The 111507-nt window shown below is 48.3% G+C and overlaps 4 protein-coding genes and 2 non-coding genes across 13 annotated transcripts in view; 5 read left to right on the forward strand and 1 right to left on the reverse strand.

Annotated features, from left to right (window-relative positions):
• Positions 1–18583, reverse strand: part of CCM2 (CCM2 scaffold protein) — a 59307-nt gene extending 40724 nt beyond the window's left edge. For 2 of the 7 annotated variants that reach the window (XM_029232878.1, XM_029232871.1), the window contains exons 1-2: positions 17862–18310; positions 394–508 (exon numbers count right to left, since the gene is read on the reverse strand). In XM_029232878.1, coding sequence (XP_029088711.1) covers positions 394–508; positions 17862–17932 — 186 coding nt within the window. In that variant the 5' untranslated portion in view covers positions 17933–18310. Of the gene's footprint in view, positions 1–393; positions 550–3509; positions 4508–14548; positions 14614–15902; positions 15967–17861; positions 18311–18444 lie in introns of those variants that run through there. The other 5 variants (XM_029232877.1, XM_029232873.1, XM_029232872.1 and 2 more) reach the window with 5 other exon arrangements.
• Positions 18584–26240: 7657 nt separating this feature from the next.
• On the forward strand, positions 26241–26373 carry LOC114902136. The gene has a single exon (XR_003795370.1). It is a non-coding gene; the product is annotated as a small nucleolar RNA SNORA9 (small nucleolar RNA).
• Positions 26374–32130: 5757 nt separating this feature from the next.
• Positions 32131–47117, forward strand: MYO1G (myosin IG). The gene is made up of 22 exons (XM_029233886.1): positions 32131–32250; positions 33702–33910; positions 34084–34177; positions 34953–35118; positions 35394–35447; positions 36183–36278; positions 36535–36654; positions 37276–37500; positions 37594–37739; positions 38195–38309; positions 38526–38696; positions 38908–38978; positions 40030–40104; positions 40305–40437; positions 41143–41309; positions 41525–41732; positions 43519–43742; positions 44314–44458; positions 45163–45267; positions 45474–45587; positions 46497–46651; positions 46727–47117. The coding sequence occupies exons 1-22, from the start codon at positions 32159–32161 to the stop codon at positions 46881–46883; spliced, it is 3042 nt and encodes a 1013-aa protein (XP_029089719.1). The 5' UTR covers positions 32131–32158; the 3' UTR covers positions 46884–47117.
• Positions 47118–67926: 20809 nt separating this feature from the next.
• On the forward strand, positions 67927–72330 carry PURB (purine rich element binding protein B). The gene has a single exon (XM_029234240.1). The coding sequence runs from the start codon at positions 67940–67942 to the stop codon at positions 68855–68857; it is 918 nt and encodes a 305-aa protein (XP_029090073.1). The 5' UTR covers positions 67927–67939; the 3' UTR covers positions 68858–72330.
• Positions 72331–83185: 10855 nt separating this feature from the next.
• LOC114902164 lies at positions 83186–83292 on the forward strand. Its single transcript, XR_003795389.1, has one exon. It is a non-coding gene; the product is annotated as a U6 spliceosomal RNA (small nuclear RNA).
• A 9171-nt stretch (positions 83293–92463) lies between these two features.
• On the forward strand, positions 92464–103414 carry LOC114901769 (histone H2A.V). 2 transcript variants are annotated; one of them, XM_029233908.1, is made up of 5 exons: positions 92467–92582; positions 96592–96669; positions 99142–99255; positions 101760–101889; positions 103082–103414. In XM_029233908.1, exons 1-5 carry the CDS (start codon positions 92580–92582, stop codon positions 103141–103143), a joined length of 387 nt encoding a protein of 128 aa, XP_029089741.1. In that variant the 5' UTR covers positions 92467–92579; the 3' UTR covers positions 103144–103414. The 2 variants fall into 2 exon arrangements, with proteins under 2 accessions (XP_029089742.1, XP_029089741.1); XM_029233909.1 differs by lacking the exon at positions 101760–101889 and having other exon boundaries at positions 92464–92582.
• Positions 103415–111507: the final 8093 nt, after the last annotated feature.

Consider the following 111507-nt stretch of genomic DNA (forward strand, 5'->3'; position numbering starts at 1 on the left):
CGGCCGAGGCCACTCCTGCCGGGCACTCCTCCTCCCTCAGGCGTCACGGGTGAAATTCCAGGCGCGAGTCTGCACTGTGAACGTGCTCTTTCTTGACCTCTTCCCTAAATCATTTTCCAACTCAGATCTTGGGTCCTAACTGACTACAAATCTACATGAACGTCACTCTTCCTCAGCAGACCTGACATCCACGGTCTCCTACTCCTTAAGTGAAGATGGACGAACCCAACAACCTACAAACAGCTCACCTTGCTCACTTCGCTGGCCACTGGGGCTGCCAGTTCTCAGACCCGGAAGCCAGCAGGAACCCTCCACCCCACCTTCCCAAAGTAAAGGTCACAAGACCCAAACAATCATTCTAGATGGCTCTTTCCACGCTGCGTTTGCACGTACCTCGTTCTCCATGGAACACCCCGCTGCAAAGTCTGTGTGAGGAGGAGTCTCTCTGGAGGAATTCTGGTTCCTCCCCCTCTGCCGACAGTTACCGTGCACTCTCCTCTGTTCGCTCCTGAGCTTGTTGAAAAATACGGTCAGATGTTAGCCCTCCCTCTGAAAAACACATGTGAATGAACAGGAAGACCAGAAACCACAGCTTCCTTCTGCGAACCCCACTGAAGCTGTTTACAGTTTTTTAAAAAAGTTTGAGGCAGGCAACACCCTAAAACTGCTGGCAAAATCCAAACAGGCTGCACGCACGAAAAGACATAAAGTAAACCCACACATCTTTATACTAAACCAGCACGTCTTCTACCTAAACCTCCACATCTCCTTACTGAACCAGCCCATCTTCTAATTAAGCTTGCACATCTCCTTACTGAACCAGCACATCTTCTAACTAAACCAACACGTCTTCTTACTAAACCAGCCCATCTTCTTACCAAGTCAGCAGATCTTCTTAGCAAACCAGCCCATCTTCTTATTGAACCAGCCCATCTTCTAATTAAATCAACACATCTTCTTACTAAACCAGCCCATATTCTTACTAAGCCAGCCCATCTTCTTACTGAACCAGCCCATCTTCTTACCAAATCAGCAGATCTTCTTACTGAACCAGCCCACCTTCTTACCAAATCAGCAGATCTTCTTACTGAACCAGCCCACCTTCTTACCAAATCAGCAGATCTTCTTACTGAACCAGCCCATCTTCTTACTGAACCAGTGCGTCTTCTTACTAAACCAGTGCACAGACTTATTAAACCAATGCATCTTCTTACTAAACCAGCCCATCCTCTTACTAAACCAGTGCATCTTCCTTACTACCTCTAGCACGCAGAGCCCACGGGTGGCCGCCCCACATTTCTAGCCAATACCGTGTAGTCAGTTGAAGGACATTATTTTGCAAGTCCGACCATTCTGCAAATCCAAACGACAAAGTCAGAAAGAGTAAGCAAGGAAGCTGAGAGCACTGCTGGGGCTCCCCCTCCTGACGTGCGTTGTCACCTATGTGGTGGGACCCGCCGACCTGGCTGTTTCCGGCCGGCTGTTGCCTGCTTCAGGGCACTGTAGTCCAGGGGGCCTGTGCAGAGCACACCTTCTCCATGACCGTCAGCCTACAAAAGCCTCTACCTGCCTCCAGGACTCTTGCGTCTGAGATGCAACTTTGAAACTAAAGAGTATGTCCTTGAGCAAGCTCACTTTAACTCCTTCAGGGTCAAATCTGATCCTGAAAAGCAGAAGTTGGGTTTGTTGATGCTGAAGACCCTTACACTCTCTAGATGTGCCAGAATGACTGCAAATAAGAGAGGCTACTTAATTAACTGTTCTGGTTAATTAGAGTGATGATTTAGAGTGACCATATTCACAGCTCAAAACATAACAAATATAATACAATTTTACTGACATTAGATTTATTAATATTAGATTAGTATTAGATTTATTTGATCAAAGTGCTAATTTTCCACAGTTTTCTGCCCATAAAAATGGTTATTTCATATGGCTCAATTTAAACTGTAACAAAGTTTAGTATTTCCTGATTCTGAAAAGACTGGTTCAGAACAATAATTTCATGCCTCAGTTACCACTACACATGCCGCAGATGTAGAAAGCACAGTAAACCGGGTAAGGAGTACTGCACTAGATTTGTTTGAATAAACATGTGGTATTGACTGGACTATCCCTTTATCTCTTTAGACACACAGGGCACCATGGGTACTGTCTGGACTCCGCTTTCTCCTTCTTTCTAAAAGCTGCCCCTGCAGAGCAGAATCAGGTAGCCCTGAGGGAAAGAGAACCAGGAGTGAGATTCAGAGACCTCAGGAGGTGGAGCAGCCCCCAGGACGTAACCTGGTGACTGTGGGGCCTGAGTCCACTGCCTGCTCCCCACGAGGTCCCCCTGCATGCGACACGCAGCCCACCCTTCCAAAGTCCCAGAGCTGCCCCTCCCGGGGAAACACAGGAAACTAAAGGAAGCCCACCAGCTGCACATACAAGCCAACCTGTCCTGCTTTCACAGATACAATGATCACCAGGGTCAGCATGGAAGAGAAAGGGCAGGGAGCACAGGGGGCAAAGGAGAGACTGGATGGGGGCTTAAATTCTAGAGGGTTTAGAGGCATTTGAGGAGAACAGCATCCATAAACACAGCCGAGAGAGAGACAGAGACAGACAGAGGAAACAAGAAAGGTATCTTAGAAATTACATACATGATCGCTGAATAATAAAATGGGTGTAACTGAAAGCCCAATTAGTGGCCCGGAATACGGTGGCACTGTTACAAATGAACGTTCCAATCATCTTGATGATCGGCAGCACTAACTCTGAACCCCAATGAAGCAAAACGTTAGCCCCCCCAAAAGAATTCCATTCCTATTAGGATTGAGTCACAAAAAAATTGTACTCAGTGATTATCACACTTTGAATTTCACCAATGAAAATGTGGAAATTTGTTTTCTCTCTTCTGATGTGATACCTACTTAAAACCCTCAATGTTACCTCTTGGCCCATAAAGCCTAAAACATTTATTATCTGGTCCTTTACATGAAAAGCTTGCCAACTCTATCCTAGAACATAAAGCGAAAGATGAAAAATAAGAAAATATCGGGACTTCCCTGGTGGTGCAGTGGTTAAGAATCCGCCTGCCAATGCAGGGGACACGGGTTCGAGCCCTGGTCCGGGAAGATCCCACATGCCATGGAGCAACTAAGCCCGTGCGCCACGACTATTGAGCCTGCGCTCTAGAGCCCGCGAGCCACAACTACTGAGCTCACGTGCCACAACTACTGAAGCCCACCGCCTAGAGCCCATGCTCTGCAACAAGAGAAGGCACCGCAACGAGAAGCCCGTGCACCGCAATGAAAAGTAGCCCCCACTCGCCACAACTAGAGAAAGCCCGCGTGCAGCAACAAAGACCCCATGCAGCCAAAAATAAATAAATAAATAAATTTATAAAAAAAAATAATAAAAATTTAAAAACTGCCACAGTAGCATTATTTTGCTTTAAAACTTGACAGGAATTTTTTTAAATCTTTAACTATCCAACTGGTGTTCAAATTTTTCACCAATAGACTCACATTTTTTTTTTAATAGTTTGTTCAAATCAAGATGCGAATCAGGTCCATCGATAGACTGCCCTGAGCCGACACAATTCTTAAGTCTCTTGATGCATTTGTTAAATAGCCAGGGCAGGTCGTCCTGTAGAATATCCCACTTTCTGGCTCCTGCAGGCTGTATCTCTGTCAGAACTTTGAAGATGCTTCTCAGCCCCTGTATTTCTTGTAGACCGGTGGTTAGATCATGAGGCTTTATTTAACTCAAGTGCGATGCTTTTTCAAGAACGCTTCCATCAGGGGGCACATAATATTGGGCAGTGACCGGCCACTGATGGCTATGGCCTGGCCCCCTTTGTCTCATAGTTGGATATTTTTCAACAGTCTGGTTCCACAATTCCTTCATCATTTATTAGTGGAAACATTTACATAAAGAGACCTTTTCCCTCCTCGGCTACTTGGTCACCCTGAGGTACAGATCCTTCAGAAAAGTCAAGTTAAATGCATCATCCTTTCTCTTCAGCAATGCTGCTTCCTTGGAATCGCTGGAGCTAAACAATCCATTAGTCATCATCTTATGAACAATCCAATTGTCCCACCCCGGCCAGCGGCGGCCTCTTCAAAGTGGACCCTGGCAGCTGCTGAGGGCTCCTCAGACCTAGAATTGGCCACTGCTGCTTCTAGAGGAAAGTGCTGTTCCAGGCCCACTACCAGTCACCGAGGGTGTTCACTGCGCCTGGGACTTGGCACCAGAGAGAGTGAGGGAATAAGCACCTTGTGTTTAAGAGAAAAACCTCATGAATTCACAGTATTTCCAACCCAAAGTAGGATTACAGGGTTATTGATCACATTCTTTGGTATTATCTGCACCCACCCACTCCTCCTATGGTGAAAGCCAGTGTGTAATGTTGTTAATGTAACTATAGTTCCACTTTATCCTAAAACATATGGAACAGTGGCAATAATACCAGTATTATTACTAATAAAATGATTACTGGGCTTCCCTGGTGGTGCAGTGGTTGAGAGTCCGCCTGCCGATGTAGGGGACATGGGTTCGTGCCCCGGTCCGGGAAGATCCCACATGCCGCGGAGCGGCTGGGCCCGTGAGCCATGGCCGCTGAGCCTGCGCGTCCGGAGCCTGTGCTCCACAACGGGAGAGGCCACAACGGTGAGAGGCCCAAGTACCACAAAAAAAAAAAAAAATGATTACTGAAAACAATTTGCTTAAAGTTTTTTCGTTGCTTTTCTTGTCCTTGGTGTATGTCCCACTGTCGGCCTGCTGTCGAATTTCTATGATTTAATTACTTGAAATAACTCTTTTCTGTGGGGTTATGTCTTTTGTTTGTTTTTGCCATTTTTACTAATACTTTGCTTTTGATTTTTTTAAGTAATTTTTTTTTTTAATGTTTGGATTCAATTGTAATCCTTTAAGTCGTTACATGGTCCAAACTCACAAGGCCCATGCTGAGAGGTCAGCCCCTCCCCTCTAGATAATCATCGAAGATAGGGCTCCACGCTGCACCCTCCCACCCCGGCCCGCTGTGAGGCTGCAGCATGGTTTAGCGAGCCTGCACCCCAGGGATGGACTGAGGCCAAAATGAACAGCCTGGTGCGCGAACTACCTCGTGTTTTTGCCCATGTTTCCTTGGGGGAGGTTTCCGAAGTGGGATGCTGGGTCAGTCACCAGAGTTCAGCCAGACATAGCCCCTTATGCCCTGTCAGGAGCTATGCTGGTCGGTTCCTCATGCCTGACCAAGTAGGGATGTCTGCTGGCCTGAAAGGTGAGAAAAGGTCGCTCAGTGTGCTCTTAATTTGCATTTCTCTTATTATGCAAGAGTCTGAGTTGCCTTTTCAGACATTTAAAAGCCATATTTGAGTTTCTTTTTCAGTGAACTGTCTGTTCCCATCTCTTGACTTGTTTTTTCCTCTCAGGTCCTCAGCCTTTGTTTTCTCTATTTTTAGAAGCACCTTATATATGGGATATTTGCTTTTTGTTTTATAAGTTGTAAATATTTTTTCTCCATTTGTTGTCTTTTTACTTTGCTTATGTTTATGTTATCAGATCTGGTCTTTCCCCTCCTTGCTCTGAATTTTGAATAATAGTTAAGAAAGTTTCCTCGGGAATTCCCTGGCGGTCCAGTGGTTAAAACTCCACGCTTTCACTGCTGAGGGCCCAGGTTTGATCCCCAGTCAGGAAACTAAGATCCCAAAAGCCACGCGATACGGCCAAAAAAAAGTTTCCTCATCTCCCAGATCATTGAAGAATTCACCCATGTTTTTGCCTAGTACCTCCTATGGCTTAATTATTTTTGCTTTCATTTAAATCTCTGAACCACCTGTTCACCCTTGTGTACACTAGGAAGGATGGATCTGATTTCATCCTTTTCCACACGTTTGTCCAGTTACCCCAGTATCACCCATTACTCAGTTGTCCCCACTGCTATGAAACACCATTTTACTGGGCACTCAAGTTTCCCCATGGAGGGGGGTCTGTTTCTGTATTTTCTCCTCTGTTCCTGCAGCTTATCCCAGGACAACCCCACAACTTCAATCGGGGGCGAGACAGCACAACCCAATCTGGGGTTGTTCCCTCATTTTTCTTCTTCAGAGATTGTTCTTGCTTGTGCGTAACAAAAAATGAGCTTTAAGTCAAGTGGTCTCATTTCATTAACAAGCCCCATGGTATTGTTATTGGGATCTTGTTAAAAATTAATTCAGGGAGAGCAGACACAGTCACGATGCCACTATCCCACCCGAACACAGGTGTCTTCCACTTCTTCAAGTCCATGTTTGTGTGTTTGTGTGTTAGAGATTTTGGATGTTTCTGTTCATTTTAACCCTAAAGTATGTACTTGTAATCGTACACAGATCTTCTATTATACGCTGGCGTTCCAACAGGACGAAGGGAAAAGCCAAGCTGGCTGGAGGGGCTGTAGAGCAACAGGGAGGGAGGAGACAGCAACGGATACAAGAGCCCAGCCTGGGGTGCGGGAACTGGGGGGCTGGGGTACGTAGGGAGGAGGGCGAGGACCCCCAGGCCCCATATATTCCTGTGTTGTTGACTTGAACACTGACTGTGGTTTCTGCATTTGAGCTGCACTAGCTGTTTTCATCGGCCCGTGTAACTGGGAGAGAAGCTACGAGGCACTGATGGGAGGGCCTGGAGGCTGGTGTAGGTGACCCTGCATGGCAAGCCTTGACAAATGCATGGCAAGAGTTGCTGGCACCCCTAAAGGGGCCAAGACGCACTACTGAACCCATGTCTGGGCCCGAGGTTCCACCCAGTCAGCGTAATAGAAGCCACTGGTGCATGGAGCCCTCAAACAGCAGGGCCGCTGTCCCCATGCCACCTGGCATGGCAACCAGGCCTGAATGTGTTGCTGCCACTGATGGCTCCCAATGTGCCACCTCAGACACCACCAGTGCCTTCTGAAAGAATGCTGTGCCCTCTAGGAAGAAAACAAGTCAGTCTGCCTACACCTGGCAAAGTGAACAGCAGACCTTTATTGCCTGAACTCTCCATCGGCTGCCCAGCCGGCACGTGCCGAGTGATGGTGGGACTTCATTCTTGTGGGAGTCGTAGCAGACTGATGGCTCCCAGAGAGAACCACCTGCGAGGGTTACGTGCCACCCGCCCACCTCTGCCTAAAGGGGCAGGTCATGAGGAGAGCAAAGTCCAAGGCCTGGCTTCCCCGGGTCACCTGTGGGCCATCTGGACAGCATCATGGACAGCATGTCACACTCTGACCCCACAGCCACTAACAGAGAGGATGCCAATCCCTGATGGCCCCTTGGGATACAGAAGGCGCTTCTCCCGTAAGGACAGGAGCACCCGAGGTGGGAATGGGATGAGGGGGAGGAACGCTCACCGAAGGCAAAACGATGACAGCTCGAGCACAATTGGAACAAGTTCTCTCCCAACTGCATTCTCATAAGGTGAGACCCGCCCCAGAAACGCCCAACAGAAAGAACAGCTCCACTTAAAGGTAAAACTCATGCACTTCCATAAACAGGAGGCTGCACGTGGTCTGGCCCCAGAGGAAGCAAGGTCCACTACCTTACCCACACTACTGACTCAGGTAGAGCCTCGCCCACCAGACCGGTCCCAGGTCACGGATGGTAAAGCTTGCCTCACTTCTGAGGTGCATGACCCATGGAAGGCTGCAGCTGCCTGCATGACTGATCATGAGTGTCCCACAGTCCAACGCACTGGACACACTGACCAAGGGCCAAACATCCAGGTTCCCTGCTGCAGGACAGATGTGACAACCTATCCATGCGTCGAATCTTCATGGAGCCCGTGTAAGTGCCCACAAAGGAAGCGCTGCCATGGGCAAAGTCAACGAGCATCTCTACTAGAGCCTGACCCCCTGGTGATGGGCGACCAGAAGAGACTAGTGCAGCCAAGAGGACGGCCTTTGGAAACCTATCCGCATCCCTGGTGAGCACGTCATCAGGAATGTGATGGAAGCAACACAGGAGATGCGTACACGGACGCCGAGCACCTGCTGAGCGTAAGGGATGGGCAGTGCACATGCAACTCCACCTCCATAGAGGCCACCACCTCAGCGCTAATTCTGCTAAGGAATTAGGGGGAATTCCTGGGCCAGTTTTGCAATTTTTCTTAAGTTTGAAATTATTACAAAATAAAAAGATTCTTAAAAACACACATCAGGGCTTCTCTGGTGGCGCAGCGGTTGAGAGTCCGCCTGCCGATGCAGCGGACACGGGTTCGTGCCCCGGTCCGGGAAGATCTCACATGCCGCAGAGCAGCTGGGCCCGTGAGTCATGGCCGCTGAGCCTGCGCATCCGGAGCCTGTGCTCCGCAACGGGAGAGGCCACAACAGTGAGAGGCCCGCGTACCGCAAAACAAAAACAAAAACAAAAAAACCACACATCAAAATAATAAACATTTTACAAGGGTACACAAACAAAAGGACCTGCATCAAACAGGTAAGGATGGTTGCCAATGAAGGAGGGGCATGAAAGAGGAGTGAGGACTGGGGAATCAAAGAAAATGGATAAGTGAATAAATAAAACCAACAGAAAGCACCAGGACTTCCCTGGTGGCGCAGTGGCTTAAGAATCCGCCTGCCAATGCAGGGGACACGGGTTCGAGCCCTGGTTCGGGAAGATCCCACATGCCGCAGAGCAACTAAGCCTGTGCGCCACAACTACTGAGCCCACATGCCACAACTACTGAAGCCTGCATGCCTAGAGCCCATGCTCCGCGACAAGAGAAACCACGACAATGAGAAGCCTGCACACTGCAACAAAGAGTAGCCCCCACTCGCCACAACTAGAGAAAGCCCCGCAGCAACAAAGACCCAATGCAGCCAAAAAATAATTAATTAATTTTTTTAAAAAACCAACTTTTAAGTGCACTTTGGAAAATAAAATCCAAAATTATTAGCAAATGCAATTTTCATCTACTAGCTTGGCAAATATTCAACAGCTTGGAAATATGCCATGTGGGCAAAGATATTAAAAAACAAGCACTCTCATCATAAATTGCTGTTAAGAATAAAAACTAGGAACTTCCCTAGTGTCCCAGTGTCTAAGACTCCTCCACACTCCCAATGCAGGGGGCCTGGGTTCGATCCCTGGTCAGGGAACTAGATCCCACATGCCACAACTAAAGATCCTGCATGCCACAACTAAGACCCCGAGGAGCCAAATAAACAAACAAATATATTTTTTAAAAAAATGAAGAAGAAAAACTGGAACAATCACTATGGGAAACAATGTGTCAATATCTATAAAATTACAAATGTACATATGCTTTCCTGATAATTGCATTTTCAGGAATTAATCCTATAAGTACATTTACACACATGTGAAAGGTTGGTAGAAAGCTAATATCTGCATTTTTTTGTTAGAGCAAAATGACAACCTAAAAGTTCATAAACAGGCTACTGTTTAAATGAATTATATTAATCCACAGGAGAAAATGCCATTCAGCTCTAAAAAAGAATAAAGAATCTACATACTCATAATGAAAGAGCTCCAGAAAATACTGTCAAGAAAAAATAACACCAAAGAGGTTCCTATTTGCAAAAGAGAGGAGTAGATTGTATCAGAATAACTTTCTCACAAATCAGGGTTATGAACTCTAGGATCTAGAAGTAATAACACCCCAGTAGCGATAAGCACATCTACTGACCAGATCTTGGTTTCTAAATATCATTTCCACCGAGAGCAACCAGTGCTCCTTGGACAAATGTCAAGCTCAGGGCTGGACAAGAAAGTATCAGATGAACCTGGAGCATCTTGTGGCAAACGTAAGCAAGAACTCAGAGAGTACCGGGGGGCTTCCCTGGTGGCACAGCGATTAAGAATCCGCCTGCCAGTGCAGGGGACACGGGTTCGAGACCTGGTCTGGGAAGATCCCACATGCTGCAGAGCAACTAAGCCCGTGCACCGCAACTACTGAGCCTGCACTCTAGAGCCCGCGAGCCACAACTACTGAGCCCACGTGCCACAACTACTGAGCCTGTGCTCTAGAGCCCGCAAGCCACAACTACTGAGCCCACGTGCCACAACTACTGAGCCCACGTGCCACAACTACTGAGCCTGCGCGCTAAAGCCCGCGAGCCACAACTACTGAGCCCACGTGCCAGAACTACTGAGCCTGCGCTCTAGAGCCCGCGAGCCACAACTACTGAACCCACGTGCCAGAACTACTGAGCCTGCGCTCTAGAGTCCGTAAGCCACAACTACTGAAGCCCGCAAGCCTAAAGCCCGTGCTCCGCAACAAGAGAAGCCACCGCAGTGAGAAGCCCACGCACCGGAACGAAGAGCAGCCCCCACTCAACACAACTAGAGAAAGCCCGCGCGCAGCAACAAAGACCCAACACAGCCAAAAATAAATTTAAAAAATAAATAAATTTATCAAAAAAAAAAATACATGAAGCCAAAATGAACTGAACTACAGGGAGAAACAAGCAAACCTAAAACAATAACTGGAGACTTTAACACCCCTCTTCTCAATAACTGACAGAATTAGCATACAAATATTCAGTAGGAAACAGTTTGGCAGTGTTTTACAAAGTTAAATATATAGTTCCTATATAACTGGGCAATTCCATTAGTAGTTATTGTCCAAAAGAAATGATAACATATGTCCACACAATGGGTCATTCACAGATGTTCACAGCAGCTTTTCATTATAATACAAAACTAAAAAGAACCCTAATGTCCGACAAAAGGTGACGGATAAACAAACTGTGGTATATACATACCACAGACTAACACTCAGCAATAACATACACACAACATTATGGATGAATCTCAAAAACATTATGCTGAGTAGAGGTTCTTGCACACAAGCGTACTGTATGAATCCATTTGTATCAAGTTCTAGAGCAGATAAAACTAATTCAGACAATACTAATGTATATTGGAAATTAATCCAAACAGCAATAATCTATAGTGGAAATACAGAACAATGGTTGCCTGGGAAAGGGACTTCCTAAGAGGTAGGAAGGGAACTTTCTGATTGAGGATTACGGTCTATTTCTTGGCAGGGGTTTGGGTTACACAGGTGTATGCTTTTGCCAAAAGTTAGCTCATGTACATTTAAGATGTGTCCATGTCACCATAAATTTTACAGAGAAAGAAAACTGTAAACAAATACTGAACTCTAGTTAATGATACGCATGCTGAAGTGTTTAGATCAAAGTGAACTGATGTCTGCAATTTACTTTGAAATGCATCAGAAAAATAAAATGGGTCGATGGACACGTAGAAGGATGAAGAGATGGGTAGACATGAGATAAAACAAATATACCAAATGTTAATGGTAGAATCTAGGCAGTGGGTATATGGGTATTTGCCATAAAATTCTTCCAACTTTGGTGGATTCAAAACTTTTCATAATAAAATGCTTGGGGCGCGCGGGGCGGAGGAAGCGGTCTGTGGCTGTCGGCTCCTCTTCCGAGAAGGGGCACTGAAGATGCACATGTTTTATGTGGAGGCTTAGAACACAGCCTAAAACAGGTCTGACATTGGATGTACCTGCCTTCATCTACTATGCATATTTCAGAACATAAAATGTAAGAGCTATTTAGAGCAACACCTCTACCGGCAGTAATAAAACACTTAGACACAGTCAGACCCAAAACGCTTCCTGACATTGACAAGTAGGACAACATACCTGACACGTAGGCCTGTCCAAGGCCTTAGACTAATAAAACTGTATCCCCACCATGTAAACGGCAAGGGGAAAATGGAATATTCTAAACCACACCTGACTGTAGAGTTCATGGTAACGACACACAGGAAGCATATTAGAGATCTGGGGAAAAAACTGCATGTCATTTCAAACTATAGAATGAATAATAAAGATTCAAATAAATAAAAGTTTCTTCTTCTCAGAGTCACAAGTAACAACACAGGTGAGCCAGCATCTCCCACACCAGGTAACACAACAGGGTCAGAATGACCATTTTTCTCACTTTCCGAATTCAACTATTCTTTCCGCCTCCTGGGTTACAAGATACACTGCAGTTCGCCATCCTAAGCCTTGAACAAAAGCCCAAATTCCAACTTCCTACTGCACTCATTAAAGAGGATTTCTTTTCATGGCACTGAACACATCTAATGCCTGTGATCAAATGCCCTAATTCTTAACGCAATCCAGCAGAAAACTGCTACTGTTCAGGCACACTTCGGAGCAAAACCTGTAACATTTTTGGCACCAGCACACAGCTAAGAAGAAATGTCCTTTTTATTTCTACTAAATCGACAAATCCAAATCAAAACTCTGTTGCAATTGCATAACCATTAACACTGAGTGTCACATTTGAAGAACGGCCACTGGCCTTGGACTGAGAGGGATAAGAGCCAGCAAACGGAGCAGTGAAAGTGCCCACAAAGAACACGGGGCAGGACAATGGCACGGAGGCTGGGCAAATGTGGCTCAGCCCAATCCCCTGCTACAGACCCTAGGTCACATGACCACAGTGAGTGTGCGGTTTGCGGCCCACACAGAGCACATGCAGGTGGTCCCGCCACTCTGAGTAGCTCGTCCACGTCTAAGGCGACAGTGGAGACCAGGTCCTCAGAACCTCCAGGCTAGAATGAGACCAGGTCCCACCGAACCAGTCCTAGCAGAGGACTGACTGCACTAGACTCTTGTCACATCAGCATGATGTCTAGGGTATGCTTCAAGATAACCCACTTAGTCTGCCTGAACAAAGCACCACAGACCTGGCAGCTTCAAGAACAGTTATTTATTGTCTCGCAGTCCCGGAGGCTGGGTGTCCGAGACCAAGGGTTCAGCAGGGCTGGTTTCTCCTGAGGCCGCTTCCTCAGTTTGGAAACAGCCATCTTCTCCCTGATCTCCACAACATCCCTCTACTGGATGCACATCCCCGGTGTCTCTTTGTCCAAATTTCCTCTTCTTATAAGGACATCAGTCATATGGGATTAGGGCCCACCCTAGTGACCTCACTTACCCTTTTTCTAAAAAAATTAATTAATTTATTTATTTTTGGCTGTGTTGGGTCTTCGTTGCTGCACGCAGGCTTTCTCTAGTTGCAGCGAGCGGGGGGCTACTCTTTGTTGCAGTGCACAGGCTTCTCATTGCAGTGGCTTCTCTTGTTGCGGAGCACGGGCTCTAGGCGCACGCGCTTCAGTAGTTGTGACACGCGGGCTCAGCAGCTGTGGCATGCGGGCTCAGTAGTTGTGGCTCGCAGGCTCAGTAGTTGTGGCGCACGGGCTTAGTTGCTCCACGGCATGTGGGATCTTCCCAGGCCAGGGCTTGAACCTGTGTCCCTTGCACTGGCAGGCGGATTCTTAACCACTGCGCCACCAGGGAAGCCCAACCTCACTTATCCTTAATCACCTCTTTAAACACCCTATCTCCAAATGCAGACGCATTCTGAGGTGCTGGGGGGGGTCAGGGCTTCAACATATGAGTTGGGGGCGCAGGGCACAGTTTAGCCCATAACACCTGGGGAGCAGGAGTGGATGAGGAAAAAGTGTACCTGAAACAACCTGCTCATGCATTGATGATATTTGACATTGTGGCATTTGAATCTGCATTAGAAGATTTTCTCTACACTTGTACCTGATGTCTTCATAACGTTTCCTTATTCACTCTTATCAAATCACACTTCCTAATACCCATCCTCATCTGTCCTCTGAGCTCCGCTTCAAGCTCTGTGGCCACAGACCTCACCTGTCTCCCCAGCATCTGAACCTGGCGCACAGTGACAATGAACGATTCTTAAAGCAATGAATGAAAACCTCCAATGGCTTCAGCTGCACCCGGGACCAAAACCAACCCTACACACAAACACCCTGGGCTCCAAGCCCTCCCAGCACTTCAGGGCCTCAGTCCCCACCTTGCCTGCTTCTGTACATCACATGCATGGTCTCCCGGGTGGAATTAGCTGATGCCTGCCTGTCTCTCCTGATATGAGGGCACTGGCCCTCTCTCATTCTCTAACATGGTGTGAGCAGCTTACTCTCCAAATAAAATGAGACGGCCTCAGCCCTTCTCACTGTACTGAGCATGTAATAGGCACCCAAATAAATAAATAGGATGATTTCACACCAATCAGCTAAATCTACAGTACTTAACTGCATCACACCACAGAGTGGTGATGAGGATGGAGCAGGTGGGTTATTATTGCTGACAGAAATGAAGAAATAAAAGACTAACAGTAACTGCAGTGACCAAACCTACTGGGTACAGAAGGCACTTGTCCTTGACCTCATAGGGCAGAACACTGACAGCCCTTCCCATTCCAGAGCAGCCCCCTATTGCAGTACTATTGGTCATAAAAATGTCTTCCTCTCAAACGATGCTCAGAGCAGAAATAGAAAAGTACTAGAAGATTCTGATGTGCTTTCTGAACCTAAATTATCATGATCAGTGGGTTATCAATCTGACTGAAGACGACCAGGGAATTTACAGTTCCTAATGCAGAAAATTAATAAATACATGATACTATGTAAACGGTAATTCTCCAAACCAGAAGAGGAATGAGCCTCATGTTTGCCAGTTATTCTGGACTCATCTACTGACGGCCTGACGTCTGGTCTCCACCAGATACCTCCTGCAGTGGTCTTCCGGCCTCCTCACCCCAGGGTGCAACACTGCCATCGAAGAATCACTGTGACAACTATCCGAGAGGAAAGAAAACAAGGTAGAGAGGCCCAAATTCACTTTGTTAACCCATATTATGGCTGTGACACCTACAGAATCAATACAGTTATAAAAGCAATTTAGTAGGTCATGACCAGCATTTTAAAAAAAAACCAAAAAAAGAGAACAGAATAAAAAAAATCAGAGTGCCCTGCTTGTAGTAATAATTATTTCTTTAAACTTTCATTTCAGCGATACAAATACTTACACATATGCACACATACCTGTAGAGAAGGTATGGCTGCCTGAGGGCTGGTGTAGCTCAAACTCCCACTTCCTCACAGACACTAGCTAAGGGATGATTTGGCAAGTACGTGGGCTGATAACTGGGGACCCATAACCTAGAGGAATATTTTTCTCCCCACTTTTCTTATGGAAACTTCAAAAATTCACAAAAGTAAGCAGAATAACGAATAATGAATAACCACTGCCAAAGCATTCAGCTGTCTCCCCTCTTTTTTTTCTAGTCTGAGTAAAGCAAATCTCCGAAATCATATTGTTTCACCTATAAATACCCCAGTGTATATGTCTATCAGATCAGAACTTGACAAAACATTACAAATATTACACCCAACAAAATTAATAATAATGCCTCATTATCATTTACACCAAGTCCTACATTTCTAGGGTACTTTATAACCTTTGGTTTTTTTCATTTAAAGAATACAAATAAAACAGACCAATGTAAAACTATTTAACTTTGTTCAGGCTGAAATCATGGCTACCTGTGGTGCGACCTATGCCCCGACAGCAGCAGAAGCAGCAGAAACCGGGACCTGAACAAGGTTGAGGGCCAAGGGTGACTTCCCACAACTGTGTCTTCCCAAAGGCTGTGATCCGCATCTGAGTCAAGTGTTTTTATAAAAGTGCACATAATCCAACTCAAGTGTACACCTGAGCTTCCTACAAAAAGGAATTACATCCTAACAGAAGAGTATCAAAATGCATGGAACTTGGGTCTGCTCTGTAAGGAGGAAGTCTCATTCTCCAAGCCCCCAAGTAGGAATGGTGGCCTGAAAGGTACCAGTCACTCTGGGGACGTTCAGGCAGGAGAGTGACCTCCATGGTCATTCCTACTCCCCAGGTCCCACGCCTCTGGCAGCTAGTGGGCTTCTCTGTCCACACGTCCACACCCCAGACCTCCCCATCTTCTCATCAGCTCCTCCCACACCCCATCACCCAGCACCTTCCACGGGACATTACTGGCTCCAGTCACCATCATCGTGTGTGCCAAGGTAGCCTGAGTAAGGACAGGGCTGTACCTGTGCACTTTATATGAAATCCACTCTGGTCTACTGGTTCTCTGGCAGCTCGATGAGTCCTGTCCTGAGGAAACAGGCCACGTTAGAACAAGCCTGAATAACTGCTTGACAGGACACCAAGACACGCATCTGAAGACCTGAAGAGCCTATCAATCCACATTTTTACAAGGCTTAAATCTGCACTTTTTGAGGAAGCTAACTTCGAAAGAGAATTTAAATGTCCAAATGGTACTTTCATAAAACTATTAAGTCATTACTCGCTGCTTCTGCTTGAATTTGTGTATAAGTTTTAAAATCGATAGCTCTAGTTAATTTACGATAATGAGAACAACTTAAGCATCAAATTGACTGAGTTGGAGGTGACCTCACATTGAATGGGGGAGCAGAGCAGGAAGGTTCTACTGGCTTGTGATTGGCTGAGAGCAAGGGGTAAAGTGTGCTAAGTCGTGGCCTGGATAGAAATCTATGCCCCAGAGCTCTCTGCCTAGCCTGCCTGTAGGAAAATGAGATACGGCAGTGGCAGAGTACCCAGAAAACACAAACCTCCTGGCTTAGGCAACTGTGTAATAACGGGTTATCTCCTCTAATAGAGACAATGAAATGTATTAATCTTCTCTATGCCTGAATCTTTCCATTGCCCCCACTATAAAATTCTTGAGATTTACTGGTTCTATTCCAAAAGCTCAGGAATGTCTTACCACTTCTCTGTCTCTCTCAATATGCGGAATGTTCAAATGTTTCTTCCAGAGCTGGTTGAAAGTTCTGGGAAAAATTCATTCTCATCCTTCCCCATCAGATAGGCTAGTACCCACATGAAGAGAATAACTCTCCTTAGCAGGCACCATTTGGACTGATTGTGGAAGATACCGTGTGGCCAGGATTGGTCCTCTGCTAGGACTGAGCCAGCTTATCTACAGAATGCTGGCAGCCATGAGCACTGGTGACAGGCCTTCTCCTATAAGGGCCCTGGCCCACCTGCCTATCTGTGACAGGAAAGGATGCAACTGACTACATTTCTTGTGAAGGCATCTACCAGCTTTGGTAAAAACACTAAATAAACTCAGCTTTCCCCCTTTTTGGTGGGCAGCATCCCTCTGTGGTCTAATGCTTGCAGGCTGAATCACTTTCTTGGGCTGTTTTCCAGACTTAAACCATCTTTGTAGGTAACTGCAACTGATACTGCACTTAAATTACACATGTGTATTAATAACCTAACAAAACAATGAATAAAGAAAGTGAGAGGAGAAGCACTGCACAATTCCCCGAAGACCACCTGGCTACACTTCATTTCAAATACTTTTTTTAAATGGGACACCTTGTGATGAGTAATCGTCAACTGAAGGACACAGCTGGCTCTGAAGAGCAGAAGATCAGAGGATTTATCAAGGTCTGTTTTAAACTTGCACATAAAAGTGCACACACATTTATTAAAACGAAAATAACAGGTAAGACACTTCGATTATAAAGCCTGTATTTGAAAAAGATACATTTCATTGAAATCCATTTTACATTTTAATGATAGCTTATCTCACATGGTTATTTGTCTCCTTAAAATGTTGAGTTTCTTTATCAATTACTCTAGCTTGTAATTAAAGCCACATTTTAAAAATTACAAAGACTAAGGAGCCTCTTGAACTGTGTCCTAAATCCAACTGCCAAATGTAACGTCACTGAAATCACTCAGCTGGTATTAGGTAGAGCAAAACTCAGCCCGCGCCGGCCGGACCGGACCGTGAACGGGCTGTACCATGAAGAAGTTTTTGCTTTTACTTGGTACCCCAATACTGAAGTCAACTAAGCAGCAAATGTTTCTACATTAACCTTACACCCCATTTCTCAAGATGCTAACCCTGGAAAACTTTCTGGCCCATAACGGGGTCCAGCTCCTCTGCAGCCCCTAGTCACTGACCCGCGGGGAAGGCCATGTGCAGAGCCTGGGTTTGGGGGAGAGTCACTGACCGGAAGGGGCGGAAAGGCGTGGCTCCTTCCTCCCCCGCGCGCCCGGCCGGCAAAGGACCACCTAACCCCATTGTCCAGGGGCTCGCCTCCTACTCCATCGCGCGGAGACCGACTCCCGCGACCCTGTCCCGGGCCTGACCGTGCGCCGTCCACCCGGGGTCCCCGGCCTGCCCGCCACGCTCACCTCCAACAGTGTGCGCCCCCGGGCCTCCCCACGCCGGACTCCCAACCTGGGGCCTCCCCACGCCGGACTCCCACCTCGGAACTCCCCTTGCCGGGCCTCCCTACGCCGGACTCCCGCCCGGGACCTCTCCAGGCTGGAGTCCCACCAGACTCCTGTCCCGGACCTCCCCACGCCTAGCCTCCCCACGCCGAACCTCCCAAATCAGAACTCCCCTCCACGGACCTCCCCAAGCCAGACTTTCCCACGCCCTGCACTGGCAGACCGACGGGCGGCCCCGAGGGACCCTCCCGTGTTCCCCTCGTCCCCCGAACCCCAGCCCCTCCGCCTTCCGCCTGCCTCGGTCTGGGGTCCAGCCCGCCCCCCACCCGGCCTTCGGGAGGACGCGCCCCGCAGGCTCACCTTCTTGCCCTTCTTGCCCTCTTCCTCCATGTCGCCGCGAGCGGCCCCCGCGGCCCGGCCCGCCCCGGGAGCCCCGCGCCGCCCGCTGCCGCTACATGCTCGCCCGGGCCCCGCGGCTGCTGCAGCTCCTGCGCCGCTTGCCTGGCCGCAGTCTCCGCCCGCGGCCGCCAGGGGCCGTCCGCGCCCTGCACCCCGCACCCCGCACCCCGCACTTCCGGGCCGAGGGCGCGGCCCCGCCCCCGCGAGCACGCCCCTCCCCGCGTGCGCACGCCCCTTCGGCCCACACGCCCCGCCCCCAACCCTTGTGAGCGGCCGAGAACGCGCCTGCCCTCCCCACCCCTTCAGGGCCGCGGGAGCGCGCCTATCGCGCCCCTATCCCGCCGCACTTCCCTCAGGGAGGGCCCGAGCGCGCCTGCCCCGCCTTCAGCCCACCCTCCCGGCCCCTCAGGGCCAAGGGAGCTGCTCCAGCTTTTCAATTCTGCCGCCATCTTTACGGCAGCCAACTTCCCAGCCTGCCTGGCGCTCAGGGAGAGGGAGCTCAGGCCAACAGGAAGCAGAGGACGGGGCCGGTGGGAGGGGTGGAACCTGTGGGGAAGGGGAGGAGGGGAAGAGGGTGGGGTGTGGGGCTATAGGAGGGGGCCTGTGGGAGGGGAAGGCGGGGCTGACAAAAGGGGCGGGGCCGCGGATGGGAGTGGCCGGCGAGAATAGAAGGGCGTGGCCTGCGGGAAACCGAAGGCGGGGCCTCCTAGAGGAGCCGGGCCTTGGGGAAGGGGTGTAGGACCCACTCCCTTTTCTTTTCTCGTTTTGCCTTCCATTCCTGCGGCCACAGTGAAGCTTTTTTCTAAGACTTCGTCTGTTCCAGTGTCAGACTTCCTTAGGCAAACCCGTCAGGAAAGTTTAAATACAACAGCGAGCCCGTCCGGACCCTATCAGAATAAAAGGTGGAACCTTAACAGTCAGAAATATCTGCCACCTTTTACAGATGAGGTCCCAATGGGTTGGTTTGCCCAAAAGCACACTGCAAACTGGAGTCAGCAGCAGCAGTCCCACTATTTTGCCACTAGACTAAGCTGGCAGTAAGAACCTTGCAGCACAGCTAGAATGTAAACTGACACCAAACCAGTATTTGTCTCAATTGATTTTTTTTTTAAGAGTACTGTCTCCTGTGCCAGTGGTCAATATATTGTCTCTCAGCTCCACATTCACTCTCATTTCTCTTCTCGGGATGGAGCTGGGCCCTTTGAGCATTCCTGCTTTGCCAGGTGGCCCAGTGTGAAGCTTTGCCAGGAGAAACGGCTGGGAGGCAGTGCAGGAGGAGGGGGTTTTGCCACCTGGTTCCAGTGAGCTTTCTCGGCAGGCACCTGCAGAAAGAGGCCTCTGAAGCGCCTACCTCCCTACATCAAGGGTAGCTTCTCCAGCTCTGGGTTCTCCGAAGCACCTGGCTCTGCAGTGAGGGGCTGCCAGCAGTACCCAGTACCCAGCAGCTGGCATATCCCTCCAGCACCCACGTTGGGAAGTTTTATATCCGAGTGGTCAGCAAGACACCTGCATGAACAGTTTTCCAGAGGGTGGACTTCAGCCAGTTCTGCCAGCACTTCTCTGCCATTCGGTGAGCTAAAGCTATTCTCTCTCCAACAAAGTCTGGCCCTCAGCCCTGGGAGGAGGGGGAGGGGGTCTTCCCTAGACAGCCCTCAGAACAGTAGCTGCTCCTTATACCTACTGTTTGTTTTTATTTTATTTATTTATTTATTTAGGCTACATCGGGCCTTCATTGCTGCGCGTGGGCTTTCCCTAGTTGCGGTGCTTGGGCTTCTCATTGTGATGGCTTCTCTTATTGCGGAGCATGGGCTCTAGGCACACGGGCTTCAGTAGTTGTGGTGTGCGGGCTTAGTTGCTCCACGGCATGTGGGACCTCCCCGGAACAGGGATCGAACCCGTGTCCCCTGAATTGGCAGGCGGATTCTTAACCACCGCACCACCAGGGAAGTCCCGTCCTACATTTTAAATCAATTCTTACAATATCTACCTGGAGAGAGCAAAACATCTCAGGGCTCAGTCCCATAAGACTGCCCTGCCCCCCACTTCAGATGACAATTGAAAGTCCAGGTTGTTACCTGTGCTTCTGACCAGCTATAAATTGGAGGTTCCCAGGACCCCCTGCTTGGGTGCAATTAATATGCTAGAATGAATCACAGAACTCAGGAAAACACTTTACTTACTGTTTACCAGTTTATTATAAAAGGATATGATAAAGATACAGATAAACATACAAATAAAAGAGATGCTAAAGGGTTTCCCTGGTGGTGCAGTGGTTGAGAGTCCGCCTGACGATGCAGGGGACGCGGGTTCGTGCCCCGGTCCGGGAAGATCCCACATGCCGCGGAGCGGCTGGGCCCGTGAGCCATGGCCGCTGAGCCTGCGCGTCCGGAGCCTGTGCTCCGCAACGGGAGAGGCCACAACAGTGAGAGGCCCGCGTACCGCAAAAGAAAAAAAAAAAAAGATGCTTAGGGTAAGGTATGTGGGAAGGGGTATAGAGCTGTCTTCTGAACACACCATTCTCCCAGCCACCCCCCACGTGATCGGCAACCTAGAAGATCTCCGAACCCCATACTACTGGAATTTTATGGAGACTTCATCATATAGGCATGATCAATTATTAACTCTATTTTGTCTCTGGAGGATGGGGAGGTGGGGCTGAAAATTTCAAGCTCCTAATCATGGTCTTTCTGGTGACCAGCTCCCATCCAGTAACCATCCAGGAGCCCACCCAGAGTTGCCTCATTAGAACAAAGACATTCCTTTCACCCAGGAAATTTCAAGCAATGTGGGAGCTCTGTGCTAGGAACCCGGGGTAGAGACTAATATATGTATTCCCTATTTTTTCACAACCTGATCCCAGGCTGACCCTCCTCAGGCTGCTCCTACCCATTAGAACGCCTTTGCCTCATTTCCACACACACAAGTCCAGGCTTCAAGTAAAATTTTGCCTACTAATAATCAGATGGTGATAATTTTGGAAATGAAGGAGGACCAACTAAATGAGAACAGGCAAAGGCTATTTGTTCAGAGCTGGCTATAGTGAAGGAGTCAGCCACCATCACGTGCATCTGGCAGAGACCCAAAGGCAGGCAGAGGAGTGGGAGAGCTTCCTAGTGAAAAAGTCGGGGGTGTGGCCTGGGGAGGCTGGAGGTGGGCTACCTAGAAGTGGGTTATCCATGCGATTGATTGGAGGACTGTGTAGGGCTTTCTCTGGTTGGTCCTAATTTAGAAGTGGGAACAAAAATTAGGGAAGCTGTAAATTTATTGACCAAGTTCTGGCCATTTGGCTTGCTTGGAGGTTATCATTTGCTTTCCTGGATTGTCACTAGAGATAGCAGTCTGACTCCCCCCAAGTCTGACTTAACAACAGCCAGCTTCCTGGGCGGGCTACTGTAGAGAAGGGGTTGGTTCCCTGGGCTGGTTGCTGCGGTTTGTGGGTCAGAATGCTATTTCTATAAATGGTCGGACCATTGTCTGTGTAGTCAGTCTCTCGTAACAGACATAAGGCTAGCTGCAGTGTTAATTGAGAACAATATTTCTGCCAAGGTCACACCTCGGCTGTAAAGTGTCCCAACAACCTCCTTCTTTTTCGTGATTACTGCTTTCTTACCACTTACTTCCCTAGCCTGCTCTGTGGCCCCATCCCATGAACAAAAATGACTGGGACCCAGTTATTGAACTGCCTGCACTTCATGAAAGCCGCAATCTAGAGCTGATCCTCACTTCCCCTCTCCTCTCCTCAGAATTATTCAGTGCAATCCCAAACCCTACAATACCCCTTTTCTACTCTTGTAACGAGAGGCAGCCCAGAATTCCCTGGGATTCTCCCTTGTTGCAGGAGATTAATAAAACAAACTTCCTTGGACACCTGGTTTGTCCCTGGTGGACTTACCTGTTAGATTTTATCACCCAGCTCAAGTATCACCTCTTCCACTAAATCTTTGGATGAAATTTTTTCCTCCCCCCCTCCCAAAGCACTTTATTCATATGTCTCTGATGTTAACCATGTTAGGACATTCCTGTACTAGATCGTTAAGTTCCTGTAAAGATAGGGACTGTGTGGGATTCCTCGTTGTATCTGAGAGTTCTAATGAAAGGAATGATGTGCACCAGGCCAGACTAAGATGGAAAGGCACTGACATCACCTGGAGACACCTTTGTACAGATGCTTCCTAGCTAGAGTTTTCAAAAAATCCCTGAACAACTGAAAATTTACCCTCAGTTGACCTGTTCAAAGACAGTTTCCTGGACTCACATCTTTACAAGATTCCAGCTCTTTATTTTTTTTAAGTGAATCTTTTCACTGTTTCCAAGGCTGACTGCAGCTTTTTCCTTTTTGTCCCTCTCACCCATCGAGAACTAAATAGCTAGCAAATAACTACCTAGATGTCTCTGAGTTGTTCTTCGACATATGCCATGCAATACTTCATACCATGCTGTGCATGTGACAAATCCAGTATTGACTTAATTAGTGAAGAAAAGAATTTCTTTAGAGTTGATTCAAGTGAATTCTCAATGCATTTATAATATCCAGTTTCCAGGCCTGTAAATGATAAAGGACCAAACCAACGCTAAATCATAATGACCCCTTGGAAGTAGAGCCACCCTGTGTGCCTCCGGTGAAAGAAACCTTGTAAGCCCTACTTTGATACCTCATTGCTTATTACCTTCTGTTTTTTTAAAATTTATTTATGGCTGCGTTGGGTCTTTGTTGCTGCGTGCAGGCTTTCTCTAGTTGCAGCAATCAGGGGCTCCTCTTCATTGTGGTGCATGGGCTTCTCACTGCGGTGGCTTCTCTTGTTGCGGAGCTCTAGCTGCACGGGCTTCAGTAGTTGTGGCACGTAGGCTCAGTAGTTGTGGCTTGCAGGCTCTAGAGCGCAGGCTCAGTAGTTGTGGTGCACGGGCTTAGTTGCTCCGTAGCATGTGGGATCTTCCTGGAGCAGGGATCGAACTCGTGTCCCCTGTATTGGCAGGCAGATTCTCAACCGCTGAGCCACTGGGGAAGCTCCTATTGCTTTCTGTGTATTCTTTCAGAGCCAAATCTCTGCTTTTCTTTCCAGGCATAATCCCAATTGGCTTGGAAGAATAATGGAGTTACTCTTTGGAGATGTGGTTTTAGAAAAAGTTCTTTTCAATATTCTGATAAGTACTTAAGAAATTGCTGACAGGTCTGTCTCTCTTTGTGCCAGTCTCATGCAGCCTCCTAGTATAAGGCAATTGAGCTTTAAGCTTTTTTTTTTTTGCGGTACGCGGGCCTCTCACTGTTGTGGCCCTTCCCATTGCGGAGCACAGGCTCCGGACTCGCAGGCTCAGCGGCCATGGCTCACGGGCGCAGCCGCTCCGTGTCATGTGGGATCTTCCCAGACCCGGGGCACGAACCCGTGTCCCCTGCATCGGCAGGCGGACTCTCAACCACTGCGCCACCAGGGAAGCCCAGGCAATTGAGCTTTGATTATGTGGTTTTTAATGTTTTGGCATCCTTTTTTATTACTTGGACAAAAGTTTCCATGGAACATCTTCCCCTTTCTAAGGAATTTTGTTGGTTATCATCTCAGAAAAAAGCTGTCCTCTTTTAGTCCTTGGCAAGCCCACCTTTTTTGGTCACACATAGACACCCACACTGTCACCCATGTTCTGACCCTCCATAACCAGTTACCTTCCTGGTTCTCTCGATTACATCATGGCAGAGTGACAGAATGGACAGAGCAGTGATCTGAGATAAAACAAGCCCTAGCCGTCTATGAGACCTTGAGCAAGCCACTTAACCTCTTTGGGTGAATGTTAGTCTCCATGTGAGCAATCTGTTCCCACCCTATCTGTCTCATGACATTTAACAAAATAATGGGATTTGTATACTATAAACTGCTTGAATGTATTTACTAGGTGCTATACATAAAATATGAGTTTCAAGTATTACTCAGCTTTTCTTTACAGAACCAAGTTCTTGCTTTCGTAGCCTTATATTCAAGACCTTTGAATATGTACTTCTCATCCATTGCTCCGCATGGAGAAGACTCTACAATCCTGTTAATGCTTAGCTGTATTTCCAACAAGCCACGCCCTTTCCAGTCTAAGTACCTTCCAATGCGCTTTCCTCTGCCTGCGTGGAAGAAATATATTTAAACCCCAAATTTCCTCGCAACCCAGAGAACCTCTCCACAAAGACAGAATGTGATGCGCATCACAGTTAAAAGGGACGCAAACACAGAAAGAAACTCCACTCTTCCGTATAGTTAAGGGCAATTTGGAGTCAGGTGACAAGTGGGCCCTTAGCCTCCCAGGACACTGGGAGATCAGAGTTTCTCCCCCTTGACAATAACATTTCAGAAAGAGTGTTCCCAGGCCCTTGGGAAACAATCCTGAGTCGTGAGACTAGCCGTGGGCATATTTAGCCATTAGGGATTGACATTCCTTTGAAAAGGGCAGAGAATTCAGTTCTAAAAGCAAAGGGGGTGTCTTCCCCTATTCTGAGCAGGGACCAAGCGTCCAGCTTCTCACTTGTGCGACGTTCCGCCTGCACCAGCCTGCCGCGCCCAGCTCCCCGCTGGCTGCCGTCCTCCTGTTCCTTTACGAGGCCCGCTTCCCCACCTTCCTGGGTCCCCCAGTTCCTCCCGGGGGTAACAGGAACGCGGCGCGCCCCGCCTCCACCGGTTTACTAGACTTCCGCTCTCGGCCTCACAAGGGACTACCGAGAGGCGCAGCTAACGCGCGCCCAGCCTCGCCCTGGCGCCCCTCGTGACGTCATCTCCCAGGGCCGCGCGGGTCACGTGACGCCACGTGCGTCTGCCAGCGGGCGGCGGGAGCGTGCGCGTCTGCACCCATGGGTGGCAGTTGGGGTGAGGCTGCTCCTGGGGGCCGTGGCCATCCAGTGCCATCAAGGGTCTCAGGCGGTGTCTGCCGTCTACTGAGGCCAGGTGAGGGTCGTAGGGCGTGCGGGCCTTGCTGGGGTGCGAGGTGCGGGGCGCCGGGCCCAGTTGGAGCGGGCGCGCCGTCTCCAAGTTATTCCGCGCTTGGCTCCGTCGGTCCGGTGATCGTTGCGGGTGCTCGGCCTGGGCCGTTCCGCCCTGCGGTTGGAGGGGAAACGCGAGGGTGGTTCTAACCGAGCTTCTGAGGATCCCGTTCGGAGTACACATGCGGCCTTGGCAGGCAGCGCCGGGAGGAATGGGCTCGTGGGTATAGCCTCCCAAGGGGCGAGAACTAGGAAGGCGACACGAGACCTTGCTTGAGCTGACCCCGTGCCCCCTCCAGGTGGACGGCCCTCGACTGCTCCGCAGCAGATGGTCTGTAAGATGGCCTGGTAAGTGACGCTGCTCCGGCCCCAGCTCCCCATTCCCGGAACTTGGCCCGCAGTTCTTCTCCACCATTATTTCATGGGGTAAAATGAGGATAGAGTCAACTTTTGTGTCATGGTCTACAGTTCTGCGAAGACTGTGGAAGAAAAGGCGATTTTGTGTAATGAGGTGGCGATAAGGATATTTACAGGGTCGTAAGGAATGAAGTTACAGTTAACTCCTGTCCTTTCAACTGCTTGACAAAGCTGCCTCTCCCAAGGCTCCTTCCCTTACTCCCTGAGCCAGAAGGGATTGCTGTCCGGAGTCCTTCCCTTCGTACTATTGGTCAGTTATCTGTGTCCAGTGGGTAAACCCAAGTAGGCCTAATTCAACCCGTGATCTCTTGTCCCAGTTTCTGGTCCCGGCTGGTGCTCAGTAGGAGTACGGCTGTCTGTCCAGAGCTTTAGGGGCTGGAAGGAATGTGGGCTGCAAGCCTCCAGCGTGCTTGGGTCTGCAGTGACCCTGTGCATTCCTACAGTGCTTGCAAGAAAAATTTTGAAACGGTTTGAGGCCTTGCCCTGCTCCATCCAGAGCAAGGTTATAGAAATTTCAGACAGTTGCCTGCTGCCTTCCCTATCTGGTGTGCTGGGCAGCATACAGACCTGTACTGTCTGATATGGTGACCACTTGACACATATGGTTAAATTTAAAACTCAGTTTTTCATTCCCCCTACCTACATTTTTAGATGCTCAGTAGCCACATTTGGCAAGTGGCTACTCTATTGCACCGGGCAGATTAGAGAACGTTGATGTCTTTGCCAAAGTCGTTTTGGATTTCGGGTGTTTGCTCTGTTCCAGGCTTGTGGTCAGTTTTATTGTATTATTTTATTATATCCTTCAAACAGAAGCCTTACAGAAGTTGAAAGTGAAGCTCAGAGAGAGTGGTAAAGGTGAAGTTAGACCCGCAGCAGGGAATAAAGAGTAGAAAGGAATGATAGGGATGGGCCCTGCCCTTTGGGACATTACCATTTGCGGGTAAACCAAAGAGAAGCAAAGGCTAAATTCTGCAGTGGTGGAATGGAGGGAGGGAGGGAGGAATGGAATCCAGAAGCGGGTAGGAAGTTTCGGTTCTAGGGAAATGCCATTGGGCCTTGCCTTGGGGCGAGGTCTGTTGGGTACAGGCACGGATATGGCCAGCATGGTTATAGCAGGGCAGCACAGCTCCTATGCTCCTGCATGGCGGGGGTCACACCACACCTTCTCCCTTGAAGGTCAAGGCTTCTAGCAGATTCGGATGTCTCTCTTCAGTCCAGGTGCAAATGCTGAACACACCAGTCTCCTGGGGCTGCCGTCGGGACACTTGTCGGTGAGCCTCATGGTTCTGCAGTCCTAGGAGCGAGGCACTGGCTGCCCTTTGACTTTCTTTTCAAAGATGTTCAAATAGACAGCCTGGGTATGTACAAGCTAGTACTTCCAGAGCAGAGAGCAGGCCTGCCCACTGTCGACTGTAAAAGATTTGGCTTTCCTGTGCTCAGGGTGCCTTTTCTGTGGTGCAGCGCACTGCATTGTGAGTGCCTTCTGGCCCCCCTTGTGTCACCCGAAGGGAAATGGGGCTGGTGGAGAACGCTGGTGCTCTGCCTACCTACTGCTGTGGTGAATAATCAACTGTCTTTGCTTTGTGTCTCCTACCAGCTTCCATGTAACTGATGGGCTACCTTGTCACGTGCCATTGCTGGGGGGGGGGTATGTCAGACCCTTCACAGTTCCTGAAAGCACAGCCTCCCAACCCCCAACAGACTCTGCCCTGTGTTCCTGCTCCAGCTTCAGCAGCAGAAATCCCAGGATGTGAGAGCTAGAAGACACCTGAGAGATGATCCCTTCCAAGGACGACAGGTTCTTCTGGGGACTCTGCAGTGGTAAGTGTGCAGGGTCTGGCCTAGCAAATCACTTCACTTCCATTTTACATGTTAATTTTCCATAAGTCCCCTTGTCAAGAGGTTCAAAGCCATCCATTTATTCTTACCTTCCCATATTTTAAGTCGGGTGATTGAGTCTCAGATGAATTGTCTTTAAGCTGCCGAGACTGCTTTGTGGAGATAGTTGTCTACTATCTAGACTCGTGGAGGTCTGATTCTTTGGCATGGCATTTTGATTGCCTTTGTGGTTTTGGATTCAACCTGCAGCCTTTTCCCCAAGAATCTCCTAGGTCAGTGGTGTGTCAGCCTGGAAAGGGTGGGCTGCTACTAAGTCTCTGTCACAGAGGCCTCTTGGCACATGGTGGAGTCAGGAGTGGGAACTCAGGTTCATTTCTGTTTATTGCCACTCGGTAGCAGTTGGCAATTACAACAATCCCTGGCTATATCCTCACATCACTTTATTTTAACAGCAGGCCTCCAAGTTGTTTCCTTGTTTTTTTTTGTTTTTTTTGCGGTACGCGGGCCTCTCACTGTTGTGGCCTCTCCCGTTGCGGAGCACAGACTCCGGACGCGCAGGCTCAGCGGCCATGGCTCACGGGCCCAGCCGCTCCACGGCATGTGGGATCTTCCCGGACCGGGGCATGAACCCGTGTCCCCTGCATCGGCAGGCGGACTCTCAACCACTGCGCCACCAGGGAAACCCCTGTTTCCTTGTTTTTTATAGAAGAGGAAGTGGGAACTGAGGTGGTGACCTGCCCACACTGACATACCTGGTGAAGGTGCAGCAGAATTTGAACCCAGGCCTTTGCACCACAGTTCTCTGAGCAGGTTCAAATCCTCACTTGCTCCCTTCCAGGAGTCAGGAATTTCTGGTTCTTGGCCCAGCTAAGGTGTGGGTGGCTCAGGGCCAGGTATGCATGTCTGACTGACCTCCTCTGCCCCCAGGTTTCGGTGCCGTGTTGTCTGCTTCCAGAACAAGGATCTTCACTGTACATCAGGACCCAGGCCCCTCTGACATCTCCTGAATGAGAAACAAGGGATTTAATAAAACGGTGTAAAATTTGTAGTTCAGTCCAGCCTCTGTTTCTGTTAGGTACAAAGAGGAGGAGGGCCCTCCCCTCCTTGAAGAAGTTTCAGCCAAGTTTGAGGGGGCCCCTGGGGTGTCTCCCACTCTCATTGCTTTTGAGACTGCAGAGTGGGTGGTAGGGCACCACTCCTGGAGTAGCTTCCACTGGCTTGATGGCGTTCTCTGTCTTTTGTCCTCTTCACCAGCGTGGGTCAGACTCGGTTACACACCAAAGTGTTGAGTCCACAGTGTGTGGATTGATACTTTTAGGATGAGTGATGCACCCTCATGATCTATTTCATTTGATAAGTAACTTCACAGTGGAAGCCCATTTAGCTCAACGTTGTGACCTTTTCAAGGAGTGTCAGCAGGTTAGGCCAAGGCCGACTGAGCTAGAAAAGATTCAGTGAGCCACGTTTACATTCAGTTTGTTAGTGATGTTGTGAATGGAAAAGTAACCAAAGGTCCCTCCACAGCAAGTCACTGCAGCTACACCCTGAGGGGGCGGGGGCATAAAGCCTCACAGCTCGGAGCCGGCTACCAGGGGAACCGCTTCTGACAGCCTCCCGAGCAGATGAGGAAGAGTGAGAGGTGGCGGCTCCTCCTGAGCGCCGTCAGAGGATGAGCTGTGTGGCCTCTGGGTACATGCCGCTCCAGGGCACCTTGGCAGGGCCCTTCCCTGCAACTAACCCAACAGTATGTATGCTCTGAGATGAGGTGGAAGTAAAAGCAAATCCTAAAGTGGATACAGTTGTGTAGGGGAACTGAGAAACAAAGGGACTGGGGACCTGCTACGGAGGGCAGTGGCACCAGCAAGGGGAGCCAGAGTGAGGGGCCATCGAAGGGACTGGACAGAGGGCGGCATCTTGAAATCGACCTAGGTCGGAAAATGAGGGTGAAACTGCTGCCCTCAGCCCCCAGGGCCATCTCCCTGCTGTCCTTCCATCCTCACTTGACCACCTGTTTGTTCCACCTGTCACTGTGCCCCAACTTGTCAGACCCTACCCCGGGGAAACTGCATATAGGGCCACCATTTGTCCCGCCTGGACCCAGAGGTCCAGCCAGACCCAGGACAGGGAAGGATTTCTGGTGAGCTGTCATTGGCCTCAGATAAATGAGGCACCGGGTGGCAAATCTTTTGTGCAAGCTGTCAGTGGAGCGCACAGTCCTGATTGCAGTTAAGTGCAGGGCCACAGCAGCAGGGTCTAAAGCTGGGACTGGTTAACCCACGGGCCAACCCCCAACCTAAGAATAGTCTTGACATCTTTACATGGAAAAAAAAAAACCTAAAGAAAACTATTTTGTGACATGAACTTTTTTTTAAGCTTTTTTTTTTTTTTTGGCTTTGGCTGTGTTGGGTTTTTGCATTGCTGCATGCAGGCTTTCTCTCTAGTTGTGGCGAGTGGGGACTTCTCTTCGTTGTGGTGCGCGGGCTTCTCACTGCGGTGGTTTCTCGTTGCGGAGCACGGTTTCTAGGCTTATGAGCTTCAGTAGTTGTGGCTCACAGGCTCTAGAGCGCAGGCTCAGTAGTTGTGGTGCACAGGCTTAGTTGCTTCGTCACATGTGGGATCTTCCCGGACCAGGGCTGGAACCCATGTTCCCTGCAGGCAGATTCTTAACCACTGCGCCACCAGGGAAGTCCCATGACGTGAAAATTTTATTGAGTTCAGGTTTCAATGTCTCAAGTTTCACTTGGAACAGCCGCATCATTCTTTTCACTTGTTAATTTAATGCAAACCCCAGGCCCAGAGATTGGGGAAGTGAAACCTTGAGGCTCTGTGAGAACTCCCCAGATACTCCTGAGCTTTGGTTTGGAAAACCCTTCAAAAGCACCAGCCAAAGAGGCGGGGGGGGGGGGGGGGGGGGGGGGGGGGGTGGTGCGAAGGGGGTCTTCAGAGACTGAGAGGATGAAACTTGACCAGAACTTGCTCACGAGAAGCCCCAGGCCTGGCGCAGGGTGGAGCCAAAGCCTGGTCCGGACGGGAGGGTCCCCTCAGAACAATGGGCGCAGTGCTGTGAGGCTTGGTTTTATCAGGCGTTTGAAAATAAGCACTTTACAATTTCATTAGATATGTATTCGTTTTAAAGTCTCTGAAGGAAAAAAACCCTTGCATATCAAACAATGTTTCAGAGTTTAAAAAGTGAGTTGACTGATAAGGACCTACTGTAGAGCACAGGGAGCTCCACTCAATGCTCTGTGGTGACCTAAATGGGAAGCAAATCCAAAAAAGGGGATCTGTGTATACGCGTAGCTGATTCACTTCGCTGTACAGCAGAAACTAACACATTATAAAGCAGCTGTACTCCAATAAAACTTAATTTAAAAAAAGAGACTTTTTATCACGCTTGGTTAGAAATTTTATTCTAGTCTCGAGCTAAAATGAACCCCAAGTTGTATTCTAGTCTAGACCCTAAATGTCATAGAATAAATTCTTTTATTCATTCAGGTTAAAAAAAAAAGTGACTTGACTGAAAGACAGTTCTTAAATAAACCAGCTTTTTGAGTAGAGAATCGCAAAGGTAGTACACGGATGACTCAAACTTGGGAAATGCGCTGTCTTCCCTGTGCGAGGGGAGGGATGAGAGAGAACTGCCTCGCGTCCCCAACCCGGACGCCGTGTGGTCGAAGTCTGAGCTGGCCCGTCTGGCCACTTGTCAAGGGCCCGCCTGCTCCACGGAGAGGAGTGAGGCCACACCTCTGGGAGGTGAGGACCAAGGTGGGACAGGAGGGCTCCTGGCGCAGCTCCTGGGTCTCACTACTAGAGGGACAGGCAGGCGGGCCCCGAGGACACAAAGGACCCTTCTGGGAAACATCTGGAAGCCTGGACCAGTGGCAAGACTGGGTCTCGGCATGACGAACCCAGACCACCCGCCCCGTGGCTGTGGCGGGCTAAGCCTGGAAGCTGGCTTTGTGGTTCACATCGCAGCGTGGTCACACTTGGAAGGAGTACTGCCTAGGCTCCTGCCCCAAAGGCCTGGGTATCGGCATTTGTTCACCTTTTGTCGAGGTGCAATGTACCTAACCGAAAATCCGCCTAGTGCTGAGGTCTGAGAGCTGACGGCTTTTGTGGCCACTGCCACGTCAAGAAAACCCTGCTCAGGGTCCCACCCGTGGCTCGGATGCAGCAGGGCTGGGGACCGCAGAGATACGGCTGCTTGGGGCGAGGGTGAGATCATAGAGGGTCGGAGTTTCGACCGTGAGGCACGCCCTGAGGGGAGCCAGGAAGCACGGCTCAGAGCCCCTTGGGAGGGGACGGCAGGCAGGGAGGGCAACCCCTCCCTGGGGCCACAAGAACCCACTTCCTACTTCACCACACTGGCTGCGGGAGGGAGGGCTGGGCCTATGCGAGAGCACCCCTCCCCTGAGCTGCTCTGCACAGGAAGGTCGGGGCAACCTGGCCTGGGTGCTTCCCGCCGGCAGGATGGAGGACGAAGGCCCTGAGTGCGGCAAGCCTGACTTTGTGCTTTTGGACCAAGTGACCATGGAAGACTTCATGGAGAACCTGAAGCTCAGGTAGACCTAGGGTAGGGGCTCCCCTTCTCCCCATCCCCACTCCCGCTGGTCTCCGCCAGTCCCAGCCCGCTGTCTGCGTGACTGCAGGGGGACGTTGGGACAGGAAGGACTGTCGCCTCAGGGCCAGGGCAACCAGCCAGTGCTAGAGCAGGCTTCCCAGACCCGGGCCTCCCACACAGCCCAGGTGCCTCCTGACCCCTCCTCCTGGCAGATGCCAGGCCCCGGACCGGGTGGATGCTCCGTCCCCCTAGTGGGGCTGTGCTGGGCCCTGGGGGCTCCAAGGGAAGTGGTCAGGGCCCACCCTGGGGGTGCAGGTGGACAAGCTGAGATGACACTCTCAGGGGGGCATGTGGGGTGCTTCAGGGCATGGCCGGTAGAAGTGACACGGGGCCCTATTTGCCAGAGGGCAGAGGGCAGGGAGGAGTCGGTGGTGGCACCAGGAGCTGGCTTCATCCCTGGACAGCCAGGGGGAGCAGAAGGTGACTGTGCAGAGCTTGGGGACAGGTCCCACTGACCCCCGATTGCTGAAGTCAGGCACAGGCGGGCCCTGAGCCAAGGTCAGGGCTGTGGGATGGAGAGTCAGACAGGAAATGAGCTGCTCTTTTGGGGGCAGAGAGCTAAGCATGATTTCACTTCATTCCTATAAACTAGCTTCTGAGACAGGTATTACCATCTCCGTATTAACGATGGAACCCCGAGCCTGGGGCCACACAGCTTGCAGATGGGAGAGTCTGTCTCCAGCAGGTCCCGGGTGTGCAGGGAGCCAAGCCAGGGAACTCGCATGTCCGTCTGAGGCAGCTGAGGAAGAGGAACCCGGGACGGCTGTCAGGGGCAGGGCGGGTCCGTCAGGGCAGCAGGCTCCTCCCAGGGCAGAAGAGTCGAGGGAGGGATGATGCACACAGGCACCCTTCCGGGTGACTAGGCTCCTGCAGGGAAGCGCCCAGAACTCTGAGGAGGTGCCCGGGGGGAGGGGGGTGGCACCCCTCCCAGTCCCTGCTGTCTGGGTGGGGCTGGGCTGGGTCGCTTCTGCTTCTGGGTCCCCGCCCAGGTCTTGAGGCGGAAACAGCTGGAGGCCCCTCCCTCCACCTCCCACCCCCATCTGCTCCGGTCCTCAACCCAGCTTCCCACACTGCCAGCTCTGCCTTGGCCAGCGAGGCCTGGGGCAAGTCAGTCCCTTAATAAAGTGGGTAGTCATGATTCCCGTGACATCAGGATCCCCGTGGAGAGCAGCTTGGATCCCACCACCACCTTGTGTGGGGTGCGACTCCCGGCAAACGGCACCAGGAAGGCTCAAGTCAGCCGGCAACCCCTCTCCCCCTCGACTCCCTCGTCTACTCTCAGCCCTGCGGGTGGGCCAGGGCCCCAAGGCTTCCCACCTGGGCCCAATGCCCCGGGACCTAGGTGTGTGTCCCCGACGCCCGAGCACTGAGGACTGGCCCTGCCTGTGCCAGGTTCGAGAAGGGCCACATCTACACGTACATCGGTGAGGTGCTGGTGTCCGTGAACCCCTACCAGGAGCTGCCCCTGTACGGGCCCGAGGCCATCGCCAGGTACCAGGGCCGCGAGCTCTATGAGCGGCCGCCCCACCTGTACGCTGTGGCCAACGCTGCCTACAGGGCGATGAAGCGCCGGTCCAGGGATACCTGCATTGTTATCTCAGGTACCTGCCCTGCAGCCAGGGCCCAGGCTCTGGCTCACAGCCTCCCTGCGCCCCGGTGTTTTCATCTGTCAATGATGGGGAGGTGACTGGAGCACCTGGGAGTGGGGATGGGCACCGGGAGCTGGTTAAGGGGGAGCAACCAGAAATTGTCTGACTGTCCTTCCTTCCGGCAGGGGAGAGTGGGGCAGGGAAGACGGAAGCCAGCAGGCACATCATGCAGTACATCGCTGCCGTCACCAACCCGAGCCAGAGGGCGGAGGTGGAGAGGTGAGGGTGGGGAGGGGGTGGGGAGGGGCCTCATGCCTGATGGGGGGCAAGAGACACAATGAAGCCCGGCTCAGGCCAAGTTCAGTGGCTGTCAGCAAGCCTCCAGGTGAGCCGCAGCCCGGACCTCTCGACCCAAGGAGAGGCGAGGCCCAGCACGTGGGTGCCCTTCCTCTAGGGACAGGAAGGGAGTGAGGTGCAGAGGGCCGACAGACAGGTGCTGAGCCCTCACCGGGACCTGATGGAAGTGGAGAGGTTGGCTGGCCTGTCAGGAAGGCCCAGGAGGCCAGGCCAGGTGTAAGGGTTTGGGTCAGGAACCCGGAACCCAGGGTCCACCTGCCTGCCAGCTGCTCACCAGCGGGGATTTGTAGGAGCTGTGTGGGAGCCCCGGCTCTTCCTGTTGAGGTGGGGTAAGGTGGGGTTCGGGGCAGGAGTGGGGTGGGAACAGCGATGGAAGTTCCCAAGCACACATGGCTGGCAGCGCCGAGCGTGCAGACCCAGCTCCTCACTGGGCTGCAGCTTTGGTCTGGAAAGGCAGGGCCAATGCCATTCAAGGCTCAAGGCTTTACAGGACAACCGCCGTGAGCCCCCTGCAGGTGCCTTTCCCAGCATCTCAGAGTCAAAGGCCTGCAAGGGGCAGCACAGGGCGAGGCCAGGCCCTCAGGCTCCCTCTCCTCCTGTGATGGGGAAGCCTCAGGTGGGGATGCTGGACCTGGGCACACGGCCCCCAGCGCGAGGTCTTTGCGCTACAGCCCCTTGGCCCCTCTGCCCCCTGCAGGGTCAAGGACGTGCTGCTCAAGTCCACCTGCGTGCTGGAGGCCTTCGGCAACGCTCGCACCAACCGCAACCACAACTCCAGCCGCTTCGGCAAGTACATGGATATCAACTTTGACTTCAAAGGAGACCCCGTGGGGGGACACATCCACAGCTACCTGCTGGAGAAGGTGGGCCTTAACACTGAGACCCTGGGCAGGTGGGCCGCACAAAGGCCTCCCTTGGGGGGACCAGGAAGAGCTGCCCCACCACACCGAGCCCCCCAGGCCTGGCATCCTGGGGACAGGAACCTACCTTCTCAGGTGTCCCAGCTTCACTGGGCGGGGCTCCCCCTGAAACCAGGTCAGCCACCACCCCCACCTGCACTGCCCCAGGGGCTCTGGGACAGGTCCCCCGGGGTGGGGCCAGCGTCCAGGCCTCCGTCCAGCTGCTCCTCTCTCCTCAGTCTCGGGTCCTCAAGCAGCACGTGGGCGAGAGGAACTTCCATGCCTTCTACCAGGTGAGCCAAAGCAGGCAGGGGGAGACCTGCAGGGAAGGCCTTCTGATTGCCCCACCCACAGTCCCTTTCCCTCCCCTCTCCCTCTGTGCCATTGCCCCGGCCCCGCCCGTACTGCAGTGGGAGCTCCCTGGATGTGGCTGTGTGTACACCTCATCTGACTCTGACGTGGGGTCCCCCTGGACGCGGGCAGGGCAGTGTCCACACCATGTCTGACACTGAGGTGGATTCTGGACAATGATAGTATCTACACTGGGTTAGACCCACTGAGGTGGTGTCTCCCTGGACTCAGGTGGTTACACCATGTTTGGCCCACTGAGGCGGGATCTCCTTGGACTTGGGTGGTATCTACATTCTTTCTGACTCACCAAAGTGCGTCTGCCTGGACATTGGCAGCGTCTACATCGTGTCTGATCACTGAAGTAGGTCCTCCCAGGACACAGGCAATGTCTGCAATGTGTCTGACCTCTGAAGTGGGTCTCTGTGGACTCAGGTGGTATCTACACCATGTCTGACCACTGAAGTGGTCTTTCCCTGGATAGGTGTGGTATCTACACAGTATCTGACCTAGAAGTAGGTTCTCCCTGGGCTCAGGCGGTGTCCACACCATCACTGTGCTGACCCACACCATGAATTTGTTGGGTCAGCGGTGGTTGAAGGACGCGTCTGTTTGTCCTGCGTACGTGGGTGGGGTCTTTGGAGCTCAGGGGCCTAACGGAGGGGTGTCGGGTCCTCCAGGTGCTGCGGGGCTGTGAGGACAAAGAGCTGCAAGAACTGCACCTGCAGAGAAACCCTGCGCTATATAATTTCACCCGCCAGGGGGCGGGGCTCAGTGTGAGTGGGGGCAGGGAGCCGAGGCTCTAATCACGCTTAGTCCCAGGACCCTGGTGCTAGTGGCCAGTGACTTCAGCAGGGGCCAGGGCGGTGTGCATGGCTCAGAGGGACTGGTGGGGCCCTGACTCGGCAGGCTTTCAGTTGGAGGAATCGGGGCTCAGCGCCGGGATGGGGGTGCAGTGGGTGAGCATGCTCACTGGGACAGAGGAATCAAGGCTCAGCGTGGCACTGGGGTGCTGGGACCTTTCTCCCCCAGGTCTTGGACAGTGACGAGAAGAGCCACCACCAGGCGGTGACGGAGGCCATGCGGGTGATCGGCTTCAGTCCTGAGGAGGTGGCCTCCGTGCACCGGATCCTGGCCGCCATTCTGCACCTGGTGAGCCTGGCTGTGGGCTCTGCGGCCATTTCCCCATGTGGTGCCCTGGCCGGGTGCCTCCTCTGGAGGAGGAGACTGGCCTCTGACAACCAGCCATGTAACTGGCCCACTTCTCCCTCTGCTGAAACTGAGTTGCTTTGGCTATGGGTTCCCACAGGCCGGGCCCTGAGCCGTGGGCCCTGCATGCCCAGAATGGGCCTGGTCCTTGTCTGGTAGATCAGCCCAGACTTAGCAGGCAAGGGCAGTCTGGGCTCAGTAAAGCTGAACACATGCAGACTGGCCTTTTGCTTCCGTCACCTAAGAGCTGTGTGGCCTTGGGCAGGTTACTCAGCGCCTCTGAGCCTTAGTTCTCTCTGAGGAAGCATGAGGAATGGGTAGCACGTAGCCAGCTGCAGAAGGATGCAGTGGGACCATTCACATGACGTTCGGGTGGGAAGCCTTGGGGAAGGCTCTGGCGTGCTCCAGGAAGCGCTCCCCTCTCTCTCTCTGGCTGTGTATGTGGTAGAAGCCAAGCTCTACTGTACCCCGCGTCCCTGCCTCCCCCCGCCCCCCCAGGGGCAGAGGGGTGCAGCAGGCTCCTCTGAGGCGCGGAGCCTGACTTCGTGGATCCCGCATCACCAGGGAAACATCAAGTTTGTGGAGCTGGAGGAGAGCAGTCTGGAGCAGAGGGGCCTGGCGGTGACTGATGAGGTGCTGGTGGACCACGTGGCTGAGCTGACGGCCACACCCCGGGGGATGGTGCTGCGCTGCCTGCTGGCTCGCACCGTGGCCTCGGGAGGCAGGGAACTCATCGAGAAGGGCCACACTGCGGCCGAGGCCAGCTATGCCCGGGACGCCTGTGCCAAGGTGCTCTGGAGGCGGGGGGGCAACCTGGAGGCCTTCCCGGAGGAGACGAGGCCAGAGGCAGTCAGAGGCAGCTGGCTCCTGGCCTCTTCCCAGGCAGTGTACCAGCGGCTGTTTGAGTGGGTGGTGGACCGGATCAACCGTGTCATGGAACCCCGGGACCGGGACCCCCGACGCGACGGCAAGGACACAGTCATCGGCGTGCTGGACATCTACGGCTTCGAGGTGTTCCCTGTCAACAGGTGGGTAGCCCTGCCACCACACCCTGACCCCGCCCACCCTCTAAGGCCGCCTTAGTCCTGGGGAGCTCGGCTGGGCTGGGGAGCAGGGGGTCCGGCGTCAGTGCCAGTCGGTCCCTGGCCCCAGGCTCGTGCCTTCAAGCCGGCCTCAGCTGTGCTGCCGTCCACTGGTGCCTGGGAAGGCGAGATCTCGGCTCACTTCCCCTCGCTGGGACTCCCAGATCCACTCCAGGGCGTGCGTGCTGGACTTGGGGGCAGGCGGGTAAAAGAGCGGCCCGGAGCGGGAGATGCTCCCCGACAGAGAGGCCACTTGGGACGCCTGGCACCAGCGCCCTCAGGCAAACTTCTGGGGATCTGTTTGCGGGGAAGCCTGCCATTTGTTGCGCTCGCTCCCCGTGGAGCCAAAGCCCTGAGGTGGGCGGTCGAGGCATGACTCTCAGCGGCCCCTCCGCCCCCAGCTTCGAGCAGTTCTGCATCAATTACTGCAACGAGAAGCTGCAGCAGCTCTTCATCCAGCTCATCCTGAAGCAGGAGCAGGAAGAGTACGAGCGGGAGGGCATCGCCTGGCAGAGCGTGAGTGCCGGGCCGTCCTGCACAGCGCGGGCCCGGAGGGAGAGGCATGGCGCTGGGCGGGCGGGTGTGTGCAGAGGAGGGCGGGGGGAGCGGGTGCCGGGCAAGAACTCGGGCTCGAGGAGTGGGGGGGGGGGGCGGGGAGCGGGCGCCGGGCAGGAACTCGGGCGCGAGGCCGGCCGACGGGGCTCGGGAGCTGTCCTGTTTGCCCTCCCGCAGGTGGAGTACTTCAACAACGCCACCATCGTGGACCTGGTGGAGCAGCCCCACCGGGGCATCCTGGCTGTGCTGGATGAGGCCTGCGGCAGCGCGGGCCCCATCACCGACCGGATCTTCCTGCAGACCCTGGACACGCACCACCGCAACCATCCACACTACACCAGCCGCCAGGTGCCCCTCCGCCCCTGCGGTCGCCCCCCCCCGTGCACCCCCGGCTGGTCCCAGCACTGGAAAGGGCGCCACAGGTGCCACGCTGCCTGTCTTGGGGTGGGGGTGGGGTCCTTGGCGGTGGCTCAGCCTTCTCTGCAGGACTGCCCCCCCCCCCCCAGACCCCCCCCCCCCTCCTGCCCCTTGCCCCGCCCTCCCCCCCCCCCCACCATAGCTCTGCCCCACAGACAAGACCATGGAGTTTGGCCGAGACTTCCGGATCAAGCACTATGCAGGGGATGTCATGTAAGGGCCCCCCACTGAGCGTCTGGTCCCCCCCTCTGCCCCTTCCCCTTTTTAAGGCACTGAAAATATGCCCTTCACCAGATTCACAAGTAAAAAGCATACATACAATGGAGCTTTTAAGATAGCGATTCTCAGCCCTGACTGTATCATAGAATCTTCTGGGAAGCTTTTTAAAAAATGCCCATTTCTGGGAGAGGGGCTGGAGATTCCGAGGTGCAGCCAGGGTGGACCTCTGCTCCTAGCCCAGGGCCAGTTCTTGTCACGCTTTGAGCAAAGCCTGCACATCCAGGTGCAGGCCAGCAAGGAGGAGCAGAGGGGCGAGAGGCTGTGTCTCTGACAAGCTCCCAGGCCAGATGGACACTGCGGGTCCTCAGGCCACACACTGAGTACCGAGGCCCCAGGTGTCTTCCAGGGGTGGCCATGATTATTATTAATTTCCCTGTCACTCACCTCACCTGGAAGTGGATCTGAGGTGACACAGAGAGAGGCACAAGTGTCCAACGTGTCCTTCGCAAGGAGAAGAAATAAGAGTCCAAAAGACGAAGCCACCAGAAGTCAGATCCCATGGCCTTGAGCCTTTCTAGGAGCTGCAAGTGAAGCCAAGATTTTAGCGCTGAGCTTTCTAACAGTCAAAGGGCGAGACGATGAATCTGAGGCTCTCAGTGCCACTGGAACAAAATAGACCAATGACTCAGGAGTTCCTGGTTGTAATTGTAATCGCCGATATATTTGGAAACTCAGTAGGCACTGTTCTGAGCTCGTGGTCTCTGTTGAGGCACAGAGAGTTTAAGTAACTTGTCCTAGGTCAGGTCACACCGCGTGTATGTGCTAGAGCCAGGGTTCAGTGATGTGACATTTAGCACCTCTCAGGAGAGAAACTTTGGAGGGAGGAGGGCTTATGTGATGAGAGGGAAGACAGAAAGGAGAGGGAAAGGAAGACGAGCACGTGAGGAGGAAGGAAGAGAGGCTGACCAGGTGGGGGGAGGGGGAGGGGCATGCTGGGGGCCGTCCGAGGGCCCCGTCTCCTCAGTGGCCCTGTCTCCCCGACCAGGTACTCGGTGGAGGGCTTCATTGACAAGAACAGAGACTCCCTCTTCCAGGACTTCAAGCGGCTGCTGTACAACAGGTGAGCAGCCTCTGTGGGCATGCGTGTGGGCACCAGAGGGCGAGGGCCCAGGGGCTCTGGCCGGAAGGGCCTTCAGACACTCCGGTCTGACCCTCACAGACAGCCTGAGGGTCAAAGCTGAGGCCATGAAGCTTACAAATGGCCAGGCTGGGGTGTGGGCTGTCCTGGAGGGCGGCTGGCCATGCAGCCTGTGTCCACAGCACGGACCCCACCCTGCGGGCCATGTGGCCAGATGGGCAGCAGGACATCACGGAGGTGACCAAGCGCCCCCTGACGGCTGGCACGCTCTTCAAGAACTCCATGGTGGCCCTGGTGGAAAACCTGGCCTCCAAGGTACACCACCCCCCCCCCAACCCCACCTTGAGTCTGGATCCTTCCGGATCCTTCTGTTTCCTCTCTGCTGCGAGCCACAACCCCTCCAGCAGGGAGGGACCGGCCGCTGCACAGGTTAAGATGCCCTGGACCAGGCTGAGGCTTGAGTAAATGCAGGGTCCCAGCAGCCTTCCCCTGGCCTCATTGCCTCTTGGGGATGGGCTGGGGGAGACCTTGCTCAGAGCTTGGGTTGGCCCAGCCCTGGTGCTGCCCAGATACGGGTTAGCTTCTGGAAGCTGGGGTCACGGGGACAGGAAAGTGGCACGAGCACCTCACAGAGCTTGGGGCCCAAAGTCAGAGGGGGCAGTGGAAGGACAGCAGAATACCCAGAGACTCAGCAGGGCCTCTGGGAAGCAAAAGGAAGGGCTAAGGGGCTTTGCTGCCCGGTCAGAACCTGGCTCTGGGCCAGCCTCCTGCCCGCACCCAGCACTGGGCTCCCAGGTCCCATGCTGCCCGCCACCCCTCATCCCGCCTCCTCCTGGCCTCAGCCTTCGGCCTGCCCGTGTGCCCTCAGCCTCCCCTTCCCCCGAGAGCCTCTTCCCCACACGGACCGATGGTAGAGTGGGAGGATGGAGATGGCAGAATGGAGACAGCTCGCTTGCTGCCCCTGCCGGGTGACTGTAGGGCCGTGACACTGGCCCCTCCGAGTGTCCTTTGTCCCCACAGGAGCCCTTCTACGTCCGCTGCATCAAGCCCAATGAGGACAAGGTGGCCGCGAAGCTGGATGAGGGCCACTGTCGCCACCAGGTCGCATACCTGGGGCTGCTGGAGAACGTGAGGGTCCGCAGGGCCGGCTTCGCTTCCCGCCAGCCCTATTCTCGATTCCTGCTCAGGTACGGCCCCCTCCCCCGGGGGCGTGTGTTTGAGGGGTTCCAGCAGCGGGCCGCGGGTGCCCAAAGCAGCGGGCGCTTTTCAGACTTCAAGGCGGGAGCCTGCATGCATGGCGTCGGGGTGGGGGTGGGGGAATGGGGGCGGGGCGAGTCAAGGCGGGGCGAGTCCGCAGTCCTCCACAGGGTCTGGCGCCCACTGCCCGGTCCTTCTGTGACAGGTACAAGATGACCTGTGAGTACACGTGGCCAAACCACCTGCTGGGCTCCGATAGGGCGGCCGTGAGCGCCCTCCTGGAGCAGCACGGGCTGCAGGGGGACGTGGCCTTCGGCCACAGCAAACTCTTCATCCGTTCGCCCCGGACGCTGGTCACGCTGGAGCAGAGCCGCGCGTGTCTCATCCCCATCATCGTGCTGCTGCTACAGAAGGTGCGGCGGGGCTGGACGGCCCCCAGGGAGGGTGTGGGGGGATGGGCAGGAGAGGGCTGTGTGCGCTACCTGGGGGGAGGGGAGAGATGGATGTGTACCACCCGGAGTTGGGGGGATGTGCGTGCACTGAGGGGAGCACAGGCACACTTCCAAGTACCGGGGCAGCCCCCGCTCGCAGGTGACAAACCGATGCTGAAACTGACTTAAGCAAAAAGTGGGGCTGTTGTTCGGGTCCCCTCTGTTCTGTGGCCACCAGCCTCAGGCCCAGGTGCTCAAAACAAGACACTCAGGAACCTGGCTTCCTTCCTTCCTTTCTTTTTTCCTTCTTTTCTTCCATTTATTCTGAAAGATTTCAGACCAGGAGAAAAGCGCGCAGAATGGTGTGCTCTTTTCCCACAGGCTACTGCCCTGTGTCAACCATGTCACATGACCAACGTGGTTTTGGGTAGACATCGCACCTCTATCCCAGTTACTCTGAAGCAAATCATTTCATTTATAATCATTTCAGTATGTCTTCCCAAAGGATAAGGATTCTCCCACCTCTCCCCGTAACGTTTTATTTTTAACATTTCAAACCTACAGAAAAGTGGAAAGATTCGTACAATGATTACTATCACCTGGATTGCTCCAATTATGTTCTCCCCTCCCCCCCGTCTCTGTCTCTCTCTTTCTCCATACGCACATACAGATACTCACATATGCATACATTTGTATTTTTTCCCAAACCATATAAAGTAATGACACCCCTAAATCCTTCAGCACGCATATCCTAAGAACAAGGTCATCCACCTTTATAACCACACTGACATTAGCACATTCAAGAAGCCTAACACTGGGAGTTCCCTGGCGGTGCAGTGGTTAGGGCCCTGCGCTTCCACTGCAGGGGGCATGGGTTCCATCTCTGGTGGGGGAACTAAGATCCCGCATGCTGCAGGGCATGGCCAAAAAAAAAAAAAAGAAACCTAACACTGATAAAATATATTCTACACATCTGAATGTCTAATATGTAGGCCATATTTAAATTTCTGAAAGGGTCCCACTATGACCCATTACATCTTTTATTTTTTAATTTTTTTATTTTTAAATGGTATGGTAGAGCAGTCTTTTTTTTTTTTTTTTTTTGACTGTGTTGGGTCTTTGCTGCCGCACACGGGCTTTCTCTAGTTGCGTCGAACAGGGGCTACTCTTCGTTGCGGTGCCTGAGCTTCTCACCGCGGTGGCTTCTCTTGTTGCGGAGCACGGGCTCTAGGTGCGCGGGCTTCAGTAGGTGTGGCTCGCGGGCTTAGTTGCTCCGCAGAATGTGGACCTTCTTGACCCAGGGATCGAGCCCGTGTCCCCTGCATTGGCAGGCGGATTCTTAACCCCTGCGCCACCAGGGAAGTCCCCCATTACATCTTTTAAAAACCCAGAATCCAACTAAGGACGACACACTGCATTTCATTGTTACCTCTGTTATCTCCTATAACACACAGGGGTTTTTTTTTAAGAACGTGACCTAATAGCATCACAAACAGGATTTAGAAAGTTCAGGCTGACTTGCTGCTGTCCTGTCCAGTCAATAACCACACGTCCCCAGTCGTGTCCTCAGTCTGTTCAACTCAGGGTCTATACGTTGCTTAAGTCTCTTTTAATCTGTGGGTTCGCTGGGCCGCTTGCCTTGTAGGATCTTCAGTCTGGGTTTTGATGGTTACATTCTCGGGTGCCCCTCCATTTTGGGGTCTCCTAAGGTGAGGGAGGCGGGGCCTGGCAGGGCCTAATGGAGCACCACCTCCCACTGGCCCCCCAGGCATGGCGGGGCACGCTGGCCAGGCGGCACTTCCGGCGACTGAGGGCCGTCTACACCATCATGCGCTGGTTCCGGAGGCACAAGGTGCGCGCTCACCTGGCAGAGATGCAGCGGCGATTCCTGGCTGCACGGCAGCCCCCGCTCTACGGCCGTGACCTTGTGTGGCCGCTGCCCCCTGCTGTGCTACAGCCTTTCCAGGACATCTGCCAGGCGCTCTTCTGCAGGTACTCGCCCTCTGCCACCGCCCCTCACTCTTTTCCACTCAGCTAGAGCCCACTGAACACCCGGACCGGGCCATCTGAACCCCTTGGTGCTACCCAGGAGACAGGTGGTCCCACTGGATAAGCAGAAAACAGGGGGCTGTGCACATCAGCTGGCTACCCACACCCCACAGCCGGTGGAAGATTCCTAATGCCCCCGGCACCATTCTGGACATCTGGAGGGGATGCAGGCCTCCATCTCCTTGCTAGAGGCTTGCAGGGAGGGTGGTGGGTCAGAGCTAGAAGTGGGGGAAACTCTGCAACTGAGCAGGGCTTTGAAGGCTGAGTAGGAGTTCTTTAGGAGAGGTGTGAAGGGCAACCAGCGTGCTCAGAGCAGGAGAGGCCACCTTCCACTGAGACCAGGGAGGCTGGGACACAGAGGGTGGCTAGTGCCTGGCTGAGGGGCCTGGCCTTATCCTGCGGGGGAAGGGACATGAAAAGGCACTAACGTGTGTTCTCAGGAAAAGGGGCAGAACCAGGAGTAGGGAAGGGTGAGGCTGCACAGGGGTCTGTCTGACCACCTGGCCCTCTCCAGGTGGCGGGCCCGGCAGCTGGTGAAGAACATCCCCCCTTCAGACATGGCTCAGATCAAGGCCAAGGTGGCTGCCATGGCGGCCCTGCAGGAGCTGCGACAGGACTGGGGCTGCCGGCGGGCCTGGGCCCGGGACTACTTGTCCTCCGTAAGTGTCAGGGCTATGGGGTCTGGGTGCCAAGGAGAGGCTCAAGGCTGAAACCTTGCCCATGTCAGCCTCAGTTGTCCTCTCCCTGAGCCTGGCTGTCCTGTGGGCTGTACCCCTCTGTTCCTGCCCCCGGCCTCTGAAGTTCAAGGGTTTTCACCCAGAACCAGCTAGCCTGGGCTTTACTCAGCACCTCCCCCTCTGCCCTACTCCCACTTGCCTTCCTGTGTTTTCAGGTCAGCCCCCCCATTCTCCGGCACAGATCCCCCTTCTTAGGCACAGCCCCCTGACTCCATGCCATGGCCCCCCTTGGCCCACACGGGTGCTGTGAGCCGCCCCCTGGCCCCATTCTGCAGGGGATGAAGCCTTAAGGGCGAGAGGTTTGCCCAGGTGGGTGGCTTGGCATGGAGGAGCGAGGTCCCACCCAGCCCCTTCCATCTCTCAGTCTGCCCGGGCCTGGCGTGGGGAGCTGGGCTGGTGGGTGGTGTGGACGGCACAGACATGTGTGCCTAGAACCTCAGGGCTGCAGGGGGTCTGTGCGGTGGGCCTTAGGGAAGCCAGTGCGGCAGGTGGACCCACCAGGAGGCTGGCGCATGGCCTGACGAGGTTCTCTGAGGTCAAGGATAACTGTGCCAATTCCCTGAGAGTTGCTGTCAGTCAAGCATGGTCCCAAGACCCCATCCCAAGCAGCCCCCATCTGTCCTCAGGCCACAGACAACCCCACAGCCTCAGGCCTGTTTGCTCAGCGACTGAAGACGCTTCGGGAAAAGGACGGCTTCGGGGCCGTGCTCTTCTCCAGCCATGTCCGAAAGGTGAGCAGTGGATGCAGGGCTGCAGGCCCGTGCAGCCCTGGCCCAGGCCTAGCTTAGAGGTTTCACAGCTGACCCTGAAACTTCAAAAGTCGTCAGCTCCAGCCCCGTCAGTGAGAGAGTGGCCTCAGGGAGGCGAGGCCACCGGCCACACCTGCTGGGGAGCCCCCTGGGGCAGGCAAGTGACCCTGAGAGCACCTGTCCCGCAGGTGAATCGCTTCAACAAAAGCCGGGACCGGGCGCTTCTGCTCACAGACCGGCACCTCTACAAGCTGGAGCCGGGCCGGCAGTACCGGGTGATGCGGGCCGTGCCCCTGGACGTGGTAAGCCCTGTGCGGGGGCGGGGCCATCCGTGAGGCCCTAGCTGGCCCGGTGTCCTGCTGGGCACTGCCAGGCCCCTCCCCTCATGCCTACCTGGGATGACCGGAGCTTTCTAGAACTCAGCATCAGCTCAGGATGGCAACTCCTCCCCCCGCCCCATGCGCCCCTGCTGAACAGCCTGCAGAGCCCCATCCTCAGCCTCCTCGCCCCCCTCCTGCTCCACTCTTTGGCAGAACGAAATGCCAAATGGCCCCTCTTCCCCACATCTGTGCCAGTGCCTGCCCGGGGGTCTCCGCCACTGGACCGCGTGGAGCTGGCTGCAGTGTGTGGCTGCCACCCGCCTTTCACCCCTCTGTCCAGTTCTGTGACCCACTTGCTCCCTGGAGTCGCAGCTCATATTCCCACAGGCCAAGGGGCAACCCAGGGCAGGGACTGAGGCTGGGGGTCCCTGTAACTGTCAGGCTGGAGGACCATCCGGCATGGTGGCCACGACCCTTGTGGCTATTTAAATGCAATGAAAAGGAAAGAAAAGTAAAAGTTCAGCTCCTCAGTGGCACCAGCACATTCAGGTGCTGGAGAGCCACAGGTGAGCAGTGGTGCCATGTTAGACTGTGCAGATCTAGAACATTCCATTAGGGCAAAAAGCCCTCGTGTGCGGTGCGCCCTGCCCGACCCTCGCCTTTATGGGCAGAACCAGAGAGGGAGGAAGGGGACCTAGAGGGGGCAGCAGGGTTGTGGGGCCTGGGGGAGAGGAGGGGAGCTCGGGAGAGGCCGAGGGGAGCGGGCGGGGTGCTGGGGAGGGGAAGATGCGTGCGGGGGGCGGGCCTGTGCTCCTGGGCTGTGGGGTGGAGGTGCAGGTTTGGGGAGGAGGGCCTGCCGTGCCCCTGACCCTGAGACCCCGCCCCCTTCAGGTGACCGGGCTGAGCGTGACCAGCGGGCGGGACCAGCTGGTGGTGCTGCACGCGCGGGGCTACGACGACCTGGTGGTGTGTCTGCACCGCTCCCGGCCGCCGCTGGATAACCGCGTCGGGGAGCTGGTGGGCGTGCTGGCCGCGCACTGCCAGGGGTGAGTCTCGGGGCGCGGGGGCGGCTGCGGGGCTGCAGAGCCCTGCCCGTCCTGACCCTGACCTCCCTCCTTCAGGGAGGGCCGGGCCCTGGAGGTCCGCGTCTCCGACTGCATCCCGCTGACGCAGCGCGGGGCTCGGCGCCTGGTCTCCGTGGAGCCCAAGCCGGAGCAGCCAGAGCCGGATTTCCGCTGCAGCCGCGGTGCCTTCACCCTCCTGTGGCCGGGCTGCTGAGCCGGCCTACCCGCCCGCACCGGGGCCTGGCCGAGGGGTTCGCCACCCGCGCCCACACCGGGGAAAGATCGCAGTCTCGCTGTGCAATAAAGGACGCTGAGTCTGTGATGGGCGTAGGCTTGTGTCGGGGGGCGGACAGTCTCCAGCCACCGCCGATTTGGCAAATGTCACCCCAGTGTCCTCTGCTGACCCCTGCATCCAAGGCTGCCCCTCTTGGGTTTCCGAATGTCCCCAGAGCCTTGGTCTCTTTCTCTCTCCTGCCCTCTTGTAGGACTGCATTTTTCCTATTGGGCCATTGGGGAAGCTTGGGGGTCCCAGGGCCGCCTTGGGACGGGGCTTGGGCAGAGCACACACTGGGGGCACACACTGTCCCAGCTGCTGTCTGTGTCGGTGCTCGGTATGGGCATCCCACGGCCTGGGAACCCTACCTCTGGGACACCGGTAGCCAGGACTCCCCAGACTCTGGGAGCCCGTCCCCATGCCTGGGGTTTCTCCAGGAAGCCAACCCAAGGAAGGCCAGAGTGAGCACGCCCGCCCCCGCTCAGGCTAGCAGAGCCTCTCCCCAGCCCCTGCCCCTGCCCCGGCCCTGTCCAGAACCAGGCCCTCTCCTCTCCTCTTTCAGTAGGTGGCTTCTCTGCCCCCAATGCGGCACTCTTCCTCTTCCTGGGGCACCCTAAATTTGGGGGCATCCTTGTTTGATTGTGCCCTGTTGGTGTGGAGAGAGGTCGCTGTCTGTTTGCCATGGCCTTTGGGTGTGTCATGGAAGGGCTGAGAACTTACTGAGGCTTCCCCTTGTTACTGTCACCTCTCCTCTCCTGGGGGGTGGGGGTGGGGTCACCTCCCGCCATGCAGGTCTGTGTCTGGCTGCTCCTGCCCTGGAAGAGGCCTTGAGGCCCCCAAAGCCCCCAGATGGCCTACTCCGGCATCTCTTCCCGTCTCTGGTGACTCTGGTGGCTTTGGGACAAGCCCTTCCTCTTGGTGTTCCTGTCCCTGCTGCTCACACCAGTAACCCTGCTGCCTCCCTTCACCTCCATCCATTACGTGGGGCCCCTGCCGAGGCAAGCTGGCTCCACCCCTGAGTAACTGTGGGATCAGCACACTTCTCACCCTGGACTTGCGCCTTCTCTCAAACCCTAACCTGCTGCGGCCTAACTCCCTGTGGCTGCCAGTTGCCCATGGAGAATGCCACCCGGCTTAACACCCCCTTCTCACTGCACTTAGGAAGACGGCAGCATCCTAATCAGACAGGCCTGCTGGCCTCCCAGAATCATCCCCACACACGCGCAGAGCGCTTTCAGGTGACAGGACCCCAGCCCCTTCCACCCCAGGACCTTTGCACATGCTTCTACCTCTGGGAGGAGTGTCCCTGTTGCCCCTCTTCACCGGCTTGAGCCTCCTTCCTCGGGTCCTCTCCTACATGCTCTTTATTCCCTGAATTCCCCTCCCACCCCACCCTCATGGCCCCCTTCTGCGGAGCACCTTGTCCTGAGCTAGTAAGACACACAGTACTTCTCTCTTGAAGCACGCAGGTCACCTGCAAACATTTCATTGGTTTCTGTCATTGTTGGTTTGCGTCAGTCCTCACCGCCAGTCATGGTGGCCTTGATGGACGCTGCTCTGCTCACCACCGCAGCTGCTGGCTCCATTGCGGGGCTGGCCCTGGTGGACACACAGGGACCACTCACTGACCAACGACAGGAGGTGTTTGCCGAGTGGCAGCTTGGCAGAGAAAGCTCCCATCAGTGAGAAAACGAAAGCAAACAGGCTTGGGTCTAGAGAGGGTTTGTCAAGGGTTTGTCTCTCAGGAGGGCCGCCTTCCACAGAAGGGGCCGCTTTTGCAGTCTTGTGTTTTGACCTGCTGAGGTTTCCCACTGAGGATGGGAACTGTTCACATAGAGTTTCCATGCCAAAAGTACACACTCCCCCCAGAACGGCCATGTCCACAAAACAAACCTGCCAGCTCTGGGCATGTCAGACTGTGGCCGTTCCCTACAATGAAGCTGAGCTGAGGGTTTGGGCACCCACCCCGAAGCCCCACAGACTGGGTTCAAGTCCAGCTCTTCTGGGCTCCCTGGTGGCGCAGTGGTTAAGCATCTGCCTGCCAATGCAGGGGACACGGGTTCGAGCCCTGGTCCGGGAAGATCCCACATGCTGCGGAGCAACTAAGCCTGTGCGCCACAACTACTGAGCCTGCGCTCTAGAGCCCGCGAGCCGCAACTACTGAGCCCGTGTGCCACAACTACTGAAGCCCGCGCGCCTAGAGCCCGTGCTCCACAACAAGAGAAGCCACCGCAATGAGTAGCCCGCGCACCACAACGAAGAGTAGCCCCCGCTTGCCGCAACCAGAGAAAAACCTGCGCGCAGCAACGAAGACCCAGCACAGCCAAAAACTAATTAATTAATTATTAAAAATCAATTGACTGTATATGTGGGGTCTATTTCTAAAAAACAAAAACAAAAATTCCAGCTCTTCCTGTTAGAATCAGGTAACCCAGACATGGGCCCTCCTCTCAGCTTCCTATCAACAGAACAAGTCTGCTAGAACATTCTCCTAAAGTTGTTTCGAGGACTACATGAAGCCCTAGGGAAGATGTCTAGCATGCCGAGGTGAGCCTTATCCAGATGCAGGGACATGAAAAGTCCATGTGTGGCTCAGTCGGTGGCTCCCTCAGCGTGTCTGGTCCCTCCAGAACCACAGGAGCAGGAAAGGCCGTCTCCATGTAGCAGATGAGGAAACAACCCTAAAGGTGGCCTTTTTACCTTTTTTTTTTTTAATGTAAAGTTATACTGGTCTCCCCTCAAAAAATGCGTAGATCCTTGCGTACACTCCTGCCACTTTTTATTGAGGTATAATTCACACAACACAAGGTTCACCACTTTTTTTTAAGAAGAAAGTAACATTTTTTTTAAACACTATTTAGTTGGTAGAACTGTGTCTTAGTTGTGGCAGGTGGGCTCCTTAGTTGTGGCATATGAAATCTAGTTCCCCGACCAAGGATCGAACCCAGGCCTCCTGCATTGGGAGCGCAGAGTCTTAACCACCGCGCCACCAGGGAAGTCCCCAAAATTCACCGTTTTAACACAAGCAATTCGGTAGTTTTTAGTATATTAACAAGGTTGTGCAACCAGCCAGCACCATTATCTAATATTAGAACTTTTCATCGCCCCAGAGAGAAGCTGGCACCCACTAGCAGTCATGCCCATTCCCCTCTCCCCAGCCTCTGGCAGCCACTAACCTACTTTCTGTGTCTATGGATTTGCCTATTCCGACAGTTCACATAAAGCAGTGGTCCCCAACCTTTCTGGCACCAGGGACCGGTTTCATGGAAGACAATTTTTCCATGCACAGGGGTGGGGGGAATGGTTCAGGTGATAATGCAAACGAGGGGGAGTGATGGGGAGTGATGGGGAGTGATGGGGTGTGATGGGGGAGTGATGGGGAGCGATCAGGAGCATCGGATGAAGCTTCACTCGCTAGCCCGTGGCTCACCTCCTGCTGTGCAGCCCGGTTCCTAACAGGCCGCGGACCACCAGCAGTCCGCAGCCTGGGGACCCCTGGCATAAATGGAATCATACAATGTGTGATCTCATTCGTCTGGCTTCTTTCACTTAGCATAATGTCTTCAGAGTTCAACCATATTATAGCACACGTCAGTGCTTCATTCTTTTATGGACAAATAATATTCTGTTGTTTGCATATACCACATTTTGTTTATCCATTAATCAGTTGATGGACATTTGGTGGACTATTATGAATAATGGTGCTGTGAACGTCTGTGCACAAGCTTTTGCGTGCATGTAAGTTTTCGATTCTCTTCATATATACCTAGGAGTGGAATTGCTGGGTCAAATGGTAACTCTAACTTTCTGGAGGAACCACCAGATGGTTCCAAAGTGTCTGCACCAGTTTACATTCCCACCACCAGTGTATAAGGGTTCCAGTTTCTCCTCATCCTTGCCAACCTTTTGTTATTTTCTGTTTTTTGTGTTTTGTGGTGTTTTTTTTTGCGGTACGCGGGCCTCTCACTGTTGTGGCCTCTACCGTTGCGGAGCACAGGCTCTGGACGTGCAGGCTCAGCGGCCATGGCTCACGGGCCCAGCCGGTCCGCGGCATGTGGGATCTTCCCGGACCGGGGCACGAACCCGCGTCCCCTGCATCGGCAGGCGGACTCTCAGCCACTGCGCCGCCAGGGAAGCCTTATTTCTTTTTTTTAAAATAGCCATCATAAAGAGTGTGAAGTGGTATCTCATTGAGGTTTTGATTTGCATTTCCCTGATGACTGATGGCATTGGGCAACTTTTCATGTGCTCATTGGCCATTCGTGTCTCTTCTTTGGAGAAATGTTTATTCAAGTATTTTGCCTATTTTTTTTTTTTTTGGACATACCGTGAGGCATGTGGGATCTTAGTTCCCCAACCGGGGATTGAACCCGCGCCACCTGCAATGGAAGCGTGAAGTCTTAACCAGTGAACTGCCAGGAAAGTCCCTTTTTCCCCTTTTTTTTCAAAAAATACAATTGTACCTAATATGATTGTTGATTAATTTTTTTATTTTTATTTTTGTTTTATCTTAAACTTTTATTTATTTTTGGCTGCGTTGGGTCTTCGTTGTTGCGTGCGGGCTTTCTCTAGTTGCGGCCAGGGGCTACTCTTCGTTTTTGTGTGCAGGCTTCTCATTGCAGTGGCTTCTCTTGTTGTGGAGCACAGGCTCTAGACATGCAGGCTTCAGTAGTTGTGGCACATGGGCTCAGTAGTTGTGACGCACGGGCTTAGTTGCTGCGTGGAATGTGGGATCTTCCCAGACCAGGGCTCGAACCCATGTTCCCCTGCACTGGCAGGCGGATTCTTAACCACTGTGACACCAGGGAAGTCCCTAATTACAGTTTTGAAAAATATATGGGTGTGTATTAGAGGGGGCAGGACAGGAGAGATCTTACTGCTAACGGTGCTATCTTTTGTATGATGTCATTGTGTGTCTATCTCCTTTTAGTCAACCCTATCTTCTGAAGTTTATGCTCTGAACGTATTTTATGTTGCAGTAAGAAAAAAAATATTTTGAGCCCAAATCACACCCTTGCCAAGGAACTACGCCAGTGAGCCTATGGATGTGGGCCTGGAATGTGGCCTTCCCTAGCATATTTCTCTCCGTCCCTGAGCAGAGCAGGGTGGGCAGCAGGGATCAGGGGACAGTGATGGGATTCCAAGGGCCAGGTCTAGGGACTGAGCCTGCCCTTTCTTCTCGGGATTGATTGCAGCTGCCCGGGTCTCGCTCAACTTCGCACAGTGGTCGTGGCTCTAAGGACCAGGTGACACCCACAGACCAAGGCTGGGCAGTCCTCTGCCTCCTCACCTTTCCCGGGTCCCCGCGCCTCGCAGGGCTCCTGCAGGTATCGGGTTGCAGAAGGCGTGGACGCCGAGAAGGGAGAGGGCAAGACCGTGCGCGCGTTCACAAGAGAGTCCCCTCGGAGAGCCGCCCTGCACTCTGGGCCTGACAGAGCTCTCCCCACTCAGTGAGAAAACGAATCAATGGGCCATGAGTGGGCAGTTCAGCGGGCTCTCTACTCTGACCGTGGCATCCTGCATCTCTGATAACAGAACGCCCATCCTCACGGGAATGGTGGTGGTAGTACTTTTTAAAACACCGTCACTTAGCAAAGTATCAAACTGGTAGTCAGACCTGGGGCGGGGCGGCGGGGGGGGTGGCGGGCTTTTGCTCACCCGTGAAATCCCAAAGCCTGGGAACCAAGGGTCTAGAACAGCACTATCCAACCTAAAGAAATGGGATTCACCCCACATATGGAATTTTAAGCTTTCTAACAGCCACAATACATTTAAATCATATTTTATTTAACATAACTTATTGAAAATATTATTATTTCAACAGGCATCCAATATAAAATTATCAACATCACATTTTACTTCTGGGGGTACTGTCTTTGACACCCAGGGTGTGTTTGCCACTGGCTGCACACCTCACTTTGGACTCGCCCCGCTGCAAGTGCTCAGAGCCCTGTGGCTGGTGGCGCACAGCACAGCCCGAGAGTTCTGGAGGCCCGCAGGCACTCGCAAGCCATTCAAGAGCAACCAGTGAATGGACCAGGGAACCCAGAGCCAGGCTGCCGGGCCGCAGATCCTGTCCGGGAAGGAGCGAGGTGCAGCCGGCGGCCACCAGGGGGCGCGGGCGCTCTGCCGGCTGCCCGGTTTCTCGCCTTTCTGCTCAACCCTCACTGGATTCTACAGTGCAGCTCTGGCCCGGGCTGGGGAGCTCTTATGCAAATACCCTGGTGGCATCTCCACCCGAAGAAAAACTCCCAGACATCTGGAGGTGGTCTGCCCCCTCTGAACTCCCCTTCTTAGAGTTGAGGACCCTTCCAGAAGGCGACACTCAGCAGGTGGTGGGCGGGTATTATAACCTAACAGAAGGCCATGCTCAGTGGGAGGCCACATGGGATGAATGAATGATTCTCACCAAAGGCTCTGGTGGGATGAATGAATGATTTCCACATCTGCCATTAAGCCCAATCTCAGTATTTGAGCACAAGTGCAGAAATGGCCCAAAGGCAGACTCAGACACTAGTTCTGACATTTCTAAAGCACTCTGACACACACCTCATTTGATCTTCACAACTAACCTTAAAGTGAATGCCCTCATTTCCCAACTGAGGGAAATGGGGATCCGTCTGCCTGCGGACCCTGGAAGGGTCCAGGCAGAGAGGAAGGGAGATGAGTCACCCCTCTGAGACCACCGGCCTGCCTCATTGCACTTTCCACCAGGTGCTCTCAGTGGATCTGAACCCATGGTGTAACATAGTAAAAATATGTGCTTGGTGTATACTTTCTGTCCCAGCCTGGAGCTCCTAAGACCCTTGGAATTGCCTGAGTGGTGGGAGTGTCTCTTGTTATTCACTTCGCCTCAGGATGGGGGGCTGGTCACCAGAAAGACCCGGCACCATCAGCTCCCACCCGGGGGCACGGGGGCTGGAGCTGGAGTTCCGTCTGTGACAGTGGCTTCATCACTGAGGCCCACGTAATGAAATGTCCATAGCGCTCTTGGACAGTGAGGTGCCGGCTTCCGGGTGGGTGAGCGCTCCCACGTGCTGGGAGGGTGATGCACTCTGCCGCCCCACCCAGAGGATCCAAACCTGCCTTTGCTCTTCTTCATACGGCTGTTCATTTATTTCCTTTACAACTGCAAGTACAGGGCTTTCCTAGTTCTGTGAGTCATTCTAGCAATGTGTGGAACATGAAAGGAAGGGTCGTAGGAGCCCCTGAATTTGCGGTCAGCTGGGCAGAAGAGTGGGCAGCCCGCACCAACTGCTTTCAGGGTGTGGGTATCCTTGTGGGACTGGGCCCTCCCCCTGTGGGGTCTGTGCTCACTCGGGAGGTGAATGTGAGAAATGAATTGAATCCTTTGACACCCACCTGGTGTCGGAGAATTGGTTGATGTCAGAAAAAAACAAACACAGGGCCTGGTGAAAACAGATGCTTGGCTGTAGTTCAGCCTCTGAGAGGTGCCGAGGCCCTGGGATCACCAAAGGAATCCTAGCACTGCTGAACAAGAGCCCTGCAGGGACTGGAGGTGCGTCTCGTCTGGCACGCCCCGCAGAGGTGTTCGTGGTTGGCAGGGGGTTACTCTCTGGTGGGGTGGGACTTTCAGCTGGTCACCGGGTCCTATTTAGACCACATCAGGCGGGTCACTGTGCCACAAAGCAACTCTCTCATGACTCAGAGCTCAAGACTGTGAGAAGTCTTCCTTCCTACTAAGCTGAAATCAGCCTTTCTTGGGCTAATGCACACCTCACCCAACACATAAGCCCCTTTCTGTTTGTCCTTCCATGTCTGGGACTACCTTGGCCGGTCATCCTCTCCACCCTCCCACCCCTACCCAGCTCCAAATTTGGGCCAAAACTCCTAACCTAGCTCCTCCAAAGTTCTAGGCCCTTCTCCAGCCTCATCAAGCTTCTTCAAGGGTCTACCTGTCACTAAACCACTGAAAATGTGGCCTCGGGGCTCTGTCCAACCAACACATACACGTGGTCTCACCAGCACAGCTCATGGGCTCTTCTCTCTCTTTCTTTTTCCTCTTGTTATAAAATATTTTTTAACTATGGTAAAATACAAATAACATAAAATTTACCATTTTGATCACTTTTAAGTACACCGTTCAGTGGCGTTAAATACACTCACGTTGTTGTGCTGCCATCACCACCATTCATCTCTAGAACTTTTTCCTCTTACCAAACTGAAACTCTACCCATTAAACACTAATTCCCCATCCTTCCTCCCCCAGCCCTTGGCACCCACCATACTACTTTTCATCTCTATGAGTTTGACTTCTCTAGGGACCCCATGTAAGTGGAAACACTCAGTATTTGTCCTTACTTATACTCGTAACTGGCTTATTTCCCTCAGTATAATATCTTCACATTTCATCCACGTTGTAGAATATAGCAAAATTTCCTTTCTTTTTTAAGGCTGAATAATATCCCATTGTGTGTATATACCACATTTTGTCTATCCATTCATCTGTCGATGGACACTTGGGTTGGTTCTACCTCTTGGCTATTGTGAATAATGATGCTATGAACATAGGTGTGCAAATATCTCTGCATGACCTTGTGTTCAATTCTTTTGGGGATATAACTAGAAGTGGAATTGTTGGGTCATATGGTAACTCTATGGTTTAGTTTTTGTTTTTTGCGGTACGCGGGCCTCTCACTGTTGTGGCCTCTCCCGTTGCGGAGCACAGGCTCCGGACGTGCAGGCTCAGCGGCCATGGCTCACGGGCCTAGCTGCTCCGCGGCATGTGGGATCTTCCCGGACCGGGGCACGAACCCGCGTCCCCTGCATCGGCAGGCTGACTCTCAACCACTGCGCCACCAGGGAAGCCCTATGGTTTAGTTTTTTGAGGAACTACCAGATTGTTTTCCACAAGGGCTGCACCATTTTACATTCCCACCGTCAAAGAACAGGGTTCCAATTTCTCCACATCCTGCCAACACTTATTTTCCTTCCTTTTTTTTTGTAATAACCATCCTAATGAGTGTGAAGTGGTATCTCTTTGTGGCTTTGTTTTGCATTTCCCTAATGATTAGTCATTTTGAGCATCTTTTCATGTGCTTATTGGCCATTTATATATATTTTTTCTTTGGAGAAACATCTATTCTTCAAGTCCTTTGAGCATTTTTATTATTTATTTATTTATTTTTTTTGGCCGCACTGTGCAGCTTGCGGGATCTTAGTTCCCCCACTTTCCAGTCTCTTAAAATCCATATTTAGAGGAAAACGATAAAACAAATTGTGGGGAAGCAGCTTCAGAAATCTACACTGTGAGCCACCTATGTGGAGGAAACTGATTTGGAAACGCAGACGTCCGAGTGTCACCTCTGACCCAGTGGGCCAGCCCTGCAGATTTCCCAAGCAAAAATAACTATTCATAGGAGCATTGCTTATAACAAACTTGAAACTGGAAACAACCTAGAGCCCCCATCACAGGACACTTAATTCTACCGGCTCATTTAAATTGGTGATCACTAAGATAACAATAAAAATATGGAGACATGTTCAAGCCATGTAAAAGTAATGTAGAGTGCGGGGGGGGGGAGGAGAAACTATTTCATTTTCAATATACTATATATAACTACACACAGTAATTACAACATAAAAATAGATACGCATGTGGATAGAAACTAGAAGGGAACCAGAAGAATGAAAACGGAGGGAATTGGTAGGATTACGTAGGACATTTTTTTCATTTTAAACTGCCTTTAATATTTTAGTAAAGTTTTAATAAATGATACTTTATAAGTATTTCTATCTTCTGAACTAAAGCTTGTGTTAAACAAAGAAGCAACTCAATCCGAGGACAAGAAAGGGGATGTCTCATTGCTTAACCCACTAGGCAGGCAGGAAAACACGAATTATTTGGAAAGAGAGAGAGTTATAACCCCCTCCCTGGACCTGAAGTTTACCCTTTTGTACTCTGAAAACAAGAGGATCCAGACTTTGGAAACAGAAGCATAGTCAAGACTCTGACCCATGGCTCTGACTCTCAGTGTCGGGTTCCATTGCAGGGTAATTTCAGCCAGAGCCGGTGACTTGGAGGCAGATGGTGTGGCTGAGACTCCAACAGTGGGGACAGCCGGGGCCGGGGCTGGTCTCAGCCACATGGAGTCCAGGATGCAGGCAAGAGGGCCAGCTAGAGCTGCCCGTATGGAGAGCGAGTGAGAGAACCCAAAGGAGACAGAAGGTCGAGGGCTGTGATGAGGACATGACCTGTTGGAAAGCAGTGAGGGTTCAGAGTCCCTCAACACTCAAGGGCAAGGCGTGAGGGACCACTGGGACCCCAAAGGGGTGGCAGTGGGAGGTAAGCAGGGCAGGAGCACAAATAATTGTGTTAAAAACATATACAGAACTACTAACCCAATAGAAGCATGGACAAAAGCCATGAATAGGCATTTCACCAATGAGGAAACGCCTACAGCCAAGAAGCACACACAGAGATGCCCGGCCTTGTTAATCAGGGAAACATAAACCAAGGCGGCAAAAAAGAAGAGTTTTTCATCCATTTCATGACGAAAATGAAGAATCTGACAATGCCAAGGCCTGGAGAGGCTGTAAATCAGAGGCCTCTTAAACACAGCCAGGGAGAGTGAAACCAGTGTGACAACTCGGGAAAGCCATCTGGCTTTTCCTTATGAGCTTGGACATTCACGTGCCTCACAGCTCAGGAAATCGCACCTGGGTATATACACAAGACAAAGCCCTGCACCTCTACCCCAGAAAACAAGTGCCAGAGGGTCCCCTAGGCTGTTTGTGACAGCAGCCATGACCCTGATGCCCGCCAGCAGAAGATGGAACAGGGTGATGGAATATTATACAGCAGTGAACATGAATCAACTCCAGCTAAACAAGCAAACCCAAAAAAGTGTGGGAATCTTCATGACATAACGTGGAGTGAAAAAGATCAAGTCCAGGAGGCTATTTATGTGATGGCTAATTTATGTGCCAACTTGGCCAGGGCACAGTACCCGATATTTGCTCAAATACCAGTCTAAATGCTGTGATGGCATTATTTAGGTGAGATTAACGTTTAAATCAGTCAACTTTGAATAAAGCAGATTACCATCCATAATGTGGGTGGGCCTCATCCAATCAGTTGAAGGCCTTAAGAAAAAAGACTGGATTCCCTTGAGGAAGGGGGAATTCTGCCTCCAGGTGACCTCTGGACTCAAGTTCTTCCCTGGCTCTCCAGCCCGCTGCCTGCCCTACAGATTTCAGACTTGCTGGCCTCACGGTAGCGTGAGCCAATTCCTTAAAATCTCTCTCTCTCTCTCCATGTATATATATAACTGGCTCTTGAACAACATGGATCCACTTACACACAGATTTTTGTCAATAGTAAATACTAGAGTACTACACTGTCTGATTTGTTGAACCCGCGGATACAGAGGGCAGACTAAATTATACTTGGATTTTCAACTATGGGGAGGCTTGGCACCCCAACCCCCTTGTTTTTAGGGATATATATATCCTTTTGGTTCTGTTTATCTTGAGAACCCTGACTTATACAACTTACAGTATAATTCCCTTTTCATAAAGTTATAAAAATAAAAATAAACAATGTATTTTTTATACTTTAGGATTTCAGCCACCTCTGAGAGGTGGGAGGATAAACCCTGGGAGGAATACATAGGGTAGATTTCAATTATTGTCAGTGTTCTAATTCTTGAGTTTTATTACAGTATTATTATTGAATGAATTGATGAATGAATGATAAAAGAGAGCTGTGACGCATGGACTAATAATAAAAATACATGGTGACCAAAGATTTTGATCAATCTAATTTTGTGCATAAAATAAAAACTTAATGTCAGGACTTCCATGGCGGTCCAGTGGTTAAGACTCCACACTTCGAATGCAGGGGGCGCAGGTTCAATCCCTGGTCAGGGAACTAGATTCCCACATGCCGTGTGGTATGGCCAATAAAAACAAAAACAAAAACTTAATGTCAGACATCAGTATGCATAATATGAATATATGTATATACACACACCTATGTGTAAGTTCGCATTTAAAATTTTGCATAGGAAACGCTCGAAAGGACAGACACTGATATCTTCGGGTAGTGGTGGCTCTTCATCAGGGAAGAGCTGATGCTGCCATCTCTGAATCATTTACATTCCTACTTTTGCTTTTCTGTATTTTCCAAATTTTCTACAATAAAGACATTTTTTAAAAGAACAGATTTTCTAGGGCTTCCCTGGTGGCGCAGTGGTTGAGAGTCCGCCTGCCGATGCAGGGGACGCAGGTTCGTGCCCCGGTCCGGGAGGATCCCACATGCCGCAGAGCGGCTGGGCCCATGAGCCACGGCTGCTGGGCCTGCGCATCTGGAGCCTGTGCTCTGCAGCAGGAGAGGCTACAACAGAGAGAGGCCCGCGTACCGCAAAAAAAAAAAAAAAAAAAAAAAAAAAAAGAACACATTTTCTAATAGGAGGGAAAACACAGTAACATCACCAGATGCCCAGTTGTAACTCAATTGTAATTGCTCACTGTGTGCTATTTTCATGATTTACCGAGTGATCAAAGACACGGAGAGTCGAAGATGCATACTTCCTTTCAACTTAATTCCATTAGATATTTACTGAGTATTCACTGTAAAGGAGACACAAAGATAAGACACAGTCCCTGCCCTTAAGGAGTTTGCAGACCAGCAGTAAAATAAGCCTCGGGAAATAACTGACCACAGGGCAGAGCATGTAGGAGCTGTGAGAATACCCCGCGAGCTGTGTGTTTCAGCCTAGCGAGGACTCCCTGCTGCCCAGAAAGTCTTCGAAAACCTTCACGTAGATTCTAAATGGGCAAGCGACCAGTCCCAGAGGACTGCATGCTGAAGTAGGCAGTGAATCTGAAAAGGGTACAATGGGACAAGGAGGGCCAACACAATTTATTTTGGATGATTTTTAAAACATTTTGACAACTTGAAGATGTATTTTTAACTTTGGGGGACATAATTTCAGACTTATAGAAAAGTTGCAAGGCTAGCACAAAGAACTCCTGTATTCCCTTCACCCATCCTCCAACTGCTGAAGTTTTCCCACATCTGCTTTGTTGCTCTCTGTACAGGTGCGTCTTTTTCGGAATCCTTTGAGTGTAAATTTCAGCCATGATGTCTGTTTTAATTCTAAATATTTCAGGGTGTATTTCCTAAAAACAAGGATAACCTCTTACACAACCACAAGTACAATTATCAAAATCAGGAAATTAACACCACATTATTTTCTGACCTACAGACCTTATTCAGATCTCACCAATAATGTTCTTTATGGCGAAGAAATCGCATGGTCGTCACATCTCTTCATTGTCCTTTAATCTGAAGCGGTTCTGCAGTCTTCGTCTTTCATGGCATTGGCATTCTTGAAGTTAGTTTGTTGTCTGTGATTCTGTGGATGTTCCTTCAGTGTAGGTTTGTCGGCTGTTTTCTCAACACTAGATGCAGGTTCTGCATTTTTGGTAGGAATACTACAGAGGTGACATGTGTCCCTCTCTGTGATCATATGACACCTGAGGTCGATTTGTCCCATTCCTGGTGAGGTTACCCACGATCACTCGGCTTAGGGTGGTGGCTGCCAGGTTTCTCCACTGCAGAGTCACTGTTTTTCTTTTTGTAATTAACACGTACTTACAGTGAGATTCTTTGAGACTAGGTCAATATTCAGTTTACCCAGCAAATTTTCACCCACTGTTTTTAATATCCATTGATGATTCTTGCCGGAATCAATTATTACTGTGATAATTGCTATTGATGCTTGTCAGATTCCATCATTTCTTCTATACTTGTCACTTTGCTTTCTACTGAAAAGAAGAGCTTTTTCTTGGGAATTCCCTTGTGGCGCCACGGTTAAGACTGCACGCTTCCAATGCAGGGGGCCCGGGTTTGATCCCTGGTCAGGGAACTAGATCCCGCATGCATGCTGCAACTAAGAGTTTGCATGCCACAACTAAGGAGCCCACCAGCCGCAACGAAGACCCAGCGCAATGAAATAAAAAAAGATAAATATTAAAGAAAAAGAAGAGCTTTCCTTTCCCTCAATTACTCATTTATATCATCAGCATGTATACATGGAACGTTATTTTATTCAGTGGCTTATAGTCTGTTACTATCATTCTTTATTTGATGCTTAAATTGTCTCAGATTTGGCCAACAGGGGTGTCCTTTTGACATGTCCCCCTTATTTTTTGAGCATTTACTTACTTTCTGACACAAGATATTCCAGGCTCAGCTTGTGCTTTCTGTCCTCCAGCCCTGAAACCAGCCATTTCTCCAAGGAGCTCTGGTTCCTTTTAGTAGTGAATGGTATTAAGAAACCAAGGTCTGGGTGCTAGGTGTGCTCATTGCTACTGGGGTGTCATTGCTTCTAGGCAATGTATGTGTATAAATACATACACCCATACCTATATGTCTGAGTGTGTGTATATATTTCTGCATCTATATGTGCATGTATGTGTGTGTTTCTGTGTTTATTTGCCTGTGTGTGTGTGCATGTACACACACACAAGTCTGTGTAATGAAACCACCAGCTCATGTTGATACCTCCAATTCTAATCCAGTCCCATAGGGCTTGTTCTCATCTTCCCCAGACCATGTTCCTAACTTCTACCAGGTAAAGGTTCTTTAAAAGCTGCAGATTCAGTTCAGGTCATCATCATTACCACTGGCCTCAGAAACCTTCATCTCCTGACCATATGGCCTTGCTTGTGCTCAGCATGGACTTGGGCATCACCAGTCTTTGTCTAATTGGACAAAGGGCAGACGGAGGAACCCAGCAGGGCCCGGTTCAGAGCCAGACAGCCTTCTGGAAGGCTGGACAGGGGAGCTGAAACAGAACCCCTAGGAGGAGGCGGGGGACAGAACACTGGGATTTTCTGGACGAAATAAGAAGCAGAACAGATGGCTGTTGTCCAGCTCCATGGAAAGACCACAAGTGACCTAAAGGCGCTTGGAAAGGGCAAACCTGTTCACCACGGCAGCTGGGAGGAGAGGCCTGACTAGAGGCTTTGTGGGCACAGCTGGCTCTGACTGAGCCGCCAGGGCAGCTGGGAGGAGGCCCCTCACACCCCCCCCTGTCACTGAGGAGAGACCATGGGGATGGAGGCCGGCCCCCTGCTGTTTAAGACGTGAGTGGGTTCAAACACTAGTGACCTGAGTTACAGCCTCCTCAGGCCTGCTTATCCATTACCAGCTGATACATTTTCCGACTGTCCTATTTCTAGGGATCCCGTTCCTTTTAAGATTGTTGTGTTGGGGCTTCAACTCTCTTGTCCAACAAATGTGCCTCCCAAAGAAAGACAGAAGTCCTCCTGGGTTTTGTGTTCATGTTCTCTCTACTCAACACTGGGTCTTTGCAGAACATGGAGCCTGAGGGAAACGTCCACAGGAAGCTCAGCCACACCCATGAATCACACCTACGGGGCAATGCTGTCTGGGGCTCTCGTGTGCCACCTGCACCCACCGAGTGGTCTGCACACATTTCACAGCTGGGAAACGGGAGTGAAGCAGTGGAGGCCTGGAATGTTCCAAGGAACACGTACCCCTTCCAGGGAATCGGGGACCACGTGGGAGGTGGCAAATGTGGGGTACAGAGGGCTTGATGGGTGTGCTTAAAGCCGCCTCCAGCCTCTGGGAGTGTCCCAAGCATTTTATTTTTTAAAGCCAAGAGGAGCTATGAATTATGGCGGGGGGCAGGGAGGTGGGGCTACTGAGTTAAGTCCCAAGGCTGAGAAACTGTGCCCCCTGGACCCCAACACCAATGCAAGGAATTGATTTTCTACCTCTTGGAAGACAAAAATCCCTAGAATAAACAGCAGGTGCAGGCCTTCTGCCCAGGCCAGATGAGGCAATCTCTTTAGATTGTGCAAGAAGAACACACTTGCTTCCAGCAAACCCAAGAAAATGTCACTGGAGGCTTCAACGCATGCCAGCTGGATACTGGCCCCCAGCGCGTCAAGCTGAGATGCATCTGCAGGGCTGGGTTCCCGGCCCGGGAATCCCAGTGCCAGTGCCCTCGGGGATGGCACCCCTCAATACCAGTTTCTCCTAAGCCACCAGACCGCCTTCCTCTCTTAAGTCCAGTTTCCTTCTGGATGGGAAAGGACGGAGCAGGCGAGGGGGTCATGCAGCTTCCGAGCAGCGCGTGGCAGGAAGGCTCGCGGGCAGTTTCCACTGCAGGTTTGGTCACGAACACACTTTGACTCCCCACCCCCACCGAGTCTCGCCTGCCACTCCTGCCTTCCTTGCTGACTCTGGAACCTTCTACCACCTCGTCTTCCCCCCTGCTCTGGCACCAAGGCTCATCTGGGTGGCGGGCAGCATTTCGCTTTCCGTGGGGAGTTGAGCTAGCCAGGGCGGGGCGGGTTTTCAGACTGAAGTCAAGAAGTTTCTCCGGATCCAAAGTGAGAGACAGTCTACATAATAATGCCCCTTCCCCCCTCGGGTACGTCAACTCTGGGAAAGACACAGACAGGTTGAAGGAGAAGCAGCTCCAGAGTAAAGCAAAGAAGGACGAGGGCCCACTGGATGCAACGGGAACTTCTGTTGCTACAAAGGACATAATTGGGACATTTGGCAAAATCTAACTCAAGTCTGTCGATTAGAGAAGAGTATCAGATCTCTGTTAATTGCTTGATTTTGATCACTGTGCTCTGGTTAGGCAAGAGAATGCCCTTGTTTTGGGAAAAAGATGCTGAAGGGTAAAGGCGCATCATGTCTGCAACTTATTCTCAAATGGTTCAGGAGGAAGAAGAACTATACAGAGAGACGATGAAGCAAATATGGTAAAATATTAACATTTGGGGGATCTGGGTGAGCAGGATTATTCTTCAATTGTTCTGAGTTTCAATTTTAAGCTTAATAGGAAAAATAACAGGAAAACAAAGGTGCACCCTACAATGTCTGACCGCTTCCTCCTTCTCCTGGCCTGAAACCAGAAGGCTCTGGCCATCTGAGGACACTGGCCCCTGTCCCCCACTGCCTCAGGGGTCTCCCCAGCCCTGGCAAGGCCTGCTCCCATCTGCTGCCTCCTGCCCAGCCTCCAAGCTGTTCTAAGTGACTCGAGAAAGTGTGCTTCTTCCCGGCCTTAGCGGGATCCTGGGTTATTCAGGGACTCTCATCCCGTGCAAGCTTCCCAAGTCTTCACGGCCTCCTTCTCAGCACGTGGCCTCACTCTTGGGCCCTGGAGCAGACGTAGGAATGGCTCCAACGGCTCTCCTCTCCACCAGAACCTCCTCCACTCTCCCTGGTATCACAAGGCAAAGGATGCCTTCTCGCCTCCCAGCGCCAGCCCCTAACTCCCCCCCACCCTGTACCCATCTCCAGGACCTCACTCAACAACCAGTCCCCCTCAAAGCTCCCCCAGCCTCGGAGCTGGCTCAGGTATCTCTGAACAAGGCAGCTTCGTGATTCTCTTTGCCAGTTACCAGCCCCTCTGTCACCGGGGCAGCCCCTCAACCCATACTCCTGCCCTCATTCAAACTGTGACAAATGGCTTCCATGCTCCCCCCAAGGTGGCAGCGTCAAAGACAGAATTCAGAATTGGAGATCTGAGCTGCAGCCTCTGCTCCACCCCTTAAGAGCTGTGCGATTCTAGGCACGTTTCCAGGACGGTGGGAAGTGTTTGTGTAGGTTCCCTATGAACTGTGACACCCGACCCCTGGCCTCATTCCCTTCCCACTTGTTCACCTGTCCCTGTTTTCTCTATGCAGCCTCCTGGGAGCTGCTGTCAAGTCCACGCTGTCTTCTGGCGGCTCCCAAACCTGCGTCTCTGCTGAGGCCCCTCTTCTCGACTCCACTTCTCTGGGTCCCACAGCTGCTTAGACACCCCTCCTCCGGCACCCAGCTGGTTCCTCAAACTTAAGATTCACACTCACTCGTGCTGGATTTTCCAAAAGGCAGTCACAGCAAGTGCTTAAGGCCACCAAGAAGTAATAAATTTCCGGGGGAAGAATCTGATATTCCCAAAATGCATCAGAGCAGCTCTTCCTGTTGGGTACTGTTTATTGTGAATTACGGAGGGGAAGAGCACCTAAGGTTTGCAGCATCTGGATCTCTGAAGTCTCACATCAGTGCCCCTGTCATCTCCAACAACGGCCTTGGCTCTAGTCACTCAGAGCACACACTCTGAAACCACTCTTCACTCCTCTCTCACAACCCCACGTCCGGTTTTTAATGTTTTATTTTTTTAAATATTTATTTATTTGGCTGCACGGGCTCTTAGCTGTGGCATGCAGGATCTAGCTCCCTGACCAGGGATCGAACCTGGGCCCCTGCATGGGGAGCACGGAGTCTTAACCACTGGACCACCAGGGAAGTCCCTCCACGTTCGGTTTTTAAATCTGGACCCTTCTCATGCCCCAAAAAGCCCCACTGGCTCCTTGCCGCTCCACCAGCTGCGTCCAGTCCCCTCTGGCTTGGGTGGGCAATGTGGTCTTTGCCTCCTGACCAAGCCCACCCATGCTGTCCTCTGCCGTGGTCACCTCATCCAAGCACAGAGGGGAGGCATCACGCTCCTGTTCACACGGCTCCAGGGGCTCGCCCTCGACTCCAGCCCAGTCCCCTGCCCCCAAATGAAGGTCTCCCCGCCGGGCCCAGGTTTAGCTGCCTCCCACTCTTTTGTTCACCACCCCCTCCTCACACACCCTGGGCTCCAGCCAAATTAGACTTCTCGCCATCTGGGAACACATGTTCCCTCTGCCCAAAATAACCTACATTCATCTCCACCTGTCGAGATCTGTCCTTGAAGGGTTATTCAATAAATAGTACTGGGACAATTGGTCACTGGGAGGAAATTTTTTAGATTCCTTACCTCATACTATGCACCAAAATGTATTCTAGATAAACTAGACTTAAACATAAAATATCGAGTATCATATATTCAATAGAAATATATGATATAATCACATGTATTAAAAAAATTGAACTGTAAAAAGTCTGAAAAAGTATGGTTGTCGAATAGATTAAAAGGGAGAAGATGCTCAGCTTAAAAGCCAAGAATGAAATTTCAAAGGAAACAAAGCAATAAATTTAACTCATTAAATAGAACCGGACTCATCAAAACCAAACTGATAAGAAATGAACAGAGGGGGGGACTTCCCTGGTGGCGAGATGGTTAAGAATCCACCTGCCAAGCAGGGGACACGGGTTCGAGCCCTGGTCCGGGAAGATCCCACATGCCAAGGAGCAACTAAGCCCATGCACCACGACTACTGAACCTGAGCTCTAGAGCCCGCGAGCCACAACTAATGAGCCCACCTGCCACAACTACTGAAGCCCACGCGCCTAGAGCCCTGCTCTGCAACAAGAGAAGCCACTGCAATGAGAAGCCTGAGCACCACAACGAAGAGTAGCCCCTGCTCGCTGCAACCAGAGAAAGCCTATGCGCAGCAACGAAGACCCAATGCAGCCAAAAGTAAATAAACAAAATACATAAATTAAAAAAAAAAAGGCTCACAAAGGAATGGATAGGCAGGCTCATTCAAAAAAAAAAAGAAATGAACAGAAGGGTAGAGAGTCCTTCCCATGAACTGACTGTTGGCGTCCCCTATGCAGGGAAGTGGTCTGGTTAGCAAGAAATTAGAGAAGGAGCTTCATGGACACCTTTTATGAAGGCCAAGTGATGCCTGACATCACATTCCTTCCCTAGGGATTTGAAATGTCCAAATCCTCTCCAGGATTGAAATGGTCAAGGCCCAGATTTGATGTTTTCCCCTGGACTCTCCTGTGTTTGGTTGATAGCTATTATATAATTTTGTTTGATTGGGTCTTTTTTATAAAACAGGAGAAAGGGTGATTAAATACTTGGGGAGGGACTTCACTGGCGGTCCAGTGGTTAGGACTCTGGGCTTCCACTTCAGGGGGCCCGGGATCGATCCCTGCACCGTGGCCGAACCACGGCCAAAAAAAACCGCCCCCCCCAAAAAAAAACCTCGGGGCATGCTCCTTCTGTGCCAGTTTATGTGCATTATCTCATTTAATTCTTACAGCAGCCCTACAAAATAGGTACTATTATTCCCATTTTAAAAATGAGGCAACTAAGAGATTAACTGAAGTGCTCAAGACTTCACAGCTAGTATGGGATTCAGATCCAGGCAGAGTGACTCTCAGCACACACCTCCTCCCACCGAAAGACATACTTTTTTACTTTTAAAATCCATTCCTGTTTCTTCAATGTAACACATGAAACACGTATTCTTCCTGTCAGTCCCTGTACATAGGTGTTTGCTAAAAGTTAACTCCTTTCCTAAGCGCTCCATCCCCACTACCACTGCTTAGTTCAGGCCATCATTTTTTCTTAGGCTGCTGTGACGGTGACGATGTTATCATGCATGTTCCAGGCACTATGTACGGTATTTCACGAACTAAAAATAAGAGTGCACATTTATTGAGCACTCACTATAACTCAGGTATTACGCTAAATATCACTCACGGCTTATCATCCAGCAATCCTATAAGGTTAGTTTTGTTTTGAGTACAGATGACCCCATATCCTCCCTCCTTTAATTCCTCCCTGCTTATAAAAATAATAACTGTATCATTTCCCTAGAATAAACCGCACTTATTTAAAGCGTACATTTCAGTGAGTTTTGACATACTTGTGAAACCACCACCACAAACAGGACGCAGACTGTTCCTGCGCTCATAAACTTCCCGAGCTCCTTCCCAGCTTAGCCCGCCCTGACCCCGGGCCCCCGTGGGGCCCGTGACGTCACTGCTCTGCGCCCCGCCGCCGCTGTGCGCGGCGCTTCCGGCAGCGAGGACGTGGGGGGCGGGGCTGGGTGGCGTCACGGAGGCGTGCGCCGGAAGCGGGCCCGGCGGAAGTGGCGGGGCGGGGCGCGGGGGCGATGGGGGGTGGCGGCGGCGGCCGGCGATGAGCAGCGGGAGTGCGTGAGCGGGCCGGCGGGCGAGGCTGGGGGGCCCCGGAGAACGAGCCGCAGGGCGGAGGGCGGGGGCGCGAGCGCGGCGGGCGGCGGGCGGCGGCCTGGGCGCGGCGGCGGCCGAGAAGATGGCGGACGGCGACAGCGGCAGCGAGCGCGGCGGCGGTGGCGGGCCCGGCGGCTTCCAGCCCGCGTCCCGCGGCGGCGGCGAGCAGGAGACGCAGGAGCTGGCCTCGAAGCGGCTGGACATCCAGAACAAACGCTTCTACCTGGACGTGAAGCAGAACGCCAAGGGCCGCTTCCTCAAGATCGCCGAGGTGGGCGCGGGCGGCTCCAAGAGCCGCCTCACGCTGTCCATGGCGGTGGCCGCCGAGTTCCGCGACTACCTGGGCGACTTCATCGAACACTACGCGCAGCTGGGCCCCAGCAGCCCCGAGCAGGTGGCAGCGGCAGCGGGCGCCGAGGAGGGCGGTGGGCCGCGGCGCGCGCTCAAGAGCGAGTTTCTGGTGCGCGAGAACCGCAAGTACTATCTGGACCTCAAGGAGAACCAGCGCGGCCGCTTCCTGCGCATCCGCCAGACGGTCAACCGCGGCGGCGGCGGCCCGGGGCCCGGCGGCCTGCAGAGCGGCCAGACCATCGCGTTGCCCGCGCAGGGCCTCATCGAGTTCCGCGACGCGCTGGCCAAGCTCATCGACGACTACGGCGGCGAGGACGACGAGCTGGCTGGGGGCCCGGGCGGCGGTGCCGGGGGCCCCGGGGGCGGCCTGTACGGGGAGCTCCCGGAAGGCACCTCCATCACGGTGGACTCTAAGCGTTTCTTCTTCGACGTGGGCTGCAACAAGTACGGAGTGTTCCTGCGCGTGAGCGAGGTGAAGCCGTCCTACCGCAACGCCATTACCGTCCCCTTCAAGGCCTGGGGCAAGTTCGGGGGCGCCTTTTGCCGGTATGCGGATGAGATGAAAGAGATCCAGGAGCGGCAGAGGGATAAGCTTTATGAGCGACGCGGCGGGGACGAGTCAGAGGGAGAGGAGGTGGATGAGGATTGAAACGCCTAGCTTCCCCTACGGGCCTCCCCACCCCACCACTAGAGAGCCCCCCTTCCTGTTCATCCCAGTGAGCTAGTGGAGGGGGAGCAAGGGAGGCCCCAGAAGGAGAAGACAAAATTTAAAATAATATAGTTAATTAAGAGAAATAACCATAAGAGAGAACAGTCACGGCCAATTAGAGAAAAGCAGTAAAGTTCCAAGGAATTGACAGCAACCTACAAAGAGAGGACAACAGCGCCTCCTCACCTGAGCAAAAGTCTCAACTTCTGTTGCTTCCCAGCTGAGGTTCCTAAATCCATCAGGATAATCCTGGGTGGGGTAGATCCTTGCACATTGGCCAAGGAGCACCTCTTGAGTTACCCAGACCCACTGATGACAGCTGAATTTGTATTATACCTGGGGTAACCTGGTCTTAAGATAGTGTCTTATCCCTTCACCTCCATTGAAATCAGCGTTTTGGATCTAGATCTTCATGGAATTCTTGTGAAGAGAGAGGCATTTGCAGTTACCCAGTTCTGAGGGTACAAGTTTTATGAAAAGGAATGCAACTTTAAGTAATCATAGACAGGGCAAAATAAGAATTCAGGAAGCCACCAGGGAATACAGAAACAAATCGGATCCATTTTTTTTTAAATGGTTTTGCATGGAACCTGGAACAAGGTCCATGTCTTGTCTTTGCAGAATTATTTTCCGGGATGCAGATGGATTCAGATGTCAGTCCTTGAACTAGAATCCGTTATTATAATATTTTGGAAGTTGGCAAAATTTTTTCAAAGATAAAAGCAGTTTTACATTGGGGGTTGCTGAGGTAGGCACAAGCAGAAATCAGGCATAAAGCACAAGGAAAACTGTTTGAGTGGATTGGTTGCTGCTCACTAAAGTTCTTCCCCGATCTCCAAATATGGAGGTCATGTCTTAGATATGAATGAGAGCCAGATCCCCGTGGCTCCAGCGTGTGAGCCAGTGAATTATGGCTAATTCGGCAGTTTCAGCCACTGGTTGGCTGGATTTTAAACCGTAAAACTTGAAGATATCTACAAAAGGAACAGTGGCTACAAGCCTGAGCTTTAATGGAATATAAGTCCTCACAGAAAAGTTCGAAATAACCAAAACTGAAGTCTTCATCTACCTTCAGTTTAATCTGTGGATTTGTTTAAACACTAAAGATCCTCAGGTCCAGAATTCCAGCAACATTTATTCTTTTAAAATAAATTTTTAAGAACTTGATCCATTGTATCAGTACCTCACAATCAAGTTGGCAAATGATGGATGAGTGATTCAAGCAGCGTGCCCTTTGGAAGCTGAAATCCATCTGAATGGAGCTGAAGTGAACGTGAATATGCTGACTATATCCTGGAAGCATTTTTATACCATCTTGAAATTTCAACAAACTGCCTTTTGCCAGTTTATCCAGCTGTCTTTCAAGAATAAAAGTTGGGGTTTTCAAGGATCGCCTCTTCTATATTTTAAATGGATTTTCAGTATGATCTTTACTAATCAAGTTAATCCCACCCCATCAAAAGGTATTCCTAGAAGTGTCAGAACCTAGGTAACTGAATTGAATGGGAGCTAATGTTCTTTCCAAAGTTTTCAGGTATACTTTGTGCAACACCTTCTCAACCAGGAGGCAAGTAACCCCACTTCCACAATCTTAGTATTTTTTTTTTAACTGCATGCCTGCCCTTTATTTGAGCTGCCTTTTAATTTATTGCATACCCTTTTTATTATCTTATTTTGGTATTCAATCTATACAATCTTTTTGTATTTATTGGGAAATGAGTAATATACAAAAAGGTCGTTTTCATGAATTAGTGGCTGAGAGGGAGGGAATAATTGTGTATATAAAATTAGGCTTTTTTAAAAATTAGATTTGATTCAGAATATCTCATCTTAGATTTTTAAAAAATAGTGGAAGAGCCACAAACATTGGTGCCCTTTTCAGACTATTTCTCTACTCTCATCATCCACAGTAGACTTTTTAAACAGATTTTTTTTAAAGCATTTCTTTTTTTAAAAAATTTTTCTCCGTTGCAAAGAATGTTTCCTAAATTGTATGGGAGCAATAGTATTTTTGATGTTTTAATGACATCTGTATACTTGTACTGTATTTTGTACTACAAGGCAGCTGTTTTCAATAATGTCCTGCTGTATTTACCTATGTGTTTTGAGTGTTTATTTCTTTGCTGCGGAGAACAAATCCCTAAATAGTTTTAGTAAAGGAGCTGAGAAGCTAAGCATTATTAGGTTTGCAGAAACTGTTTAAGTTTCAAACTCTGAGGCAGCAATGAAAATTAAGGTTGCAGCTCTTAGTTGATAGCTGTAACTTTTTCATTTTCAAAACATGTATAATTCCTGTAGAGACCAACTTGTTTTCCTGCTTCAGTGGTGGTTCTGTTGCTCAGCTGCTGTGAGCCAGTTCAGTTTTGCAAAGGTGCAGTACCTCTCCTTTCTAAGGGGTTGGTTTATTCTTTTTTCTTTTCTTTTTGTTTGGCTGAATTGCAGTAACTAGCCTTGCCCTTTCTACTCTGTAGAAACGACAGGGTCTTCACAATCCTTCACCAGTGGCTACTAAGCTATAATTAGCTGAACAGAAAGAATGTGGAAGTGGTCTGAGGCATATAGAGCATATGCCAAGAACACTACCATATATGGCATCAGCTTTGGTTACCAGAGAAATTTTCTTAGTCATTAGACCATATAACAGTAGTATATCATATGTAAATCTTTAGATATCAATTTGAGAATCCTCCAAAAAAAGGAGCAAAGAATGCATAAGCTATGTGTTGGAAAAAGTAATTTATATTAAAATTTTGACCTGCCTATGTAAGATTAAGTGGTAAACGTCATAGTGGTGGGTTTTTAAGTCTTAACCAATCTCAAAGGTTTGTTTCTCCTGCAGGGGGTGGTTCACGGCCTCCTCTCACTGCAGGAAGATTACAGGAGGATGTGGATTAATTGTAGCATTCACTGATCCTCATTCCAGTACTAGGGACAATAGAAATCTGCAAAGCATAGAGACTACACTTGGTGTGTGGTTTGTTAAACAAGGTGATAGTAATAGGCTAGCTTTTAGAACTCATTCAAAGTATTGCTTATTAAAGGAAATGATCTTTGTTAATTCCAGTCAGAAAATGGCATTGTACAGACTATGGGAAACCAATTTTTTTGTTTTGTCTTTCAACCACTATTATGAACAGTGATTTAGGGCTGTTTTTCAGCTTTGGCAAACATCCCAGCTAATCGCATGTTCAAAACAGTCATATTCTTGAGAAGTAGGGAACTAAAATTCCTTTTCAGATAATTGGTAGAATGTTTGTTTCTCAAACTACTGCAGTTACGGACATGAGAAATCAAACTTCAGGAACAGAATCAAAAGAGCAAAAATCTGTGTCAAGATACTCCTCTTCCCTTCTGGTTTCTATTGTCCCTACCTATCATTCAAGTAGAATGGCAGTTCTAGCCAGCAAAGAACATTTTCAGTGCGTATGCTGCACAGTACAAGATGTAAATCTGTATGGCACCAAAAGATCAAAGTGAAAACCAAACCAAAAACCCAGACACCCTATGTTACTATGGGAGGCATGTAGGTGGTGTAAATGACTGTAGCTGTGATGCACACATGGCTACTTGTCAAGTCACTTTCCATAATTATTTACTGCAAAATGATTGAGAGGCTTTGGTCCAGGCAGCCTATTAACCTACTACTTCCTTTGTTACCTTTCAATCACTTTGCAATAAATTGCAGGTCTTTTAAGAGATTCAAGCTTCAGTTTTCTCAAAAAACAAAACAATTTTCCTGGCTTATCTGAAAATGCAGGGTTGTGGGCAAAAGAGGCTGGTTATAATAATGCCCTCATATTGAGTGGTCTGTAAATGGCTGCACACTTCAGGCACTATAGTTGCTGAGGATGCTTTGTTAAATATGACCTTGACTGGCTTTACAGGGGGTAGAATGTGCTCTACACAAGGTATTAAAAGGTAACTGTTCATTTGTGTCTACCTTGCTCTTGAGGTGGATGAAATTAAGAAGCTTGAGTGTGTAAGCCATGCACATAGGTATTCTTCACTGTAAATTTTGTTTTCATTTTTAACCCAATTATGGTACTTTGTCCAATGCACAACTGATCTCTCAGTAGATATTCATTTGAAAATAGTGTGGCCTTGATCGGTGAGAAGGGGAAGGAAACAAGTGACTTTTTGCTTATGTAAAATGACTCGTTTGCCGAGAGTCATTCTGCAGCACTCTTAGTGTCTAATGCGTTTGTGATCAGTCTCCTTGTTGATTGGGGAAAGTTAATGTTTTTGACCCTGGAGTTATTAATTCAATTGAGTTGTCTTCTGTTTTTAGGAAGTATCAGAATTGCTGTGATAAAAAAGTTGACTGCTTTGATGTCCAATCTCAGGTTTTAGAATATATATAGTGGTGTAAAATTCCACTGTTAACTCTTAAAACGATTTTAATTTAGTACACCCTAAACGTCACCTGCATAAGGCCTGTTCAGAGAGCAGAGCCTCCCATCTTTTTGCTCCTTTTCCACTTTGTACTTCACTTGAGAAAGTGTCGCGTGATTTTACATTGTATATTTCCATTTTAACCCTGACATATTTCTCAAAGATAAAGCACTTTTTGATCATGAAATACATGGAATCTTTGTGTGATATGGATCATGGTTTCTCAGGCTCCCCTAGGTAATTTGCTTATGAATATCATTCTAACTGTGTAAGAAGAGTGGAAATCTTTGCTAATGTTAGAAAGTTTGTATTATTGATCTAGAATGCATTTTGCTAGCTTCCAATGGATGGGAGAGTAAATAATGCTGCATTCACAATATAATAAGTTACTTTCCCTTGAGCCTTAAGGTAACTTTTTTTTCTGTCAATAACAGCACTGAAGTTATAGTAAATGAATGAGATTACCAGTTTTCAGGGTTGGTTTTAGAGTACTGTAAATCAATTAGCTGTCTTCCTAAACAGTTACTATTCCTATTGAATAAACTGGATAATGGGTGTGTGGGTGGGATGGGGCGGGGGGTGGGGGGGATTGTTTGTAGAAAAGAAAAAAAGAAAAAAAAAAAACGGCATTTACCTAAAGAAAAATATAGACACAGAAGAAAGAAGTACATGACAATGCCTCATTTGAAATTCTAGACATAAGGTGGAAATGGCAAATTATAACCTCATTTCCCTGTTTTTAATCTAGAAAAGCAAAGTCATTAATTTTCAAGTGTTAGCCCCCAGAAGTTTCAAGAGATAGACTGAACGATGACTTCTCTTGATATATCAGTATCTGTCTGCTATTTAGTTAAAGTTGCTGTTCCCAGCCCTCAGTCTTAAAACTTAGTTTCATTACTGATGAATTTAACAGACTCTTATTACAGTAAATGTGGTCCAGTTGTCAGTATGAAAATTAAATTTGGAAAATACTACTGCATCATGAAAACTTATTACTCTAGTAATTTCCAATTGATATCTGTACCCCTGATCTAAGTAAGACCTTTATGAATGTATTTTATATCTCCTAATGAAATAGAGAATATGCCATCAATGTAATCACTTTTATTTGCAATCTTTTACTTTTCATTTGAAAATCTAACTCACGCCTCTCAGATTAGACATTCCAGTGGGGATAGGTAAAGCCATGTTAAACAATAGCAAATGCCAAATCGGTAGTGTCACTGCTCAATAGGACTTCTAATAACAAGAGGGCAGAGCTTTATTTGATGCAAAAATGTTATTTTTTTCCACAGGGGATTCTAACAAATGATTTGATGAAAGAGAATGACTGTACTTTTGATTAACGTGGAATTTTGCATCTAGGAACATATTTCATTTTCCCTATGTTATATGTAAAATATCCATTGACATGGATAAGAGAGGGCTGATCATACCTTTAGTATGATGAAATGTGGGCCCAGAGTATTGAAGAGGAAAGCAATAGACCTATTCAAGTTCATTGTCCACTAGCATATTGCAAAAGGAGGAGTTTGTCTTTTTTTCTCTTCCCTATTTCGAAGACATCAATGGGTAAACCTTTCAAGAAAATTGATTTAGATCATCTCTTATTTCTTAAAGGCAAACTCTTATCCCCATCTTGCCCTATGTTTCAAGATCAGGCTGGCTCGAAAAATCTTTACACATACTTGGAAATAGGGTGGCAAGTAGTAGATTTCTTCCCTTTTTAAATTCCTTTTGCAGGGACATATAACTGCAGGGAGAGTCCCAAGAAACTTGAAAAACAGGTACGTTTGTATCGTAGGAATTTGAGAATATCATTTTAAACTGTTCAGATATGAGGCGTTAAACCCTTTTCTCCCAGCCCACATGTCACCTGTGTCAAAAGCTCTCTGGATTCCTAGAAGCTAATAGATTGGGAAAAGTCCAGAAACTGATATTAAATCAGTACAGGGCACACTTAAAAAGAGTTTTGCATGTTATGGTAGCAGGCAAGTAAATTTGAGTATTTTTCCAATGATTATCAATATTTGAATAATAACTAAAGTTATCAGTGTATTTGGACTTCTTTTTTCTAAAGTTCTAGAATGATTAGTAGGAATTTATTCTTCCTTTTGCACCTTCATGCAGACGTTTTTCCAAGACCATTTTTAGAAGTCTATCCATCTTGATATATATTTCCAGATAACACACTTTCTATAGTAACCTTCACTGCCAGTCATATCTACCAGGGGCTTCCTTAGACTAGATTTTTCTTCACTCCAAAGTTGGGACTGATGTCCTGCCAGTAGAGAATCTATAGAAGTAATTTGAATGAATTAAAACCAAATCCTGATAGCAGGAGACAGAGCTTCCTGATCTAGATTTACAAGTAGAGTTTAGAAGTTACTTTAAAGGGGGTTTTGGAGGATGTCTTCAGTCTCTGTAAATATCCATAAGCTTGTGCATTGTAAACCAAGTGTGTACTCCTATGTATGAATTTGTAGAACTGATTTCTGCTTCAAGAGAAAATGCACCTTTAATTTTATAAGGTCCCTACACCTGTTAGCCTATAAATATTTGTAAATAGAACACTAAAATTTGTAGTGATAGGATCAATTTGGGAATATCTGCTGAGAGACCAAAAAGTTCATTTTTTTAAGTACCTTGGTTAAAGAGTAAAGATTATTCCTCTTATTTTTTAAAAGAAGAATGCACTTTAACAAACACAGAGCTGCATGGGCAATTCAAACAAATCCGTGAAATGCAGTACCCATTCAGTAATCATACTTCCTGGAAACCGTTCAAAGAGTGTAAATGGGCTGTTGATCTCACTGCCTGGAGGTTGAAGCTCAGATTCCGGTCAATTTAGAGATGAGCAGGGCTGCTTCAAAAGAGCAATGTGAATACAACCAGAAGCTTCAGTCAGGTCTGTAAAATGGCGGGTCCCGTATTTACCACTAACTAGCAAAACTGACAGAAAAACTCATAGAGAAAAAATCCTTACTGCTGGTGTGCACTCCTTACAATAGCAGACTTTTGCAGATGGAGTTTTACAGTCTATATTTAAAAAATTGTATGTTTGTAACAAATAAAGTATGCGAAAAAGTGAATGATAATCTTGTGCTGGTGTCTCTAATTTAAGGGATTACGTGGTGACCAGGAGGGAAATACCACACACCATCTGCTGGGGTTCGTAAATGGGTCTGGAATTGGGTGAGTTCCCACTTGAAATGACTTAAAAGCTGTTGCACATTTCATCTGAAATACAGCCAGTTCTAGACCCTCTGGGTTCCCAAAACCCTTTTCTAGTTAGTAAGCAATCTATGGAGTAAATCAAAGTGGCACATAGTTTCATACTTTGGTTCATATTCCAGACGGGCCACTTGTTGCTTCCCCTAATTTCTTTCTATTCTACCTGCTTTTAGGCCCTATCATTTCCAAAGGCTGTAAAGAAACTGCTACCCCATGTGTTCACTCATTTATCATAACTGACTGCTTAGAGAGTAGATTAGGCCAGTCTCCTATACCCCAAGCTAAAGGAAAAATAAAAATTTTATGTCCATGCATCCTGGCTGTAGTTCCAAATTTTTTGGTTTCACGAATCCCTTTACGTCCTTAAAATTTACTGAAGACCTTAAAGGAGCTTTTATCTTTCAGGGCTTTAACAATTGATACCTATCTATTAGAAACTGAATTGTTTTCGAGACAAAAACAACATAAGTACGTGTTCCATCTGCTATAGAGCAGTGACCTCGTATCATTTAGCCTCTGGAAAACTTAAAAACTTGTGAGAGAATGAAAGTGAACAAGGCAGCTAACAATGTTGTTAGGAAAGTAGATTAGACTTCTGGACTCCCTAAAAGTCTTGGGCCTCTGGAGGTTTCTGGATCACCCTTTGAGAACCACTGAACTAGACTGGTATGTAAATCATGCTTTTCTGAAGATAAGGGGTGGGGTTGGAAAAGACCTAAAATAGCTTAATCCTTTAGTTCTCCCTATGATCGATCTCTGTATTAGAAGCTCTTACTATAAATTACTCCTATCACCACCCCAGCCCACACACGTATGTAATTTTCCTGTGACTGTCCACTTCTTTGACCTGGCAGTGCTCAACGCTGGCTGCAGAACCACTTGGAGAGCCTTGAATACTCATGCCCAGGCACCATCCAGACCAACTGGATCAGAATTTGGGGGACATAAACCCAGTGTTTTGTGTGTTCTGTTCTACCTCTTAATTCCTGAGCTCCCTCAAGGGAGTCTAGTCAGTCAGGGATGAGAACCAGTGGCCTGCGGTACGAAGAGAAAGGGATGAAAGGCTGGGAATCTCTGCTAGAGGGAATAAAAGAAACTCAGGATGGCAGAGCATTCCCTGAACATATGGCTTTCACCTTGTGACTCCTGTTGCCCACGTTACCCACACTACCACTTAAACCCCCAAATAACTAATCATGGGAAAAGTTTGCAAATGGAATCATGGAGCTTTGTATTGGTAGCCCCCTCACTGGGGAAATCTGGGGCTTTTACTAGCACAGAGAACCCTTGAGTGTGCACTGGAGTCACCTGGAGAGCTGATTACTGAGCCACCTACCCCCACCCACCCACCCACCCTGCCAAGTTTCTGAGTGCGCAGGTCTGGGTGGAACCTGAGAAGCTACATTTCTAACAAGTTCCCAGGTGATGCTGCTGCTGCTAGTTGAGGATCACTCTTTGAGACTCGCTGCAGAAATCACAAAAGTTCTGGTAAAAATTACCTCACTTGCCACCAACTGACAGAGGTCAGGAAGCCTTTACCCTGACGCATTAGTTCTGCCATAGCCCCGCTGAATTTTTTAGCTTGGTATGAAGTTGTCACCTAACAAATTTAAGGACTAGATGTAGCCAGGCTATAACCTGAGGAGTTCTATTGGAGCCAGCGCCTCAAGGAATAGGGGTTTTACTTCATAGTTTCGGTATTGTGGATGTTGTAAGCTAGGTACTATCCCCGAATCTGTCATAAACTAATAGGGTGACTGAGCTAGTATCTTTAACACTTAAAAATCCTAAGGTCCTACAACAGTGTCTAGTTTCCCCAGAGAAGCCAAGCCTTTGGTTCTCAAGAAAATGAGAGCCACCTGGTGGTCAGTGATGAAACCTTTTTAAATAACCTTTGTGAGGTCATACCATTTGTAAATTCATTCATTCAGTTCATTATTAGGTAGCTACTATATGCCATGTATTATATACTAGGTGTAGAAAATATGGTCCACGGTCCGAGTGGAACTTACAGTTTAGTCCGGAGAAAGAATAGAAAGCTTTTAGGAAGAACTAGAAGGAACTAAGTCACATTGGGCTGAGGTATATTTAGGGTTCAAAAGTCCTGGTTTACGTGACCCTGGGTCTCCAGGAGGCTAGGATGGGTTGCAGCTCAAACTTACTAGACATATCTCCCTCCTCAGTAAAACACCTCTGTGCAATCTCAAATCCTGAGAAGTCGCTTCCCCAGACCCCAGGGAGGAAGTGGGCCCAGCGTAGGTGGACAGAGGAAGGAAGGAGTAGGAGAATCAGCTCAGAGCCCTGGTCCGTGTTCTCATCATACAGTCAGGACCTGGGAGGGGCGAGGTCCCGTCGCCGGGGCACGGGCTCCAGGCTCACGGGTAGTGAGCACTAGCACTGGGCTTTGACCAGGTCCAGTAGGTGCTCCTCCTTGCTCGTGCTTCCATCAAGAAGAGATGAAGAGGGGCTTCCCTGGTGGCGCAGTGGTTAAGAATCCACCTGCCAATGCAGGGGACACGGGTTCGAGCCCTGGTCCGGGAAGATCCCACATGCCACAGAGCAACTAAGCCCACGCATCACAACTACTAAGCCTGTACACCTAGAGCCCGTGCTCCACGACAAGAGAAGCCACGGCAATGAGAAGCCCGCACACTGCAATGAAGAGTAGCCCCCACTCGCCTCAACTCGAGAAAGCTCACGCGCAGCAGCAAAGACCCAACGCAAAAATAAATAAATAAAATTTTTTAAAAATTGTCTAAAAAAAAAAAAAAGATTTAGAGGGACTTCCCTGGTGGTCAAGAGGGTAAGACTCCACACTCCCAACGCAGGGCGGCCGGGTTCGATCCCTGGTCGGCGAGCTAGATTCCCGCATGCCGCAACTAAGGAGTCCACATGGCACAACGAAGAGCCCGCGTGCCACAGCTAAGACCCGGCACAACCAAAATAAATAAATAAATAAATGGTTTTTTTTTTGAGTGAGAGGTTCCTAATGAGATCGGAGTAAACCAGTCTCCCTCACTAGTAACCAAGCCTCAATCCAGGCAGTCGAGAAATAAAGAATTAGATTTGCAACATAATTCCCGGCCCAGGCCTTTACTCCTTAAAGAGACAGCAGCAGTGAAACCATAAAAGAAGATATTCCCCACTCAAGAGGTAACTTCTCTTCTGTAGTACTCTGGTAGACCTCTCAGTGGGCCCAATAAAGGGCTCCAAACTAGTCAGTGGCAAGAGTGAACACACATCTAAATTGGTTCTCTCATCTGCTATACCACACTGCCACAGAAAGGAGAACACGCCTATGCTAGGAGCCTAAGATGACACATGATGAATCCACAGGTATTCCACAAAGCTCTGCAGAACCTCATGTGATTTCTGCCCGAAGGCAGTCACATGTGGAAACTGTGGGTCACACTCATTGTTTTCAGGATACGTATCTGAGAACAAAATTTAAAATAGTTCCCCAAGTTAAAAAAGATAAAAGAAAAACATGCCAATTTGATTCATTTGTATCAACGATTAAAAAATAAAATGCTAGTCTTCTATCAGGGCGAACAGCTTAGGATCCCCAATTCAATCATAAGTACCAACAGCACACCCTCTATCTGTTAAAATCATGTCCTCGCCAGAACACAAATGGTTACACAAGTCACATTGCCGGAGTGGACTGGAACCAGATAGGTACTCAATACGAAATCAGTGACATAAAGCAATGTGGACCTGAAAATAGCTCCTTTTATGTCATTTTGTATTTTCCCTATCCTAGATGTCAAACCAAGAAATAGCCAAGTCAGTAAGAATGAGCAGTGGTCCATTTATTCAACTATAGATCAGGATTCCCATGGGTAGTTTATAGAACAGAGGCTGGGGAGGATGGACTAAAGCTCTCGAACCCATCGGTACAGGACTGGCCAAGACACAACCATCACACAGGCTTCCCCATCTTCTCAACTTCGAGACTCTTCCAGGAAGCTCTCCCTAGATATCCCACCCTCAAAACGGCCCTGTCCTTGGCCTCATTTATTCACTACCCCTCATAATTGACAGGCATTGTTTTTGGCAGTTATAATCTCCAAACTTTCCTTCATTATAAAAATTAATGCAGGGACTTCCCTCGTGGTCCAGTGGTTAAGACTCTGTGCTCCCAATGCAGGGGGCCTGGGTTCAGTCCCTGGTCAGGGAACTAGATCCCACATGCTGGAACTAAAAAAAAGATCCCACATGCCACAACTACGACCCAGCACAGTCAAATAAATATTTTTTTAAAAATTAATGCATACTTATTTTAACAAATGTGAACAGAAGAGAATCACTGTAAAGAAATAAAAATGAATGTGCTCTCTTTCTCCAAACCCACTTCTTAAAGGTAACTACTGTTAAATAATTTAGCATACCTCCTTTTGAAATTTTTTGATAGTTTAAAAAAACTCAACAGTATTAAATGGCGAATCACATTTATGTATGTATTGATATATATTGAAAAAAATGTATTAACTAAATAGGTTTAATAAGGAGTTCATGTTAGGTACATTGATGGCTGTTTCCTGTGGTATTTTCTAATGTACATATTTTTAAGCTGTGCCACAAAGCCAACAACTCTTATGCAGAAATTAAATTGAAAAGTAATTTAATTTTCATTATTTTAGGTTCCATTCAATCTGGCACAGGCAAATATACCTTCTCTGGTGGTAAAACAAAGAACTCTCCAGCCTCCAGATTTAGAGAAAATGTCTGTATTCCGTGAGTTCTGATAAATGGAGCATTTGCTGGTTGCATTTCATAGATCTGTTCTACTTTGTGTGTATTTGTCTTTCAGGTAAACAACTTGCATATAAAATTAATAAATCAATAAATGAAGTGATTGCTGAGAATTCTTTCAGCTGGGTACAGGGACCCAGTTACCCTTAGCTTTTGTGTTAAGAAATTATTGTTAATGAATAATTTGTTATAAGACCTACAGTGAGGTATTTTTGTCTGTACATTAAAAAAAATTATACCTACATCTAGCTGCTTCTGACCTTGAAGATTTTGCTCAGAATTCAGAAACCACCCTATGAATATATAGTGTCCTCTATAATGCATAGTTCAGGACAGAAAGGCAGATTCCCCACGCTAGTATAAATAATGTAAAAAGAGAAAGCATGTTAGGTTCTGAGGAAGAATAAAAGAAAACAGTCTTCTGACGGAAGGAGATCTGTTGTCAGCAATGTGGAATGTTCTAGTCCAGCAGCTGCTGACTTTCCAGCAGTGAAAACCCAGCTGGTGACATCACTCAGGAAAGTGACTCATCAGAGCAGTGGGATTTCATTTGTCTACTCCTCATTCCACACCATACCTTTTCTGGTGGGGACTGCAAGTTCTCTTTCGGATACAACTGCTCAACTCTCCCCAACTTTCGTCAGCTCAAGGTTTTCTCTTTTGTGGACAAGAAACAAGTTTATGGGGAATTTTGGGGGCTTTTGTTTTGGAGTTTCTACACTGCACCTACCATTTAGACTTCAAAGGTCACACTTTGATGGGGCTAGCTCTTCTATTTTCCCTAAAAGCTGCTTTCATCTGCCCTCTAAGGACCAGGCCTGACAGTTGCTAGGGTGTGTTCCAGAGTAGAGCAGGAGGCAGTGGTCATTCTTTGATTCTTTAGGCCCAACAGGGGGCCTTTCCACGTGCCCATCAAGCCCACAAACTTGGTCTTCCCAGGATTCAGTGACCGGGCATTGTGATGTTTTCACTGTACTAACTTTGAAACAAGGAGCACACAGGTTACTACGCTCAGGAGAAGGTACTCTACCATTGTTAAAATTCAATATTAATAGATGACTGACACACATAATGTTCCAATGACAACTCTCCAGACTGATCCAGGTTCCCAGAAGAAGAGCTAAACTCTCCATAACTGGCAGTTTTTCAGTTCCCTGTGCTAGAACTATTTATTTTGTGGCATTATAGCCTTACTTACAGGCAAAGAGTGGCAACAGTTAAGAAAATATGACTATTCTGCCATGGCAGTTCCTGGATCCTTTATTTGGGTCCTGGGGATTCTGAATACATCAAGGTAAAAAGCAAATCACGTGTGTATAAGAAATAGATACAGACAATCCATAGAAAAAAAAGTTATACAAATGGTCCATAGTTATATGTTCAATCTCATTCGTAAGAGAAATGAAAATTTAAGCTATACTGAGATACCATTTCCCACCTACCAGATGAGGAAAAAAAAAAAAAAAACCACCCAACCGTCTGACAATAAACTCCATTGGCAGCCATTGGCAATTCTGTGGGTAAACAGGCACATTCATATATTGCTGTGGGACCACAAAATCCCCTGTGAAAACATTTGGCAATACCTAGCAACATTACCTAAGAAGTTACCCTTTGATCCAGCAATTCCATTTCTAGGAACCTACCCAAAAGATAGCTATAGGTTTTATAGAAATAAATAAAAAATAGAATTTATATTTCTTACTCATTTTTGACCAGATGTCTGTGTTAAACTATTACATACTATAATCCTAACCCTTTCTTTTACAGCAAGCTGAGAAACTTTTTACTTGGAATAACAAGAGAATTTCTTATACTTTTGTCTTTTCACTGACTACAAGTCAAACTTGAGGAGCCCCAGAATATTGTTTAAAACGAAACTATAGGATGCTCACTTAGGCAGCACATATATTAAAATTGGAACAATACAGAGAAGATTAGCATGGCCCCTGCGCAAGGATGATACGCAAATTTGTGAAGCGTTCCATATTTTTTGAATGGGTAAAGATGTGGCACATATATACAATGGAATATTACTCATCCATAAAAAGAAACGAAATTGAGTTATTTGTAGTGAGGTGGATGGACCTAGAGACTTTCATACAGAGTGAAGTAAGTCAGAAAGAGAAAAATAAATAGCGTATGCTAACACATATATATGGTATCTAAAAAAAAAAAAAAAAAAAAAGGTTCTGAAGAACCTAGGGGCAGGACAGGAATAAAGACGCAGACGTAGAGAATGAACTTGAGGGCATGGGGAGGGGGAAGGGTAAACTGGGACGAAGTGAGAGAGTGGCATAGACTTATATATACTACCAAATGTAAAATAGATAGCTAGTGGGAAGCAGCTGCATAGCACAGGGAGATCAGCTCGGTGCTTTGTGTCCACCTAGAGGGCTGGGATAGGGAGGGTGGGAGACACAAGAGGGAGGAGATATGGGGATACATGTATGTGTACAGCTGATTCACTTTGTTATACAGCAGCAACTAATACAACAATGTAAAGCAATTATACTCCAATAAAGATGTTTAAAAAAAAAAAAACTATAGGGACTTCCCTGGTGGTCCAGTGGTTAAGAATCCACCTTCCAATGCAGGGGAAACAGGTTCCATCCCTGGTTGGGGAACTAAGATCCCACATGCTGCGGGGCAACTAAGCCCGCGAGCACCGCAACTACTGAGCCCACGTGTCGCACCAAAGATCCTGTGTGCCGCAACTAAGACCTGATGCAACCAAATAAATAAACATTTTTAAAAATAAGAAGAAACTATAGACAGGTGGGTTGTTTTGTTTTTAATAAACAGATGGCATTCTTTTTTTTTTTTTTTTTTTTTTTGCGGTACGCAGGCCTCTCACTGTTGTGACCTCTCCCATCGTGGAGCACAGGCTCCGGATGCGCAGGCTCAGCGGCCATGGCTCACAGGCCCAGCCACTCCACAGCATGTGGTATTCTCGGCATGTGGGATCCTCCAGGACCGGGGCACGAACCCGTGTCCCCTGCATCGGCAGGTGGACTCTCAACCACTGTGCCACCAGGGAAGCCCCAGATGGCATTCTATACACTATTTTATCTCTTGCTTTTCTCTTTAACTTTTTTTTTTTTTATTTATTTTTGGCTGTGTTGGGTCTTTGTTGCTGCACGCAGTCTTTCTCTAGTTGCAGCGAGTGGGGGCTACTCTTCGTTGTGGTGCGTGGGCTTCTCATTGCAGTGGCTTCTCTTGTTGTGGAGCATGGGCTCTAGGCGCGCAGGCTTCGGTGGTTGTGGCATGTGGGCTCAGTAGTTGTGGCTTGCAGGCTCTAGAGCTCAGGCTCAGTAGTTGTGGCGCACGGGCTTCGTTGCTTTGCGGCATGTGGGATCTTCCTGGGCCAGGGATCGAACGCACGTCCCCTGCATTGGCAGGTGGATTCTTAACCACTGCGCCACCACGGAAGCCCTCTCTTTAACTTTTAAAATAGACGTTTACATATTTCAAAATCAAAAGAAAATGAAAAGGAAATTGAGAAGTCTTGTTCTTAACTGTCTCCATCCATCCCCAACCTTCCCACAGGTAGTGTTTGTTCTAGACAGTCCCATTTTTGTCTGTTGTCTCAGTGTCCCATTTGTCCAAGATTTAGCATTTGCCCAAGACTTTGATTTATTAAAAGGTAATATTTTTATGAAAATAAGCAGAGATGAGTTTTAAAATCGAGAAATATTGAGTCCTCCAACTTCATTCTTTTTCAAGATTATTTTGCCTATTCTTGCTCTCTTACATTCCCATATGAATTTTAGGATGGTTTTGTCAATGAGTACAAAGAAGCAAGCTGAGATTCTGGTTAGATCTTTAATTTTTTTCACCAATGTTTTGTAGTTTTCAAAGTATGTCGTGCTTCTTTTGTGAAATTTACTCCCAAGTACTTTATTCTTTTAGATACTATCATAAATGGAAGTGCTTTTCAGTTTATTCATTGCTAATATATGGAATATAATTGACTTTTTAAAAGATTTATTTTATTATTTATTTTTTTATTTTACTTATTTTGGCACGTTGGGTCTTAGTTGTGGCACGTGGGATCTTCGTTGAGGAATGCGGGATCTTTCACTGTGGCATGTGGGTTTCTCTCTAGTTGTGGTGTGCAGGCTCCAGAGCACGTGGGCTCTGTAGTCTGTGGCACACAGGCTCTCTAGTTGAGGCGTGAGAGCTCAGTAGTTGTGGTGCGTGGTCTTAGTTGCCCCATGGCATGTGGGATCTTAGTTCCCTGACCAGGGATCGAATCTGCGTCCCTTGCATTGTAAGGTGGATTCTTCACCACTGAACCACCAGGGAAGTCCCACAATTGACTTTTTTTTTTTTAAGCTTTTCTTTTTAATTTTTATTCATTTTTGGCTCTTTTGGGTCTTCCTTGCTGCACGTGGGCTTTCTCCAGTTGTGTCAAGTGGGGGCTACTCTTCGTTGCGGTGTGCGGGCTTCTCATTGCGGTGGCTTCTCTTGTTGTGGAGCACAGGCTCTAGGTGCATGGGCTTCAGTAGTTGTGGCACACAGGCTCAGTTGTTGTGGCTCATGGGCTCTAGAGCAAAGGCTCAGCAGTTGTGGCGCACAGGCTTAGTTGCTCTGAGGCATGTGGGATCTTCTGGGACCGGGGCACGAACCTGTGTCCCCTGCATCAGCAGGCAGACTCTCAACCACTGCGCCACCAGGGAAGCCCCCAAGTTTTTTCTTTTGATGTGGACCATTTTTAAAGTCTTATTGAATTTGTTACAATATTGCTTCTGTTTTATGTTTTGGCCCTATGGCCGCAAGGCATGTGGGACCCTAGCTCCCCAACCAGGGATCGAACCCACACCCTCTGCATTGGAAGGCGACGTCTTAACCACTGGACCACCAGGGAAGTCCCTCAATAGCTCTTTTAGTGGATTCCTTAAGATTTTCCATATATACAAGATCATGTCATCTGTGAAGAGATAACTTTTTCCTTTCCAATCTGGATGCCTTTTATTTCTTTTTCTTGCCTAATTGTCCTTACTAGAAGCTCCAGTACAATGTTAAATAAAAGTGGCAAGAGCAGACATCCTCATGTTGTTCCGGATCTCAGGAGTGAGTATTCTTTTACTGTTAAGTATGATATTAGCTGTGGGTTTTTCAGGTGACATATATCAGGTTAAAGAAGTTCCCTTCTAATCCTAGCTGTTGAATGTTTTTTTGATGAAGAGTGTTGCATTTTGTTATATGCTTTTCCTGCCTCCATTGAGATGATCATGTGGTCTTTGCCCGTTATTCTATTAATATGGCATATTGATTGGATTAAAAGGATATTGGCCAGTGGGGTTTTTTGTTGTTGTATCTTTGTCTCATTTTGGTATTAGAGTAACACTGGCATTATATAATGAATGGGGAAATGTACCCTTCTATTTTTTGGAAGAGTTTGTGATGGATTGGTATTAATTCTTTTTTAAATATCGGATAGAATTCAACAGTGAAGACTGGGCTTTTCTTTGTAGGAAGATTTTAAGTCACTAATTCAATTTACTTGTCATAGGTCTATCAGATTTTCTATTTTTTTCTTGAGTCAGTTTCAGTAGTTTATTATATCTTTCTAGGAATTTGCCCATTTCATCTAGGTTATTTAATTTGCTGGCACACAATTGTTCAAAAGTACTCCCTGATAGTCCTTTTTATTTCTGTAAGGTCAGTAGTGATTTCCCCTTTAACTTCTTAGTAATTTGAATCTTCTTTTTTTCTTGTTCAGTCTAAAGATTTGTCAATTTTGTTGAACTTTACAAAGAACCAACTTTTGATTTCATTAATTTTTTTCCTATTGTTTTTCTTCTCTATTTCATTTATTTTTCTCTCTAATCTTTTTTCTTCATTCTGCTTGCTTTTTGTTTGCTCTTCTTTTTTGTCTTGTTTAGGTAAGCAATGCATGCACATTGCACAAATTCAAGATGACCCAAGGTTTTTGTAAGGAAACTATTTTCCTGTAAAAATATTTGCTGCCCCTTTCCTTTACTTTGGATTTGCTTCAACATAATCCAGTGAGGGGAGGGGCAGATGTATATATGAATGTAAAATAAAACAAAAGTGGCCATGAGTTGATGATCATTACAGTTGTGTGAAGGGAACATCAGGTTCATTTTACTATTTTTACTTTGTATATGTTTAAAACTTTCCATAATAAAAAACTGGAAATATATATATCATAGGCTTATCAGTCAAGGTCCATTCAGGTCGCAGAAAACACCAGTTATTTGAACAGAGAGAACTAACGAAGTATTGGTAACTGAATACAAAGTTAACTGTTAAAGGGTAAAAAGAGAACTCTAAGGTGTCATAGAGGTTAACAAATAGCAGTTACCTTGAAGAAACAAAGGGAAAACCTTAGAAACCTAGAGGAAGGGGCCTGTGAAGCTAGGAAGAACTCAAACCTCTAAGGAAGGAGCTGGCTGGTTGCTCGTCGAGGGGGAGGGAGCAATGAGGCTGGTTTCACAAATGTTAGAAAAGCTGATTTAGCTGCTCCTACCAAAGGAACTGCTGCTGCCAGAGTAAAGAAGCATTGGCTGGGTGATGATGCTCGGAGGAACAGAAAGCACACAGAAAGGAAAAAGTCCCTTCTCCCTCCTCCACTCTTGGAGTTTCCCTCTAGTGCTCCCTACTGGCAAAGCCTAGCAGGGAAGCAGAAGGCAAAGCAGAAGTGTTTGCAGAGTCCCAGCCTCAGAATCACAAAGCTGAATGTAGTAAGTAGGTGGATACTGCATCCTGATTGACCTCATTAGAACCTGGCAGGTTCTGGCTCATGGAAATAGCTGCCCAGCCACTGGGATCTGGCATAAACCTCCAGAGATTTTTTTTCTTTTTAATATTTATTTATTTTTGGCGGCACTGGGTCTTAGTTGAGGCACAATGGATCTTCGCTGCAGCATGCAGACTTTCTTAGTTGCGGCGTGCGGACTCTAAGTTGCAGCATGCATGTGGGATCTAGTTCCCCAACCAGGGATTGAACCCGGGCTCCCTGCAATGGGAGCTCAGAGTCTTACCCACTGGACCACCAGGGAAGAGCAGGGATGTTTTAAAAAATAAAAAGAATTTGACTGTCCTTTACTAGACTGACTAGAAGAAAATTTCTGTCTCTTAAAGGCTTTATAATATTTAGGGGGAGTACTGCAGTGTTAAAGGGAAATTTAAAACTGAACACAGGGATTAAAAACTCCTGGAATCAGGGCTTCCCTGGTGGCGCAGTGGTTGAGAGTCCACCTGCCAATGCTGGGGACGCGGGTTCGTGCCCCGGTCCGGGAAGATCCCACATGCCGCGGAGCGGCTGGGCCCGTGACCCCTGGCCGCTGAGCCTGCGCGTCCAGAGCCTGCGCTCCGCAACGGGAGAGGCCACAACAGTGAGAGGCCTGTGCACCGCAAAAACTATGTAATTATTAAGGCTCTCCTCTCTAAAGGCTAAAATACTTCTACTATGCTGACAACACTGGCTGCCTATGCATAGGTAAAATGGATAACTGGAGAAGGTCTTTTCACTGTTCAGCCTTTGTACCTTTAAATATTTGTACATGTGAATATACTGCCCTATCAAAAAGTGACTAAATTTTTGCAGAGAAAAGCCATCGTCTTAGATCAGGCTTCCCAGCAGACTCTAACTGCCTTCAAGAAGTTTACTGTGATTCCACAGTAATACTCTTGGCAACATTACTATAAGAAAATGAAGGAAGCAGGATTAAGTAGAGGGAGAAGTTGAACTGCCATACAGTTCAAGCACTGGTGTTAATCACACAGAAAATTCTGGAGCTGGAACGGCCCTTCAGAGTTGTCCCAAATTAAGGCAAAGCAGCTGTGCAGTTACCCCACTTCCACCAGTCATTGGAAGTAGGCTGCCCGCTGAAAAGGGGTTAACCTTGGGTGATGCAGCTCCTTCTGGCTGAGTACAATTCCTGGGAAGAGACTACCGGGCAATGATCGGCCAACACTCTCAGGAGCTGAAGGAATAAGTGCCTCCGTTTTGAAAAGGGCATTGGAACTCTGTACCATAGCTTATACTATACTATATACTATATATATTATATGTACTATACTGGTGGTTCTCACATTTTAGTGTGCACCAGAATCCCCTGCAGGGCTTGATGAGCCCCACCCCACTTTCTGATTCAGTAGGTGTGGTTGGGGGTCAGAATCTGCATTTCTAACAAGTTCTAGGTGGTGCTGATGCTGCTGCCTAGGGACCACACTACGAGAAACATTCCACTGTATCTTACTGGGTTGAATCCAGCAAAGCTGAATCATTTGTTAATGTTTAGTGTTTATAATTTATAGATGCTAGTACCTAAGATTCTCTGGTTAGATGTGCTCCTTATGAGCTCATGCTGCCTTCTTTGCAACCCTAGTTCACTGTAAATTAGACTTTATTCACTAACACACTTGCTTTATAAAACAGTTAATAGGCAGTTTTTCTGTTTACAGATGCCAGAAAACTTCCATCCATTTTCCTTCAGTCTGTGGGCCTCAATATATTTCATTCATCTCTAAACAAGATGTATAAATCACTAAAGGGATTACTATTGTCTGTGATGAGAACCAGTTTCTGTCAATCTGACTCCATTTTCATCAAAATTTGAATCAATGACACGAAGGCTAAGGGGTAGAGAGTGGCAAGTGAGAAAATGAATTTCCTGTTAAGGAAAGAAGTTAACATTTATTGGGTATTTATTACACGCTAGGTACAGTGCTAAATACTTTCTCATACATTATTGAACTAGTGCTCGGTCACAACCTGTACAATAGGTATTGCTATTTTCAGTTTTACAAATGACAAAATAGATAACATTAAATCCCTCACCCAGATCACACAACTAGTAAGTAAAGGAGTCTGGATTCAAACTCAAGTCTTTCCACAGACCACACTGCCTATCTAAGTGGCCTAAACATGAGTTAGTATTCTTTCTTTTCATTAGCCAAGTGACATTTTCATGGTACTAGGTACTGTACCAAGCAAACAATGACAACCTAAAAAAAGAGTTCCGTGCGCCAAGGGAGACCAACACAGTTCAGCATGACAAGGACTGATGACAGTAGAATACACTGGGTCATACAGGGCACTTAATCCAAATCAGGGGTGTCAAGGAAGACATACTGAAGAAAGTGATGTCTGGGGTGGCCCTTGAAAGATAATTAAAAGTTAGCCAGGGAGCAGCTGAGACTGAGGACTGTTTCAAGCAAAGGCATGTGCAAAGGCAAGATGGAGTTTCAGGGGTGGTAGGGAGAAGCAACAAAACATAAGATAAGCAGGGGCCAGAAAAAGGTAGGGCTTTCTATACCATGCTAAGGGTTTGAATTTTGTTCTCAAGTCAGTGAGGTTAAAGGAAAATATAGTAAGATTTGTATTTTAGAAACAGTGGAGGGTGCAATGAAGGAGGAAGAGAATAGGACATTAGTTAACAGGTTTTTGCACTGATCCAGGAGAAAAATGACAAAGGCTAAACTGAATCAGTGGCAATACACACAGCAAATAAAAAAAGCCAGATTTGATATTCAGGAAGTAGAGGGATCTGGTCAGAATTACAGCAGCCAAACTGGCCTGCTTTAAGTCCCTTCACAAGGGACAAGTCTTTCTCACTTCAAGAGCCTTTATACTTGCTCTTTCTTCGTGGAACACTGCTAAATTACACCCTTTCTAAATTCCATTTACTCTGCTTCTCTCAAAGCACTGTTTCTTCCCTTCCATGCACTTGCATTTCTTGTAATTCACACATTTGCCTGTTTACTTCTGTAACATCTGACCCCTGCTGTCAAGGACCGTTAGGGCAGGGACAGGTCTATTTTGCCAACCCCTGAATCCCCAATACCCAGCACAGTGCCTCCCAACAGTGTCAACAAATCACTCGGTGACTGTTTGATGGTGAACTCACAGGTGGATGCCTTGGCAGACGTGTAATGCCAGTCACTCAGGCCAGAAACAGGAAAGGAGGGGCAGCAATTAACAATGGTTACTGATTACTGAATTAACTCCTAACTCTTCCACCTACTTGTCAGGTTTTCCATTCATCTGGGCACACTGCTCTCTACCTCCACCTTGACAGGCCCCTCCTTCCTCACGCTCGTCTACACCTTCACTCGCATTTTTCCAAACTCTTACTTAGAAGCTCAGCCCCTTCCTCTCCTCGAACTCAAGTTACATTTCCTTAAAGACTCAGGGTCCCCCGTGTCAGACGAAAGAGAAATCTCACTTTGGGACAGCATCCGCCCACCTGGTGATACTTCTGAAATGCCCGCCTGGGGAAATTCCGCCAGAACCAAATCTCCGCGGGGACGGACGGCTCCGCGCACCCGGAACGCTGCCCGGCGCGGTCAGTGCAGACAGCTGTGAAAAGAAGCAAAGGTTTCAAACTGCAGCGGGTGAGAACTGGCCCCGAGCCCGGGCCTGGGCCCCGGCGACCGCGGGCGTGCCGTCCCGGGGACAACCGGGCCCGCACGCCGCCTGGGGAGGGGGGAGGGCAGCCGTGGGGAGCGGCCATGGGCAGACAAGCCCTCCTTCGCGCCCGTCCCTCAACTTCGCAGCGGGAGCGGGGACGCCGACCCCATTTCCGAGTTTCTTTCCTTTAGGTTGGGCGGCTAACCTAACGCCAGCGGGAAGGCGCTGAGGAGAAGGGCTGCCAGGCCTGGAAACAGTGCCCGCCGCGGAGGGAGTTCCCATTAGCACGGAGAAACCCTCGGAATCTATGAAAAGCAGCCAGCAGAAGCAACGACAGCAACCCTTTCCTTCCCAAACAGGTCTCAGAAACCCCAGAACCGATGCTGAGAAAGGGCGGGAAAGCCAAAGCCACCACCAATTTTTCCACCTATTGGCTAATCCCGCTGTCGTTCCCGCAGGCCCGCCTTCCTTGCTCGCGGGCGATGTTCTTACTGGCTGACTTCCGCCAGCTCTCCGCTCTCACTGGTCAGTGTCTCCGTTCGTCAGGCTCGGGCCTTGGAGACAGGCGGAGAGTGGCGTTTGGCTCCGCCCCCGGTCGCGCACAGGCGCGTCTGTGTTGGGGTCGGAGGCTCCGCCTCCGCGTGCCGTGTGCAAAAACAAACAGCCGTTAGGGAGGAGGTGCTGGGGGCGGGGTTTGGTTAGAAGGAGGCGCGCAATTGGGCGGTCGCCGGGGTTCAAACGAGCAAGGCGAGCGGGCATTGGCCGGGGTGGTGCGAGGCGGGCCCCGGTTATTGTCCGGGCTCCGGCGGCGGCGGCGGTGGCGGCGGTGGTCGGTGCTGCGCGAGCGGTGGCGGCGGTGGCTCGGCGGGACCGAGGGCGGGAGCGGCCGAGACCATGGTGAAGTCTGCGGGGCGGCCGGGTGGGTGGCGATGGCCGGGCGGCGCCGCTACCTGTTGAGGCGGTGGGCGTCAGGCGGGCGGGCGTCAGGCGACTACGACGGCTGTGCTGGCGTCAGGCGGCGGGGTTCCCCGCGGTCCCGGCCTCGCCCGCCGCGGCGCCGGCGCGAACTGAGGTGCGCGGGCCGAGGCCGGGTGGCCCTGAGCGGGACAACCGTGGCTGCTCTGCAGCACCTCCGCTGCCCCTGCCACCGACTTTAACTCCTGAATTGTGCGTCGGTAAAAAAAAAAAAAAAGTGCGGTTTTTAGAAACGCGAGTGGAGGGAACTTGGCCCCTTGTGAAGTTGGGAGGGAAAGGCGCTGGAGGGTGGCCGTGCCCCGCGCGGGAGCGAAGCAGCGACGCCGAGGCGCCGAGCAGTGTCCGCCCGAGCGCCCTACGGAGACAGCCCTGCCCGGGGCTGAACCACAAACAGAAATTATGGTTATTGTGACGTTCTCGCGTCTTAGACCTGGCTTCGACCTTATGGATGGTCGCACCCCGTTTCTGACTTGTAGTTGTGCAGTTAACGGAAGCGCTTCCGCCGGCCGACTCAGGCACAGATTAGATCTGTCTGTAAACTGATTTGCTCAAGCGGATGATTCTCCTGGTCCTTGCTGGTTTCGAAGGTGTCACTCATTTAATTTCTAGCGACCTGCCACATATTGGCTGTCCCTTTTACCAGCAGCTAAAAATACATGCACGATCGCATAAGCTAAAAATACAGGAGGCGTGGAGTTGTCATTCTTGTTTTGAGAATTTTAAACTTGAGGGGACGTGAGCATGTATCTGTTGAACTAGTATGCAAGTTTCTTGGCATCCAGTTTTCAACTTTTCCTGAATGAAATACACTCCAGCTGGCTCCATAGGCGTATTTTCTACCGAGATTCTTAACCCAGGTTAATACTAACACAGTTCTTAGAATCAAAAATTTTATGGTGCTCGTATGTTGTTTCTCAGTCAGTCATCAGATATATTAAAATGAATGTGTGAAGTTGGAGGGTGTATATACAGAGTTTGAGGGGGTTTTGAAAAGGAATTATTTACTGTACAATTTTATATTCGCACAAGTTTGATTCCATAAGACTTTGTTTTTGTTAAGTATGAGAAATGTATCCGGAAACCACGGAAATAGTCATTTAGCTTAGAGATTTTTTTTTTTAAATAATTTTTAAATTTATTTATTTTGGGCTGCGTTGGGTTTTCGTTGCTGTGCGCAAGCTTTCTCTAGTTGTGGCGAGCAGGGGCTACTCTTTGTTGCGGTGCTCGGGCTCTAGGCACGCGGGCTTCAGTAGTTGTGGCATGTGGGCTCAGTAGTTGTGGCGCACGGGCTTAGTTGCTCCGTGGTATGTGGGATCTTTTTGACTAGGGCCAAACCCGTGTCCCCTGCATTGGCAGGCGGATTCTTAACCACTGCACCACCAGGGAAGTCCTAACACTGAGATTTAAAAAAAAAACTGATTTCATGTCTACTTCCTTAAAAAGCAAATAGGTTAAATAGCAAGTATGATGGATTTGAAGTGATAAAATTGCTTAAGAGCAGTAAATTGGGAAGCCTGGGAAGTTTTGCAGTTGGTAGTTTTTTTTTGTTTGTTGTTTTTGTTTTTTGGGTTTTTTTGCGGTACGCTGGCCTCTCACTGCTGTGGCCTCTCCCGTTGCGGAGCACAGGCTCCGGACATGCAGGCTCAGCGGCCATGGCTCACGGGCCCAGCCGCTCCGCGGCAGTGGGATCTTCCCGGGCCGGGGCATGAACCCGTGTCCCCTGCATCGGCAGGCGGACTCTCAACCACTGCGCCACCGGGGAAGCCCTGCAGTTGGTAGTTTTTAATGGATAACTACTAATTTCATAATTGTCATAGACAGCGATTATAGTTTTAGACTCATGCACCAACTGAGAGGTTTTTTTAATGTATTTACAGCAGGGCAAATAGAGCTGAAAAGATTTATTTGAAGAAGTGAGAATATATGGCTACTCCCCCATATGGTTTTGGGAGATAAACATGGGGGGGGATTTTTAGCCTAAAAAGTATTTTAAGGAAACCATTACAAAGGGACAAAGGGAATATGCTATTTCAAAGCTTAACCTCTGCTTCAAAAACATCCTCAAACAACTAGCCAATCATGTAAACTGATTTATTTAACTAATTTTTCTTTTAACAGAGAAGAAATAATAGATTTAAGTAGTAAAATCAAACAGCCCAAAAGAGAATATTGGTTTCCCTCTCAAGTCAGATCCTTAGTATTCCATCCCTAGAGGCAAATAACTTTTCTGATGTATTGTGTGACCTTCTAGAAATGTATATGTACACACAGTCTACAGTACTCCACTTTATGTAAACAAAAGCTCACTGCACTTGCATATACCTTGCCTTTTACACAAATATGTTTTGTGAGTTGTTCCTTATCAGCACATATCTGTAACTCATTTGTTGAAAGGGCTGCATAATATCCCATTGCATTTATGTACTGTGTCCTGTTTGTGACCATTCATGTTATTTGAGAAATATTTCTTTATCAGTTGAAAGTAGTATTTGTTTAACCCCTTAAGAATAAATTTGTATGTCCCTTTTTTTTTTTGTAAAATACACATAACAGTTGACCCTTCTGCCATTTTTAAGTGTACTGCCAGTCATCTCCAGAACTTTTTTATCTTCCCAAATTGAAACTCTGTACCCATTAAATAGTAACTCTCCATTCTGCCCCTTTCCCCAGCCTCTGGTGACCACCATTCTGCTTTTTGTTCCTATGATTTTGACTAGGTACCTCATGTAAGTGGAATCATACATATTTGTCCTTTTGCTTATTTCACTTAGCATAATGTCTTCAAGGTTTACCCATGTTGTAGCATGTATCAGAATTTCCTTCCTTTTTACAGCTGAATACTATTCTATTGTGTGTATATACCACGATTTTGTTTATTCATTTTTCTGTGGTAGACATTTAGGTTGTTTCTGCTTTTTAGCTATTGTTTATAATACTGATATAAACAAAATAGCAAATAGTATAGAAAATATCTGTTTGAGTCCCTGTTCCCAATTCCTTAGGTATGTGCCTAGAAGTGTAATTGCTAGATCATAGAGTAATTCTCTGTTTAAATTTTTTTTAAGATGCTTTTTTTTCTCCCCATAGAGCTAAGTTCTGAATATTTCTGTGGAAATGATACACACTGACATTTTTAAAAATTATTTTATTATGAAATACTTCTAGCATGAGAGTTATATTGACTTGATGAAGATTCTTCAGTCTGAAATTTGAAAAATATGTTCAAATTTTTAGAAATCTCATTTTTAAAAAGTATTTAAGGTTTGACCTTGTTTCTATGTAAATTAATAAATGGTGGACTTCCCTGATGGTCCAGTGGTTAAGACTCTCCGCTTCCACTGCAGAGGGTGCAGGTTCAATCCCTGGTCGAGGAAGTTCCACATGCCGCAAGGTGCAGCCAAAGAAAAAAATGAACATCATCAGTTGTGGGACAATAAAATTATTAAAAAATAAAATAAATGGAGATATAACACATGTATATTTAAAATTGAAGATCACCTAGATTTTTTTAACTACCTAAAGTAAAGCTAGAAGAAATTTTATTTCCTAAGTTTAAATTTTTTAAAATTTTTATTGGGGTATAGTTGATTTACAATGTTGTGTTAGTTTCAGGTGTACAGCAAAGTGAATCTGCTATACATATACATATATCCACTCTTTTTTAGATTGTTTTCCCATATAGGCCATTACAGAGTATTGAGTAGAGTTTTCTGTGCTATATAGTAGGTCTTTATTAGTTCTCTGTTTTATGTATAATAGTGTGTATATGTCAATCCCAATACTCCAATTTATCCCTCCCCCCGCCTTACCCCCTGGGACCATAAGTTTATTTTCTACATCTGTAACTGTACTTCTGTTTTGTAGGTAAGTTTATTTGTAGTCCTAAATAAATAGCATTTTCGACTCTTCATCTGGAATTTTTTCCACCTAGGCTGGAGGCAAAGCTGGAAAGGACAGTGGGAAGGCCAAGGCTAAGGCAGTGTCTCGCTCACAGAGAGCTGGGTTACAGGTAACATCCATGCTGTTGTAATTCATTATTTTCTTTACTGTTATAATTCATGACTCATAGGTGTTTCTTTAATTACAAAAGTGTACTTGTATTACTGGCCTTTGATAATGAGATTAATTGGTCAAAATATAAACCACAAAGCAACTGCCTTATTTATTTATTTGTTTGTTTGGCTGCGCCAGGTCTTAGTTGCGGCACACGGGATCTTTTTTAGTTGTGGTATGCAAACTCTTAGTTGCGGCATGTGGGATCCAGTTCCCTGACAAAGGATTGAACCCGGGCCCCCTGCACTGAGAGTGCAGAGCCTTAGCCACTGGACCACCACGGAAGTCCTGCAACTCCCTTGTATATAATTTGTATTCTCTTCTTCTAAACAAGGACAAGTTATGAAAAGATCTTAAATGAATTTGGTGATTTTGCTCTCTTACAATCTATTATTTCTAGATTATAATTATGTTCCTAGTTCTTTTATAAATTGTATCAGATTGAAGTGAGTATGCTGTGGCTTTTATTTTAAAGAGTGTTTGTCGTGGTACATCGGCTTTCAGGATGAGAGAATAATGTACTGTCCACTAGTCCTGTGAATCTTTCCCCAATACCTTCAAGTGTAGACTCAGTGATATACTCAAAGCCCTAAATGGTTTCAAATTTCGTATATTTAAATTGTTGCAGCTTTAATCCACAAACTCAAAATTTTCCGGATGAGTAAGAATTATTCCCTACATGTAAGAGATACTTTTTAAACAGGAAAGTTTGAAGTCCAGACTATAAGGTTAGGATTTTTATCTTCTTGACAGTAGTGAGCCATTGAAAGTTTTTGAGGAAGAGGATGACATGATCTGGATGGTACTGAAGGAAGGGGGGGCGAGAACTTGTAGTTGGTGGGTACGTTCTGTATTTTAGAACATCATGCAAATCTCAATTAGAATTTATTTGAAGTGTCCTTACCTTGAAGTGGGAGATGGAAGACAGATACAGACTATTGCAGTGGTTTAGGAATAAGGTAATAACATACTTGAACTTGAGTAGGATGGAAAAGAATAGAAGGCTTGTGTATGCTCCCCAAAAATGGGAGGAGGGGTATGGGATTGAGAGGACGGTCAAAGAGAAGTTTCTCTAAGGCTTAGACCCTAAGGAGCAGAAGAGTTTGTAGTAGGGGCAAGTTATGAAATAATAAATTTAACTGCAGTCGTTTTGAAGTTCCACCAAAACATCCATATGAAAGTGTCCAAAAGTTGTAGATTTGAGTCTAGCTTTCCAAGAGAGGTGATCAAAAGAATTAGAAATTTAAGGTCACTTACGTAAAATTGGCAGCTTGTGCTGTGGATAAGTTTCCTAAGTCGAGCATGAGAAAGGATCAAAAAGGCATTGGTGGACCCCCTACCATATTTGATATGGTATTTGAGTCAAAGAATGAAAAGACTGAGGAGTAGTCAGAGTTTGTGTTAGAACTATGTAATTGCTTCGGCATAAGAAGAAATGGTTTTGTTTTTTTGTTTGTTTTTTTTAATAAATTTATTTATTTATTTTTGGCTGTGTTGGGTCTTCGTTTCTGTGCGAGGGCTTTCTCCAGTTGCGGAGAGCGGGGGCCACTCTTCATCGCAGTGCGAGGGCCTCTCACTGTCGCGGCCTCTCCCGTTGTGGAGCACAGGCTCCAGACGCGCAAGCTCAGTAGTTGTGGTGCACGGGCCTAGCCGCTCCGCGGCATGTGGGATCTTCCTGGACTGGGGCTCGAACCCATGTCCCCTGCATTGGCAGGCGGATTCTTAACCACTGCGCCACCAGGGAAGCCCAGAAGAAATAGTTTTTGAGGTCCTCTGTGTCAGACGACATAGCATGCGGTTACTGAGGATGCAGAAGGGAGTAAGACATGGATCCTGGTCTTGGGGAGCTTAGAATTAGGGAAGGATGTAAACAAAACAATCATGCCTTTTCTCTTTAAGGATGCAATCTGGAAGTAGATTTTGCTGGCTAGTAGATTTTGGTAGTTAAAATGTTACTGCTCGTCTTTCAGAATGGTGTTTAACAGAAGCCAGGGTTGGATTGGGAGAAAATGGGTGACAAGAAAGGGGTTTCAGGGTTTGTTTTTAAATCTTGCCTTTGGAAAGGAGATGTCTAGACTGTAACTGGAGGCAGTTGCTGTAGACACGTGGAGACATTTTAAGTGAAGTGTGCAGAAGGAAAGGAGCCAGCGAAAAGGAAGCAATTGGAGCTGTTGAATGATGGAGCAGTAACGGCGTAAGGAAGGTCCTTAAGAAAGTTGGGAGTGGGGTTAGTCAAAGGCACAGACAAGTGGGATTAGGGGACTTTGGAGGTGAGAAAGTGCCTGTTCTCAGAAAGTAGAAAGAAAGGGTCACAATGGGAGAATGGTGTTGGTTTTTAGTTCATGCTTTACTCATATTATTCAGCCTTTGATTACATTCAGTAGTGTGATAAGACTTCAGTGCTTCCCACTTGGTTGGTCTCTTTCAGTTTCCTGTGGGCCGCATCCACAGACATTTGAAGACTCGCACCACAAGTCACGGAAGGGTCGGTGCCACTGCTGCAGTGTACAGTGCCGCAATTCTGGAGTACCTCACTGCTGAGGTTAGTGGGGCAAATGTTATATATGGGAATCCTAGAGGTGTCTTGGACATAAATGGCTAAAACCCGTGGAATATTGGTTTGAAATAAAAAAGACAAACTCTTGTTAGTTTCTTTTAATAGCGGCTTTAGATGTATCTTATGAGCCTATTACCTAGTACCAGTGTCAAATAGAACTTTGGTGTGCTCTTTTTTAAAGTTAAGTAAGGGTCAATAATCCATATTTTTAAGTGACGTGACAAGTGTAAAATAATTTAAATACCATACTACTAATTAAATGAACTCTGAAATACATATATAATCGATAGGTGATATTTGTGAAGTTACAGCATAACTCTTTTTTTTTTTTTTACAGCATAACTCTTTTTTTAATTTTTATTTATTTTTTTTGCAGTACACGGGCCTCTCACTGTTGTGGCCTCTCCCGTTGCGGAGCACAGGCTCCGGACGTGCAGGCTCAGCGGCCATGGCTCACGGGCCCAGCCGCTCCGCAGCATGTGGGATCCTCCTGGACCGGGGCATGAACCCGTGTCCCCTGCATCAGCAGGCAGACTCTCAATCACTGCGCCACCAGGGAAGCCCCAGCATAACTCTTAGTTAATAAAGATTTGAGGTGGGGTGAAGTCTTGGCAGTGTGATGATACATATTTTTTAAATATCACAACTATATTATGATAACAAAATTTGGTAAAAGACCTAAGCAGCCTTCTGGTTCTGTGCATGATTGTATGCATAAAATGCTGTATCTTACTCAGTTTGACTTTTCAGGAAGATAAGTTAATTGGGCAAGAGTTCTTAATTCTTAGGTCATGGACTACCACTTCCTCCATTCTAATCCCTCCTAAGGAAAACAAAAGGGAAGCCATGAAACTCCTTCAACTACATTCCAAGCAAGGGAAGTAAGTTGAGTAACAAGCAAGTCAACTGATAGAGATAGCCAACCTAATAGAAATGGGGAAGCTTCCTACTTGAGAAAGATGTGGTTGGGAGCTAGGTTGAAAGATTTAGCTTTAATCTGTGTGTTAATTATCACTGCTGTCATTTCATTAACCTTACCAAGTCATTTATTTTCCTGTTGGAGATTTAACATTGATAGTTTCAACTTCACTGTGTCCCAAGCAGGGATTTTGTGTTGGTAATGTTTTTGTATTGGTACTAGTTAAGAGCCTTTCTGCTTTATCACTCTTATACCAGTTTTTATTTGTTTACCTGCAGACTTTTCAGAAAGGTATGCATTTTGTGCACTCATGTAGAGGCATAGGCTTCTGGTTCAGATTTTCAAGTCCCTTCTAAACTCCCATTATCTATATTCTTAGGAACTTTATGATTTTTTAGTTTAAGATTAAACAATAATCATATACATACATACATATGCAGTCAATGTGTATTTTCCAAATATTTAATTTTGGGGTTTTAGTCAATAATAGAGGTAAAGAAAATACTGAAATCTAAGTTCGGGGTAATCACTTTTCAACGTTGGCTTCACACTAGGATCACTTATGAAGCTTTCAAAAGATACTGGTGCCAGGCCTCACCCCAGACCAGTGAAGGTTGCAAGGGAGAATGGAGTAGAGAGTACTGGTGGTTTTTAAAGCACGCTGATTGCTTCGGATGTACACCGAGGCTTCCCACCACTCTGTTTAAGTGAGGAGGTTCTGTGGAGTTATTTTTGTGTTACTTCCATCAAAGGTTTTATAATGCCAGTACAGTCTACGGAGACAAAAAAGAAAAGAAAAGAAAAATGCAATTTTATGGCCAACTGGGATTTTGAAATTTCTCTAGTTGAAAATTGCCCTTATAGAATAAAGGGCTTCTAGCTAATTGCCTACAGATTATAGGGCCCAGTGATGTTAAAAACTCTGAATAAGAAATTATTTTAAATTATATTTTAAAATTTTTCTACAAGTGCTAAGCAATAAATTTCAGCTGTTAAGGGCCATGAAAAAATAGACTACATGGGTATATTAAAATATATTTCTAGATGTTCACGTTTATTGAATAGATTCTTGGCTAAGGGATATTATCTCTTGTCTTTTTTCTTTCTATAGAAGTAGATTTTTGCTCAAGTTTCTAGTTCTCTTGCGGAGAATGAATATAAAAGGACCAAATGGGGCTTCCCTGGTGGCGCAGTGGTTGAGAGTCCGCCTGCCAATGCAGGGGACACGGGTTCATGCCCCGGTCCGGGAAGATCCCACATGCCACGGAGTGGCTAGGACCATGAGCCACGGCCGCTGAGCCTGCGCGTCCGGAGCCTGTGCTCCGCAACGGGAGAGGCCACAACAGTGAGAGGCCCGCGTACCACAAAAAAAAAAAAAAAAAGGACCAAATGAAGTAATAAGAGTTCTATAAAAGCATTATAGAAATTTGGAAAAAATTTAGTGTTGGTTTATATATGTATCTTGTGTGTAGATGCTGTAGTGATCTTTTTAGCTATAATTGCAGGCCAAAACTGAATCCTTAAACACTTCACCCTTGTTTGATATGCTATCTCAACGGATGCTTTGTAGGTGCTGGAGCTGGCAGGTAATGCTTCCAAGGATCTCAAAGTTAAGCGGATCACTCCGCGCCACTTGCAGCTTGCAATCCGTGGTGATGAAGAGTTGGATTCTCTTATCAAGGCTACCATAGCTGGGGGTGGTATGTATTATTTCCTCTTCAGCCTAGATTGTTAACTGGCCTAACTAATAGATAATTCAGATAGATGATCCAATACATTTGTATCACCAACTAGAGAACATAGAAACTTAAGTTCCAAAAGTGTTAAGTCTGACAATTCTAGACTTCTCATTATGATCTGAATACATATTTCTTCTCTTTGTAGCCATATACAATGCTATTTTTATTTTAGCAAGTTCTTCATCTAAATTTCATATGTGAGACTTAAAACCTGGTGTTTAAAATATTTCCCATATCCTTTAAACTGTGTTTGAAAAATGATGTTGAGAAATTGCTTAATATGCTCTTGAAAATCAGAGCTGAGATAATTGAATGAGTCAGGATCAGTGAAGGTGAGATATAAATTGGTGGTTCTTAATACTTTTTGGATCACATTTGGAGAACCTCTTGAAAGCTGTGGTTACTCTTCTCTAAAAAAAAGCACATAAAATCACACCATTTTACATAGTTTTAGAGGGGGGTTCCCAGACCCCAAGGTGGGGACCCCTTGGTATAGATACTTTAACAGAATCAGAATGTGAAAGGGGACTTAAGTAAATTTCATTCTTTTTTAAAAGCCTTTTTGTTTGTTTTTTAAATTAATTAATTACTCTTGGCTGCATTTGGTCTTTGTTGCTGCTTGTGGGCTTTCTCTAGTTGCAGCAAGTGGGGGCTACTCTTCGTTGCAGTGCGCAGGCTTCTCATTGCAGTGGCTTCTCTTGTTGCGGAGCACAGGCTCTAGGCACATAGGCTTCAGTAGTTGTGGCGCGTGGGCTCAGTAGTTGTGGCTCGCAGGCTCTAGAGTGCAGACTCAGTAGTTGTGGCGCACGGGCTTAGTTGCTCTGCGGCATGTGGGATATTCCCAGATCAGGGCTTGAACCCATGTCCCCTGCATTGGCAGGTGGATGCTTAACCACTGTGCCACCAGGGAGGTCCTCATTCTTTATATAATTGCTTTTTGGGGTTGAAGCCCTAAAGTGGTAAGATATAGCCAGTTTAGGGACTTCCCTGGCAGTCCAGTGGTTAAGACTCCATGCTACCAGGGGGCACGGGTTCAATCCCTGCTTGGGGAGCTAAAGATCCCACATGCCTCTCAGTGCAGCCAAACAAAAAAAAAAGATATAGCCAGCTTAAAGTTTTTCTACTAATACTGTTTCTTTTCATTTCATTCTAGGTGTGATCCCTCACATCCACAAGTCTCTGATTGGAAAGAAGGGACAGCAGAAAACTGCTTAGAGAGTTGTTCTAACCAACCTTCTTCCTCCCCGTCATTGTACTGTAACTGGGACAGAAGAAATAATGGGGATATGTGGAATTTTTAAAACAGTTAAGTGGAAAAGCATAGACAATTACTGTAGACATGAAAAAGAAACATTTGTATGTTCTTAGACTCGAAGTTTGATAAAAATATCTTTTCATGTGGCAACAGTTGTGTGTTGATTGGCTAGGTTTCTCCCATGTGTTTTATACAAAAATGGAATTGATAAACCATTTTTTAAAAAAGTAATTTGTCTCTAAACCGTTCTGTTTGTGCTGTGTTGAAAATATTTTGCTCATACTTCAAAATTTTTTAAATTTCAAATTGGTTATATATTCAGAAAAATCTTAAAACAGAAATTGGGCATCTCCTTCTATCATGATTGATACCATATTATATTGAATCTTGGCTGCTACCTGTTAGTAGTAGGCACCAATTATTTTACATACCACTAAAGAAAAAAACTGCCAATTAAACCATAATATGCCATCAATTATGAGATGCATCCCAATTTCAGAGATGTTAGAGTATGAAGACATGCATTTAGAATTGATGAAATAGGATAGTGGAATTATTTGAATTATTTAATGAGCACTTACTATGTGGCAAGCCCTGTGCTAAGCGCTTTATTGATGAAGAAATTTTATTACCCCCATTTTAAAGATGTAGAATCTGAGGCTCACAGAAGTTAAACGGCTTACCAGAAAACATTTATCTAATAGATAGAAAAGGGCAGAACTAGGATATAAACCTAGATTTGGCTGACTCCAGAGCCCACACCCTTACCTAGAATTGAAGTTAAGATGATCAAAGTTGTCTGCTTTTGGCTTAAAATTCCAGCTTTTAGTGATCTTTTATTGATACAGTAACATTCAGTAATTTGTACAATATTTTAAAAATTATTTTTGTTTGTCAGTTTCTAAGTAACTTGTAAGATTTAAGTTAATGTATCAGTTAACGGTCCATCAGAAAATTATATTTTTCTGGAAGTCTGGAAGTCTTCATTAAAAATGGAAATTCTTTAATGTTTTATAATACAACAGTATCAAAACAAAACTCTCATTTTTAAAAACTTATTTTATTATGGAAATTTTCAGAAATAAAGAGAATAGTATAATGAACCCCTGTGTACTCATCCTGCAACTTCAGCAGTTATCCTGTGGTCAGCTTTGTTTTACTTGTATCCCCAACCTGAACCCTCATCCCAGTTGATTGGTTTGAATCCCATTCCAGGCATGATTTATTTTCATGTCCACATACTTAAGCATGTGTCTCTAAAGATGGGGTACAACCACAATACCATTGTCTTAAGACAGCTAACACATTTTATAATAACAAATACCCAGTCAGTATTCAGATTTCTGATTGTTTCATAATTTTACGGTTGGTTTGTTTGAATCAGGATCCAGACACTATGTCTTACATTTTACTGATAGCTCTTAAATTTCTTTTTAATCTGTAGGTTTCTCTTTTATTATTATAATTTTTGAAGAAACTGAGTTGTTTGTCCTATAGGATTGTCTCTAAGTGTGGATTTTACTGAATCTTGGCACATATTTTGAAGAAGCTTCTATATTGAAAGGATCTACGATTATCCATGTGTGAAGTTTTAGTAGTTTTTAGAAACCAAAGAAGCAATAGAAAAGAAGGCAAAATAACCTATCAGAGAATAGGGTCTTTTACTAGAGTTTCCTATATAATTGCTTCAAATATCTGTTTCCTTTTGGTAGTGTAATTATTTGTTTCCTACTGTGTTCCCAGGATTGTATTTTTGTTTTCTGATGGAAAAAAAAATAGAACAACTGGGCCATGTGCTCTGGGGCCTCACCCCCACATTTGGTCCATCTTGCTTCACCTATACACCCCTTCCTCCCACTGGCTTTTTTTAAAGCATGTCCCAGCCATCATATTGCACCTGTAATACTTTAATAGGTAACTCTAAAAGAAAGCTTTAAAAAGAAGGCTTTTTCTATTTTAAACAAGACAGTACCTCATTGTGGTTTTGATTTGCATTTCCCTGATGATTAGTGATGCTGAGCATCATTCCATGTACCTGTTGTCCATCTGTATGTCTTAGAACAAATGTCTATTCAGATCCTCTGTCCATTTTTTTTTTATAAATTTATGTACTTATTTTTGGCTGCGTTGGGTCTTCGTTGCTGCGCGCGGGCTTTCTCTAGTTACGGTGAGTGGGGTGCTACTCTTCTCTGCAGTGCACAGGCTTCTCATTGCGGTGGCTTCTCTTGTTGTGGAGCATGTGCTCTAGGCACTCAGGCTTCAGTAGTTGTGGTGCACGGGCTTAGTTGCTCCGCAGCATGTGGAATCTTCCCGGACCAGGGCTCGAACCCATGTCCCCTGTGTTGGCAGGCGGATTCTGCCAGGGAAGCCCTCTGTCCATTTTTAATTGGATTTTTTTTTTTTTTTTTGCTACTGAGTCATATGAGTTATTTTTATATATTTTGGGTATTAACCCCCTATGAGATACATGATTTTCAAATATTTTCTCCCACTCCGTAGGTTGCCTTTTTTTCTTCTTTTTTAGTTATTTGTTTGGCTGCATCAGGTCTTATTTGCAGTACACGGGATCTTTTGTTGCAGCGCGTGGGCTTCTCTGTAGTTGTGGTGTGTGGGCTCAGTAGTTGCGGCACACGGGGCTCTCTAGTTGTGGCTTGCAGCTCTCTAGTTGTGGCACACAGGCTCTAGATCCCACAGGCCTAGTTGCCCCGCGGCATGTGGGATCCTAGTTCCCCAGCCAGGAATCGAACCTGTGTCCCCTGCATTGGAAGGCAGACTCCTAACCCCTGGACCACCAGGGAAGTCCCCGTAGGTTGCCTTTTTATTCTTTTGATAGTACAATGGTCTTTTTTTGACATTTTATTATGAAAAAATTTTAATATGCAGAAGAGTTAACTATACAGTGAATAATTCTTAACACCTACCACCTAGATTCTACAATTAATAGTTTACTATATTTGTTTTATAACAGCTATTCGTCTGTGAGATGGCCCTCATTTGCCTGCTGTTTTTATTCTCTGCTTGTCCAGTTATTTCTTGTTAGAGAAGTTCTTAGACCAGATCGTGTTGTTCATTATATTAGATGATTGAGGGACTTCACTGGTGGCACAGTGGATAAGAATCCGCCTGCCAACGCAGGGGACATGGGTATGAGCCCTGGTCCGGGAAGATCCCACGTGCCGCGGAACAACTAAGCCCGTGCGACACAACTACTGAGCCTGCGCTCTACGGCCCGCGTGCCACAACTACTGAACCTGTGCCGCTACTGAAGCCCACACGCCTAGAGCCCATGCTCTGCACAAGAGAAGCCACCACAATGAGAAGCCCACACACGGCAATGAAGACCTAATGCAGCCAAAATTCATTAATGATTATTTTTTAATTAAAAAATAAAGTGTGGTCTCCACTCGGGAGGCTCATAGCCTAAGTGGGGGGACAGAGGTGGACACAGAAGTTTCCGAGTGGGGCTTCTTTGGTGGCGCAGCCGTTAAGAATCCGCCTGTCAATGCAGGGGACACGGGTTTTAGCCCTGGTCCAGGAAGATCTGCGGAGCAGCTAAGCCCATGCGCCACAACTACTGAAGCCCGCACACCTAGAGCCCGTGCTCCACAACGAGAAGCCACCGCAATGAGAAGCCTGTGCACCGCCACGAAGCGTACCCCCCGCTCACCACAACTAGAAAAGCCTGCTCACAGCAACGGAGACCCAATGCAGCCAAAAATAAATTTATTTTTTTTAAATGCTCAGCAAAATGCATTAAAAGAAAAAGAGGAGCCTAGTACCTGGAGAGCAGACTTGTGGTTGCCAAGGGGGAGGGGGTTGGTGGAGGGGTGGAGTGGGGTTTGGGGTTAGCAGATGTAAACTGGTATATACAGAATGGATGAGCAACAAGGTCCTACTCTATAGCACAGAGAACTATATTCAGTATCCTATGATAAACCATAATGGAAAAGGATATTTTTTAAAAGGTGCGTATATGTGTAACCGCATCACTTTGCTGTACGGTAGGAATTAACACTGTAAATCAACTATACTTCAATTAAAAAAAGAGCATGGTGGCCACATGGAGGACAAGGTGAAGGGGAAGAGAGCTTAGGATCGACAACCCAAGAATGAAGGGAGCCGGGTCTGGATAGACACCCCGTATTCTACTCCAGAGAAAGGGGACGGCCTTCACCAGCTCAGCCAAAGAGGCAGGGCCTCACGGAAGAGCCTCTTGAAGGCAGCACGTTAGAACCGTTTGCCATAACCAGGAGTGCTGCCGCCAGAGCAGTCAAGGCTTTGGGAGGACCCTGGGCCCTGTGGCCTTGACCCAGGAGGAGGTCCCCAGAGTCACGGCTTAGTCTAAAAGTTTGCTGCCAGAGGGCAAAGGGAGCCATTTAAAATTCACAAGCTGTTGGAATAAACCCCAGTCAGTTCCTGTCTTCCCTATCCATCATCCTTCCTTAGGTGTGAAGAGGAGAAAATAAAACTTCCTGTCTCTCCAGCCCAGCCTGAGATGTTCACTCACATTTATCTACCTTTCTACAAGGTCATCGATCTGTTCTTCTAAAAGCTCATTGGTCTGAATTCCGTAAGGTTATTGATCCGTCCTCTGCAAGGTCACTGATCCATCCTCTCCCAGGCGGCCGACTACACCAGCACACCTGGTGCTCAGCTTCCTCCCAGTTGATGCCAGAGGCTGTGCTGTGGGAAAGCAGTCCTCTGCTCTCACGGGGAGCTGGTTCCGGAGCTGGTGTAGCATCAAAACCCTGTGCAGCTTTCACGGCTCTACCTTTTCTAATATTTATTAACCCAAACAAATGTACAACGAGAGGGCTTTTGACGCCAGCCTCTCCAGCACATTTGCTTCCTCTGCTGCCTCTGACTCTTCCAGCCAGCCCTCTGCAGGAGTGGCGAGCAGTGTTCTTCCATAAAATGTCAAACTTTAATATCCGGGGGTACCTAAACAGGAGTTAGTCCTGTGACCAGTATATGTGCACTACTTCCTCTCGACGTGTTTCATGTGCATCACGGGAAGTAACTAATAAACTGAAGCTGTTCACATACTGAATACAGTTGGCTCTTACACAGTGAGACTGACTCTTCATTCTTTTGCATCACTAACCATCGCTGGGGCTGGTTTCTGGACCCCTGGTGCAGCCCCACCCTTGGGTTGCAGGCTCACCTGGATCTGAGCCCCCAGGGCCGGTCCTCTGCCCTCCTCTCTCCCTTTGGGGCCCAGAACAGAGGTCCCCCAATCACCCACCTTTGCTCTCCTCCCAGAACACCACTGATTTCAGGCCTGTCCAGACTGGGGGCGCCTCAGGCCAGCGCTGGAAATGGCCAGGAACGCCTGATGGACTCGAGGGGGTGGTGAGGGGTGGGTTGGGGGCCAGTGTGGCAGCAGAGTCACAGTAAGCAGCCAGCAACTTCTCCGGCTCAAAGTAGATGTAGGTGGCAAACCCAGGTAAGCTGAGGTTTCAGAACGGGTCTCCCTCGAATCCTATGTGCTTCTAACACCAGCAATACCGCCCCACCAACTAGTGTGGGATTTCAGGGGCCCAATTCACATCCAAAATGTTTCATCAGAGGGCAGCTCAGTAGTTGTGGCTCACGGGCTTAGTAGCTCTGCAGCATGTGGGATCTTCCCGGACCAGGGCTCGAACCTGTGTCCCCTGCATTGGCAGGCAGATTCTTAACCACTGCGGGAAGCCCACAAATTCCTTTTTAAGAAATGAGTTGCTGAGGCAGCTATAAAACATCTGGCAGAAGGTAGGTAGTATTCTGCATTATATGAAAGGCAACCCAGACATGAAGGAGACATGGCCTTACAAGAAAACGATAGACAAATCGGAGAGTCTTTTCTAAGGGAAAATAATATGCTTAAGCTATATATGTGTCAGAATTATTTTTTTAATATTTATTTTTATTTCTATTTATTTATTTATTTACTTATTTATTTAGGCTGTGCCAGGTCTTAGTTGTAGCACTCGGGATCTTAGCTGAAGCATGGGGACTTCTTAGTTGCAGCATGCGAACTCAGTTGCAGCATGCATGCGGGATCTAGTTCCCAGACCAGGGGTCGGGGGGCACAGAGTCTTACCCACTGGACCACCAGGGAAGTCTCCCAAATTATTTTTAACCAATACTTTTCAATTCTTCACCTTCAGTCCTGACTTCCAGGAGAGACTTCTGCTGTATAAACGGGTGGACAGTCACTCCTCTGCAGACAACTTAACATCTGATTGAAAGGTTGACCAACATGAACAAGAAGGGAATTGCCTGGCAGTCCAGTGGTTAGGACTCCGCGCTTCTACTGCAGTGGGCACGCGTTCAATCTGAATCCTGCAAGCCACGCAGCGTTGCCAAAAATAAAGTATGTCTTATTTTACCCATATAATCAGGAATGATTTCTAGTTTTTGTTTTAGAAAAAGTCTAATTTTTTGAGCAATATCGTTATTTTTTATTGTATTTTGTTATTCTCTACTAAATTTTATATTTTAAATTTTTATTGAAATATTGCTGATTTACAATTTTGTGTCAGTTTCAGGTTTACAGCAAAGAGACTGTCATATATATATATATATATATATATTCTTTTTTAGATTCTTTTCCATTATAGGTTATTACAAGATATTGAAAACAGTAAGTCCTTGTTGGTTATCTACTCCATATATAGTAGTGTGTATATTATAATCCCAAACTCCTAACTTACCCTCTCCCACCCTTTCCCCTTTGGTAACCGGAAGTTTGTTTTCTATGTGAGTCTATTTCTGTTTTATAAATAAGTTCATTTGTATCATTTTTTACATTCTACATATAAGTGATGTCATGTGATATCTGTCTTTGTCTGACTTACTTCACTCAGTATGATAATCTATAGGTCCATCCATGTTGCTGCAAATGGCATTATTTCATTCTTTTTATGGCTGAGTAGTATTCCACTGTGTATATATACCACATCTTCTTTATATATTAATCTGTCGATGGACACTTAGGTAATATCTTTTTTCTTTTAAAGTAAATTGTTTTATTTATTCATTTTTTTGGCCGCACCGTGCAGCATGCGGGACCTTAGTTCCCTGACCAGGGATTGAACCCACACACCCTGCATTGGGAGCGTGGAGTCTTAACCACTGGACCACCAGGGAAGTCCCAATAATATCTTTCTTATATTAAGCATTTTGAAGTGAGCCAAATACAGTCATCCCTCAGAATCCATGGGGGATTTGTTCCAGGACCCCTTGGATATCCAAATCCACAGGGTGCTCAAGTCCTTTATACAAAATGGTGTAGCATTTGCACACAACATTGGAACATACTCCCAGATACTTTAACCCATCTCTAGATTACTTGTGATACATAATACAATGTAAATGCTATGTATATAGTTGCAGAAACAATGTAAATGCTGTGTGAATAGTTGCCAGTGCATGGCAAATTCAAGTTTTGCTTTCTGGAATTTTTTTTCCCCAGTATTTTTGATCCATGGTTGGCTGAATCTGTGGAGGCAGAACCTGGGGATATGGAGGACCAACTGTACTACTGATTCATTTTAGAACGTATGTTTTTGAAATTTTAAATATTTAATACAAGTAAAAGCGATGTGTGGTGACAAAGTCCTCTCTGCCCACAGGCCTTCACCCCTCTACCCAGAGACACCCACTGGGAAACGTTTCTCTGTATCCTCCCAAGGGTATGTACAAGCACAAAGATACACTTCATTCTGCTTTTTACAAAAACTGTAGCATGTGTTATATTGTGTTCTACTGCTCTTTGTTGTTTTCAAATAAAAGTCTAGCTGAGGCTATTTTGGAGATGCACTACCTTGTTCTTTTAAATTTATTTATTTTTGGCTGCATTGGGTCTTCGTTGCTGCGCCTGGGCTTTCTCTAGCTGCGGTGAGTGGGGGCCACTCTTCGTTGCGGTGCGTAGGCTTCTCATTGCCGTGGCTTCTCTTGTTGCAGAGCACAGGCTCTAGGCTCACAGACTTCAGTAGTTGTGGCACGCAGGCTCAGTAGTTGTGGGGGGGCCCCAGGTTCAATCCCTGGTTTGGGAACTAGATCCCACATGCATGCTGCAACTGAATTCACATGCTGCAACTAAGAAGTACCCATGCTTCAACTAAGATCCCGAGTGCTGCAACTAAGACCCGGCACAGCCAAAATAAATAAATAAATATTAAAAAAATAATTCTGACACATATGTATCTTAAGCATATTATTTTTCCTTACAAAAGACTCTCCGATTTGTCTATTGTTTTCTTGTAAGGCCACATCTCCTTCATGTCTGAGTTGCCTTTCATATAATGCAGACTACTACCTACCTTCTGCCAGATGTTTTA

Source organism: Monodon monoceros, unplaced genomic scaffold (genome assembly GCF_005190385.1).
Source record: "Monodon monoceros isolate NGI ecotype Baffin Bay Population unplaced genomic scaffold, NGI_Narwhal_1 Super_Scaffold_2, whole genome shotgun sequence".
NCBI classification, from domain to species: Eukaryota; Metazoa; Chordata; class Mammalia; order Artiodactyla; family Monodontidae; genus Monodon; species Monodon monoceros.

Bases quoted from the DNA above. Each gene is read 5' to 3' on its own strand.
- LOC114901769 (XM_029233908.1), top strand. The intron at 96,670-99,141 runs GTAACATCCATG...GGTCTCTTTCAG, and splicing joins CACAGAGAGCTGGGTTACAG to TTTCCTGTGGGCCGCATCCA. The intron at 99,256-101,759 runs GTTAGTGGGGCA...GATGCTTTGTAG, and splicing joins TGGAGTACCTCACTGCTGAG to GTGCTGGAGCTGGCAGGTAA.
- PURB (XM_029234240.1), top strand. From the start codon at position 67,940: ATGGCGGACGGCGACAGCGGCAGCGAGCGCGGCGGCGGTGGCGGGCCC.
- MYO1G (XM_029233886.1), top strand. From the start codon at position 32,159: ATGGAGGACGAAGGCCCTGAGTGCGGCAAGCCTGACTTTGTGCTTTTG. The intron at 32,251-33,701 runs GTAGACCTAGGG...TGCCTGTGCCAG, and splicing joins ATGGAGAACCTGAAGCTCAG to GTTCGAGAAGGGCCACATCT. The intron at 34,178-34,952 runs GTGAGGGTGGGG...TGCCCCCTGCAG, and splicing joins CAGAGGGCGGAGGTGGAGAG to GGTCAAGGACGTGCTGCTCA.